This window comes from Corvus kubaryi, unplaced genomic scaffold, assembly GCF_017639235.1.
Source record: "Corvus kubaryi isolate FWS band 111438036 unplaced genomic scaffold, C.kubaryi_AGA036_p1.0 137, whole genome shotgun sequence".
NCBI classification, from domain to species: domain Eukaryota; kingdom Metazoa; phylum Chordata; class Aves; order Passeriformes; family Corvidae; genus Corvus; species Corvus kubaryi.
The window spans coordinates 14,247,659-14,391,837 of record NW_024580671.1 but is presented as its reverse complement, the minus strand read 5'-3'; the positions used below and the strand labels follow the sequence as shown (position 1 = coordinate 14,391,837).

Below are 144,179 nucleotides of genomic sequence, written 5' to 3'. Positions count from 1 at the left end.
TCCAGTGGTATTCATGTGAACCCAGAAAACTCATTTGTCTTTGCTAAATATTTGAATGACACAAGATCTAGGAAGTTTCAATGACAAAATTGATGGCATCAGTACTATCAGTCTTTTAAAAAATGTTTCTGGGAAAGAAAAGGGATGAATGAACCATCATTCTGAATACCCTTTATTGCAGTTTCACTTCGTCTAGAAGAACAGTTGTTCCACAGCAATTATCTGCACCCTGTTTTAATTCAAGTGAGACAGAAGGGATGGGCAATATAATTGTATCTTTTTACATCAAGTATTCACTCTCTAGCTAGTGTTTAGTCTCTTATTATCTTAAAATTGACTTTTTTTGTAGCGTTGTACAAGGGAAATGCTCACAGTATGATTATGATATTGAAAATGATATATGCTGATAGCTTTGTGGAAGTTATGTATTTCAATATATGGTATAAATGTTCTGGCATTCATGACTTGTCAGTTAAAAGTTTATTCATAATAAAGAGGATGTGAAAAGGGATGGTAGCAATTTTTAAGTACCTATTGTGTGAAAACTCATGCTGCAGAGAAAATTACAGTTGTTCCTGAAAAAAGGTGCTCACATACGAGATTATTAAGAACAGGCCGGTGCCATGTAAATACATACCAGGATTTGCCATTTAGTCAATACTTGAACCATTGCTGTGCACATCAAACCTATGCCAGTTGCTGCACTATCAGCATCTTGAGCAATTAAGTAATCACTTACTGCTCGAGCTTAACAAACTCTCCATAAAGATGATTATCATTATGTTGTAGATAAACCACATTTTAATCCCTATTCATGAAAAGGAATACTGTGTAAGTACAAAATTGTACTAAAACAAATGCATGTTATTCCATCACAGTGTATCTGTTTTGCTTGGGTTGCACTGATAAAATTAATACAATTAATGGGAATTTTACTGGTGAGGGGTTTTTTAGCATGTCAGGTATAATAAGGCCTGAATCCTGCCTGAGCTTCTATGTGATACTGTGGGGGAAAAAAATTTAAAATCAGAGATAGTGAAAAGGGAAAGCTGCTTGCAGACTCTATAATAAAGACAATAAGACTGGTGACAGTGAACACTGCCCTTCCAGCCTATGTTTGCTCAGCCTCAGGGGCAGCCCAAGCTATCAAAAGACATACCAGTGGTTCCTGACAGCTCACGCTTCTCTTACTAGTGCGTGGAGGCAGGAGAGTGAAATTCTGCTTTAGAAAGGGCTAGAAGAGAGAGGGACCACACCTAGAATACTTCATAACATCAGAGAGCCTAAAAGCCGTTTTAAAACAGTTTTCACTTCCTTGCATGTACAAGCCTGACCTAAACATATTGTATAATTTTTAGGGAACTATACTACTTATGAGAATTGTTTCATCACTATATCTTTCAGGTTTCACAGTTAGAGTGGCCTTGACATCTGCAGGGATATGCAGTCATGAACCTTGAGTAACATGGTGGTAAATAAGTCCAGGAGTCTTTCTAGGGCCTTAATTTGATTGTATCTTTATGCAAATTTGGCTCCAAATTCATAATACAGAGGATTGTACACAGAACTCTTGCAGGTTACAGCACAGCAGCAGTAGCTAAGTGCGTAAGATCAAGAAAAATCTGATCAAAATTGGTTTTTTTTATATTTGTCCTCTGTGAACTGGAACGAAATTATCAAATCACTTACCTTCTGATGCTCGGTAATTATCAAGTAATTATTTCAGTGACTGCTTACTTGTCATTCGCTCTCCCAGTTTGGGGCCAGCCATTATCCTTTCAGATTTTCTAGTGAATTTAAAAGTTGTTCAGATCTATAGTTTCTTTAAATCCTCTGCTTCATCAAAGAAAACTCTTGAAGTTTCCCTACCTTTGCCATTTGGCCTCTCCCTGAGGTAATCTAAGATGTGAAGGATCACTGGTAGGAATGAAAGAACATTCTCAACATTCACTAAATATTTCTGGTCCTCTTGCTGAGATTTGGTGGCACACAGTCTTTTAGACTGAAGAAGATAATTAATTTTGGTCAGATTATTAATAAATAATACCAATACTTAATTCTATCATACCTCTTACAGAAGAGGTTTGCTAAAAACTGTGGATGCTAAAAAGCTAGAGGCAGAGGAATTTTCCAGCTGCTCTACAATTCTGTGAAGTTTTTCCTTTCTCATAGAGCTCTGACAAACAGTGAAGACGGTTTTGTAAACTAATTCTCTATCTCTACCTGCAATTTGTTTACTAGTCTTGTTTTGGTATATCGGAAAAAAATATTTTGAACGGGTGTTAGAGAACCTCAGCCAATCCTTCTAGGGGTGGCTGGTCAAAGGACCAAATGACCTCCTGCCATCCTTACGTACAAAGGTATATAACCTAGCTTGTAATTAATAAAATAATCCCATTCCATTCAGTATCCTCCTTGGATCTGTGTCACGATTCTTGCCATTTCTCGGTACAACAGCAACAAAAAACTGCCTGTGAAAGGTATGCCAGGTGATTGCTTCAGACACTGGGAAGGCGTTCACACTCTTTGTCTGGACTTGAGGAACCGGTGGAAGTTTTCAACTCAACAAATGGTGAAAGATTGGCTCCTCCAGGGCAAATAGTTCAAAGTGGTTAAGCCGGATTTCACTTATAAAGGAAGCAGAGAGAGACAAGGCTCTCTAGCATCTGTGAATTTGGATCTCCAGGGTTAAAGAAACTCAAGTGAATCTGCCCTTATCAACTATTTAAATTTGGGGCTAAATCTTTCCCTATCTGCTGCCATCAAGGTGAATTAAGATAGTGTGCAAGTGCATCCTCTGTCAAGGGGGGATTTATTTGGGCAAAGACAGCTTCCTGAGGAGGAATAGGTATTTCTGAGGCTCCTTTAAACAGAAACAATCTCTGCTGCCACTTCTTGCTGACATCAGTATAAGATCTGGCTGGTTACAGGGGTGAACACATAAATACCTCAATTAGCAAGCCAAGCTCCCTTGGGGCTATAGGAGGGAAGAAAAACCCCACTCTCAATGCAACCGGTTTGTGTCTGCTACCTGATTTCATCATGTGCCTTTATCCCTCCTAATCTGCTCCCTCATTCCTTTTTTGCTATTTGTCATCTTGCTGGTTGTGTTTTTTCTTCTCCTCTTTATGCATTCCTGCATTCTCCTTCCTGATTTCTTTTCCTCCTTGTCTTTATGTCTGAGATTTGTCTTTCTTACTGGTCTTCTGTATTACTAATTCTGCCTGCTCTGTCCTTCAAGTTCCTTTTCTGTCATGTCTCACTCTTCTCTTCCTTAATTTTCACTTTCACTGAAGCCCTCCCTTTTAGATGTTGTTTTAAAGTGTTAAAATTTGACAAGAGGTGGAGTTTCCTATTTTTGTGTCATGCAGGTGGCAGGCTTCCCACAGAACTAGTGCCAAAGGAAGAACAGCAGCCCAAAGGAGATTTCACAGTTTACAGCAATATTTAAAGCATTCTGAATCTGATTAGGGAACATGGCTGAAAGTCACATAGCTTCTTGGTCCTACATAGCATTTTTTAAAGGCTGTCAGAGAAAAGAACGAAATACTGGAACTAAAGCCTCTAAGCAAGTTCCATGCTTAGTTCTGTGCTCCAACATCTTTTCAAGACAGCACACAAACACCTGCTGCGTTCGCCGGATTCACAAGTGCCATAAGCTGCCTTTGGATCAAAAGTGCTGTTCAATTTTTCTCACTGTAAATCTCTTTTATGAATTCCTTCAGATTTACTCTGAGATCAGACTTTGACTTACAGGCATTATCTTTGACTAATGACGGGAAAAGGGTGAATGTATCTGCATTGTTGGATCAGTAGGAAAAAAGGATATTGCAGATGTACTGACTTTTTCAGATGTAATAGAAGTAATGAATGAACAAACCAACCTTCTGTCAGAAAAAAACCACAAAAGGATGATTAGTCCTTGAGAAGAATACCTTTTCTGTGTGTAGTAAAAAGCATATTTCACTGCTTATTATATATACACACATACAAGCACAGAGACACGGGTACTTAAACATTCGAAAGAATTGCAAATTTTTCGTGAAAGGTATTCCATATCAGCTCACTACATTTTCATTATGAAATATTCTGAGGCAAGAAAAATCTCATGAGTACCTTTTATGTCAATTTCCACATTATTCTAGGTAAGGATGAATTTAATAGAAGTGCAGCATGCAGGAGTGCTGGTAAGAGATCTCACTTTTCTATTTTGGCTTGGAATTATTTGCTTGGTCTCAGTTTGCCAAAGATTATACTCTTCATGACATAATCCGTGTCAGCATCTTCTGCCTCCAGCTCCAGTGTTACATTTCCATTTTTTGTTGTTTGTTTTTTTCCTCCTGCTTTTAATTAATTTTAATACAAAATATAGGATCCAAAAAACAGAAAGGAAGAAAAATAAGAACAGGGATCAGATCCAGCTAATAGAACATGTCTGTGTGGATCCAGAATCAAGGCCAGGTGAAGAAGCCTCTTCCCTGAGGAGAAGACAATTTCCTTACCACAGTGTTAAGGTTATTGTGATGCCAATATCCCAAATAACCATGCACTGCATCTTACACCCTTTTGTCTCTATTCCCATCCTTTTGCTTGGACTTGTACCGTTGCCATGTGCAGGGCTGGACTGTGTAGACTCAATATTGCATAAAAGTGTTTTACAGAGCTTCTTTTTCAAAATAAATCTGACATATTAATTTCAAAATAAGTATGTAAATGAGAGAAAGAAAAAAAACTAAGTTCTTTAATTACTGTGGAGTGTACCCTCAGGCTTTTCCTGTAGGTTTAGAGCACTGTATACAGTGAGCCTATTGCACTGACAGGTGGTCTAGGGCTGGAAGAAGCAGAAATCTCCCAGAGGAACCTGCCAGTTGACCCGGATCAGTGTTGATTCCTCCTGTTAGGTAATTGTCCAAGTAGAAGATTCTTCAGATTGTTCAGAATTCAAGTAAAACATATCAAAATAAAAGACTATCGAACCTTGCAGTGCTGCTACTTTTAAGATGACTCAAACCTTTAAAAAAGTGCCATGGAAAAAAATACTGCAATTATCAAGATGATCGTCACAGATCACCATCACTGGTAGTTGAACACCGAGCTCAGATGACTTCCTCACAAAGCAGCTACTCCATGGGATTTGACTGGGGCTGTCAAGCCTGCAAATGACTGTGAGGCTGCATGGCTAATGTTGCAAAGGCACACCATTGATGCTAAAGCTCTGCTCCCAAGTTAAACTGCTGCCCTCTGGCTATTGAAAAAAAAAGAAAAGGACATGTAATTACACAAAAGGGAGTTTGAAAAATGACAATTTTTGTTACAAGTTGGACATGAGTACACAGAGTGCCCTGGCAGCCAGGAGGGCCAACCATGTTCTCAGATACAGCATCACCAGTTGCAAAGGAGGGGATTGTCCCACTCTGCTCTGCACTGGGTTGAGTCCTGGGGGCAGTTTTGGGAGCCAAAATGTAAGGAAAATATAAAGCTATCTGAGAGTGTCCAAAGGAGAGCAGCAAAGATAGTGACGGGCCTTGAGGGGAAGCCATGAGAAGAGTGACTGTGGTCACTTGGCCTGTTCAGCCTGGAGAAGAGGAGACTGCGGGGACACCTCTTTGCAGTCTGCAACTTCTTCATGAAGGGAAGAGGAGGAGCAGGCACTGATCTCTTCACTCTCATGAGCAGTGACAGGACCTGAGGGAATGGCCTGAAGTTGTGTCAGGGGAGGTTTAGGTTGGATATTAGGAAATGGTTCTTCACCCAGAGGGTGGTTGGGCACTGGCACAGGCTCCCCAGGGAAGTGGTCACAGCACCAGCCTGACAGAGTTCAAGAAGTGTTTGGACAATGCTCTCAGGCACATGGTGTGACTCTTGGGGATGGTCCTGTGCAGGGCCCGGAGTTGGACTCAATCACCCTGATGAGTCCCTTACAATTCCTCATATTCTATGATTCTATGATTAATTCTGCATCAGAGTTATCATCTATAGCTGTTACACACGCTTGACTAACCCTCAGAATGCTCTCTTACAGCCCTACAAAGAAATCTTCAAAGAAACCCTGAGATCAAGGCAGTGTAAGCACAAGCTTTAAGTCAGCTTTGAGTGACAGTTTCTGATTTATGCTTTCAAACATACCAACCAGATCTCTGTCTCAGTTTGTTCATTACCACTTGCAAAATAAATAAGGACATGGAGTGCCTTAATGTATCTCTTCCAGAATAAAGTCTTTATACATAGGTTATTAAATTATGTATTTCAGAGAAGAACTGCTCTTTCCTGAAGACTGGATGTTTGAAAAGACTATCTGGAATCTTCTATTTTTAATTAATTGCAGATTCTGTAGCATTCCAGAGAACTCTAATGTCCAAATTTGTTCTTACCAAATCTATATAGCTACTACCATTTTCATATAAACCTTGATAAGTATTGCTAAGAATGAAGTGTTGAATATGCTTTTTATGATATAGTAAAGGCATTTCCCTTATCCTTGAGGAAGTACTTAAGTAGATAAAGTAATTAATAATGTGAGATACTAGCTCATATATTAACAACAGAATATTTGTTAGCTGCACATGTAAGAAGATTTTAAACAAATTCAGGAGTTTCAGATGTAGTTGAATTGTTTGAAAGAAAAAAATCCTATAATTTGAATTATTTGTTGGAAAAAAGCTACTGCGCAGTTAAGAAGAGAGACATGCATCTGAAACTCTTTAGCCATGTCTCTCATTAACGTGCAGTAGAATGCACTGGATACTGTGCCTGGGTTAACCATCACACCTTTCTGCGAGTTGTTTGAACTGTACTCTTAACTCCAGGTAAGAATCTGTCTCTGTATAACTAGAAGATAACTAACTGTACAGCAGACATAGGAAAGAAGCAGCTCCACAAGAAAGTGTCAGGAAAAAATGGATTGACTTTGTCTTCATTTGGCAACTTCTGGAGGTCAAATACAAGAGAAGTCATGAAGCTTCAAAGTCTAAAAATTGTGCATATTCTAGAGCTATTTGTTCTGTCTTCTTAGGAGTCTGCCTGGGACACTAGCCAGAATAGCACTGCAACAGCACCTGACAGGCAAAATTAAAGCATGAATCATAATCTCTCTGGCCTGCCAAACTGAACTTTATTCAAGTTGTAGCTTTAAGATAGATTACAGTTTGATGGCATGTCCTGAAGCTAACTATCCCTTAATTTCAAACGGTGTTGTGAGAAGGTTGTGTACTGGCACTGGGGTACAAACATGGGTTTGCATGATGAGAACTGAGTGAAGGGAGTTCAAAATTGTAATGGCTTCTGTTGTGTAAATTTAAATGAAATACCAGCTGGATATTTGCCAGGATGAGATATCATTCTGACAAAGCAGAGCACTCAAGTATATTGAGTGAGCTCTTTGGACTAGTCTAAAAGAATAAAGGACACTGTAACACTCCAGGCAGAGAAAATGTGGAATGCTTCAAAAATATGCATTCAAAATAGCATTGATAATAAATTATTTAAATGGAATTTGGAATATGGAATTCTTGATGTTTGGAGCCTTTTTCTTGGATATGAGGAAGAAGGGCAGAGACTAGACATTGAAGAAAGCCCATTATAAGGCAGAAGGGTACTATTTTCATTAATGCTAGCATTACTGATAGGCCAATTTTCCAAAACAAATCTACATAATGTATAAACTTTGCAGCTATAGAATTAGTTGGGTTCCACAGTAAGTATCATCATTACGATTTTCATTTTAGACACTGTAGCAATCAAAGGGTGATAACAGCTTCAGAGAGTAATATGGCATAGGCTGAAGTTCAATTTAGCATGCTGGTAACGGACAAAGCACTGGGATTTTTCAGTTGGCTTGACTGGGACAAGGGATGGACATACAGAAGTCTTCAATCATCAGATTACCTTGACATGCATGACTGAATATAGGCTTAGTTAAAATAAACAGTTTGTAATTGCCAACAAACTGCCTGCTTTATTAAGACTAATAAAAAAGACTAACGCAATCTAAGAGGTTTTGTCTCTGTGCCTAGATTTGTATCTCTCAACAATTTTTGTAATCCATTGATCAAAGGACAGTACAGAAACAAAACAGACTATTCCATTTATAATTCAAAGCATTCTTACATTTGAGATATCTACTAACAAAAATAAAATATCTAACAGACTTCAGTGCAAGAATATGCATTTACTTTTAGTCTCACTGGTGGTGTCCATTAAGGATGATATTCAGTTCATTGGTTGCAGATACCACCAAACCTGTGAAAAAGTGGAGCCTGATTTTGATAAGAGTAGCCATCTGTAGCTGCAGTTGGTATCTTTTCCAGGATTACTTTCAGTTAAATTAATGATATAATTCTTAATATTTACTCCAATTTAACATTGATTTTTGTCTGAGAATTACTTCAAAAAGTTTTTACATGTGAATATTTAACCAGAAAGCCTGTGAGGAAATCCAGTAAGAAGACACAATAAAGGTTCCATAATACCTCACAAAACCTGATGACATAAATTTGGAATCTTGGCTCAGCTGAAAAACACCTGAAGTTTTGAGCCAGGCTCATCAGTGGACACTGGTTGCTTTGTGCCGCTACATACCAAGGCAAAGGGAGATACAAGTTAGGCCAGGTCTACTGATCAGCTGCTTTGCATTACTGGGTGAACTAATACCAGTCAGAGACTGATCATCAATTGACCAGCAGGCAGGCACAGACATGTTTTACAAGAGTGGCATTGGGGACCAGGTGGTAATTGTGTGTGTTGCCAGGGGGAGCTATTGACAGATGAGGCCAGTGTCCCCGGTTGCTTTTGCCCAACTGAGCTGATCACGCAAATCAGTGAGTGAGGAAGCATGACATTTGACTGTTATCTCCAGGTGTAGGTGTATAGATACATCTATATAGAGATAGATATATATGCTAAGTGTTGGGGTCTCCCCCCTGCCATGGAGCCCTGGGAGAGGGGCCCTGGAGGGGAGGCACGGGGTTTCCCTGCCCCTGCTCAGCCTCATTCCCATTGGTTGGTTTGTGTTCCCCGGTGTGGCCAAGGACCCTGGGGTTCGGTGACTGTGGAGTTCCTGAGCTGAGCCCCGGCCATGCAGCAAGAGACATAAACATCCCTGAAACATCTACCAAGAATCTGTCCATATATACTTCTTTTCCACGGGACTCCTGGTTTGATATATGCTTGTTACAGTAATCCCCTCTGTAACAGCTAAGGTATAGATCTGCACCTGCTTATTGCTTATAGCAGTCGTTAATACCATACTATCAATGTATGTCCTCCATATAAAGCCTATATGTGATGTTCCAGGAGATTTAACACTAAGGAAAGTTTGAATGATCCTTTGTTTTCACATTATCGAACAAAATAATGAACAGAAAAGTTGCATCCTCTGCATGCACCAGAAAGGATGTGGCAACCCAGACAGAGCTCCACGAAAACATGCAGCCAGGTCTTAGGCTGCAGATGTCGTCTACCTAAACTTTTAGTAAAGCCTTTGACACCAGTTCCCACAGCATTCTCCTGGAGAAACTGGATTCCCATGGTGTGGATAAGTGCTGGGTAAAAAACTGGCTGGATGGCCAGGCCCAGAGAGTGGTGAACGGAGTTACATCCAGTTGGCAGCTGGTCACCAGTGGGGCTCCCCAGGACTCAGTATTGGGGCCAGTCCTGTTTAATGTCTTCATTGATGATCTGAACGAGGGGATCAAGTGCACTTTCAGTCAGTTTGCAGATGATACAAAGATGGGTGGGAGTGTTGATCTGCTGGAGGGTAAGAAGGCCCTGCAGAAGGATCTGAACAGGCTGGATCGATGGGCCAAGGCCAGTCATATCAGACCTCAACAAGGCAAAGGGTTTGGTCCGGCACTTGGGTCACAACAACCCCAGGCAGTGCTACAAGCTGAGGGAAGAATGGATGGAAAGCTGCTCACAGGAAAAGGACCTGAGGGTGCTGGTTGACAGCAGCTGAACATGAGCCAGTGTGTGTGTCCAGGTGGCCAAGAAGGCCAATGGCACCTGGCCTGTATCAGCAATGGTGTGGCCAGCAGGACCAGGGCAGTGATTGTCCTTCTGTACTCAGCACTGCTGAAGACACACCTTAAATCCTGTGTCCAGTTCTGGGCCCCTCACTACAAGAAGGGCATTGAGGTGTTGGAGCATGTCCAGAGAAGGGCAATGGTGCTGGTGAAAAGTCTGGAACTCAACTCAAATGAGGAGCTGCTGAGGGAGCTGGGGGTGTTTAGCCTGGAGAAAAGGAGGCTATGGGGAAACCTTATTGCTCTCTACAGCTGCCTGAAAGGAGACTGTAGTAATGTGGGGCTCAGCCTCTTCTCCCATATAACAAGCAATACAACAAGAAGAAATGGCCTCAAGTTGCAACAGGGAAGGTTTAGATTAGATATTAGGAAAAATTTCTTCATAGAAATGGTTGTTTAGCATTAGTACAGGCTGCCCAGGAAAGTGGTAGCATCACCATCCCTGAGAATTTTCAAAAAGCTCATGTGAATACAGCTCTTGAGGATATGGGTTGGTGGTGAATTTGTTGTGGTGCTAGCTGATGGTTGGACTTGATCTTAGATGTCTTGTCCAACCTTAACGATTGTATGATTCTAGCAGAGATGTGGGATATAAGACTGGCAAATGACAAATTTCTGAGGTAACAGGTTTAGGTTTTTATGTTTTCTAAGTTAAAAATTAGTTAAAACATTTCATCAGTAAATTGTCAGAAAAAGTGCTGTACTTGAAGCATAGGTGGTGCATCCTATGACACATCCTTGGTGATGCGCCCTACAATCCATACAAAAGGATCTTGAACTTTGATGTGTACAAAGCAAAGAAGTTTTGAATCATTCTCTCAGATCTCTATATGAAGACATACTAGAATCACACCAGTACTCTATGTTCCTTACAGTACATTGTAAGTCTGGAACTAGGAGGAAAAAATGTAATTCACCTGCAGTGATGATTTTACAGATTATATAAGCTTTCTCTGATGTTCAGAAGTTGTAAGAAAGGGTTGCCATAGTAGGCATAGTTAGGATGATCTCTAACAGCATGCTGCCATTTCAGTATGAAGTCCTCAGTAGAGAGCTTGGAAGAATTATTTCTGGCCAGTTGAATCACATCTTAGATGTGCTGATGAATGCTGTTGCTATACAAAACCTCTGAGTTCAGAAGCAACCTTAAAATGTCTGTTTCCAGTGTTATCAAAGATGGGAAGTATTGTAAAGCTAATGTTACCCATATAAAGGTGAACAGCAGGAACATCAGTAATCATACGAGCATGTTACAGCTGTACCTGGCCAGTGGGAAAGCCAGGGAATTAATAGCAAGAGACAGTAAGTTCCATAAGATGGTCTGGGTGAAACTTTTACTGTGTGGTGTCTCATTTTTCATTACCAAGGAAGAGGATTCAGAGAGTCCTAAAGCCTCCAGCTCCAGGGACATTGGGCCTGGAAAAGGCATGCCAAGGAGAACACAGAATTACAGCAATATTCCTTTTCCCACATCATTCTTATCTGGGCCACCCATGGAACCTGGAACCTTCATCCTAATCCAAAATTCAATCTAAACCATTAGGTTTAGGATTGGGGTTCAGACAACTAATAGGCATAGAGCTCCACAGACACTGGGGCTTGAAAAAGGATACCGTGGCAAGCAGGACACTGCACCTATACTGCTCCTTCCACATTTTCTAATCTAGGCCACTCATAGTACCTGGGACATTGGCCTCAACCCCAAGCTGCCATTAGGGTCAAGGGGTAGGGGTAGGGTTCAGAGAACCACAAAGAAAACAGTCCCGACAGGGACCCTGGGTCTGAAAAAGGCAAGGCAAGAACATGCTCTCTCTGTATCTTTCTGGTCCAGTCCACTCACAGTATCCGAGACCTCAGTCTCAACCAAAAGCCACAATTAGAGTTAGGATAAGGGTTCAGGGAATCACAAAGCCTACCACTACAGGGACACCGAGGCTTGAAAAGGCATGCCAAGGAGAGCACCAGACTGCACAAACATTGGCGCTTCCACATGTTTCTTATCTCAGTCATCCATGTGATGGATAGTACTTGGGGTCTCAGCCTATACCAAAAACCACCATTAGGTCAAGGGGTAGGGTTTGATTCCGGAGAGCCACAATGTTTACAGCTCCATGGACACTGGGGCTGGAAAAGGCGTGGCAAGGGGAGCACAGCAATGCACCAACATTTGTCCCTCCACATCTTTGTTATGTTGGCCAACCATGGTGCTGGGGGGCTCAGTTTCAACCCCAAGTCTCCATTAGGTTTAGAATTACGGGTTCATGTCCCCTCCAGGGCCAGTGGGAGTGGAAAAGGCATATCAAGGAGAGCCCAGCACTGTGCCAACACTGCTTACTTCACCTGTGTTTGTAATCTTGGCCTCCTATAGTACTGGAGACCTCAGTTTCAGACATCCTATGTATTTAGGGATTACATGAGTCTTCCATAATCCAAGAAACTTTATGTACAAAGTATATCAGTTTAGTTTTTTATTTTCTTGGAAAAAATTACCAGCTTCTAAGTTCCTTTAGTAGATACTTAAAAAAATAACCAAAACAAAGAATATTATATAGAGGGTAGCAACTCTTTTTTCCTGCTGCATATGAAATATTTTAAGCAGACAAATGTGATTTCAGAGTCATTCTTTGTGTTTGAAATCAAATAGAGGTGGAAGAATCAGAGCAGCTGTAAAAGTAGTAATACACTAGGTTGTTTGAATTTTTGTAGGCTGTCCTTGCAACCCATAAATTCACCGAATCATAGCAACATTCTCCTTTACTCCACCCTGGTTTGACACTCAACTAGGAGCTGATCACTGGACCATGGTCTGCTATACTCCTTCAGTGAGCCAGCTGAGAATCCTTCTTTTGGTAGTTGACAGGGTCAAATTTACTGCCTGAATTGGTTCACAGACATTATTTCAAGATAGCATTATGTGTTTACACTGAAATAAACAGCGGGCACAAGTTCACTCTTCTTTAAACTTGCTTTGAGCTTGTTTACATGTATTTCTAACTCAGCCCTGGGGTTCTCTGGGTTCTTGTCTGCCTGCCACTGTAAACCTTCAGTGACTGTGCTTAAATCCAAGCATTCACTCTGGATTTTGAAGAGGTTTAAATAGATACAGACTTGTCAGTTTTATCTTGTTTGGGTTTCCTTTTCCACCTGAAATAAAGTAAGCAGATGGAATCTCAAGTCTTCTGAGAATAACCGCAGGGAAGTTGCTTTCTGTGGGTGTGCAGAAACAAGCTAGAGGATAATTTGGAATTTATTGCTGCTGAGTCTGGAGTAATTGTGCCACTTCTGAGAAGCCTGAGGAGGCTAGGTGAAAGCACACATTAACATGGAAACTTTGCTAGAAAAACTAACCACGTCAAACTGGTCAGTTTCCACAAAAATTGCTGATGTAGAAATAATAGACAAATTGTTATTTTTCTAGATTATGTTAAATTATGTATGGATTAAGTTGTATAAAAACCCTCCAAATTTACAGCTTCTCTGTTTAGAAACCGGTGTTAATGGATATGAATACACACATTAAGTGTGACTTTATTGACAGCCAAAGTATTCCAACATAATTATAGCACTCCGCAGTCTTTCTAAATGGATAGCGTTAATTTTGGAGTCTATCTGTGTTAGAAATCACTCACTGTATTAATAGATGCCAGCTGTGAGATAAGCCTCTGACAGCTTCTTAAAAATACTGTTATTCATTCACACTGACTTCATGTGTAGCTAATCATTGCATGGTTTTGCATTTGTTGCTGAAAGCTGAAAAGAAAACCACCACTTCACTTTACTATTGTAAATATTTAACTGATGAAGTATAAAATATTCTCTGGCTTGCTCTTGTTCTCTGGCAAATGAAATAAAATTTTTAAAGAATCATTCTTTCCTGTTACATTTGTTTGAGGAAAAAGTTATGATAAGGTCTCTTACCGGCTCTGCAGCTTCACAGGGAATTTCTCATAGAATTTTTTTATGTGTAAAATCACCTGAAGAAAAATTTTAATGCAAGTACTTCTGAAGACCAGACAGTAACTGATCATGCCATTTCACAATCACTTTATGCAAGCTAATTGTAGGCTGTTGCCCAAGGAAGCATTCCCTTTCCCTGCCCAGTGGTCTGTTCCTGTCTCCCTTGTGCATTGGCTGCCTTAGGGACAGGGCAGGGCATGGGGAGCTGGAGCACCTTGACAAGCTGACTGTAACCACTCTGCTGGGTTTTCTGCAGGGTTCATTTTCTCTGCTCTGATCTGTGAGCTAGACCAGCTCAGCCTGCAGCTATTTGACAGGAAACAACAGGAGCTTGCAACCAGAAGCAAGGAGGAGAAAGCTGGCCTGTTCTTTCTGGGCTGTGGTGACTCAGGCTTCATTGCACACAAGTCAGCAACATAAATATAGGTAACCTCAGCAAAAGGATAGCACTGGAGGTTGCACTGAAAATCGCTCAAAAAACCCCCAAATTGTTCTAACAACGAAAAGGACGAATCTGACCTATGATCAAAAGACAGAAAAGCCTCTGAACAGGCAACTTACTGAAAAATGAAAAGCTCTTTGTAGTTTATCACTTATTTAATAGCAGAGACATAAGTGGTACTTCACAGAGACATGACTTGATTCCTGGCACTCACAACCTAAGCTCTCAGCCTTTACATTGCAAGACAGAGGCACAGAGACCAGCTTATATCACAGAGTTGCAGTCCTAAAGGATCAGATGCTGTATTAAATAATTAAACATGATAATGGGAGAACTGACCCAGACAGTGACTAGACGCATCTACATTAACTTACAAGAACAAAACTGTACTATCTCACAGCTTGCTGATGCTAGAAGCTAATGCCCTGCTTTCACAGAGTTTTTCCTGGCTGTGTGGCCCCATGTTTTCCCTTTTTTTTTTTTTGCCTCTGTCACTGTCTGATCCATGGGTGAGCCAGGTCAGCTCACTAGGTAGTTTTCTACCAGCTCAGCCAGCAGATCCCAAAAATTGTGAGACCATGTGAACAGTTACAAGAACCACAGAGACTGGCAGAGGGGAAACCATCACTCTGTGACCAACTAGGCATCCTATTGTCTCAGCTGTAATGGGAACCCTCCCCAAAGCACTAATTATTTGCAATAGCATTAGTGACAATTATAACCAGCTACACCTGGTTATTTTTTTTTACTTAAAAAAAAAAAAGAAAATAAATCACAGGATAGAAGGATCAGGTTAACTCAGGTTAGAAGGATCTCAAGAGGTCTCTGGTCCAATCTCCTGATCAAAACAGAGAAGTCAGACTGGTTTGCTTAGGTTTTTGTTCTTTTTTTGCCCTCAAAAATCATTCTCTTTATTTGAGAAGATGCACGATTTATATAAAAGTTTGTTGTATTTTCCAGGGAAAGGCCTTTCCTCTGTCACAAGAGCTCTAACACAGCTTTAGGGAGAGAACAAAATGTTCACTGTCCTTCTGTTTGGGCTGGTCAGGTGCCAGCAGAAGAGAACTCTGGAAATGCCTCTTTGCAAACAGTGCACTGGCACACTTTTATCCTCCTCTGTCAGGAGGAATCAGTTCATGGGTAGCGTCTCTTAGGGTCTGCTGAGAGAGATATGAACCCCCTGGGAAGCTTTACTTTCCCCATACCATTTCAATCTGAATGAAGCAGGTGAATGAACCCTCCTGCTCATCCTGTCTAACCTGGAATGACTTCATTCACACGTTGGAGGTGGACAGCAGGCTCAGCCAGTGGGTACCAGGGAACAGAAACATTTCCTGGAGAAGGGGTGGGTGACTGTGAACTGCAGGGAGAACAACTCTTCACCCCAGCACAGCTGGATCTGGAAAAGGACACCTGTCCATGATGTGGGACACACATACATGGTTGTATCATCCTTAAACTGATTTTTTAAAACGAAAAAAGAATCAAGAAACCTACTAAAAATAGACTAAAAACTGTTATGTGGGTAGCTAAGGCAGCCACCCAAAAAGCATTAAGATGCCAGGTGACCACAGGACCTTGACTCAATCCCCTGTGGAAAGTGCATTATGCAGTATCAGCATGTATTGTTCCTCCATGGGATCTCCATGTGGTTCAGTGGAGAATACAGATGAAAAAAGACTAACAGGGAGATCTTAAACTTCCTACTTTGTAACATTCAAAAGCTTCACCTTGGCCCTTATATCCTTATTAATATTCCTGTAATGCAGAGGGTAACATGCAGTATGCATCATGTGTGGACACACATGTATACTTTGGAGAAAGTCCTTACCTGAAAGAAAAGTAAAAATGTCTTGAAAAGGACAGAAAAAAAATTAGTAATGATGAAATTTGACTTTATCTCTCTCTATAATTCATGTTAACTCTGCACTTACAAGGTCATTTTAAACAATTTCTATAGGAAATAGTAAATCAACTTATCATAGCAAATGTAAAACAAACATAACCAAGCTTGGACGTGACTGTGTGAAAAGTCACATGGGGAGAAAATCTAGGGAGAAAATCTTCAAATAACCATTATTGTCCAAAGGTGAACAGATAAGAGAATGGCCTAAGGCCACTAAGAGCCAGACCCTCTGCATTTCAGAAGGTGCAACACTGAGAAAGCTGAGATGATGCAAAAAGCTGAGGGAAGAGCTCACATACAATGGCATCTTTTGGTACTAATCCTGCCCTTTTTCCAACTCTCTTAACTCCTCCAGGGTTTTGTTGTTGGTGTTGTTTTCTTTGTTTGCTGTTTAGATTTTTCTTTGTTTTCTTTTTTTCCTTCTTCCAGAGTCTGAAGTAAATTCCAGAAGGCACCATATGCATAATATCAGCTGCATTAAAATTTTTAATTGTTTAGGACTTGGAGCTATTTTCAGATAAAATTTCTTATCCTCCTGTGATTCTTGTGAAAGGCCAAGAAATCTCTAGAATGGACTTAAAGGTGGGAAATCTCTGCCACATACTGAGTTCTGCAATGCTGTTGTCTACCCTTCTGTCTCTTTACTGTTTTGTGTTGCCTTTGTGAATGAGATACAGGGGCTTAATATATTGGCTTTATTTTGTCACCTAATTCCTATTAAGAAGACGAGGGAGTTATAACTACTTGGTAGCAACAAACAGTGGACAAAGAAGTACAGTGGGAAGGTGAACAGGAGGTTTGCACTGATTTCGTGCGATCAAGATTTACACCACTGTTCTAAAAAAAAATACATAATTTCTAAATGTCCATACAGTTAAAGGGCCAAAAGGTGCCTGCATTTAATCAGAAAAACACACACAAAAGAGAAACACTAAAATATGAAAGATCTTATGTCTGTAAAAATACTATTTTAATTCAGATCAAGTCTTTGTCAATTAAGAGCATTAACTAGGGACACAGTCATCCTAACTGGCATATGCATTCATCCACAGACGTAGCCTGGAGGGGTGGTGATCAATTATTCAGCATGGTATTTTATGCTGCCTCCACCTTTCATAGCACATCATCCACCAGATTGTGATCAGTAGCAAATATCTGAACAGGAGCAAATGAGAAAACAATATTTTTTGGTTGAAGCTGAATGAGTTTCTAATTTCTTCAGTAAAAACTCTCATCAGTCACTAGATAATGGAAGATGCATGAGCCTGGTTCCTTCTGTTCTTCAAAAAGAGCTGAGCCGGTGGTTTCCCATGCTCCAAATATCCCATATGCTTTAGCATTCAAACCTCTCAGAATTCTGCCTCTTTCATCACATTTATTGTCACCTCCTCCTCCCCCGAATCTTTACTGCTGGTCCAGCAGTATATTGATAGAGAGCAGCCTATTGATAGCGAACAACTCTCCCTGTGTGCTTTTCCAGTTTTGAAGCTGCCTTAGAGTGCAGTCAGAAATGCTGCTCCAGCTAAAGCTGATGGAAGCAATGAGGTCACCCCCACACACCCACCAGTTTCTTCCCCATCCTCCCCACCTACCTCCAGCTCAGATCTCTTGGGCAACCCCAAAGCAAACCACCCCACCAAAAACCTGTTGATTTTCTGTTGGCTCAGGGAAGCCGATTCACCCTGAAGTTGCATAATCCCCTGGTGTGATGCAAGGAAAAGGACAGGTACACACATGGGAGTGGGGACATGAAGACAGAAAGGCTGCCATCTTTGGTGGGAGCCCACAGTTGTACAAGATTCATACATCTGCAGTATGAACCACTCTGGAGAAGAATGTGTCAACCACAGTTTCTCTGCTGAAAGAAAATACATTATTATAAGGTAACATAAGCTACTTCCTACACTTTTTCAGTTCTTTAGTTTGCTTTTCATTTCTCAGCTGGAGACAGTGTCTATGCACTTCAGAAATGAAATACATGTGAGAGTTCCGTCAAATTAAATGTGAATTTGTTTGAGGTTTTTTTGGTTTTTTTTCCTTAAACTACCGCAAACACATTCCTGAATGAAACTATGGAGGACTCTTTCCATACTCATTCTCTCCCTAAGTTATTTATAATTCATGCCCTTGCCTTTTAGCACTAGGTAGGCTCTACAAGATATTTTTTTGTGTAGCAAATAGCTTTTTTCCCCCCTTATGACATGAAAAACATACCAGAGATCATTATAAAACAATCAAGATCATTAATCCTACCTTTCTTCTGGGGGACCTGCCTTGCATTTCTGTTGCTCCAGGGCATTCATCACTCAGAAGTGCATATTCAGCATTTCCACCTCTTATTTCTTGTTGTCTTGGGTAATATCAGGTATGGACTATGACACCTGGGTGAAATTGCAGTATGTTTTAATCTTTCTCACACTCTCCGAGGAGGTTTGGGATAAAAGAAACATGACCTGGGAGGCAGCATATTAGCTGGTCTTTTTGTGGGTAATTATTGTTATCTGCATTGTTAGGTGCATTTGCCTCTCATCTGGAAAAGGCCTGGCAGATTCAAAACTGAGTTCAACATTTGGGAAAGAAAATGCGTTCTGCTGTGAAATTAAAATTAACTGGTACCTCTCTAAGGAGGTACTGTAAAAGAGCTCTGTAAGAAGTAAACCATGCAGTTCTTACTTTCGAGTTAATAATCATGCCTAAATAAGTAAATCTATTAGGTAACTAAACAATGTTCTGGGTCAAATTAAGCACATAACTGAAAGAAGTAATTCACAAGAAAACATCTTGGCCACAAACGTGCCTCAGTATGCATAGTTTCCGCCCCAAAACAGTCACCTATTTTCTGGTATCACTTAAATATAAATGATCACTGAAAACTGGAAAAGAATGGGCAGCTAGGCTGGTCTCACGAGACACATCAACAGGCACTTCACCCCTTTTGGGAACCCCTCAGCTTCCGGAGTGACTGTACAGCCTATCAGTGTCGTGCAGTATGCAGCTGCAGTATTTTGTGGGGAGCAAGGCATTCAAAAGCCTGGCCCTGTGCTTTTTTAGGCTGCGACCCAGAGCCCTTGCAGGGGCAAGCAGCACCGCGTCTGCTAGCGCAGGGCAGGAGCCCGCGCAGACCCACAGCTCTGCCCCTCTGCTCTGCAAACCCCTCTTTGATTTCCTTCCCCGTACCTTCAACAACAAGCTGTGGAGCACTGTTGTGAAAGAGGGCTATTAAGTGAATAAAAGCTGGTGATGAACAGCCTGCTTTTAAGCAGGAAACTGTGTGTCATCGAGCTTCTCGCTTATGTCAGGGAAGAGAGGAGTGAAGGAGAGGTGATAATGACAGGGGCTGCCTCCAGGGAGGGAGGTGGCGACAGCATTGAAGGGGGTGGAGAGCTCAGATTGAGGCAAAGGAGGACAATGAATACAGTCCAGTAAAATGATCACAGTGGAAATAAATAAAGGACAAGCAAAAGAAGAATTTACTGGAACTGAAAAAAAGCAGAACCACTGGATCTTTCAGAGCTATAAAAATGAGGAAATGAGAAAAAGTATGAACACATTTTCATCCAAATTTCTAAAATAGGCTCAAGATAGCAACACTTGAGAAAATAGAAGAGGGATGCTTTGCTTTTGTCTGTCTCTAATCTAGCCAGCAGCGTGCCCACGTTCCCATGCAACGTGACTATAATTATAAGCTGTGATCTATCAAAGCAGGACCTGGAAACTTTCATCTTATTTCTGTGCAAACATACGTGAAGGGCTGCAAAACAGTTAAAGCATTGACTCTTCTCATCTTAGCACATTGTTATTTAGCACCATGATTCTGGACATAATGAGAGTGTCTGGGTTTCCAGTGATAAGGGCTCGATAGTATCATACAATTAGATAGGAAATGTAATGAACATGTCCAACACCTCACTCAGGTTTACTGTTTCTTGGTATCTAATGGAAATTGCTTGCAGTTGCCTCCTCTTTAAATGATGATCCCACACAAGCATCTCTTTGCAGCTAATGAAAAATCTTGAAATGTAAGAACATACTTAAAGAGCCCTTTTTTCCCCCCAGTTTTGTCACTTACTTGTGCTCAAGAATCTGTTTCTCATTTTTTCTTTCCCCCACATGCTGATAAACTTCATGTTGACAGACTGAAGGGGCTGAACACAAACAAGCCCTGAAAGTACTGATTTCAGCTTTGGCATTTACTACATTAGCAACAGATGTCTCCCCCAACCACTTCACCAGAGCACCAGGGGTCTGTTGTAAAGGAGTAAAAACCCAGGCAAAGATAGGGTTGCCCTCAATCTAAAAACACTGAAATATTTTGTAAATGTAGTATTTATAGTGATGGCAGGTTATCGATACTTAGAGGAGCATCACAGCTAGAGGCATAATGGAACTTTTTTGGGGTTATGGGAAGTACAGTCTTATGGCCCCAGGCTTCAACATAGCCTTGAAAGACAGAGGACAGTTATTAGCTTTGAAGACCTTATAACTTGCCTCCAAGGAAAAGAGAGTCTTGTTTTGCTAGACAGGAGCTTCGAAGATTAAAAAAATCCCACAAGGAAAACACTACCCCCAAACAAACAGCCCCCCTCCGCAAACCAAAGCAACTCACCCCACCTAGTTTTAAAGGCTCACTTTCTGAAATGTTAAAGTGTTCACGAACCAAACATCAGTTCTACCATTCTCTGGGAAAGAGATACAGAATCTCCTGAAAACTTAGATGACACAGGAAAAAATGGTCAGGTGTGTAAAACCAGATTTAGGGGTTTCAGTCTCATTTTTATCTGGAAAACCTTTATTAAAGTATTCTGTCTAGCTATCAATCATCTTGCTACTGTCCCCACAGGACAAAGACACACAAGCTTTGAGCACAGATCGGTTCAGCTGGTGCAGCCTATGCCAGCATGGAAGAAGCACAGGAAGAAGCAAAGGCTGAGCAGAAGGTACTTGCAGAGGTCATCGGAGGTAACTGATTAGCTCAGGAGCAACCAGGAAAGGAAGAGCTATTCTTATGCCCATTCAATATTCAACAGTATCAGATGAAAAGCCAAGACAGCTGGTGTCCCAGGATGCTTATTATTCACAAGTTTTCACAAGCATATTTTCCATTCTACCATCCAAGGTTTTAAAGAGACTTTAAAACAGTATCTCATTCATGACAGATCTCTGCAGAATCCCCCTCAGTACATCTCATCGCTTTGTCTGTGAACTGCTGAAAGCAGTTTTCCCCCAAAATTTTCACTTTGGTTGCAGTAGTAGCATTTATACCATGTTGTTACTATGTCACAATAGCACAAATGTCAATGAAGTCAAGATAAACAACATCTACCACCTCTCTTTTACATGCAAGATCTACACCCTTGTGCAGAAAGACATTAGATTGATTAGAGTCTATACTGATTTTGTTTTACATCTCACCTCTTTGCTTAATAATTTTGTTTCTGGATTTTTTTTTATTTTTTTAAACCATGGGTCTGAAATTCCTCAGCTCCTACTTTTTAAAACCAGAGTCTGAATGTATACTTGTAAATGCAAATTCTCAAAGACAGCTCCTAAAATTGCCTGGGTTCTCTATGTACTCTGAAAGGCCCAACATCTTTACAACATCTAGCCAACTGAAACATTCCCTACCCCTTTGTTTCCCAGCTGTAGCTTGCACTCTGATGGGTTGTTACCAGCATTGCAATTGGCTTTGAAAGTGAAGGCCCATTCTGCCAAGGACGAAACACCTCTGCCTTTCCAGCTGCTGCATTGAAGACTCCTCTCTGTTCAAGCGTGGATCAACTTGCTCCCTGGCTTTACCCTATGAACATACTCCTTGTTTTTCGATATTTGTACAACACATATCATTGTTTCTCATTTGATTGGCTGATCTTTTGATTTTGCCTCTGTATTCTTGTGCTAATTACACTTAGCAAACTGGTCAAGGTTCCCCCACTTTTTTTTAACCATTGTTGAAGATTTCATAAGTTGGGCTTTTAGCTCACTCCTGCTTTTATTCCACTTTGAAGTAGTTTGCAATGGTGCCTTTATCACTGCCTTTTTGAAGAACTGCCTGTTTTGTTTTTGACTACTTCCCACGAGCTCCAACTTCTCACTTCTCACAGCTTCAGCTCTGTTGTGACTCTATTTGAAAAGTAATGGTATCAGTGACAATTTTACTAAGTGAAACATGAGCCACTGTCTCTGGATGAGACAAGTAGGCTGGGAAACCAGTAAGAGTGAATGACTGGCTGTCTGGCACTTCTCCTCAGCAAGGTGGCTTCTTTGCTTCATATGACTTTCCTGTTTCTTAACGAATTATTCATGCCATGTAAATGGTAAGAGTCTACTAAGGCTCCTCCTAGTTTCTCAGTTCCCTACAGTAACAGGAATTTGAGTTGAAATACATTTTCCCTAAACCACTATTCAGCAGTAGTAGTGCTAGGAACATTTGGGAAACATCCTTACTATAGATCTATAGAAATATAAATCAAAATACAGAATAACCATGTGCTGGCTAGCTTGTTTTTATGAAAAGGGACATTGAGCTTATTTTTGTTTCTAAGTGAATTGCAGTACAATAGATGAAATGCATAAGCTTAAGACAGTATATTTGAAGTCATGTACAAATATTACAGAGATTCCTCTGCACACTGCTTTCTCTTTTAGAAATGAAGATATGATTCTAAGGTATTTTCTGCCAAACATCAGCAGATTCCCACAATAAACTCTGAAACCCTTAAAAAGGAGGAGGGAAAAAAGAAATAAAAAAATAATGGAACATCTAATAAGCCTTTTAAGATAGCAACATAAAAAATACTGCCTATCATAATACCGTGGCACAAAATACATATTTTAAAACCAGTTATCAATGAATAATGCACTTATCACTCAGACTGGAGGCACGTATGAAACTCATACTTGAGTATTCTCTAAAGGAATAGGTCTAGACATTTGAAATAGAGTTTCTTGGCCTCTCTCATCAGCTGAAGCCTAAGTATGATATATCTGTCAACAAACACGGCAGCAAACATTAACCTGTGTGATTCATTGCTGGTTTTGCTACAATTAATTTAGTAAAGACCATGTAAATTTTAATAATCTCAGTGAATTCAATTTAACTCATTCATATTATGTGAAGGAACTACACCAAATACATTGCAAGAAGAAAGAGAAACAGAGATGTCAGGAAAGTTCCCAGTCAGCTGATTTTAGAATTAACTTCTTGTGCCCTACTCATTATTAATACAAGTAGGTTTAGAACAGAACATAAGACAAACTTTTATTATTAGTTGTTCACTTCAGCTTGCTAGGGTTGTTTCCATTTTTAAACATTTTATATTTTTCTGATTAATTGAAAAAATAGATGGGCTAAGTAAGACAGAAGATAACTGAACCACTCACTTTACAAGCAGCTTACTGAAGGAAAAATCTGAATGAGTAAAGTCTCCTTCAGTTGGAAACCTAGGCCTTTATTTAAACACTAAATTTAGTCAATGACAATAAAAGTGGAAAAGTAATTGGACAGCATAACTAAATGAAGAGCATAGCTGGAAAGCAATGTTGTTTTTTAAAAAAGCCTCTTGCAGGTAAAGTATAGTTACAATGAGACATCCTGATGCTGATCTGCAGTCTGGATATCACACATAAAAAACCACAGAGCAGAAATCTATACATCTGAGAGTCAGAAATCTAGGGAGGGAATATTCATTATTGGCAGAATCACCAATAGCATGTTATGAAAAAGGAAAAAACCCTCAGCATAAATCATAACAATGGTGAAGAGAGACAGGAGGACTTTGTCATCCCAACAGCTGGAAAAACTGAACAAAGCTCTGAATAGTACAATCCCCTGAGGGAAGGAGGAACAGGACATCAGTGAAGTGAGTTTAAGAGGCACCAGTTATCAGATACATCATTAGATCTTTTAAGTTAGTTATTGGCTAAAGCACTCTTGAACATTAACTGGTGACACAAAGGATAGACTGGCAAGTCATTTGTGACCTTATTTTTCAAAAAAATGCTGAGCTGCATCCATCTTTACCATATTGCTGTGAAGTCTAAATATAAATGCTATAGATGTGTGTTGGTGTGTGTGTTTATTTTCATTAACCTATTTTGCTCCATTCTGTCCCTTATTCTGATGCTGAACTCTGCTATACCAAAATTCTCAGTCTCACCTGCCATTTTTCTTATTTGTTTTCTTCTCACTTCTGAATCTCTCCTTCCTTTCCTACCCAGAATAGATTCCACAAATCCACTGTGCTGTCTGCATTCAAGTCTCTCATGTCAGAATCTACCTAGGTAGAAAGTTTACAAAAAATAGTTCTTCTAACAGGTATCATCGTGCCCCAAGAAAAGCCAGTTAAAGCATGATGACAACATGAAGATGTAGCAAACCTCATCTGCATTAATATAATCCATGTTATACTTCTATGTGACTGAAATGAAGTCTGTGGAGTTAGACTTACTACACTTGTGTACTCCAGACAACCACATACATTTAATCTACATAAACTCTGATCTAAAGTACAGTGAAGAAGAGGATCTGTAGAAGGAAACCCGAAAATGTTTAGCATAACTGATATACACTTATTCTGGATGGATATTTGGCTTACCCCTTCTTTGCCCTGCCTGCCTCCTTCCCTCCTCCACTGGCTCCCAGCCCCTGGAAGCAGTGAAACTGCATCCAGAGAATGCTGTTATAATAATTACTCCTCGCCCCTTCCTTAAAGGTGCAGAGTAATCTGTGTGCAGTGCTCCTACCACACTCAGATCAAGAGAGCCGAGTACCTTCCCGTCAACCACTTTCCCATTTCAAAGGTGTGCAATACAGTACAAAGTCCACCATCCTAGCACAAATAACACAGGAGTGAAAAAAAGGTGAAAGTTTTGCAAGGGCTACTTTGTCCTGAACTCAAGTACTTTATCATGGTCTTGACCTAGTTTTGCAGCTAATGGAGAGGATTCTGGACATTCTCCAGCAGCTTCAGCTAAATTAGATATGAACATGAGTAAGGCCCTGGGGCCTTGCATTCCCTGGGATGCCACAGGCATGGGACTCACAGACAATCCACCCTTGCTACAGAACTGTGTTCCAGATTTTAATTAACCAAGTTTTCTCGGTTAAGCTTTTCCTGCGAAAAGCCTCCCACAGTAAAAACACTCCTTAAAAATGTTATGCTGCAGCAGATGAAAATAAACCTAGCTGATGAATTTTCAAAAACTTTCTTGGAAAGAGCATAATTTCAAGGACTACAATCATTCATTCCAGATACATGGTTCATGAACTCAAAAGCATCACATCCAAGTACTGCATGTTCTCATCTTTCCTAACTGCCATATGCTGCTCAGTCGTTTCATTTTATATGCACCCTCAAGGCTTCAGGCTTCATGGGCAGATGGCTCTTTGCCACCTAATCAAATTCACACATCAAATACATCTCAAGTGAGGTCTTTTGTAGAACTGTATCCTCCTTTAGTTTCTCCTCCTTTCTTGAGCATTTGAACATCAGAACAAACTTGTACTACCAAAAGGTTCATAATATTCAGCTATAAGACACTCATTCTTCAATTAAGCAAACATAGTACAAGCAGTTCTATCCCACTCTAAAAATACAATTCAGTGCCTTGGGACTTCATAAGATACCCACAGAATCCTTAATATCCCTTTTGGTTCTATTTTGGGTCTCTCCTGCTTCCATAGCCACATGTGTTCTTTGAACAGAACACATCTACATCCTCTGCCTCTACATAAGCAGTATGCAATCAAGTGACAGTTTTTGCTGCACTGCACAGTGCTTGATGCAGTACCTAAATTTGGATGCCTTCTAACTCTCTTTAACAGGATATTGATAAAACTGAATTTTCATGGATCAGCTCATCTTGATGTAGGCTCATGGCCGTTGCCTCTCATGAACTTAAAACCTCAGAGCTGCTTTTGATTTTTTGGAGCATCCTATTAATCAGACAGGAAACTTCACATATTAGTAACTGTGGTATTTCTTCAAGCCACTGCGACCTACATTGCCTAACTGGGTTGGTTAAATGTTTCACACGCTTTTATCACATTCTACTGCCACAATTTCTGCAACTCTTTTACTTGCTACATTACCTGTCACATCCATTAAATGCATGCATAAGCACACATCTTGTCTGAGTGCACAGCAGGGTCAGAGTTAGCCTGACAGTGATGGAATGTTGTTTCTCAAACCTGTACAATTCTTCAACTTAAAAAATACTGCTTTCTTTACATGGATAATCTCCTCGCCTTATTCCTTCCAGGATATGTTTTAAAGATACCAGGATAGATACAAGAAACAAGGTCATCTACATTAAGAATGATTAAATCCTCCACTTTACACCTTTTTCTCTAAAGAAGGAACAGTGTAGTAATTTTTAATATTGCGTTCAACAGCTATGGGAAAAAACCCTCACCCTGTTAAGATCTGTAAGATAAACAAAGCTGCTGAGTATGAACATTTTAAGGACACCTAAAAATGGTCTTGTAATCTATACTAAAAAGAAGCAATCAGTTATCTAATACCAGTTATTTGAAGATAGCACATTTGGAAGAGTATTATTTGAAATATTTTTATAGAAGAGCAATAGCAGAAGAGTGATGGAATATATCATCATACTGACACTGCAGATGCAAAATAGAACAGAAACATTCTATATCTACTTTCTATCTACTGTTCATAGTAGCACTTATTAAATTGCTTAGAAAAGCTACATGTAAACTGTGATATTTTAAAACGGCATTTATTATATTTTGTCTCAGAAGACTACAGCTAAACAGCCTGCACAGCTCACCTTCCCAGATGCTACAGTCATCTCTGCAGATTAAAGAAGGGCTATCCCAGAGAACACAGTGACCCAGAAGCCAAAGATAGTGTTTACAATTTCTTCCAGACATCACCTATTTAGCTACATATAGTTCTTTATATTTACAGTCCCTTCTATTGCTCTGCTGAGAGTAGTAACCTGAATATGCCAAAAACATAGTGGGAGCCTGCTAAACATGGACTAAAATTACTCCTGTGTCTCATAGCTGCAATGGTTTTAACAAGTGCTGCACAGGCACAGTATGAGTAATACCATTTATAATCAATTAAGCTAATCATCCTTATCCTACTTCCATATCCCTTCTTCCCCAAGGACAGATAAAAGGCATCTCCTAGTGATTTTTTAGACACTACTGTGTTAGCCATTTCAATAGACAAGAGGTCCTATGACCCAGAACACATGTTGACAATTTTCAAGCTGTTTTGAAAATATGAAAGACAAAATCTAGTAAGTGGGTATTTGCAGAAAGACACAAGTTTTTGACATTATTTTAAAAAAAAACAAAGTCTGCCACTTAGAGTAATTTTCTCTATAATCAGAGCCATATTATTTGTACTCTAAAACTAGAATTCAGCTTGCAAGCCTAAGGTAGGTCCTCAAAGTATTAGAAATAACCCTAAACCAACACACAAGCTGCACAGGAATCCCTCAGAAGAAAACTCCGTGGTTTTTCTAACAATAACAGGAAGGTGTTCTACAAGGCATTTTCTGTTCTCTTTTAATAACAAGGCTACACAGTCTCACCTGTCTGGCCCAGAGCCATAGAGCCACCCACACTGTTTCCTGCTTCCACAATGGGTGCTTTATGATACCAAACTGACAAAAGCACCACTGCCTTGCTTGAACTTTGCACACTAATTGAACCCTCTTGGCCTGATCTGAATTAGGAGCTTTGTACACAAGGGAGGGAAGACTCTCCCTTGCTCCTCAGCACTGATGGAATTCAGGTGGAAACCTGAAGCCATGCTGATTAGAGTAGGCAAGGGTAGGCATGAACGGGAGCAAATCCCTCCACGCTGAAAGTCATAGAGACTTTATTGACAAATTTTGGCCTTAACTTTTTTCAGGATGAGGCAGTTGTATTGGGGGTGCTGCAGAAAACAACTTTATATTCAAGCAAGCAGAACAGGTACTTATGCTATCAAATGTAATGGTTATCTAATGCTAGTGTTCAGAATTTCTCACCTAGAAATGCTTTGTTTTCTTCCCAACAAAGAACTGAAACTTAAAATGATTCAGGAAGCCAAGTGCAAAAATCCTATTCCTGAAAGTCCCCTTAGACTGTGTTTTAGGCATTAGGTGCATCCTTTTAAGACAAAAACTAGACACACTGCTAATCAAGAGAAGTTCAGAATTAAGAAAACTGTTAAAGGAAGATGATTTAAGGTAAAGAATTCTAGATGCTGCTTCTGCACAGAAGCAGACTCATTTTTATGTTTTTTTTTTCCAATGTCACCTACCTCAAGTGACTTTATACTTGGAACAAAAGAGCATGGAGGAACAACACTGGGTCAGTTGTAACAGTCTGGACTGAGCTACTACTTCATGCCGACAAAAGCAAATCCTATGGGGAAAGCAGTGAGGCAGAAGCAGCAGACTAGAAAGATATATCAACATGCTTCAGCTACTGGAACTCTGGAAAAAAGTACTGTATTAGGTCAGAACAATAGTCAGTTTTGTTTTTTATTTGAAGATATTTCTGAGTAGAAACTTTAACATTTTAAAATACCGTGTTCCACATGTAAGTCTAATCCTTTTGACCCCACGACCCTGAAAAAAGTCTCATGGCAGTGAGTTCCACTAGTACATTACACGGTGTAATGAAATAAAAGTTTGAAGCTTGCTGTCTAATCACTCCATTGAAATCTTAATTCTTGGAAGCTATCAAATATTTCCAAACCAAAGTCATCGACAATGTCGAACTGGTCCTCTTGTCATATTTTAGTTTTCTATCTTTTTTTAAAACCAGCATTGAATATGGTATTTGAGAAGAAGACAAATCCTGATTTTAAGTAGTGGCATAATCTTTTTGTTTGTTTTGCTCTTTTTTTTTTTTCTTTTGGACTCCCATTGAGCCCTAACCTAACATTTGAAGAAAAACATGATGGCAGCATTATTTGCTTCCTTAGTAGTGTTTAGAACACCTCAAGCTTCATAATTGCACACATGATGTAGAGTGATTTGCATTTATTAACAAAAAGTTATGCCTGGCAGTTTAGCTCTCAGTTATTCAGTACTAAGAGATCTTCCCAACATTCAGTAAAGGAAGCTTCAGATTTAATATATAGTACTTTCAGCAAAAAGTCAAAGTCAGTCTTAAAAACATTCCTTGGATTACTGAGTCCAAGACCTTCCTGTATCTAGAGCCCAATACTCCTTCCTATTCTGGTGACTTGAGTAGCTTGCACAGAAAAAACTTGTATTACTTCATTCTCGTTTCTGAATTCTTCTGTTTAAGGAGCAACAGAAGGCACCACAATGACCTTCTGAATGTCACTACTTTATATTAGCTTAGAGGGTGTGTGTGTGTGCGTCTGTGTTTCTTTGCTTTGCACCCAGTTATATATTTGAATGTAAATTGGTATTAATTAAGAATACATAATGGTATATTTGGATTTACATTTTCTATATTTGGAAGAAAATCAAGTCCTGATGAGCAAACAGGAAGAACTGAAAATAGAAAGGGGCCAGCTTGTCTCTTCTTCCAAGTGTGAAATTGTGGATGTATTTTATATTGTGCTTCCTAAAAGTGAAGGGTTTAGACTACACACCAATATAAAATGGGTACCACAAAAACCACATGTCTGTGGTCTTGGGAATGATCACAGTTACAGGAGAACATGCCTAGAACCCTAGAGAGGTCTAAGGACAGAAAAAGTCTGAACTGCTTTATGTGCAGAATAGGTGGCAACACACTTTGCTAAGAGACCATGACAGTTCCAAGTATACATGAAAGCTGATTTTTAGGCAAAGGAAACTATGCCTTTTGAATTTTGCCGACAGGTTCAGATGGCTGTGATGCAGGTTAGATCCACACACGACTGTGATCCAGGTTAGGTACGAGCCTATTTAAAACCCTGTGGATAACCCTTGTTAGGCACTCAAACTGCAGTCAGGAGAAACAGTGACCTAATTTATTATATTATTGCATGAAGAGTTAAAAGACAATGCTTAAAGCTGAAATTCAACCCTATGCAGAGGAACTAGTGCAAGATTCATACTGTACTTAAGTACTACTAAAGCACTGCTTTCAAACAGACCAATACATAAAGCATCAGTGGTGCTAACAATCATCCTAAGAGGAACTCCTCTTAGGAAAAAAGCCTTGGGAAATTCTCTCATGAAACCCTTCACTGCTAGGACTTGGGTCGAGATACTAACTGCAGGTTGCATTCTCACACTTTTCTGGATTTAAGTGTACAATCACATCATTTTCTTAAAAAATTGCCTTGAAAGGTAAGGTTTTGAGACACAGATATAAAAAGATGAGAGAGTCAGGAGACAGCATAAAAATAAAACATGATTTTCAGTGTTTTCAACACCAAAACACACCTGTATTACAGATCACTTTGTAGCACTTTACAAAATGCACACTATATATATCTTATATATGCATTTAGAACAGTATTAGTTCAGTCACTAAGTTCTTCCTCATCACTGAAATAAGCGCTTTTCTTAATCCGTGGACGTTTTGAATCATCTGAAATTGAAGATTCCCCTGCAGTCTGGGTCCATCTTTGTTGTTCCTCCTCAATTTTGGCTTGCTATAATGAAGGAAGGAAAAGTATTAACTGGGATTAAGAAAAATTAAGGTGCATTACAAATAATAACGCTAATTATCAATATGCACTGAATTATTAAATAAGTTAAGAGAATTACAAGGGTTTATTTCCAGGTATACTGTGTGATCAAAGCACTAGGAAACGTTTCTGAAAGTATTTCTCACATGCAAGCTGTCTTCTACACCACAGCAGGCTGCCTGGACTATCCTGTATTCTCAAAAAGAGGAATTTTGCCCATGGCAAACTTCCAAAAATATAGAGCAGCTGAGATCTAAAGCAAAGAATGCCTCATGTTTTAAACTGATGTTATTGAATCGGCTTTGTTCCACTAGTAAGTCTTCTATCTGTTGTCCTTTGCAGTCATTCATTCAGATAATGAGTGCCTTTGGGGATTATTTCTGAAGGTTATTCAACTAATAGTTTAAATAGAAGCTTCCTATTTTTACCAGTTAAAATCCTTGGATGGTGATAGACATGAGAATGTTTCCTGGCTTTATAGGTTTTATTTCCAATTGTGGAGTTTTTGGGGAAAGGGAGGAAAATTGTGCATATTTGAATAATTTTTTTGGACTACAACATGTAAAAAGTTCTGCACTCCTTACAGTAATAGTCAGAACAAAGTTATTAACTTTTGAGGGTTTTTTTTGGAGGGACAGGCAGACAGGGGACAACTGTTGACCAGGGAGCCAAGAAATTTGAATATCAGGTCAGGATTGTTTTGTGTAGTGAAGCAAAAGAGTGTATAGATAAAGAAGTAATAGAGACAGTAATACAGATAATCTAGTTACATAACAAGATATGCATTCAATATGTTTTGGGAGATGAGGTCTATTAGAGAATGCGATGGTCTGTATTAGGCAAAGAAAGTGCCCCAGTAATAAATGTTCAAGGACATTCTAGTGAGGGCAGAGGATGTGTCCGGTCACTTATACATGACTGTTTTTCTGTCTCCTCAGTTAACAAAGCAAAGAAGGATTTGTGGGCAAAAACCTAGCAGAACATCACAGCAGAGATGACAGAAGCAAATAGCAAAGGAGCTTGAAGGAAAGAAAAGGCTGCAACACACAAATACAGCAACAGTGAAAGAGCAAAAAACCCAAACAAAATTCCACTGAACATGACTGCAATGTAAAGAAGCCAACTATAACTACCAACTGCTGCTACCAAACCAGAGCCTGCTGAGTGCTATAGAGCAGACAGACCTATGCATGTATAGCACAGCTTTTGAAAAGAAGCTAAAGAAGGGAGTTGAATTTAAAAAGTAAATATTCCATGCTTCAATTTTGTACCTGAAAAGCTATGGCTTGGCTGAGGCTATCTAGAGCAGGGTCTTCTCCTTCCTCTTCGCTTTCTTCTTCCTCCTCACTTCATTGTGCAGAGAGAGGGAGAAAAAAAATACAGATCCTTAATTAAAGTGTTTAGTATGAAAAAGCTTCCTAAAAAAAGTAGTAACACGTAACTAAATATACATACATTTCTTCTGGCTCAACTATTTTCTTTCTCTTCTTCTTTTCTTTTTTTTTTGGTGGTTCCCGCTCCCCTAGCATATTTTTAGGACAAGCATAACTTAAGTGTCCTGCTTCCTTGGAGAAAAAGAAATATTGCTTAACAGAAGCCATTACAAACAACTATACGTTAAAACATATCGTGAGGGAAGTTCATGGGGGAAAAATGGAAGCAATTAGTAAGATCAGTGGAATGCTGAATTAGCACACAGAAGACAAACTCTTCTCTAGGCCTGCCATGGAAATGAAGAGATTGGTGGTGATATGCATGCTTAACTGCAAACTGAGAACAAGCTATGAGCACAGTAGGTTTCTTTGGCTGTTGCAATAACTCAATACACTACACACGGTGTATATTCAAGACAAGATAGAAACCTCAGCATTAACAATTTAAGACACAGGAGTGAGGTGACATTTTTGCTGTAAGAAGTGTTATGAATATAAAACAATGTTTGGACATTAAATACTATCCAAATCTCAATGTCCTATATTACTATGTTCAGGAAAAGTCAGGAATTAATTAAAACTTAGAACTCACTTCTACATAAAACAGTTGTTTCCCATATTTATTTTACTGCCAACTAAATAATGAACTTCCAAAGATATAGCAAAAGCAGGTATTTTGAAGAAAAGGAGGCTATCATTGCAACAATTTTCATATGCATCACTTATCTTTCTTGGGTTTTCTTTCTCTTTGTTACTTTCATTCTCATTACCATCTACTATTACTATTATTTAATAGTATTCCAATTATTAAGCTGTTCTTATCTCAACCCACGACTTTTGTCCATTTCTCTACATTTTTGGTTTTACTCACCCCACATTCGTAACACTTAGACTTATCAAAGTAGTTACGCCTGCGAATGAATTCTGCTGCTCTTCCATTATCAATGGCAATGCTTGCTTTTATTACTCTTCCAAACAACTACAGAAAATTGGAAAGAAAAGTTAAATGTTTTGAGACTGAAAGCCCAACCCTGCTGCCACAAAAACTTTGCACAATTTACCTGTTTGTTATTAAGTGCCCGAGAACAGTTTTGTGCAGATTCTTTATCCAGAAACAAAATAAAGGCAACTCCTTTGCTCTTTCTGGTGTCTTTGTCTTTCATAATGGTAACTCTGGAAACATATAACCACATTATTGATACACCATAATTTCTTCAGAGATATTTTTTCCTTAAAGGTCTCAGTGGGATCTTAGCTTTGTTATACAGCAAAAGGGTTAAAGTATATTTAACAAGAAAAACGCTCTAACAGAAATTCAAAGGAGCAGCTAACATGGCCATATGCTTAGAGGTAGAGTGGAGATGAGTTTAAAAAAGTGTGTGGGGTCTTTCTGGGACCAGCATCACTCTTAATTCCCTTGGGTGACTTGAAGAACAGAGAACATAATCTTTAGATTTACAAGTAACCTAACTGGAGGGAACTACGCATACTGGAAGCAAAAGGAAAATTCAGGAGTAATCTGACCATTGCTATTATTGGTGAAAAGCACAGTGTGAACTGCCTCCAAACTGAGAAATCTATGTTTGTGTAGGACTAATCAGCTAAACAGGATCACAATAGGAAACACTAACTACATGCAGTATTGCTCTACAAATATCTCCAACTGAAATCCAAGGATCGTAGATGCACGTGTTATTTCACATGACATACGAAGTTAAATCCTCAGTCTAACATTGAAACCAACAGCTTCAATAGCACATTGAGAAGCTCAGGAAAATCTAGAAACAGTAAAAAAAACCTGTGACAAAAAAGATTTACAAGACACGGCTGGGCGGTGTGTATGGCAGGAACCCACACATCCTCAATTCTTTCAATATTAATCTCAATTGTATTTAGCCCTGAAAAAACCTAACAAAACAACAACAGTGAGAACCAGAACGTCAGTCTACAAGGACATAAAAATAAAAGTACATGTAAAAAAGTAGGGAATACACTCCTCCTTATGTCCACCACAGGCACAACAAGGTTCAGCCATAAGGCAAGCCAAAATTTTAAGAAGTAACAAAAACCACCAAACCCCACTTCAATATAGAAGGCCTACCACATAGCCTGTATAAGTAACAGATGACCTACATTGTAAAAAGTTTATAAGATAAAAACACAGTAAAGAAAGCTCAAATTTCCCCAAATACATGCACGAAAACGTTGAGCTTAGAGAAGAGTTTTACTACTGAAGTCTCTTGGACAAGACATGTCCATGTGCATGCATTAAGTTCAAGCATCGATAAAACTGACCTTAAAACAATTCTATTAATTTTTTTGCCAAGCTACTCTTTGAAGAATTCCAATAGAAGCCTGGTATGACTGTCAGGCTTCTAATTGGGATATTGAACGTATCAGTTAATAACACAAGAATAGAAATAATCAAGTGTGACAGATCTTTAAAAAGCCAGGAACTTCTTGGAGCCATAGAAAGTCTGATTTCTTACTGAACAAACTGAGTTGAAACCATAATAATCAGGATATATTGGCTTTTCCTGCTATTTGTCACCTGAAACACACTTCTGAGACTTCAAAAACTTTGAAACTCCATATATCACAGATTACTGCAACAGCTACTAGAAGTTAGAGATGGTATTTGCTGGTTTAGGATTAAAAACTGAAGACTTGAGTCTCCTTATTCTGATCAATTAAAAAAAAAATAAACAAATCAGTCAGTTCCTTACTGTGGCATCTCCTTTTGTCATTTGAACATAGAGGCAGATATTCACATAAATTGTTCATGAATGCCCCACATATTGAAAGCCATCAATGCAGCCTTACATCTAGCTGTAAGTAAAATACAAAGTAGTCACAATAACAAGTCCCTCTAGAATCACGGAGAACTGTACACTACAACTGTGGGAACTGTGATATCTAGTTCACATAAGAAGCAGATCCCACTTTCACACTTACCCACTGTGCCCCACATGTGTTCAAGGAAAGGGGAATAATACTAGAAGAATCCTGTTTCAACTGTTTCTTGGAAAGGACTGATGGTATGTAACAACATTCTACTTGCTCTTAAGAAATGGTTAGCAAAACTCGTCCCCAACACAAATATTCTTGTATTATGTATGTAACTGCAAGAACTTCCAGTCATTAAATTAAATTTATACTTCATTAAAAATGAACAGAACTTCAATACATTCATATTCCACATTCATACTTAAATTACAAAAAGCTCAAGACTTTCAAGTGAAGAAAAGACATAAAATATTTAAAATGAGAGGTACAAAAATAGAAGGCCATATCAGGTCACTTACTTGACAACTTTCCCATACTTCGAAAATATCTGAAACATAAAATAAAATAAAAAGATTTAACAACAGACAACTGCATTTCACTAATAATAAATTTATCATGACAAACTTACATATATCAGTATTGACTTTACACTCAAAATTGTTGTCAACAAGTTTAATCTAAACAATGCATCTCTTAAAACTTACCCTGTACAGATCATTGTTCGTCAAAGCAAAGGGTAAATTGGAGACATACACTGTGCTTTTGCTTGGTGCCAACCCACCACTCATTTTTCTGATGAAAGGAAAGAGAGAAGAGTTAAACTGTATTCAAGAAGGAAATCAGTTAATAAAATGGTTTCAGGACTTTCAATTTTATTTCAACCTAGCCCAGACAGCCATGATAAAGTTGTAGGAGAGCGTAGCTATCACTTCCCTTGCATCATTTCACATGAAAATGAGTGTTTGCCTTCATGGGCTACAGAAGACATACATTCCTTCCTCCTCTCCTGGATCCAAACATATTTTCGTTCTATGTGAGTCGATTTGTAGTCATGAAAAACCAGACAAGTTAGTGTACTTACAATAATCATCTACTGATCTGTGCAATAAGAAAGTTTGGGGGCCAAAAGAAACAAGCAATGTCCATTTATTAAATGTTATGGCCAACATGTGAAATTACTGACCTTTGTACCAGTACCATCATGATCTGATTCTTTTTACAATATCAGTTCAGCTGCATTCAACATGGACTAAAATACAGTTGGTTCAGGGGAAAAAAAAAGCCTCCCTGAAGCAGAGTCCTAATTATCGTGGGGAGGGAGATAAATACATTTTAAAGTCAATGTAGTATGATGCTAAAGCAGCATGCTCTCATTTTCTCTCTTAGCTGTTGCTCAGGTTTCTGCACTCCTCTAGAACTGCATGTGTCCAGAGCTGACTGTAAAACAGCATCTCTGTAGAAGCACTCCCCTTTCTCCTCCTGATTAGGCAGCTTTCTCCTGGCAGGAAGCAGGAAAATTTCCAATCTTTCTATTTTAATTTCCAATCTTTTCTATACTCCTGAAACTGAGTATGTCTGGAAACAATGAATCAATTAAAAATACTGTTATAACCACATACACATCACCTAATACTAGGTGAAGAGTAACAACTAACTTGAGAATGAAGAGCCAATGTTTTTCTTCACATTTGGACATTTCCCAAAATTTTAGGTGGTGTAAAGTCTGTGCAAAATACTCTCTTTGATCCATTCTGTAGCCATGGTTCAGACTAAGCGCTGAGTAAAACTTAAGATCAAAACATAGCCCTTATGAAAGGCCACACCAAATAGTACAGCAAACCCGTTCCCTACACAGCCCAATTTCTACCTCCTTGTCCATTTTCCTACAGCCTTATTACTGCTTCCTAGCACCTCTAGCCAATTCCCAGCTGAGGATCAAGCCATTTCTTCAGCAAGACCGACTAATTTTAAAAACACAGACAAAAGCTGATGAAGGGATAAAAAACCTAAAGTATTAAAATCAGCATCTGCCATATTACAGTTTCTTAGGGGACTTCTTGGGTAGCCAGTCTGAACAGATTGCTTGGTCAAGTGCCAACAAAGTAACTAATATCGCACTCTAATCTGGCTGATACTTTCTGGCATTTCATGATTCAGTTATCTGAAGGCCTGATATTCCCAGTAGACACTGATTATCCAAGTGCTTTGCTTCTCTTTCCTGACATGCTTACAGTATCACAATTCATTTGAGTGACAGCTTCCAAGTGATTGAAGTTTGAGGTTTTCCATGTTGAGAGACTGTTTTTTGGCATGAGCAAAGATGGCAACACAAAGGTTAAGCAAATGAAAACAGAATAAATTTGCAATAAAGGCCACACATTGCATCTGGTGTTAGGCAGACTGGATTCATTATCCCAAACTCCTTTCTGCTTGGCATTAGTATCCTTGACAAGCCTAACCAGACTGACTTGGCAACATGCCACATGAATAGACGGCCTGAAGTGCAGTTATCCAGATGTACAGTGGATAGAAGGATTTGGGAAGAGCGATCTCAACATTGCACTATGGTATGTTGCCAGTGCTAATATATTGCAACAGTGGATGAGGAAACACTGAAAGCGAACGTCAAGTGTCAGAATACAACAATTTCACTCTGCCTAAAAGGCAAGAGAAGCTGAAGCACCTTGTAACAGCAGACCAAGCAGCCCCCGTTTTAATGGGCAGGCACCAGGGAGAACGGCATGACTGGAGAGCAGTCAGCCTGCACATTCCACAACGCCACAGCGCAAACCTCCATAGAGAAGGTGAGACATCATGCAGAGATTACTACTGGCCTAATTAGCACAGTTGTTAGGAAATCATTAATGGATGCAGCCTATAGAACCACCATTTTCAGCTGCACTGCTTTTTTCATTAGAAGCTGAAAGAGTTGCACCCGTGAGCGCTGGCTGCCAGACAGCTGAGGTTGAACATTGTTTCTATTCCCCTGGACAAATTTAAGCTTAACAGTTTTGTTGCTCCAAGTGCCCAAATACTCTTAGTAATTTGTATTGTTTAGGACTGTTGTGCAAGTACTTCTTCTTTTTATTAAGTCTGACTCACTGTACAGACACAGCTTTAATAGAAGAGGGAGCACAGTAACTGCATGGTTATCACCATTTATTCTAATGATGTTTTCTAGCAGGAGGAGTAAAAAATGCCAGTTTCAGCTTTAAGCTAACCCTCTAGACAAGACATGTCATCTGGAGGCTCATTGTTACAAAGTTGAGAGTCCTTCTACTTCAGGAATTTTCTAACTTCACAGAACTCTTCAATGTAAGTTTAACATTTTCATCGCATTCCCTCTCCATGATTACCAGCTTCTCTGCTCAGCTGACAAGAAAAAAAAAATCCCCTTCCCTCACAAAAATCCCCAAACCAACCAAAAAACAACATCTGAGCTTTCTTCTTGCTGCAGGAGACTCACCTGAAAGTCATGTACAGCCTGGCTTCAAGGCTATATCCTGCCAGAGCTTTCCAACAAATCAAAACATTTCTAATTTACCCTGAACGTTTTTCTGGGGCTTTCTTGATCTACTAAGGTATTACCTTAGTTAGTTAACTTTAAAGCATTGGCTAAAAGCCTTTACAATATCTCCACAGAATTGTGCACAGTTCCCATTAATGTAATAGCCTCTCTGTAATATTAATGCCTTCTTCATTTATCATTTTCACATATTAACTTTGACAATAGAGTTCTGTCTCATTACAATGACTTCTTGAATTCAATCTTTTTTGTCTTTTCTAACAACTTGAACTAAAAGAAGCCATTTTTTGACAAGAACCATCTGTCAGCAATGATTAAGTCTCCTGAAAAATAGATCAGGTACATGAATATGTTTTGCTTCAATCCAATATGCCTAATACAGCATCTGTCACTAGTGTTGGGGATATCACAAAAAGACAATGATTAATTTCAGTAATTGGCTTTTCTACTCTATCTCAGAACAGATAAGGGCACCAGCAAAACAGTTCAGATGCCTCTGAATCATGAAGTGGAGCTTAAATTTACTGATACTTTCATGACTTAACTTTGGTATTTTAACTGAAAAGCACAAACTTGTACGTTTGTTTTTAAGTGCAGAGCAGCAAGCTCACATTTATGATTTAATCAACTGAAGTATGCATAAAAGATTTGTGAGCAAGTTTCTCAAGGGACTCCCACTCAGGGCAATTAATTTGAGTTTTTCTGTCTTGATCCTTAAAACACAGTATTTTACTCCTGCTTTAATAGAGTCAACAGAGTTTACACCCAAATCAACAAACCATTAGTTGTGGCAAGAGCTTGGCTCAGGCTTATAGTCAAATGTCTGCGGTAAAGGACAAAACCAAAGTCATGTTCTCCTTGGCCCCTGACAAGGGTATTAACCACTTGCAACAATTCTGCTCTGCACAAGGGGCATGGAACAAGCTGTAAGAGCATAATCTGTTTTATCTCATAGTTACTTAGACAGTACCAAGCAAATATTAAACAGGATCAAGAGTTGGTAAATAAAGTTAGCACTATCAGCAAAAGAAAGAATACAATCTGCTCAAGCCAAAGAGGAACATAAAAAGGATCCGTGTACTTTTATGTACTGATCTAACTACAAAAGTTTAGGGACAGTAAGACTGGGCAACCAGACCATGAGGCGGGACTATTTATCAAACAAATATAATTTATCTATGTCCCTTTTCCAGATCATGTATAGGTGCCCCATCGACCTTGGCCAAAATCAGTCGAATTTTGTCCCAAACAGATATCATGATATGATTCCATTTTTGTCCCCAGTACTACCTGTACATGGTGTTGGCTGGCTTGTGGGGGCCCTGCGTTCACTGAGACTTTATTGTGGATGAAGATGATACAACAGTAAGTGCTTTACTCGACAACAAACGTACAACACCGACAGAACTACGGAGTGGTCTGGAGGCCAGGGCCTGGGCTGTCTTCTTTCGCCTCAACTTGGAGAGACCTGGAGCCCTCAGAAGTTGATCACTTCTATGCACCGTTTCCCCCGTGCTCCGAAGGGAAAGCCCATAAAAGCTTTTTCAACAGTGTCTTTTTAAAGGGATTCACAGCACAGCCAAGATGGGAGAAGAGCTGCTTGGTTCAATCGCATCTGGTCTCACCCAGAATTTCACCCAGGCGGGGCAGATCTGGGTCGTGACGGCCCTTCTTCCTCAAAACACGCGATACGCGATTCTACTTCAGAGCTCAGCGCGAGCAGAGCGACATTAAACCAACAGAACCACAGACTGCTCAAGAACTTCCACCCGCTGTATTAACACTTCCGGCCATAACATCGGCCTGCGGTTCCTTTACCACAGCGCGGCCCTGACCAGCTGCTTATTTCATCCCTTCCTATTCCGCAAAGGCCCGAAGCGAGCGAGCTGTGAACGAGCGCTCCCGACACCCGCGGCACCCCCGCCCCGGCGTACCCGTCACGGCGGGGCTCAGCCCGCGCGGGAGCCCATCGTGCGCCGCGGCCCGGAGAGGCGCAGGTGCGGTCCCGGAGGGACAGCCCGGGGCATTCGGCTCGCTCCCCTCTCGCCGCCGCCCGGCCCGTCGCGCTTCCGCCGACGCGCACCTCCCGGCGCGGCTGCGGCCAATGGGCGGCGGCCCCGCGGCGGCGGGCGGGGGTTTCCGCCGACGGCTCGGGAGCGCCGGAAGCGGAGGCGCGGGGCGGGCGCGGAGCTGTCGTGCCGCGGGAGTGGGAGGCGGGTGAGCGGCGGGGCCGGGCGCGGGGCCGAGCCGGGGGCTGGCCGCCTTCCTCCGCGGAGCCGGCGTGGCGTGGCGTGGCGTGGCGTGCCGTGGCGTGCCGTGGCACGGCGTGGGGCCGATCCCCTGTCCCGCGGTTGCGGCGGGGCGCGCTCGGCTCCTTGCGGGGGGCCCGGGGCCCGCCTTCCTGCCCCCTCTGCGAGCACGTGCTCGGGGGGTCGCGGAGCGTCTGTCCTGGGAAGCGGCACCCTCGAGGATTGGCCCGGGGAGGGCGCGTCCCTCCGTGCGCCGGGGGGAGCTCTGTGGAGCCGGACTGCCCGCGGGTTGGGGTGCATTGAGGTGGCGGGACAGGAGCGGTGGGAAGGACGGCCTCCAGGCGGCTGTTGGGGCAGCACCCGGGATGGCTTATAAGCCTTATCATTTAATCCTCTTTAAAACCCATGCGTGACAGAAGATTGATTCTCAGTTTAATTTGTGTATTTGTTTTGAAGGGAAGGATCGTCCTGCTTGTACATACATCTGAGAGTGATTTAAAACAATTCGTAATGAATGTTTGGAGGCTATATAAATCCCACTGTAAACACTTTCATTGGCGTGTGTGGTGGGTATGTTGGTGCAGGATCAGTATCCTTATTGTTTCTAGAGGAATAAATAAGACATGAGTGTGTCACTCAGCTCATTTCCTAATAAGTACTAGAATAAATCTTTCAGGATAAATTTGTGCGATTAGTTTAACAATAAGGTATGCTGTAATATTTTAAGTCCTTATTAGTATTTAACCATCTCAAGTCTACTGTTCATGGTTCTTTATTCTCACTCATACACCTCAAGTAGGCTCTTTGCCATCCATTAGTGTTTTCAAGGATAGTCTATAAGTTTCTTTTCTGGAGTATCTGTGACTTCAAGGGAACAAAGTTAGAAATACACAAAAAGATGTGGAAACCCACACAACTTGTGAGGAGAGTGTGATACAGTGATTTGCTGTGGGTGAAGTGCTATGCATTGGTTGGTACTTTGAAGAGTAGTTTTTGAGAGTGTTGTGGTTTTGACCTGTTAAGGCAGCAGTATAGAGAGCTGCCCTGTTTTGTTGTCAAAGTGTTTGTGCTGCAGGATGGAAAGCCGTGGGAGCAATGGTGATCCATGCAGTTGCTTGCAGTGACATTGCTGGTGTAGCAGCCACATCACAGCCCGGTAATATGCTTTTCATGGCATTGGTACTGATGATGGCCAGGTGGGTAACTGCAGGTGGTCAGGCAAAGATAAGTGCTAATACAGCCGTCATTCTATTAATATAACCCCCAAAGCATTGCTTCCATTTCTCTTGTTCTAGTGGCGTATTAGAATGATGTAGTAAGGAAGTGGAACTGGTGGGATTGTAAATCCTCATTGGAATGCCGCTGCTGTTAATAATTTTATTCAATTTACACGTGCTTGAGTTATTTTTTCTTTTGAGGTAGGAGTTAATTTGACTTCTTGGTCAGTGATTTTTTTAAATAATTTTTTTGGTTGTTTTTTTTCCCCTTATTTTAAGTCAAAATTATTGTGAATGGGTTGAGAAAGATTGAAAGAAAGCCTCTTCCCTCTGGTTATTAGGTTTCTAGGTGAATATCCCTAGACCTGTTGCAGTCATACTTCTAATTGCTTTTGCAAATCTTATAGCCTAATATTTGCTATTAGGCAGAGACAGGTTGTCTTTAAATCTCTGTTTTTTTCTTAGTGCCTCTCTCACATTATTTTATTTCCTGATGTGTTGGATTTTCCCCTCTGCTCTTACACTTCTGCTTTTTCGTATTACCAGTAGGACTATGTCTAGTCAGTGTGTTCCCAGTTTTATCTGTCTTGCCTCCTGTCTAGGTAAGAGGTACTGGGATGTCTTTGAAGCATTATCAAATACAGAGTCTAATTGTTGGAAGATAAAACAATGTTTCCTGTCTATGTCCTCACAGCAGGATCACTGCAGGTGTTATAGTGATATTGCTAATAAGTTACATCTCTCCTAGAGCTTACCTGTACAAAAGCGTTTGAGCTTTTTTGGAGAGCTTTCCAAAGTAGAGACGAGACAGAATTGGCTCACATTTGTCAGTCTCTGCTGTTTGTCAATGTAATATTATAAAACCAGATATATCCCAGTGATATGGGAGGCACTTCAGCTGCCTGTCTCTGCATTTGCTGCACAGCATTATTTTTGTGCTTTTTTCACATACAGCAAGATGTAGCCATCTGGTTTAGGGAGCCATATGTTTTGAAAACAAAAATGTAGATTCTGCAGAAAGATGATAGCACATGCTAGGAAATTATGAATCCTGGAGCAGTAGATACTTCTAGCCTTGATGAAAATTGATGTTTCAAGTAAGTATAAGCAGGCAAGAATTGTGTACAAAATGTTTCAAAATACTGGAGTGCTTTTGCAAATGCATCAGGAATTTTTAACACATATTATTTAGAAAGCAAAAGAGAATAAAAAATTAATGATTGTTTGTTAGATAAAGAAAGCCCAGTGATGAAAAAATCTGAAGAGACCTGTGTAGTCTGCTTGATGACAAAACCTGTATTAGCATAGAGCACAACATAGTGCTAATTGGAGTAAAGCCATTCTTGTACTTGTGATGGTTGATTCTGCCCGATTAACTGCCTTAATTTCATTCCTCTAAATGTAAATTAGATTTTTCTTCCACCTGCATAGTTGCTTGTTGTCTGGTATATATTTTTTGTCAGTCTGTTGACTTCTGTGATAGTGTATCTCTACCTTTTTTCTAGCTTGTGTTTTTTTTGTCAAAATACTGGTGTTAATTCTTGCTCATTTCAGTGAGGTCCAACAGTGATAAAAAAAGGAAGTATTTATATCAGCCTTGCTGCCTGAAAATATAATGGGATGTGTATGTAAGTGTTAGAGCCTGCTGGCAGTCATGTGTGTTGGGATGTTGGAGGTGGTTTGACTGACAAAGCAGCATGAGGTGTAAGTTTGCACTCGGCTTCAGTAGCAGTTCTCTGAGATGTGTTGCATTTTGAACATTGTGTTCAGTTAACAGTTTCAATAACTCCTGCAGGCAAAAGGACAGGGTCACTACTGTATTTGTCAAAATGGAAAAAAAAGAAAAGCAGCCCACGTGGAAACCTTATCTGAGTTCAGCTTCTGGTATTTGCTATTGGTCTAAACAACTGAGGGTTGCCATCAAGTACTTAAATATCTGTGCGTGTGAGAGGTGGGTGGGCTGTGGATGAGCAGGGGAGGGAGTGGGTGCTGTGGGCGGTTCAGGCTGTGGGCAAGTATGGACAGAAGGAATGGTTCCCCCTGGGGCAAGCGCTGGGCATGAGGGACCAGCAGTGAAGTGTTTTAAGGCAGAGCACGTGATGCCTTTTCAGTGTAAAGATTTTGTCTTTCCGTAGCTAATTCTGTCCCTCCCAGTACATAAAAACGCAGAAATGTTCTAGTACTGTTCTGGGCACAAAGACTGTGGGGACAGTCCTGAGCATCCTCCTGGTAAAGTGGGAAGGAGGGCATGGGGTTGGCCTAAGAACTGTTCATGTGCATATAGCCCTGATGTGCGTTTTTTAGGCTTTAGCGAAAGTCAGCGTAGTACAGAATAAAGAAAAGTTGAGGCAGTTGCTGTGAAAGTGCCACGAAGGTGTTTCTGGTGATGCACCTGACCATCCAATGGCAGCAATATGAGCAGTGATTTCAGAATTAGTAAGTCTTACATGGAGCTTGCTGGAGAGGGCAGGGACAGTGGATCCTTTTGCTTTTGTCCTTAACTAGGATAAGCTGGTTGGTTTAGTCAGCTTTTGATTTATAACCTGTAGCTACATGAGACTAGTTCTGTGTCTTGGTTATAGAGCAAACTTAAGGTCAAGTCTGTTATAAAATGGGACCATATTTCAATAAGATACTCTGGTTTGTTTGAACCAATGCTAGGGTCAAAATCTTTGAACATAGATACATCACGTAGTTGAGGAAAGAGCTTTTTTTTCAGGATTTACTGTCTTTTACCAAAAGAAAAACCTTTGTTAAATCAAGCTTTTCATTAACCTCTCATCACATGCAACTGAATCTTATTTTTTTTACAAAGACAGTTCACAGGGTACAGGCAGTTAAAACATTTAAATTTTACCTGTCTGGTTTACTTGTCAGAAAAAAATATGCTTACGATGAATATATATGCATTTTTTGCTAACCTCAGTTTCTGTTTTTTTGTAGGTAAGTGAATGGATCTTCAGAAGCAGAGTTGCTAAAACTGAGAGAAAAGTAAGTATGGAAGTGTTTGTTATTTTTTGCAAAAGTGTGCATTGGACTTAGTGCTACCTCTGTTTACAGTTAATAAACGTTTTTGTCATGTTGATTCTTAGCACCTGTATTAATCAATATTTTTATATAGCCTCGTAAGTCTATTTCCAGTAAAGTGTTTTTACTTTGTGCAAATAGGTTATGTATTTCTCCTTCTGAATATGGCTTGCTGTTACTTTTCCTTATTGACTGTTTTTAACAGGTAGAACTACTATTGTGAAAGGAAGGTTTGAAAAATATAATTCTAGCAATTGCATATCTGCTTTCAATGTTGTATAGTAGATAATTTGTCACCTTTATAATTAACAGAAAGGTTTGAACTCAAGTCTGTTGTCTGGCATAGCGTGACTAGAATCTCTCAGGGTGATGGTTTGTTTCCATTTGTTTTTAATGACTAATTTTGATTTTGAAAGTCACCTTCCTCTGGAAAGAGGTATTTTTTTGTTCTGCTGGCTCCCAGTTTAAAACAGGAAGTATCTGCATGTGAAGAGTGTGTTCTATTCATGTAATCAACATATGGGGCTTTGTATTAAGAAATGATGTGTGGCGTTTTGATCTCTTTCCAGATGGTTGAGTTGATGAAATAATTCAAAGTTATTATATTTTATTAAAAAGTAGAAATTATTTAGTCTAATAAATAGGTGCTGAATTTTTTTTTTAAAGTTCCAGTATTTTTAGCAGAGCAGTATCAGAATTGCTGTGTGTATGCGTTTATAGGTACATCTAGTATTTGCATTATGCATTATTTCAATAGAGCTGTTTATAGCATCTTTAAGTCCTGTCATTTTACTGACTGTACTGAGCTAATTTCTGGTTGTTCAGTTTTCTTGCCCATACTGTGAGTTGTTTTTGCTTGAAGTACATTAATTACTTTCCATAACTAGAAAGACTTATTTTAAAGGGCTAACAATAAAAAGTACAGGGTTTCTGCATAATACATTATATTGGGAGAAGTCTGTGAACCTTTATTTTTCTGCTCACTATCCTTTTGTCTATTCATAATGAGTCTGGTTTTCACTAATTGTATTTTTATTGTCTTTAGTGGCATATCGAAGAGATGAAATGTGGTCTGAAGGGCGATATGACTATGAAAGAGTTCCAAGAGAACGTCTCCCACCCAGGATTCATGGTGATGTAAGTATGTAGTAAGCACTGTATCTGTAGCATAATAACACTATACTATACCTTTATACAATGACTTGTACCATAAGGGCTGGATTTATCTACCTGTGTAGGTTCCTAGGATACCCCAAATTCTTTTATTTTCCCATTCTTTGAAGCCAACAATCTAGCACGTAAATCTGCACAGAAATAACAGGATGCCTGCAGAATTAAGTCTTGGTTTCTTTTTTTTTAATTTTCAAATCTGTTGAAACAGTTTTAGAATATTTGTATTTTGATAAACTGATTTTTTGGTGTAATTCTTTTTGTTATTAAATGCAGGATTTTTAATGACTTCTGGAGAACAAAAGGCCATACTATGTTATATTTTTTCACAATCTTTTCATGTTACTATTTCTTTTATGTAATTTGAGGTGGTAAAGGAACGTCTTTCATAATTGTTCTTGTCACCAACACAGTTTTTTGTTATGATGGTTAAAGTATAGGAGGAGATATGTATAACAAGTGTTGAAAGTACATCTTTGCTAAAGTTGTGCTTTGGAGCCCTGTAAGGGAAGCACTTTACAAGAGGAGTGTCAACAGAAATCTGCTCTGTAGGTACGGAGTGTTCTGTGGTATGTTATGTATGTATGTTACACTTGTAAAAGCAAATGCAGAAGCTGTGCTTGCTGTGCTATAGAGTAACTTTAGAATGCTTTTAGGAAATCTCTGTCCCACAGAGTTGGATAACTTTTTTTTCTCCCTTGTCTGAAGTCTCTAGCAAAGAAATAAAACAGGTTGTAGCTTTTTCTTTGAAGGTATTACAGAAATAGAATTTTAAGAATACTTTTTGATATTTCTATTTACATCCTGTGCCATGTGCTTTTGGCAAAATAAAATTTCAGGTACCGGTGCCTCTTATCTCACTTTCCTTTTACTTATTGTAAATGTTGAAATAATAACATAGCTGATTTAGCATATCTTCTGGGTTCCCTCTGTTGCATTTTCAGCTTGTCTCTTTGGAAGCTTACCAGTGTTGGTAAGTTACCAATGTAACTTGGTAACTCGTTACAGAGGCTCCTCTATTGAGGAGTTTATTAGTGTTTGGCTGCTCTGTGATGTTTTTAACTCTTTTTACAGGCAGCAACATTTCTGCATTTTCAGCGAGTAGTAAATCAGATTGATTTTCACAGGGCGTTTATCTACTTCCTTCTCCAAAATACTTAATCAAGATAGGACAAGAGGAAAGGCAGAATGTATTTTCACTTTTTTTTTTTTAAGTAGTTGGACTGACTGACACATTGCCAATTTAATTTAACCATTGCATCAGTGACATTTCTAAATTCTTTCAGGCTGCCCCGGGAACAATGTGTGAATAGGCATTATGAAAATTTACTTTACAGTCTAAAAGATACACTCCTTTTGATGCAAGAGTTAACTACATAGTTCAGTGCTAGCTTTGTATTACATGTGTTTGGAACTGGGGTTGAAGGGAGTAGCAGAATACACTCATGACAATTATTACTATCCATCTGTACCAAAACAACACCCCCAGTAGCTGGGAAAACCAAGATAGGGTATCTCTCTGCCATACTGGCAGATGGATATGGAGTTCCTTCTCATACAGCTCTGCAGATTCAAGATAGTTGGAAGGTACTTTCTGTCCTTGTAAGCCTGTGCCGTTGTATTTGTGTCCACATGTAGAAGTCTGACTTAATTTTGACTAGACAAGTGAAATGGAATTCATTTGTTCAGTCTATTAATGTGCTTAGTGTTTGCCGATAGGTATGTTGGAAATGAGATGTGCCAATGATACAGAATAACATATTTTTTGTCTGAAGAGAGCAAGAGATGTGTCCTCATCTAAACTGGGTGCTAATTGTATGCCAAGTATAGACTGTAGTAGAAACATATGCTTTCAGATACTGATAAAGAACACAACTGGATACACATTAAGCTTTCATGTAACTGTTCTATGTGTCAGGATAGTTGTGTGCTGGGGTCTTCTGGGTGAGGTTAAAGCATGGAACAGTTTTATTTAAGCCTCACAGCACATCTTTGTAGGACACCAAACTAAGAAAAAAAAAATTAGATGTGGAGGATGTTCAGTGAGGTAAGAGTAGATCAAGCGATGTGACTGTCTGTGTACTCTCCACTTTGCACCAGTATGGCTGGAGGCTGGCTTTGGATTGCCCTCTAGTCAGTTTGTTGGGTGGTCTCTGAAATCAGAACTAACTTTTTTTTTTTCCTTGCATGGCAATATTTAGCAGTTTGTGAATGTAATGTGTTTTTCTGCAAAAACTCTCTGTGCATTAGATCGTGACTTCTTACTGTTAAAAAAATAGCTTGAGTGTCTTCCCCCCCCACCAAATTGCACATGCTAGCTCAAGTCTCTGCATTTGTAACTTTTATGTGAGGCCCATTAAAAATGTTTTGCTAAAGGAAGAAGATTTAAAATACAAAATCTTCAATTAATGTTTTCATTTGCTTTTTATTTGCAGTTGACTTACATAAAACTTAATTCTAGAAAATTGGATTTGTGTCTTTTGCTGCTGTGCAATTTGTACTTAATAAACAAAGAATTTCTTTAATTGGCAAATGGTGTATGATATGTTATTTGGAGGAAATAAATTAATTTTGTGTTCTAGCAAAAAGCTGCCTGAAACTTGCACTGAAAGAAAAACCAAGTGTGTTAAAATTCTGTCACGTCAATCCTCAGATCAGCTACTGCCTTGTAGTCAGTGTGTGCTTATCTATTCAGATTATGAAGCAAGGTCTGTCTTAACTACAGTCTCTGCAGTGTGGAGGATGTTAAGGACATAAGGAAAATAGTTAGCATTTTCAAACGGGCTCTTTGTTTTATAGACATTGCGAGTGTAACTTTCTTTGTTGCATTCTAAAGATAATGTAAAAGTCTGAGAAGTACACATAGCTAACCGATGCTCAGAAAGTAGCTGATGCTACTGCTATAAACTTTCAAAAGAAAATTAAACAATGTTGAAAGTTTTTCCTCTGTAATTAAACTTGTAATGCCTGAGGATTGAATATGAGTGGTGTCCAATTAGATTTAATAAGTTATTCCACTGTCAGACTGGCATGATTTTTAATGTTTGCTGTTTTCCTGTGCAATTTCTTCTTTTAAGTCCCATATTTAGCAATAACTTGGTTTTACTTTTGTTTATTCATTACGGATATTCAGCTGTTAAAAGCAATATGATTTTGTTTGTTTTGTGGTTTAGAGTGATTACCATAGAATAGTAAACATTGTGCCCAAGAAGCCACCACTGCTCGAGAGGCCGGGGGACGGGAATTACAGTCGCTATGACGATTATGGTCACGCTGAATACAGAGACTATGACGAGGGTCGCAGCTTTGCCCATGACCGAAGAAGTGGCCCTCCTCACCGAGGTGTACGTAAGGTGATTCTTCTCATGTGTTTATGATGTTTATTTTCCCATTAATGCTTGAATACCAGGTGATTAAAATACTGGAAAGGTCATCATTGTTGCCCCCTGCAACCTAGCTCTTTGAAATTCTGTAATTTCAAGGTGTTGATGGTAATTTATATTTCAAAGAGGAAATTCTTCTTCAAGTCAGAGCATATATATGGTTTGGAAACTTTTGTAGTTTTTGTGTTTTGTATGGCATTGCAAATTTGCTCTCTTCAGTATTGACAGAGGGAGAAAATAAAAGTAATGGGATACAGTGAATAAATTGAGAAGATACTTGCTGTGGGGGTTAATTTCTTTTTAGCTCATTAAAGGCTTTGGTTTTGCAGTAATTGAGTACCGTTTGGCAACAAAATACACCTGACATCTGATGTAGAGATACATGTCACACAGTTGTTTCACATGTATGTTTTGCAGGATGAATCAGGATACAGATGGGCAAGGGATGATCATCCTACAAGACCTGAATACAGGTATTTTTTGATGCTAGTAGTGCCATGCATAGGCTGTAAATATTTAGGGCATTTTACTTTGTTATCAAAACAGTTGGTAGAGCAGGCCAGTGAAATAACAGGGAAAGGACATCTGTTGAAGTAAAAGACGATAGTGGGAAAATGTTTTTTAGTTGTATTGTTTGAAATAGAAATTAAAGAAATTATATGACATGAAAGTCTCTATTTTAGTATTTGTTTAGTAAAGGAAAGGAGGCATAATGATAACATCTTTAGGATGGTAAGCTGGAAGTGTAAGTAATTTAATGGATCTCTGATCAGTCACAATTCTTACATGATTTCAGAGAATTCTTTGGTCTATTATTTGATTCTGTGGCTGCAGTACGTTGGGGCCACAATATAACAATGTCTGTGCCATTTTAAAGGTTGGTGGAATAGATAATGGGATTGTGAAGTTCACCACAGCCTTGTTCTGAGCTCCCTGTTTTCTTAGCTGAACTGAAGAGTATGTATTTCCATCATATATTATGTTAATTTCTGTGAATCCCTCTTAGTCTGTGCCTCAGGTTCCCATTTATGAAATCTAAGGACTACTAGTAAATCATAGGGCTGTAATATACATATGCCTGCAATGATGTTTTACATGGGATTATTTGAGTTAGCAAATAAAGTGCACAGGATAGTGTTACACTCAAAATTTATGGACAAGGATGAAAGTCACCTTAAATATTTAGACAAGAATTGATTGTTAGTATAGCTGAAGTATTAGCAGTCTGATTTAAGAATGTCATCTGATGGCTGTGCTTATATATGCCCCATCCTGTGTTTCCACTTCCCGAGATACCTATTATACCAGGCCTGTATTTGTAGATACTGCGTTGTGGTGTTAGTCGTTATATCATAGAATAACTCCTTATTAGTGCTATGTGTTTCAAACTATGGTTGTACCATACCAAGATCAACAAAAGTAAACCAAGTTAGCTATAGACACCCGGTCAGTTAGAAAAATAGCTGTTAAACCAGCAGCAAGTTAAAAAAAAAGACTGCAAGCAGGTCAGGAAAAGCTCAGACAGAGCAAGCCTGACAAGCTTGCTCAAAGTCTTGGTCTTGTGGTGTTGCAAACTCAATATGAAGCTCTGTTAGTAGCAATATCCATACGGGGCCACAGAGTTGCAGTAGATATCTATTCCATTGCATGGGATGATTTAGACCTGACATAGATGGGTTATTCTATAACACCACCATAAAAGAAATCCTTCATATATCGTAAGGGTCTGTGTGCAATAGACTTCTTTTAGAATTGCATTCTTGGGGCTAGAAGCAATAATAAAGGGTTTTAAAAAGGAGTGTTTGATAAAAACTTGGGTAAAAATTTTTTCATCTTCTCAATTTAGAAGAATCAGAGTTGTTTAAAGCTGAGGAAAAAACCAAAAAGGCTGAGAAGAGTGAGTTAGTGTCAGGCAGTTTATTGTACACAGAACAAGAGTGGCACCCAGTGGTCAAAAATATGGTCTTAAATGCATCCTGATTTCTTCCTTTCGAAATGTAAGGTTAAAATGTCAACTCACTTTGTTGAAGGCTTTATAAGTGTGTTGTATGGTATAAGATAGTCCCATCTGAGTCTTTATCATATACTTCAGACTAACTGTTACACAACTGCAATAATGCTATGGAAGAACTTCATAAAGATCTATGGTTCAAATACATTTGCAATGGAATGAAACCCTACTGATTTATTATATAAATACAGTAAATCTTGAAAGCAAAGTCTTGTGATCATACTGCTAAACGTTTGTCGTGTTCCTTAATCCTTAATTACGATTTTTTGCATATTGCCCACTATTGAGCAATGTAGTGGATCTCAAGGAGGAAATCAAAGTACATTTCTTGGTATATGTTGTCTCCTGTGGTGAAAATGCTAATTACTTTCTATTTCAAAGACATTTGCTTCACAAAACATGATATTAAAAAGTTATTTTATGTAAAAATGCCTTCGCTTTGGATATGCTTAGAATTATTTTAGGTAAGTTCTTTGGAGTATATATAATTTTTTTTGTTTGAAGAAATAGGAGGACGTTTAAGATTATTTTACGAGAATGATTTTTTAAAAAAATTGCATGGAACATGGCTAAAGTGTAGTTAGAAGTTAGACAGTCAGGAGACTTGTATGGTTGACATTACTTGAGATTCTCCCAAAGTAAAATGCTGCTTATCTGCAATATCAAGTGTCTTTAAATGAGTCCTGTGTGCAGTTTTGGGCACCACAATATGAGAAAAATATTAATCTATTAGAAAGTGTCCAAAGGAGGGCAACATAGATGGTGTAGAGGCTTGAGGAGAAGCATTATGAGGAGCAGCTGAGGTCACTTGGTCTGTTGAGCCTGGACGAGACTGAGGGGAGACCTCATTGCAGTTACAACTTCCTCTTGAGGGGAAGAGGAGGAGCAGGCACTGATCTCTTCTCTGTGGTGACCAGTGACAGGCCCTGAGGGAATGGCCTGAAGTTGTGTCAGGGGAGGTTTAGGTTGGATATTAGGAAATGGTTCTTTCCCCAGAGGGTGGTTGGGCACTGGCACAGGCTCCCCAGGGAAGTGGTCACAGCGCCAGCCTGACAAAGTTCAAGAAGTGTTTGGACAATGCTCTCAGGCACATGGTGTGACTCTTGGGGATGGTCCTGTGCAGGGCCAGGAGCTGGACTTCAGCGATCCTTGTTGGGTCCCTTCCAACTCCTCGTGTTCTATGATTCTGTAATCTCTTAAACTTTGCTGTTGAAGAAACCAGCAGTTAGGGATTTTTTGTATTTTTTTTCCTGGGGTTTCTTTGGTGGTATTTTGTTGGGGTTTTTTTAAGCTTCTCGCCTTTTTCTTAACAATAGGACATGCTTGCTTACTTAGCATTTGTAGAGCTGTGGCTTCATCTGTGATGTGTCTACTGACTAGCAGCAGTTCTCCATGAGTGACAAGAGGATTCCTGAGGTTCTACCACTTAGCTTACTGTCTTTTTTTTTCTTGCCTTCCTCCTTATAGGGTTATGCTCCAGTTTCCAAGTGGCTGTCATTTATGGTAGACATTATCATGTCTAGCACTGAGTGGAACATTACTATTCCTTCTGCTATTTTCTGGACCACATGCCCTGTTTTATACAATGTTTAGGGAACAGCTGTTATCCTGACCATGACTTCTTTATGGCAATGATACATGTTTTATATGTAAAAAATAAAGTAATTCAGAGGATGTGCAGGGCATAGATTTCAAAACGAGTTCCTAGCTCTTTCTCTCCTTTTGTTACCTAAGGAATTCTGAGCTCTAGGAACTGATGTGAATTTTGTTTTAGCTTGATTTGAAGTGCCTCTTGGTTCAAGTGTAGTTGACATATATGAAGAATTGTACATCATAGTTTGGAGAAAATTTTCTGCGCACATTAAGGCAATTTTAATGTCTTGATTGCTGATGCTATGAGGATTGTGAGACTTAGCAATTGAAAGGAGTAGAGATCAATTAAGATGTGACTTTGTACATTTATCTTGTACTGATGTTGATTGCTTCTGGAGTTATGTTAGTGCTTGTCTTCAGCAATATATTAAGCTCATTTATGCAAAGCATTCATGCATATCAGATTTTTTAAAAAGTTGCAGGGAACTATGCTATTATATGTAGAAGGATTCTAGTTTTGCAGTACTTCTCTGTGGGCCTCATAGCAATGGATTTTGCATCCAAGTTCATTTTTATAAGGTCAGATGAACTTTTCAGCGTGAAATGCTTTAGAAGTTTGTTAGCTGCTGTTCACTTTAGTCATGCCCAATTTTAATCCTTTTGAGTGCACAGAGCATTACTTCATTTTTTTTTTCACCAACCAAACTGAGTTTGCAAGATGGGAAATATATGAAACTTGGCAACTTAAGATGGGTAAGACTCATCTTCAAAGAGAAATTACAAAATGACGCACTTGTAAATCCCAGCTACACATGCATTAAATTTGATCCTTTGAATTATCTGAGGCCCAGATTTTTGTAAAATAAGGATTGCCATATTTGTAGAATAAATAAGAAGTAGACTCCTGAGAAGTGGCTTACATAGGACATTTTTAATATCTCCTTTTCAGCTGTATATATGAATGATTTTTCCTTTGTTAAGAAAGAAACATATTGCTACTACGTGTGTTGTTTTGTTTATTGGTTGGGTTTTTCTCCCATGTTCTAAGTGAAGTAGGAAATAGTCTTCGTAGTCCAGTCTTTAATACTAATACATTTATACATAAAAAACAGATCAACTTATTTCCTGGAGTGCGTAGGAAATATTTTGCAATAAATGGAAGTAATTTTGGTGCTAGGAATGAGAGAAGACTGTCTGGTAGAATATGGAAACTTAATGGTAAACAATTTGTGATCTGTGAACAACTGAGGTTCATCAGGCAGTTCTGTGTTTTGTTTTGAAAGTATTTAAAATCAATGGCTTATTGTCTTTCCTCTGAAAAATTTTATGTGGTTTTCTGAATATTAAACTTGCAATTACCACTTTAGGGTGGTAAAACATAATATACCTTGGTTTTTGTAGATGCATACACCTTCACAGTGAGAATGTTTACTGAAGGCCATAGAGAAAACTGGTTGCAAGTGGGGGATGGAAGCCCAGCAATTGTGGCTTTTTGATCTCTGCTTGAACTACCCTTCCATTTAGTGATTAACCCCTTGTAAGTGCACAGAGTGATGACAGGATGTTGTAGAGGTGTGGTCTGAAGGTTGTACATTGAGAAGAAAATTCTTCTTTGGTAAGAATGGTTATTTTAAGTGGAAATGTTTGATGAGAGAGTCTCCAGATGGAAGTGAAAGGTCACTGACTCTTCTCTCAATAAAGCAGCATTTCATGTTGGGAGTTCAGATGTGTCATAGGCCAAGGCAGTTACCTTTACATTGTCACCTTTGAATTACAGGGGGTAGGTTGTTTCTTGGGGTTTTTTTCTCCTCCCTGTATGTATTCTTTGATTAACGAAATAGTGAACCTGTTTAAATATTATGCTGTTTTAAAGCAGTGTATTATATTGTGGGAGGCCTTTAGGCTTTGGATTTAAACTTTCCTGTAATGTAAACTGATCTATGTCTTGCTTATAGAAGATAAACTTAGCCAAAGGGATTTATGAGACGGTGCTATAAATGTACATAAGTCTGCTGTTTTGTTGCAATATTTGACAGCTCTTAAGGGACACCGTACAAGAACCTCATTCTTTATTAGAAAAAACATGTGTGGAGGGAAAAAAATATGGCAGTCACCCAAAGAAAATGGTCTTGCTTTTGACAGAGATTGATAAGCAGCGTTGTAATCATACTCATTAGCACATGCCTTTTTCTTTTAATAAATAAATAAAATCTCTGCCTGAACATTGAACCTCTCAGGTATTCACATGGCTGAGTAGAGTAGCTTGTTTATTCATATACAAAATTGCAGTTTCCATATAATAGAGCATTGTGGTAGATTCGTTATACCTGTCTACAACTCCAGGCAAGGACTTGTCTGTTGAAATCTGTTGCTCAGAAAACCCATTGTGTTAAGCTGCTAGCTAAATTAGTTTATCTTGGCTTATGATATTTTGGAGGGTGGAGGGGGAAAATTAGAACCTTTTGGAACAAGATAATAGGTAATATACAACTTAAAAGTTGTTTCTGGTTTACACTAAATATTTAATGACTTCACATTCAGTTCATGTCTTATGCAGCAGTCTTACTGATTCAGTAATTTCTACATTTTCTTTAAGAACTGTTTTCTGCTCCACTGGCTCTAGCTCTCTTGTGTTTGGGACAACCAATTTGTTTGCAAACTGAGATTTGTATTTCATAATTTGAGTGTCATTACTCAGAGTTAAATATGTCTGATTGTATGCCAGCACTTTGGGTTCTGTAGGTCTATAAGTTTTTATTTTGAATGGATTTTAAGAGCTCAAATCTTCTCATGCAGATACCACATAGCATTTTAAAAATGCCCTGTACTGAAGACTGAGTGAGGAACTGTCCACTGTTGCAGGTCAATTGAAAGTATAAAGGTTTCAGTTCGGACAAGTCTGGTTTTATTGCTGTGATGAATCTTTTTTCTATTTAACTTAGAACCCAGAGACTATCTATGTGAACACTGCCTGTTTTCTTACTAGGAATTTTGTGTCAAACTGAGTTTCTGCTGCATATGGCTCTGTGTCCATATATGTAGAATTATGCTAGAAACTTCATTCAAAGCGAGACTGCTGTCATTCCACTTCTGAAATGTTTGCACTTGAGAATGGGGAGAAAAGGAGAGATTAGTAGACAGGGTTTCAACTGCAGTATTTTTTTGCCCCCATCCTATAATGTAAAACTATGGGGAGGAGGTAGAAATTCCTCTTATTTTAAGCTGGGGTTTTTTTTACATGTTTTAGCTAATTGTGTGGCTAAATTGGAAGGTGAATGTTGCTTTCACTGGCAGCTGGTTTTAGTTGCTGAGAGATTAATATTTTAAATATTTTTCTTTGCATAACAATTGACTGTTACATTTATTGAAGGCTGTTTTATTTTCTTTGCAAAATTTATCCATCCAATTCTAAAAAACAAGTTTGCTTTCAGAAATTGCTTACTGATAGTTTTGTTCCTTTTAGAAGATCTTGTAGAATTCTAACTGGTTATGCAGTTTCCATCTCAGGATGAGAGAAAAGAGTTTATCAAATTAGCAGAACTTCCCACGACCTGATTCTTTTTTTCTGCTGAGCTTGTAAATAAACAGCCTCATACAATAGAGCTGGCCTGTTATATGAAATGTGGAATGGTTCTAAATCCTGGCTTTAACTTCTCTAAAAGCCCTAAGAGAAAATTGGGTGAGCTTGTTTTTGAAAAGCATAATTACAGTAGGTATTTTCAGTCTGATTCTCTGTGTATGGTATTTTTTATACTTTGCTCCTTCTAAGTGTTTCAGTTGTATTTAAATACAGTTTCTCTGCTGTGGCTCTGAGGCATTGAGAAAGGATAAAGACAGATATTTATGAACTTCGCAAAGAACATTTTTATATTCTTAAAAATCGTTGTTGAGTAAGGAATGCTAGGTAGTAAATTGACTTGTAAGTATTTATTTGACAAAATTACAGTAAACACACCAAATTTGGTGAAAAATACAAACCCCAGAAGTTCTCATCATGTCAGTTCTCAACAACTATCTTGTTTATTTGACTTGCTTTTGATCCAGAGCTGTGTTGCCTTTTAAGGATTTGTGGCTTTTCGTGTGTACAACTGTTTCCCACTGTAGTTTTTGTAAGGTTTTAAATTGTCATATAGAATTGATATCATCATTGTATTTGTTAACAGGGTCTATTGCATGAGAACTGTTTACTACAGGTGTTATGATATACCTATAAGGGAAAATTCAGTAGTTGGTGCAAACTCAGTTAAATTTTGTAATAACATTGATTTGTTGTTTAAACCTAAGACACATCTTGGGAAAATTTTGATTTTCTTCTAATAAATGCTGTTTACATAATGCTAATAAACTGTAAGGAGCTTCTCTGTTTACAATGTATGATAGGGTAACGTGCCTAAAGATAAGATTATGTACCTTTACATTGGAAGGTCTTGGCTAACACATCTCTTAAAGGAAGTCTTTAAAGCAAGTCTTAAAGCAAGCTCGCCTGGTCCAGTCTTATAGCTAACACTGTAGATAGTATCAAACCTGCAGGTTAATGCTGGATTGGGAGATAATGAGGCAAACTCCCTTGGGTAGCACTTGATTATTCTGGAAAAGTTTCTTGACAACTTTGTTGAAAAACAGCTAGCTACTGAGAGACAGTGGGGGAGGGAAAGAGAAGGGAGTCTCCCTTCGAGTCCTGACAACTTCTGTTAAGACGGCATCTAACTAAATCATCTTAATGAAAGCCAATGAATTGGACTGATGAATGTAGTCATGGCTTTCTCATGTTGAGGACTTTGACATAATTTCCCGTAGGAAGGTAAATTCTTCTTCAGCTGTTAGGTTTCAAGAACTTGTTTGTTATCTTTTGAATATACGAAACATTTTAAATTCAGTTCCCATTGAGAGAGGGTGGGAATATTAGGATACAGGAGAGGAGAGGAAAAAGTTTAGTGTTACTGATAGTTTAGGCATTCTTTTGTTAAGCATTTTGCTTCAAAGAGAAAATTCTTGGTGTGCCATTTCCATCTACTTTTGTGTTTAGGGTGTTAGGATCTACATCTGAGGAAAAGTTCATCAGTAAACCAATTCCGTGATCTCATGCTATTGGTATTATTTTTAAAAGATGATGCTATTTTTGCATGGTAGCAAATTATTCTCAGTGTTAGTCCTGACATTAGTTTATGATATATATTTGCATAATCTTAAAGGTTTTTTCCTTTGTATATGAAACTCTATAGAAGTTGTTTATGAGCTGACAAGAAATGCTTTTGTCTAAGTGAAACTGAGTATTGATGTCATTACACACAACAGGGTTGGGTCAGCCAGCTGTGGGAATGTCTTTCTCTTCTGAAGTCTGACTTCTAACAGTGCGATGTGTTAAATTAAGTTGTATCTTATCTAGCCTAGTATGCCTAATTATTTTTGAAAATGATGCTTGAGAGCATGATTATGAAATTTGGAAGTAAAATGGAAAAAATGTTTTAATGTGTTGACTTATGGAATAATTAAAAGGTTTGAGTTGGAAGGTACCTTAAAAGGTCATCTAGCCAACTCCCTGCCATAAGCAGGGACATCTTCAAGTAGATTGGGTTGCTCAGAGCCCCATCCAGCCTGACCTTGAATGTTTTTCCAGGGATGGGTTATTTATCACCTCTCTGGGCAACCTGTTCCAGTGTTTTAGCATCCTCATCATAAACATTTTTTGACAGAGCCTTTTCTTCTCCAGACTGAATACCACCAACTCTGGCAGCCTTTCCTCATAGATGTGCTCCATCCCACTTGATAATTTTTGTTGCCCTCCTTTGTACCTGGTCGAACTGTCCATCCATGTCTTTCCAGGACTTCAGAGCTGGGTGCGGTGTACCAGGTGGGATCTCATCAGAGTAGAGTAGATGGGCAAACTAATTTATGTTTTTTTAGTAGGCTCAGTATGCATTCTACCATTTTTATCTTGTTAGATGCATTTTTGGAAGCATTTTGTAGAAGGATTATCTAAGTAAGGTGAAAAATTATGTTAACAGAGGAGATTGAAGTACAAAGCAATGAATTGCCTTCTTTAAAACCTCTTTTCAGCTGCTGTCAATATTGTAATACTTTCTAAAACTTGTCTCCGTTAAACAGCATTCTGTTTTAAAATTTATCTTTGAATTTACATTTATTGCTCACAGCCGGTCAGTGTTGCTAGATATGTATGTCTGTTATTTTTAGGGAAAAAAAGGAGTATTACTACTTTGAGTCTTACTGATTCTAACTTCAACTGCTCTAGAATTCTCTCAAGGAACCTGTTTTATTTATCGTAATTAATTCAAAGTCACGAGTGTGGTAAAGAGACTGATTTTCCTACAGTAACAATGTATTTCCACAGCAGTTTTAACTACCTGAGCACGTGCCATTGCGGTCCTTCCCCTCTCCTGGTTCTGTTTCAGGTGTTTGTACATTTCATGTAGTTGGTTCTGTGTGCTAACCCACCACAATGAATTAAATAATTGTCTGCCAGTTTGGTTGCCTGAGAGAAAATATCAATGCCAGGTTAGGCACGGAATAGGAGTATGAATCCAAGGAAGGTTGCAAAGTTCAGGATTGCAGCAGCACCAGTTTCTGCAAAGAACTGCTATTAAAAAGAATAACCCTGAAAAATGCATCCCAAGCTTGGGAGATGGAGAGGTGGTGGAATTCAAAATTATACGAGGTAGAAAAGGGTTACAAGCATCGCAGGTCACTGGGCCTGATGGTGTTCCTGTAAAAGGCAGTATATATGCAAAAAATTGTAGTCATGTTAGACAGTATCTCTATTGTAAGCCCTCCCTACAGTCTCCCTGTCCTAATCCCACCTTTCCCTTTTACCCTATGTCCTATTACCCCCAGTGTATTCCCAATCTGTTTTTTCATCCATGGTTTCCCTCCCAAAACCATGCTTTTGCCAATTGTTTCCCCAAAATTCCCTTTCCAATGCCGAGTGGGGGATGAAAAGAGGGAGGGAAGAAGTTAAACCCTCTCCTGCCTCAGTTTCCCCACAAAGCATGCTCAGAGAGTCCTGTCTCCCTTCTGTCAGCCCTAAGATGTTCCACAGAATCTGATTGGACATTTAAAGACTCAGGAGGGTGGCTTGTTTTGTCTTGAAACGGTTCTTGTTATGTTTATCCAGTTGTTTTCATTCTCCTTTTATTAAAATAAAACGGGTGAGGTGTTGGGGTCTCCTCCCCTGCCATGGAGCCGTGGGAGAGGGGCCCTGAGGGCACAGCCACGGGGCTTCCCTGCCCCTGCTCAGCCTCGTTCCCATTGGTTGGTTTGTGTTCCCTGCGCGGGCAGAAGGACCCTTGGTCCCGTGACTGGAACAGTTCCTCAGCAGAGCCCCGGCCATGCGGCTGGAGAAATAAACATCTCTGAAACATCTAGCAAGAATCCGTCCATATGTATTTCCTTTCCACAGGACTCCTGGTTCGATATATGTGTGTTGCAGTATCCCCACTGCAACAAGTTTCCATCAGTAAGAGCTGTCATGGAGCTCCAAAGTTAACTTATTAAATCACTGAAAGAACTGAAGGCGTACAAGAGTTGCAAAAGAATTTTTAATAAGGAATTTTCCCAAGCAGCATACCTTGCTTCTGTGTTAAATATGTTAAAGCAAGTGATATTTATAATATATAGGAAATGGCCTGCAAAAAGAGGCAACAGATATTAATGTTTATTATAGAGACTGTAAACTGTAGTCAAAGTGAAGGGAATAAGCAAACTGGAAAATAAAAAAGATAAAGCTACATGGCTGAATAATTTATAAGAGGAAATGTCTCTCTTAACTTTCTGATTTTGAACAAACTATATACCTGACAGGGAGGAATGAGATCACATAAAGAAAAATCCCATTATGTACAATGGATTTTTTGCTTCATGTATGTAGAATGTCTTTTATATTGAGAAATCCAGAAGCAGAGGTAGTAGTGTGCTAACTTTCATTGAAATTTGCCATACAGAAGTCCATACAACTATTACAATGCTTAGAGGCATATAAGCAAGTGAAACTTACTTGACCTAATTGCTTCAAATCTCACTTTAAGACTAAAAACACAGAGATCTGTGAAGCATTTATCTAATATAGAGAAAAATGGAGTGTTTTTCTGATTTATAGATCTCATTAAGGGATTTGGAAATAGAAAAAAAGTAAATATAGTAAGGGTATTGTCTGTCAGTATTACTGACATAAAGTATTACTGCTTGCAAACCTGTTCCACAACTTGTTCTTTCCTTTTGCAGCTTTTTATTGATAGTGTTAGAAAGTCAACCACAAGAGTTGATCAAATCAGCATATCCTAGTACAGAGCGCTACTTGTTGCATTCTTTTAAGTGTCAATGAACTAATGGCGTTCTGCAGCACAATGATGAAAAGTCTAAGTGCTCCTCCAGCAGATATTTCATGGTCTCTGGGTTCTTATATGGAAGGATTTTAGAGATAGCTTTTGGAGAAAGAGTAATAGCTTGCCGAACATAAAATTCCCTTATGTCCCTAAAACTAAGTTCAAAAAGATTTCTTTCTGGGGCTTACATTAAATTGTTTGGCATGTACTAAGTGTGAAGTAAAAAACAAAGTAAATTCAAAGCTCCCAAAGAAAAGATGCTTTTGTGGGGTACCAATGTGCTTTGGTACCTCAGGGAAATGTTTTAAAACTCTTTCCTGTGTGCTGGTCTCTGTGCCTGAGGCAGGATGGCAGTAAAAGTGCAAGCACCTACTTAGAAATCTCTGTCCATTAGAACTTTGTCTAGAAGCTAAAAAGATGACCAGTTTCTCTGGTCTGTTAGGGCATTAGGGAAAAAAAAAAGCGTGTAAAGTACCATATTGTGCTTCCAGGCTTTTTTCCAATTTTTAAGCTCATATTGAGGTAGAAGATTTCAATTGTTTCGATTTTGAATTAAGTCTGTTTAGGACTTGATTTAGTTGCTACTGCATAGTCATAAAATGGGAGAGGTTTATTCCCTGAACTGGTTGTCTGAAATGCTTTTACTCTTCTGGGGTGATAGGCTGTTCAAAGTGCAGTTGTAAATGTTGTAGCTGTTTATAGAAATTGAAACTTGGTCCAACACTTTAAGCAAATACTCCCTGTGGAACTTAAAACCTATGTTTTATTTTCTGTTTTATGGAAATTGGCGGGGTGTTCATAAGCCCTTGTTTTTAAAAAGAAGAAAAACCAATATCACATGCATTTGAATGCAGCTGTTTTGTCTAATTTGATCTTAATTTGTCTAAATAACATATTTTGTCTTTGTTCTGCAAAGAGTTTTCTGAAGCTGTTGGCTCTTAATTATTTGGTACTTAAATCTGTGTTTTTCTGGACTCCTTGTTACTTGTTTCTCTGTCCTTTTCTGTATGATTGACCATATTTTCTCCCTGTCAGATAATAGAGAGTTTTAGTTTGAATATGCTTTTGTTGTCTGGGCTTATCTTGCAGCAAGTCTATTAGTACGTTATCAATGACAGTAAAAAGGAGGAGGGTACTCTTTACTAAGGAGAAAGAGCAATGCAGTGGGATTTCCAGTGCAGTTGAAGTGCACAGCTTTACTATTCAATTAAAGGACATAGAGGCATTTATTTCTCTTTAATGTTGCTATAATATTCAGATTGTCTTATTTTTTATTCTCTGACCTGTCATGACATCCCGAGGTGGTGGAAGGGAGAGAGGCGTTGTGTAGCTTTCATACTGAGTGAAGTGGACAAGTGGCATCAGCGTGGGGATTGGTGTTTGCTTATGATAACTTCAGTAGTACTGCATGCAGCATAAACATCATGAAACATTTATTTATTTTCAAATTTTTTGGGTACATTTGGTATTTCTAGGTACCCTTTTCTGCTTGAAACAGTGTTTCACAATGCCTGTTTCCTTTTGCCTTCATGCAAAAAGCTGTTAATAAGATGACACTGGCTGGTCCTAATGATGTTAATTTCCTTTAGAGCAAAATGCAGATATCACAAGTGCTCCAGTTACTTGCTTAGTCACAAAATGTTGAAAACCAGTTGTCAGTAAGAAATCTTGTCATCATTTCAAATGTTCAAATTAAAGCCATTGGAACCAGGTGCAATTTCTTCTATCTACAATGGTGTAATTCACTGTATTATTTTAGCTTATGATAAATCTGCATAACGGTCTTTGGACAATAACAAGAGATTTACTATAATCTCCAAAGCAGAACCTGAGTAAGTTGTTGGTTTGTTGCACAACCGTGTACTGTGTACTTTGGAAACAAATGGAATGAGGTCTGGGAGAGAGGTGGCTGGAATCTTGCACCACCTACATATACTTCGAAGATGTTAAAAGTGGAGGTGTTCTTGCATCTTCTTTTAGAGGCTGGGGGTGTTGTATATTTTATTAAATATTTTCTACATAATATGATTCATGTTGGTAGCTCTTGCAATGTCCTGAAAAAGCAGGCAAAAGGATTTTTTATTTTAGCTTCCTCCCCCTTGTCTCTGCATTATGAGACAGAAAAAGTATATTCAGTTAAGGATTCAGTTTAGATCTTGTCTGTTTTATCTCTTTGCACTGAAGTCTGGTGTTGTAGAAACTATTTATAGCTTCTTCAATTTATTTATAAAACTGTGAGAGTTATTTCTAGGCAAGGTTAGCAATTAAGTGCAAGCCTGTAAATGGAGTGTTTAATCCCTTTGGCAATAGCAGTAATCTTTCTCAGATGGAAGGGATCACAAAAACATCTCTGATGACTTTTTAATCTCGGTTATAGACAGTACTCACCTGTGAATTACTGGAAGACCCTCCTGTTTCTGTTTCACAGCAGTATGCTGTTTTGTTGTCAGTCTTCAGCTCAGTGTCAAAAGTGATGTCCACTATGGCTGGACCATAATGCAGGTTAATGTTCTAGCTGAAAAGATGAATGTATTGGGACATAGAAGTCCCAGAGAATAGTGAGCACAAAGTATTGTAGGCTGTTTCCCAGTAGCACAAATTCGATGAGAGTGATCTAACAGTACTTTACTCTTACAGTAAAGCTTTTTCCTTTATTGCATGTGATGTGCTTCACGTACCCAAGTACCTCTCTATTCCCAGGCATTTCTCTTCTAGGAAGTGATTTAATTTTACCTTTAAGTACTCTTAAGATATAAAACTGACACAGTGGTTTGTGTTAATCTTTGTTTCACAGAGCTTAAGCTATACCACTGTGTTGTTTCTGATCCATAGGCAACTGAAAATCTCCCCAGTGTTGTATTCCCTCGGTTTTCTGCTGTGCAGAGTGTCATACTTTTGTCTATTCTGTAGTTGTGTTTTATCCTTGAGGAAACTGGAACTGTTGGTGAACTGAAATAGCTGTCAGGCTTGTGCTCTTCCCCTAGCTGCCCTTGGTGAATGGTATATCACAGTATGGCTCTTTTTGTAACATTTCAGAAGCTCATCCAAGACTGTCAGCTTTAGTGAGAACTTAATGGTCGAGTTTCATCAAGGTTAACAATGATACTGCTTCCTGTTGCAACACTGCTGAGAGAATAAAATTGTGCTTTCAGGATTAAGTGTGAATTATGAATACACAATATAAAGATTTGAGGGATGTTATATAAAAGGGATTAATTCTGTATTTGTTGTTAAGGGTAGTAGCTCTATTTTAAAGTTACAGCTGAGCACAAAATTTTGCATCTCTATTAGATATTGTCCCTGCTCAATAAACCTTTTGAGTATGTGTTGGAATCTGAAGCATGTGCTTAACTGCTTTGCTGAATTGGGGCCTTCATTACCAAATTGCAGGTGTATGTTCACTTAAGTATTTAAGGAAAAAAATAACTGTAAAACAATACTTACTTTGTTCTGTTCAGTGTGTTACATTAATGGAAAACATCAGAAATGCTGTGCTGTTGCTATGCTGTCTGAAACAGATTCAATATAGTTAATGACTTGAATGTTCTGTATGAGATATGGTCCAATTAAGAATTAACATGGAGTGATGAAATGAAAATGCAAAAATTGAAAGTGAGATTCTATTTTATGGTGCTTAATATTATTGTAGAATAAGGCTTTCAAATGTTTTCCTGTTTAAAAGTGTGTTTCAATTATGTTTTTTTTCTAATTCTTACATGGATATTAGAGCATTTATTATGTGTGTGCAATAGCTCGGGCTCTGTAAGCATTTCCATAATAAAGTTCTCTGTATACGAGGGTTTAATAATGTGGTCATAAAAGTGTGTTTTACACATAAAAGTGGTGTATTGGTCTGCCAGAAGGCTTGTGCTTTAAAAATAAGTAACATTATTTAAAGAGAGATTAAGAAGGAAATGGAAGGAAAAGTGGGCTCTACCTAACTCATTCTTGATAAATATTTGATCAATATGTATAAATAACCCCCCACTTAGCTAGAAGAAGCAGTTCAATGCTGAGCTAATCTAGTATCTTCAAGCCTGGACTTAGACTTCATGTCTGTTGCTACATAAAATGTTCATACATGTAATGAAGATGTGCTTTCCATGCAAAAAGTAAATCTGCACTGTGTAAAACACAACTGTGTCACAGGGTTCTTGTTTTGTGGTGCTACCTTTGTAGCTTCCATAGCCCAAGAAACCTTTGGCACACTGAAATCCTTTGGTATCTGTCACAAATATGGGCCTGTACCATGCTGTAGGAATTGTACATCTTTTCTTCCTCTTCACCAACGTAAAATTAGCTATAGCTGCTTTGTGCTAGATGAGACCACCAGATTTTTGTGAGGCATTCCCCTGTTTAAAACACTGGACTCTGATGAGAAATAGGAGAGAAGATACATTCTGATTTACTAGAAGTGCTATTAAATCTTGGAGATTTTTGTGGAGAAGCTGAGAAGTACTTGCTATTCTTGCCAATGTGACCAAGGCAAAAGTGACAAGTCTAGACTCAGTTGGCTCATGTGTTCTTTAGCTCTGAGATTCTTTAGGACAAGTTTGAAATGATACTAGGGTTTTTTTTTTACCCTTACACATACATGTACATTAATACAATTTACAAATAACCAACACATTTGAGCTGTGGTCTGGAGTAACAGCATTTAAATTTAGTAGAAAGTTTGGATGTTTATTAGATTATGGTTTTTAAATCAGTTGGGTCTGTGACATTTTACATTGAAGTTCAAAATTAATATTGTGTGTTGTGAGAAACATATTTAGGAGATATAACTCTTCATATTTTCATTCAAGATTTGACCTTGGGTGGATTAATAGGCATGAGAATAGATATTCTGCATATTTCTTGTTGTCTTTGCTGGATATAAGCTGAAATCCCTCAGTGATATTTTGTGTAGCAAGGTGTGTGAAATCAAATGAGGGATATAGTCCCTTGAAAGTAAGAGAAAAACATAGCTGAAAAATGCCAAATAGTGTAAGCAGTATTTTCATATGCATTTTTAGCTATGTATTGGCTTAATTTCCAGAGTAAGTGTACTGAATCTGGAAAAAATTGTGAGAGTTGTCATTTCTTCAATGTCTTTTTCTTACATTTTAGCTGTATTATCAAGAGATAGAAAGGAATTGGTTTCTAGCAATGAAGTAGCTCAATGAAATCTGAAAAAATTACCTTTTTTTTCTTTGTCTTTCTTTTTACTTTTTTAATTTGTTTTTTGTTCTTTGCCTAGTACTCTTAACAACACGGAATATTTTGGATATGTTCTGCATGTGACAGCTAACCTATTTGTATTTACCAGGCACGAAATGTTGCCATTGTATATATGCTGTTCCATAAACTTTGGGAGGATAACCAAGTTACTTTTATTTTTCTGTTGTCTTCCAAGGGACGTCAGAGATGGCTTCCGAAGAAGAAGCTTCTATTCTTCTCATTATGTGAGAGATCGATCCCCTCATAAGAGGGACTCACCGTTCTTCAGGGAATCGCCAGGGAGCCGAAGGGATTCTCCGCACAGCAGATCTGGCTCAAGCGTCAGCAGCAGGAGCTACTCTCCTGAAAGAAGCAAAGCCTATCCTTTCCACCAGCATAGCAGAAGTATGTCATCTTTACATAAAAGAAATATTTCTTCTCAGCAAGGTAATGCTGCATTAATGATGCGAACTGGTTAGTGAGGTGAAACTATAAAAGCCTTTTTTCCATACATGCTCTTTTTTACAGTGGGAAAAGCTGACATTTTGTACCGTCTATGTGTTGTCTGCTCTGGTTGTTTCATTGTACTCTCTGTTCCCTTAGGTATTTCATGTGGGAGATTGTAGGTTTTATTTTGGTATCAGGTCTAGACTGACTGTAGGAGTTTCAGCTGCACAGCTTTTTCTAGTATTTTATGTTCTTTTTAGCATCAACTCCTGTTACTTCTTTATGTGCTTCCTTGGATTCCCTGACAAGAAACTTTGCTTCATCTACAGCAGATGAAGACATTTCTTCCTGCAACTAGGAATAAAGAGGGATTTAAAAAAATGGAGAAATGAAAGAACATATTGCTACTTGTTGCATTTTCTACAAATTTTACTAGGCTTTTAAAACTGATTGTTTTTTATCAATTACATTTCAATGTCAAAACCGCTCAGATCTTGCTCTCCTCAAAGAAATGTGAAGCGTATCTGAGTTTAGTCCATTCTGACTATTAAAATCTTAGCTCCTAATGTTTCCCAGAAGTCTAATGAATCATCTGTTTTGAAAATATTTGAGTTTTTCGTATTTAAATAATTTGGGGGGAAAAAAAAAGAAATTGCTTTTTTTAATGTGCTACAATCTTAGCCACTCTGTACAGCTTATGTAAATTAATCCGATTTAATTTCCCTTTCTGCAAATGCTTTCTAGTGAACTATGCAAACCTACTGTTCATTTTGGCAGCTTTTTAGAAAGTAATTAGGTTTTTTTTTTTAACTCACTGAGAGGCACATTGTGTTTCCAGAGTGACACTGAGCCATTATGTAGCACATCTTGCCAAAAAAGATCTTTGTAGTTTAGTTAACATCACTTAAATATTGAGGAATCATTTCACTCCTTGCAGAGTACAGATGGTCTTTCTATTTGGACATTACAATGCTTTTAAAATTTTGTAGCAATACTCAGTGAACATAAATCCCTCTAAGTGTAGGAGAGGAAGAAAAAAATAAGACAGTTAATTTTCTGTAAGTCTTGTAGGTGTGCAGCTTGTAATTACTGGGGACAAGAAAACAGTGTTGTGAGAAACCATACAAAATTTTGGAATGTTTCATGGCTTTTTACAATTTTGAGCTGACTTAGATCATACATGTCTATAGTATATTGTTAGAATTACTCAGACAATAGTGGAGGTAGTGATGTAGAAGCAGAAATATTCGCAAACCAGAAAAGATGCTGATCAAGAGAGGAGCTTACATTTAGGTCTGTGGTTTTTGATATTTTCTCCTGTTTGCAGGGTTAAATACCTTTCCCAATCACCTTTAGATCAGTTTTAAGAGACCAGGTGGGTTGTGAACTGGACTACTTTTTTATTCCTTTCCCTGGAAAAGAGGACTACTAAAATGACTGAATTACTAAAATGACTACTTTAGATGACTGAATTAAAATTCCTATTTGCAAGGTATAAATGGTTTAAATAATACTTTTAGAATAATTTTTGAATGCAGTTTGCCTTAGGTAAGCTCATGTATTGCATATTTAAAAGGAACATCAAGGGGGACATCTCATATATGTCAGCAGTACATTTTAGTGGGTGCTTAAGTGGATTTACAACATGCAGAGTATATACTATTTCATGTGGAATTTGCAATATGGCATCTTTCTAAAATACTATAATGCTGTTTAAAGTCATGCTGTCTGAATTGGTTTGGCCACATGACTTCCACTGAAGAAGGAATATCCCATGCTCTCCAGCCCTTCATACATGAGGATAAATACAGAATTTAAACAAAGAAAACTGCAGGGACATGAAGAAGCTTGATAAAGGGAAGGAAGGGGCTAATGGAAAGGACAAGCATTCATCTGTGATGGGAGAGCACGGAGAGAAGCAGGATGGTGCTCCTTCATGGGACCAGGCAGTTAGGGGTCAGTAGAGTGGAGTAGGTGTCAGCAGAGTCAGTAGGGGTCATACTGAGGAGATACAAGAAAGCAAGTAGTGGTGCTTTGAGAGTGTCATGTTTAATTTTACAGGTAGGGCTTTGGGGTTCAAAATAGCCACACGCATTCTGAAAATAAATGGCCTAATGTCTTCAAATTAAATTCAAATTAAATGGCGTTTTTTCTCTTTGCTTAACTTTGAATAATTGTCTGCCACTTGTATTAGCTCATTTCATCTGTTCAGGTGCAAACATATAATCCATTCAATTGAGATAATCTTTAAAGAATCCAGTCTGACAAAGGAGGCATGTGGGAGGCAGAGTTGGAGTAGTCCTTAAATTTAAAAGGAGGTGGCTAATCTATGGGGCTGAAAAGCAGGTATCACAGGAGCAAAACTTATGTTACTTAGTGGTGACAAGGGAGATGTTCTGTGCTTTGGGGAGTGTGACAGAATAAAAACATGGTTATTTCTATCTTCTTGATTTTAGTTTTGACAGATACTTTTTATTTATAGGAGCTTTTTTACTTATCATAGCTTTCCCATTTACTATTTTCTGTTTAAAAGCTTTTTTTTTTTCCATTGAAGGTCTATTTCTTTTGTTTTATGTCTACCAGAAATACTTAAATAAGGCTGATTACTATGTTTTTAACTAGGATCTTAATTTAGCATAGTCTTCAAACTGAGGTTTAAAGTGCAATTTGGAATGTTTGATTTTGCCAGAGTAACATTCCCACCTCTTTTCATTAGCATTTTTGAAAGACCCATCAGTAGCTGTGAAAAGTTTTGCATGGATTAGTAACATTACAGCAGAAACTCACTTCCCACCAACAGTGTGCATAGACGAGCAGGTTTTGATGTTTGCTTTGCATTAAGCCTACACTATATATATATGTTATGAAAATGTGGTGAAAGAGTTGAAGACCTACCTTTCACATACCTCTTAAGCATTTCCTGTTGTTAAAGGCATGCATTTTGCATAGACTTTTACCTGCATTTTTGTGTAAGTATTTTAAAATGCACCACACAATACAGTATTTTATGGCATTGAATAAAAAAGGAAAACAGCTCAGCTCTTCAGAGTGAGATGCCATGTCTGCTCTTTGTTTTGATTTGTTAAATTAAAGCCGTATTTAAAGCCATAATGAGCAATCACATTTATAATTCTACTAAAATAATTTCTATCCCAATTTTCATAAGTATTTGATAGACTTTTTAATTAATCCCTTTATCAATTGTATTGATGAAGATTTAATGGAAGCCAAGGTAAGTTTACATTGTATTTTATTTGTGAACAGTCAGTTGTTTCCCAGTGAGTGTGAAGAATCTGGTTGATTTAGGCCTACTGTTTGCTTTTTGTACTTACCTTTGCAGATCCCTTAGATGTAATCTGTGGGCCCCAGCTTGAGAACTGGTAGTTTACACTGCAACCAGTTCTGTTGCTGTGGGCTGCCTGTAACTGGTCTGTGGCAAGACTATGCACAGATTGTGATTAGCACTGTGAATTCGATTTGGCATTTTGCCAATTTTAACTTTTATAGGCAAGACACTGATCTGACAAAGAGCACCTACTGTGTGGCTGATACAAAACAGGAGTATTTCCCATGGCAGGTCTTTTCAACATACTGTGGCCTGCTAAACCAGTTCATGCACTACCTGGTTTCCTTGAGTGATTGACTGGTGTCTAATATTTCAACTGTTTACATTATTGCAGGAATATTAAAAAGTGAAACCACATCATCTTGTGGAATCATACTTTCAGTTAATGATGGGAAAAAGGACAGTGGGTTTTCTTAAATGCGTGAAATGACACAGCTATATCTCTTCTCTCCTTGGGAAGAGAAAAAATTGTTACCAATATTTATCAGATGATGGGAGTATGTAGATATTGTAGATATTATAGAATCATAGAATCTTTAAGATTGGAAAAGACCTCCAAGATCAAGTCCAACCTTTGACCAAACACCACCCTGTCAACTAGACCATGGCACTAAATGCAATGTCCAGTCATTTCTTGAACACCTCCAGGAACCAGGGACTCCACCACCTCACTGGGCAGCCTGTTCCAAAGCTTAACCACTCTTTCAGTGAAAAGATTCTTCCTGATACCAGCCTGAACCTTCCCTGGCACAGCTTGAGGCCATTTTCTTTTGCCCTGTCACTAGTTGCCTGGGAGAAAAGTCCGACTCCCATCTTGCTCCAGCTCCCTGTCAGGTAGTTGTTGAGGGCGATAAGGTTCATGTCTGACTTGAGAAAATTTCACTGCAATTTTTCTAAGCAAGTAAGCATGTTTGCAACATACATCTTTAATTTCACAGCCATTAATTTTTTTCTTAATTGTAGGTAAAGAGAGGACAGTTCAATCACTGAAAACATCAAGAGATGCATCACCTTCAGGGTCCACAGCCATACCTTCATCAAAGGTGAATTTTCTTTTTGAATATTTCACACCATGGTTTTAGATTGTTCATTGTTGGATTTTTTTCCTCAGTTGGAAGGAGATGCTGTATGTACCTATAAAAGTGCATATTCCTTACAATATTCCTTCCTGTTGCTTACAATAGGACTAGGACTTGGTCTTAGAACTGTGTCATTGTGAGTGTATTAGTATTACCCACTCACTTTGACACAGACACACTTGCCATGTTATTCAATGACTGATTGTTGTGACAAGACTATGACTCACTGGAAGTGCCCCCTGGATGAAATTAAGGGGCTGGCTGGGGGTTTAAGATCCATTAAAATGAATAGAAGAGGAATAGGACTTGGTCTTAGAATTCTGTGTCATTGTGAGTATGTTAGTATTACCACTCAGTTTGACACAGACACACCTGCCTTGTTATTCAATGGGGAAAAAACCAGGCTTTGGTTGTGCTATGTCATTCTAAGTACTTATCCCTTATACATCTCTTTTAGAACTGCTGTGCCAGCTGATTGCCATTGTCCTTAGGGGGGGAGGCAAGTGATGTATTTTCAGTGATGTAAATAGGGAAACCAAGATAAAAGCTGTTATGCTTTTATCAGTTATGCTGATTTGGTTCCTAAAATATGCTTCATAATTAGTTCACTTATTTTGCGTACAGACTCAGCACAATGCAGCTTAATGCCAAATCCTTACTTAATACACACCTTTGAGAACAAGGCGGCATTGCAAAATCTCTTGCTCTTGTGTTAATATGTAGTGTGAGCTTGAACTCTGTATTCTCTAAGTGTTCTGCTTTCTTCTTCAGTCAGGTCTGATCTATGCTGTATTGGTTTTTTGCCATCAGTTTGCAAGTATCTGCTGGCAGTGGATAGTTGCTTGATAAAGGCTATGCAAAATGAAACTTTGTTTGATGAAAGTCATTTCCCCAGACAGCATAAATATTTATTGGTATGCATCAGCTGCAGAAATAGAAATACTTCCATGACCGTTTATTGGTTTTTCTCTTGAGTCCCCAAATCTGCTTGTAATGTACTGCCCTGTGTCAGTGGAGCCTGTTGGAGTTAGCCTTCTGGTTGGAATTGCACTGAGCAGTTAAGTTACCTAAGTGCTTCACTGACTCAGAAGTAGTGACAGAAAAAGTCTTGGCAAAATATGAACATCTCCAGAGCCAGAGTCTTAAAATTACTAAGGCTTGAGAAATTAGTTATATGCTATATATTAGAGATTAAAGGAGATGATTTTCAATGCTCTAAGTTATAATTCAGCTTTGAAATTCTTACGAAGGTATATGTTTCCATAGCAATACCTCTTTTCACTGTAGTATCTATTTGCAAATCTGAAAAGGTATTCTTATCTACCTTATAATTATTTTTTTGCATATTCAGGCATGTGAATTAATACATGTTGATGTTACCTGATCTTAGCCACGTGTTTGTCTATGGCATGAAATCTTCTGTGTTTTTCTTTAATAGCTGTATGGAGTGTAAGCCTTGGAGGATGTATCCAACATAGAGTGAAAGGCAGATGTGTGAGACGGGAAGCTTCTGAGCAGTGATAGGCTTTTGCTTTTCTATGTTATTCATGAGATTAAAAAAATACCAAAAAAAGTGACTTCTGTTTTGAGTCAGAGAGTGGGGAAGGGGGGCAGTTAAGGTTTTTTATGAGATATATTAGGTTGGTTGTTTCTTGCATGTTTGCGGCCTAAATAGCTGCTGCTGTTTCCAACTGAAAAATATGTTCCTGTTCTTTCTCTTCAGTTGAAGTGTACCTGTGGAAATACCATTACTTTATTCCATAAAATTCACTCAGGATTTAATACGTATTTATCAACATTCAACCTATAGAATTAAATTCAGTGAGATTAAATTAAACAGATTTTTTTTCTGTATTCCAACAGATATTAGAATGGTTAATTTCTTTTATGGCTTCTGGAAATTTAGCAGGTCATGTGAGATTTTCTATGAATTATATTACTGCTTGCTTTTAAGAGCCCTCTTCATACCCTGCATATTGAACTTTGTCACCTCCTGACTTCACTGGTTGTAATTCTGTAATTTGCAGTTATAGAAAACAGGGATTCCTGTTGGAACATTTTGTTGCACTTCTCTTCTGGATTCAGATAAAGGTGGTGTCTATGACACAGAATCCTGGAAGGGTTCTGTGAGTTGTGTATTTATGCCATACTACAGTACAGAGATATTTGGATAATACTTTGCTCGAGGTAAGCACAAAAGATGTGAAGACAAAGGAGTCTTGATACTGGCCATTTATGTAGCTTAGAATGAACTAATGATAAGAGGTGGAGTGTTGGTTTCTTTCGTTTGGGTTTTTGTTTGGTTGGTTTTTTTGTCTACCCGTTTGCTAAGATGGAATAGGCACTGGGTAGAATTGTTATGGCCTTTTTCAGGCAGTAGGCTTTTTGTATCTCTTTTTTAGATACCCATCTTAGTGTTGCAATTTTTAGTGCTAGAGTGATATAGATTCTTTGGGTGCTTCTCTACATACAGTTGATTTAAATTAAGTATCCACGTAGTGGTAAGAAGATTTATAAAGCTAGCTATTCCTAAACTGGTATTTGTCATTGTCTGTTTGCTGCTCTGATAGTAAAAGCCAAATAGTATTCTTAGAGAGAAATCAATTTTTAAATATTATTTATGTGAGAATTTCCATTTGAAAAGGTAGATTAAAAGAACATAAAGCCATGACTGACTCTATTATAAATGATTAGCATTCCCCCAAATAAAAAATAATGAATTTAAATGGAACCATCTCTGATCACTTAAAGTTTGTATAAAATATTTTTTTTCCTTAATTAGCTCAGGTTTTATACCCTACTGAGCATGTAATAGTTTATTTTAAATTTTTTACAACCATTTATGCCTGAAAATCACATTGAATTATTAGTTCACTCCACTCTTGTATCTGACTTCTTTCAGTGCCCAACAGGTCTCAAATAATTTTTCTGTTATCTCTGACCTGTGAATTTAATAAATCTTATTCTGAAAGTATAGTGTTTTTGTAGAAGTCCACTGAACTTCATTGATTTATCTGTTTTTCTCCTCTCTTGTTTCTTTATTATCTGCTCTCTCCCCACCCACTTTTCTTTTTAAAGAAATTGGACAGCAAATGAAATAATTTCAACTTTCTTATTTCCTATTTTAAAATGTTTTAGGGATCTGAATAACTTTTTTTTAATTTTGAAGAGTCTTGCCTTATGTATTTCTTGTTAAACCTTGACTATAATATTTTTGTACAGGCCTTGGAGAAGAGCAACAGACTATCAGAAAAGGAACTTGCAGAAGCTGCGAGCAAGTGGGCAGCTGAAAAGTCAGAGAAGGCCGAGGAAAGCAATTTACCTGAAATAACAGAGTATGATGTAAGATAGGATTATTAATCCACTTATTTTAAAGTGTTACAACAATAGGCTCTTGTTTTTCTGTACTTGTCATAAAAGCACATTTTGTAACGTAATCCTGAATTTTTCTGCCTATGCTATTAAATATTTGTTGGAAGGGAGTGAGAGGGAGACTAAAACCTTGCGATTCATTTATTTTGAAAAAATACACAAAACCACAGTACGTTTTGAGTATAATTTGAATTGATGTTGAGCTACAACTGACACAATGAAGTTTCAGCTCTCCCAAGCATTCTCCAAAGAGCTCTTGTAGTAGTGTGGGTCTGTATGTCTGCTGAACTCCTTAAAATTAGTAGGGGACTTCTGGATCAAAACATGAGTGTACATGGAAAACATAACACTTGGGAGAGAAACTCTTGTTTGTTGAGTTCTGTTTCAATCCATGAGAGCCTACCATGTCACATATTCTTTTTCAGAAAGCAGTCCTCCATTTGCCCCAGAGTCTTTATTTCATTATTAATCAACATTAATTATTCACCAGTTTATTCCCTTTTGTTTTCATCCCTCCTTGTCTTTTATCCCTGGCTACATTGAAGTGTGATTACAGCTCTTCTCAGTCATTTGTTATGCTGCTCTTGGATAGGAGGTCTTTTTTGGGTTCTCTTATGTTAGTGGAAAATGTATTTGTCATTTAAAACAACCCAAATATTATGTAATCTAAAATAATTTGTTTTAATTCTGTGATAATTTTCTCTTTAACTTTCACTTTGCTTCAACTTTAGAGGCATTCTTAAAAAAGCCAAAATAGTATCTTCTTCACAAAGTAATGTCTTAACCTTTGCAATTAATGGGTTTGATTTTTTTTTTTTATTTGTTTGTAAATAATTTTAGGGAAAATGAAAGTGTCTTGGGAAGCATCACATTTCCACTTGTAGAACATAAGGGCTAGGTCAGAGAAATAAAGTCACCGAATCCATATTTATGAACTTTCAAGTCCTGTCCGTTGATGTAATGGGTGCATGCATGAGCAGCTCCTCAATAGTAGTCAGGAAGATCTAGTTAGATATGTAAGCTGGAAAAAGCAATTAAAAAAAAGAAAAATGTGGAGTAAGTGTTAGAGTGAAGAAAAAGCAACAACTGATCCAAGGATGAATACCATATGAAGGAGAAACATATGCATGGACATTTCTGAGAGGTTCAGCAGAGAAATATCACTCTGGTTCTTGATGAGGGGAAGGTAATGCAAGGGAGGAAAGAACAGAGTGGGCTACATGGAGAAGAGTTGTTTAAAGCTTCCTTCGTGCCTTAGAGAAAATTGCAGTGGCAGAAAGATTAAGAATAAAGAATCAAAGTGAAGCAATTGCAGTTGATTATGGTGCAGTCTGAGATGGTTTATTGACTAAGAAATTGGGCTGTAGAAATGCTAATGAAGGAAGTAAGGCGTCTCATTCTGAGTCTCGGAAAAAAGGACTTCTCACCTTGATTAGTAGGCTGTCATGTAGGAATTGCAAGAGTTCTTAACTTTTTCCTGTTTATCTTATATAATGCTTAATAGTTGAACTTCATGTTGCACTGGACTTTTTAGTAGCCTTCACTCACTCTCAGGCATTTTGTTACTTACTGGGGTTGCAGGATTTGAGATGCAATCTTAATGGTTTGTGTTCCTGCTAAGGTTTGAGCATATGTTCACAGGACCACTTAAGCTTTTTACTTCCTTTTTCTGTCTAATGCTTTTCTCTTTTACGTTAGTTAAGTCTTAAGATTCTTCACCTCTATTTTTGAATAATAGAAACTAGTTTTAGTCATCATCTTCAATTTTCAAATCCTATTAAAAAAAAAAATTATAAATCTGTTCCATAATACTGGATTTAAATAATGCTGTAAAAGGAAATTACTACATCATCTATATAAACTTCTTGGAGTTGGGGTCTGTTTTCATTGGAGTAGGAATACTGTCTTGATTTCTGTTTTAGAGGGAAGTTTATACAATTTCAGTACTTCAGTGTGATTTTTCATGTTACTATAAATCCTCTAATCACACATTTGCTTTTGTTATACAATAGTTATTGTAGCTCCTTTAATAATAGACCTGTGGCCCTGAATGCTTCAAGAGTTCTTCCTGACAGCATTTTTTTGTTGTTGATGCCTATGTACCCTTGATTTTGTTACTTTTATCCTTTCCCAGAAGACAAGTCACATTTTCATTGTGGATTTTTCTTGCTTTCTGGTGTTATAAATACCACACACAAATTTCTTCTCAGTGGATGGGCAGGTAAAGGTTATCTGACATCATTACCTTTACACAGTTAAGGCTGTGTCACAGGGTTTTGTCATGCCATGTTATCTACATGTTTAAAATTTGTATTTCTGTATCTGTTAAGATTGTAGCAATAATACTTCACTAATAGTCTTGATGAGCAGATTCATATCTAACTGATGACTGTATTTGGGCTTTTGGGTTTTTTTCCTCACAATGAGGTTTTTTATTTTTCTCTCAAAACTGAATTTATTGTTTGGATTTTTTTAAGGCTGGATCTTCAGCTCCATTATACATCAAACAAACAGAGGAAACAGAAGCAAATCTAACAGATAGTACAGAATTATACGAGGACAGCCAGCTTCTTGGTCGTTCAAAAGCAATTGCAACTAAGACAAAGGAGATTGAACAGGTGAGTCTTCTTGGCATTTTGTCACTAATACAGTAGTGGTTTGCTCTGCTAAAATTACCTTGATTTATTTTTTCCTCCTCCTTGGAGTGTAGTAGGAATGTAATTTGATTTTTCAAGATGATGTGATAACATCTCCAACAGTTTAATTCTGAAGAACATGGCATTTATCTGCACATGGAAATTAATGGTAGTTTTCTGCAACTTACATGCAACAACTGCTGTTTTGCAAGCTAAGACAGTGACTGTCTCATAATTCTAGTGGCCTTTGTTCTGTTGCCTGTGAGGCCATTTCCTGAGCTGCAACACTGTTCCTTTTTACTGACACTTGAAAAACAGCTTTTTACTCAATTGTTTTTTGGTTTTTTTTTCCCTTCTATTAATATTGGCTTTGCGTAATCATGTTCATGGTGGGCATGTCTTTCTGTGTGTGCTGGGATGGAGTTTACCAGAGCATGCTGTAACTATGAGAGCCATGATGCAGTTGATTTATCCCCGTGTGTCTGATCACAGGGTTACGTACAGCCTAAAAGAGCTAGTACCAAATGCATAAACTTAGGGCTTTTTAGAAATGACAGACTAAAAAGAAGTGCACAGGCTAGAAACAGATTTTTAAAAAATAGCGGTTGTGATTGGTTAGCCTGATGCTGGTGAATCTATGATTGATTAAATTTCCCTAAGCCCTAAAGACAGGGTTTTAATGAAAACAGATGAAAATTTGGTCAAAAAACCTAAATATTGTTTTCCGTATGACCTAATGCTATTGTGTTTGGTAGAGTTTGCACTTAATTCTAGGGAAATCTAGATTATGTTCTGTAAAATGGAATACTTTTAGGAACTTAGTTCAGAAAAGCCTGAGGAATAACTTAGATTTGAATTTTGTAGAACCAGTTTCTCCTGTTGTTGGTTTGAATATTGAAGCTGTCAGCTTCTGCAGAATTTAAATAAGATTCTAGGATGATGCTAGAATTATTTTCTCAACTGAACAAGATGCTTATTTTCTTATAAACCAGGTACTGTGAATTTGTTAAGAGTTAGCCAAGATATTTATTTAATCATTGAAAATTAAGACTGGAAAATGATCTGTATTTTTTTCACATAAATATTTAAAATTAACTTCTCGATTGGCAATTGAATGTTTTGATTTTTAAAAAAATGTTATGATAGACCAGATGATTTTCATAATCATCATGAATATCATAATGAATCATCGTAATGAAATACCGTGAATCTTCCTACTGTATATGGAAGCAGTCTCTCTATAGAAATTTGTATGCTATTTTGTTTACTTTGAGTTCTTAGTATCTGAAAGTAAATTTATTTTCACATTTAAATCTTTAAAGGGAGCAGTAAGCTAGTACATTTATAAGAAAGCTTTTTCACAATTTAGTTCTGATTATTTGTCTTGAAGACGCAAGTAATAGCAGAAAAATTATTTGGTTCTGTGGACTTATTTTCCGGTAAATCTCATTCAAGTGTTTAGTGTAGTATTTCTGGAATGTAATTTTGTGGAAGGATTACTAAAATAAAATGCTTATTGCGAAGACTTACACTGCAAGAATGGTGAAGCTGTAATCTTTCTGCAAAGCAAGATTTTCAAAAGGTTGTTTTTCAGTATGCACTGGACAGCTATTAAGGTATTTAAAATAAATAAGAAATGAAGTCAGGGCATGTGCCACTGGGTATGTGTTAAAGAATTGGTGGGGGCCCAGCTAGTGTTTGAGGAAGTGAGTTTGACCCATTGAACCTCTTCTGTCTCCTAAATTTTTCTTTCTCTTGGAGCACCAGATGTAGTGATGTTTCCTTTTTGGTTCATATTTATTCTCAACTTGATTGCCAAGTATTTATTGGCTGTTCCAGACTCCTGGTAAAGCCTTCTTTGCTTTGCCCTCTCCATATCCATTTGTCTCCAAAGCTCTAACCAGGAAAAGGAGCAAAATTTTCCAAATATGTACTTTTACTTCATAGGATGGTACTATTTCAGGAAAACCCAGAGGCAAAAAGCTGTGCTGACAGAACATGCATGGTGCTGCAATGAGCAAATCCATTGCTGTGCAGCAGAGAAACAGGCAGTCTGATGCCCTTGGCAGGAGGGAGGTGGCAGCTTGTGATATAGTCTGTTATTTCTCTTAAGAAAAACAAGCAAAAATATCCCTTGAGCATTTGAATGAAATATTCATGCAGGTGTTCTGTTTTAAATTAGTCCATCTCAGTATCTCGTGTATCGCTCATACCACTCTATTGTAAAGTTGCCTCTGCCTTTTCTCTAAGGTACAGTAACACAGTTGCCAATTGCAGAATTTTAAATGAAGCATGATTGTAAATGATCACCCTGGCTCATCAAGAAATTATTTGGATATTATTTATTTGATAAATTTATTTGTAAAATCATGTCATTTGAAGAAAAGTTATTTGTGTGCTGATGATGACAGGGCAAAATGTGTCAAAGCAAGGGCTAGTTGCTGTTTGCTATATAGTGACTATCTTTTAGGAGTCTGCAGTTGCTTTGCAAATATTAACTGAAGCTGACATAAAGAGAGGAAACCAGAAGTTCTCCTCATGGGTAAAGGCTTGGAAAAATCCAGACACTGTTTAAACAGAGCCAAGAGTTATCTGTGTCACTCCCAAACTAGAAAAACTTTGAAGTATGTATTTCATTTGAAGTGTGCCAGTATTACTGGGAAAGGAAGGATATGGTTGCAGATGCACAGATGCTTGAAAACATTCCTGAACTGGGACTGCAGATCCTGGGCATTTTTGGTCTCGTCTGTGAAACAACAGGCATAGTGACACTATTGTGGAAACATCTAGGTTGCATGGGACTTACCTGAGCAAATCCCTGTGAAACAGGGCCTTAGGTCAGGTCATTCAGGGCTCTATCAAACTGAGCCCTGCATATTTTCAGTGAAGGAGGCTCTGCTGTTTCCCTGGACAGCCTGTTTCAGTGTTTCACTGCTCTGTGTCTTGAGCTCAGCTGCCTTCACATTCCAGAACATGGTTTCTTTCCAACAAGGACATGGTTTCTGCTCGCTGCTTCTCTTGACAGCTTCCTGTCTCCATTCTTGAGCTGCAGAGTCCCAGCTCCTTGGTGTGGTCCCCTGCTTTTGGGACCCGCTCCACTGGGACTGGGCTCTGCTGCTCTCAGGGAAGGGTTGATTTCCTAGAACCCTCTGGCTCTGCCACTTTGTGGTTGGAAGAATAAGGTTTTTTCCTGGAACTTTTGCGTGGCAGGTACTGTGGAAACTATGCCCTTTTATCCAGGTGCAGAGTCTTTTCAGTCTTTGTACTTCTGCACTGAATGGAAATTCTGCCGCGTTAATGTGTATCTCTTATTTTAATATATTCCATGATGTGTTTTTTAATGTTCTGTCTGTAATAAAAAGCTTTGGAGAGTTTTTAAAAAATAAAATTGTGAGATAATTAGCTTTCTGGGTTGGGATGTTTTTTGATTGGTTGGGTTTTTTTGAAGTTAGGTGTTTCCTTAGACCTTTGAACATGCATTTTCCTCTTTTCTTTACTCTTACAATTTTGAAATAATGTATTAAATGTTGTCTGAACATTTGTCTGAGCATGGTGAAGTAGAACCCCATTAAAGAGATGCTTAAAAGATTGGGCTGGTTACTTGAAAACAGCATAGCAGTGTATTTTGCCGTCTGCATGTCAAGATCAATGAATGTCTGTAGTTTCCTAATGTAACCATTTCATGCACTTTTAAAATATTTTTGCATTTAATAGCATGCATTATGCATTAAGGTATTATTTTTGGAGTTGTTTAGTTTCTGGTTTTATATGGTTAAGGATCAGCTTATGCTTTCAGCATGTAATGTGCTGAAGTGTGGTGGTTTTTTTTGGAAGTGATGACAAATATGTCCCTGATGTTAAATTTATAATTGGAGCTATTCAGCATCAGTGTTGCACAAAAGGCTATCTCTTTGTTCTTCCTTCATGAGCATGAGTAGCAGGGATTCTTGAAATGTCTTATCTTGTCTAGACATCGAGTCTGCAACACTGTGTTAATTAGTCCCTTATTATGTGTCCACGTTTCTTACAAGTTGCATATTCAAGTTGGAGTGACATGGATTACCTCTGAAAATCTATTCTTTTCTGAAGACAAATTTTACCAAATGACAATTTTACCAAGTACCCTCCTTGATTCTGGCAAAAAATACACCTCTGAGTTTCTAAATGAGATTTGACACTGAACCCTCAGTACCACAGAGTTCTGGCATCTAGGAATTAATTAAGCCGAGGAATTAATACATTCGTGCATGCTTTTTTATTCTTAATGGAATCATTGGCCGACTGTATGCTTTCAGTTCGCCAATGTTTTTAAGTGTTCAGCAGAACAATATTTTTTTAATGTTTAAACATATAGATTAATTGCTGTTCTAACTGATTAGTTGATGTTCTAAATTAGTATTGCTTGTTAAGAGTCCTCAGTAGTATTAACGAACTATTACCCTAATGGGACAGCCTTCTTGCTGGAAGATGCTTAAAATTAGAGATGTTTCTAAAGCTTGTGTTTGAAACTTCATAGCTATGGTGCATAGAAAGAAGGAAAAATGGGGGTGTGGCTGGGTCAACAGGCTGTCCAAATTCTGTTTCCAGATCTGCTGTCTAACTAATTTTTCTTTTTAGAATTCTCTGACCTAGAAGTTACAATTAAGTAAGAAAAACAGGTTTTAGCAGTTACAGTGTGTGTGTAGTTTGAGAAGAAATGTTTCTTGTTCCCCTTCTTTGTCCTAGCTGCTGTTCTGGTAAGATCTATATAGCAACAGCTGAATTGTCTTTGTGTGTACCTAACACTTGTTAATGGGACTCTGTTCTCTGGAGGTACTGCTCTGAGAGAAGACTGACCTCTCACAAAGTGATACTTTACATTGAAAGGACTTTGTTAAAAAAATTTTGGTTTTAATACCAACAAAACACAAACAAAATTATACATGCATTTCTTTCATAATAAAATAGCTGTAGTTTGTTTAGTGCATGGGAGTTTGCTGTATGACTTCCTTCCGGCCCCCAACCCCTCCTGCTTCCTTTGCTAGTTTTGTTTTGCTTCAAGTGGAACTATTTTACAGTTCTTCAACAGTATAAAGGTGAAAGAGGATGTAAATATGAAGCTTCTGCATCTTGGCTAGGGATAAGCTCATGGTAATTATATTGGAAAAGTTTTGTAAGTCTTGGATGTGACAGATCAAGTATCTTAAGTTTTAGCAGTTGTAGTAAAATAAGTAAATTAATAAATTGGAGTAATGGGAATCCAGGACGGAATGAAGGAGGATGTCAGAGCTGGCCTTGGATGTACCTTTTCTTTTGAAAAGCTCACTTCAGCTGAGCCAGGGAAACTGGTTACTATTTCCTTAGATTAGCTTGTTGGTCTGCTTGTGCTGTTGCTTATTTCAGGCAAAATTATCTAGGTTAGAAAAAATCCCCTAATTAAAATATAAGTTAAGAAGTAGGTGAGCTAAGCGAAGCTGAAGGAACTGGAACAGTAGCTAAAAACACATTAAAGGATTATTTCTGATTGTGGATGAGGTCAGACATGCTTTGTTTCTGACAGGAGTAGACGAGGCAAGAGTAACAGGCTAGATGAGGGTAAAAGATCGGGAATCTGTAGATTTTCTCTCCCTCCTTGCTTTTCTGTTGTCCTTCAAACCTTCTGTGCTTAATATCCAGTGACAAGGCCTTAATGATGGGCTCATCATCATCAGTCTAATTTGGTTGGTAGCATAGTATGTATCATGCCTCCTCTGAGCTTATGTTTATTTTACTTAAATGTAATTAAGTGTGTTAATTTATTTTTTCCTAATCAAGAAAACATTTGTGTCAGGTTTTGTTATTTTGCCTTAAGCTTCTCAGAAAAATTGATGATAACTCTTTTACTTAATTATATCATCTGCCTATGATCTTCTTTCATCCTTTTGTGGTTTATTAGTTTCCTTGTATCAGTATCCCTCTCCTTACATCTAAAGTCAAGTGATTTATTTCTTTCTACATGTTCTTAGACACATTTTCTTTCATATTAATTCTGACCTGCTAATTTCTCTACTGTCTTTTAGTATTTATTCTAGACTTCCTTTTTACCATTACAAAATCAAATCAGTCACATTGTTATGCTTATTCGATCTTCATATTTCACACTTGCCTGAAGTATTTTTTTTGTGCTGGGGTCTTTCAATTTTGCAAATATGCCCTATTTGTTAGAAATTCGTGTTTTCATATTTATGAAACTACAAGATGGAGAACATAAAAGCTTTTGGTCAGTTTCTTCATCGTCTCTTTTATTCTCCTTACAAATACATTTGTTTAAAGCAGGATACTTGTAAATGGACATGAAAACTTTAGCTACTTTCCTCTTCTTGTGTTTGGGCCACCATGCTTTAGAAGTTGTAATCCTTCACTTTCCATTTGTTCAGCTGTGTTCTATTCCCTTTCTGTGGACACGAATGGGTTATTTGGTGTGCACTGCTGTGTTCATAATTACAAACTGCTGCATATGCAAAAGCAGTGCAACTCATTGTACTCAGCACCTGAAGGTATGGTTTAATAAGAAAATATATTACCACATTTCAGATTTTTGCCAGCAGCTTTTTTCATTGGAAAGCTGATAAAAAGTGCTAGTTGTTTAATATGCATGCTTATAGGGAGATACTTTAAAGAGAATTTAATACCAGAAATGGATGCATTTATCCAGTAACAGTAGGGTATTTCTTAGAGAGGTTTGAATTAGATGTAACTCACCTTTAGCTTTCACCACTATCTATTGAAGATCATGTTTGCCTTAAGTTTTTTAATATAAACAGTTTTAGACCTGTACTGATCACATTATTTTGGAGTTACCAAATGCTGGGTATTCAGCCCATTGACAAATGTAGAGTTTTCGATGTAGTGGCACTTCATTATGGCAGCTGGTGAGGGGTCAGTAGCTCTGACCGAGGAAGCTGTGACCGGTCCGGGGAGATGGTCCCAAAAGGAATTGTCTTCCCGGGGCCCGGTGTCTTCCCTCAGCTGCTGGCTGGGAGGGCCAATGCAGAGACTGTCAGTTCTTAAGTGATTGTCAGCTCGTGGTTTCAGCTCAGCTCTGCAGGGCAGCCTCCAGGCCAGAGCAGGGAGAGAGACACAAGAGGCTCGTGTGGCCGTTCTGCACGAGGCAGCTTTATTGGTCCGGCGAAGGGGAGCTAGGGACGAGCATCTCTCTGCCCTCACAGGGGCAGGGGGCTAGCTTTATAAGGATACAGGAGGTGGGTGTCAGAAGGTAAAGGCCAGTGGGTTACAAAGGATCTGCATAGGGTCTCCGAGAGGATTCTGGGTTTGTCTACTTCTCACCATAACTGAAAAGTGGCTCCCTTTCCAGGGGAGTTCTGCTGGGAGATTAAGCACTCTCCTTATCTCAGCAGTTGTCCCTCCAAGGCAGTGGCTGGGCATACCCCACACTTCATTATGTGATCAAGCAGCACTGCAGACTGCAAGAGCTCAGAGGATTGTTTGCTTACGGACATTCTTAAAGGGCATTGTTTACAGGTGTTACAATTTGGTGGCAGATCTCTGGAAGACTTAAATGAGAGAGGGTTAGTAGTTAGGTACTTGATGAAATTGCTGGACTTTGCTGAAACCAAAGGACATGTGAAAAAAGGACATGTTCAAATCTGAAAGACAAGATTGACTTCTTGGTCAGATAGAGTGAAAATCTAAGGAGTTATTAATTTAATAGCATTTTTTCAATCAAAAGCTGGTGGTGATTGTTTGACTTAAAATTTCTGGTTCTGTTGTGAGAAACCAGAAGAACAAAAACAGGATGAAAGAAACTATAATAGTGAGTGGGCTGGAAAGAAGAAAGATTAGTTTCAAGAGATGATGAGTGTCAACAGGATTGGAAAAGGTGTTAGGAAGAGAAGAAACTCACTAAAACTCTGTGGGCCATGATATATAATTAGGAATTAATTTTGAGAAATTGCCTACTGAAAAAACTGTCAGAAGTTGAGATCCTTGGAAGGATAAGCAGAATTGACACTGGCAAACCTCCTGGGAATGCTGAAGGATAAAACCAGAAATGATGAATCGTCTGAGCCTTGATAAAGGCAGTAGTTTCTGTGGGAGTGAGGGTTATTGTTTTTGTGGGTTGGAGTTTTTTGTTTGTTTGTTAGGTTTGTTGGTTTTTTTGGGTTTTTTTGGTGGTGGGGTTTTGTTGTTGGTTTTAATAACTTGGATTTAATTCAGAGGATAGAAAAATGCTTCTCTCCAACTTCATCTCCATCTTATTCTTGCTTTAACAGAAGGGCATTGGTGGGTTTAAGAAGTAGGTTAGCAATGGTGTTTTTATTTTTGAACTCTTTTAAGGATTAAAGATAAAATTATTTCTTAGTAGGCTCACTGCACCAAAGATTAAAATTTTAAGTATTTTTTATTTTTACAACCTACTGTCTCTTCAGCATTGTAACTAGGGAAACTTGCTGCTTCCTGCATTGAAACAGACTAAGGGCAAAATCAGTCCCATATACCTGGTAACTAGATCCAGAAATTTAAATTCCCTCAGAAACAGTCCAAGCTCAAAGAACTACTGTCTAGCATCTCTACCCCTGCACTCTGATTATGCATCAGCTCTATCAGTATCCCTGATACAGTCTGAGCGTTGATCTTCTGAAAGACAGGAGTCCGAGTGGTGCTTAACACAAGATGTATATAGGCCAAACAGGGAACAGTGTCATAAGGAAAAGTTTCATAAAACCGTATGCAATGATGGGATGGTGGTAACTGAGCAGACATGTGAAAACCCATGGAAAGTGGCAAATGAAATGTAGTGGCAGGAAGGTAGGTGACAGGAAGGACTTGATGTTTGGCATGGAAGCAGGTTTCCATTTCTCCTGCCCTGGCAAGTACTTTCAGGCCTCAGGAGGTTGAAATAGACTGCAACAGAAGAGTGTCACACACAAAATCTGTAGGTAGGGAAAGTCTGCTGAAGTGTGAATCTACAGTTTTGTGGGGGTTTGTGTGTCTTTTACAGACTTTTTTCTACAACAGAAGCTTGTTTTGTAGATGACAGTTTTCCTAGTGCTTGTAGTTTATTCTTCTAATCCATTTGTAATCTGATTTATGTACAACACTGACTCATGTATAAATATAGGATCATCTGTGACCAAAGACATTTTGGTGACAGGTTGTGTTTGTCACCTGGTTCTTAAATTTATATGCTGTATCTCAGTGTCTCACCTAGCCTGATGTCTTCTTTCTTTTGGCAGTTGTTTAATTGAGTAGGTTAAACTCAATATGTTGTAAAGATGGGTAAATTATACCTATTCATTTTCTCTAACCTTTAAAATACTGGGTAATCTTATAGTTCTAAAAGGCATCAGAATTGAGAATTTTTCTGAAGTTTAATTTCCTAAGTTATATGGGGAAGAAATCTACAGTTGCATAAGTTGCTTATGCATGTGCTGCTTCTTTAAGTTAAGATTATGAGGCTATTAGATTTTTATCTTGGGGTATAAATGACTAATGCACATCACCATTTATTGCTGACCCACAAAGGATCACTTTCCTGTTTTGTTTGACTCTTGTTTGCTTTGGTGTTGTGACTTGAGTCTTCAGTGGTTGTCTGGACGTACTCTAGTATGGCTATCACAATGGCATGCTTCACAAAATAGGGCAGAAAAACAAGGGCCAAGATTTCCCCACAGGACAAAGTTTATGGTGTGCCTGTTTTACCTTGGTACTTTGACTTGGAAAGGCTAATAGAGTTGCTCATAGAGTCAGCCTGACTTGAAAGAAACACAGAAAGTGAATACTGACAAAATCGAGTGGGTCGTGGGTTGTTTGTGGTTCTTTACCTTCTCATGCTTCTTGAGAAGAACTGTTCATACGTTAATTTTCTGAACTATTGGACTTCAAGCTCTGAATGACAACAGTAACCTTTAATAGATGGGTTTGATACTGTTTCTCCAAGTTTTAATTTGTTTATTAGCAGTCTTTCCTCTTCTCCTGGCTTCAGATAGCTTAAATACTTGGTTTCATTACAACATGAAATGTTCTCCTTACTTGGGTACTGTGCGTGCTTACTTGACCATAATTACACCTCACAAGCTGTTCACCACCTTAGTATAGTAAATAATTTATATATTAACTTTTTTGGTCACGTGCTACCTAAATAAAAAAAAACTCGACATAAGCATTTTTAAACACAAAATCATGAATAGATTAGGATATGCTGACACAAGCTTTTCAGTGATCATCTTCAGCTGGAAATTTGCCCATTTTATTATGTTTCTTCTTCACTTGGGTTCCTGGAGAAACTATCTTGTGCAATTGTAGAGTATCTGTGCTGTGTATCTTTCCACTCTATTGTTTGATTTCAGCTAAATTCAATTTAGGCATAAACCAAGATGATTAGTTGTTACAAGCTTTATGAAAATAGTAACAGAAACTGTATGAGTTCCAGTTGAGACTATATTATGATTGCATCCCATTAGACATCAAGAAGTCCCCTTAAGCAAATGCTGCCGTCAAAACCAACCTGTACCACTGCAGACTTCAGCTGTACGTTACAAAGAGTTTGGTGGCAACCATAGTTTGAGGAATTTCATCCCTGTATTGTACTGTTCCCTACGCTGGCACAGTAGTCTTTGTGGGGCCTGACCATGACTCAGATCAAGAGAAAGAAAGAAAAATTTGCAAACACTTAACTAATTCTCTTAAGTTCAGTGTGTTTCCTTAAATGTGCCTGCTGTTACAAGTGAGTAGCCACCCTGTGTTGTGTGTTGAGCTACTACTGTTTCTGAACATTCAGTGTCATAAAGTACTGCTTTAGACAGTTATTTAATCATCAGGCAGAAATCATTGAGGATTAACTCGCTTGGAAGCGCTAGTGCATCACTAGACACCCTCAGAACAGCCTCTTTCAACTGGCCTGTTGGAGCCAAACTTTGATTTAGTTGTGAAATAAGCTGGCCCCTAAGTTCTTGGAACTATTTCTAGCTGAGGAATGAGGTGACCTCTGAATTGGAGGGTGGAGGAAATCTGGAAGAGATGAAAGGATTTGTGGTGACAGGAGAGGTAGGGTTAGTAACTGAGTGTGGGAAGCAATGAACAAGGGTGGGACTGGACTTGCAGTTGAAAAAAAAAAGATTTTTGCCAAGATCAGGAACTGCAGCCAAGAGGGTGGGGGAAGGAATGAGATGGGGAACATGGGTGGAGATGGGAATTAATTCCACAGAAGCTCTAAAGCCCATGGGCAACTGCAGTGGAGTTTCTCCCTGGCTGGAGGGTGGAGACGCTACATCATGCAAGAAAACCTGTTGCTATTTCTGGTGCCAGAAACAAGTGGGGAGCAGGCAGGTGCTTCCAGCTTGGTGTCTTCCTCTCTGGATGCCCTCGAGGCATCTGCAGGAAGCTACAATTGTAAGGCAGGAAATGCAGCGTTCCTGCATCAAGTACCTGAAATTGCTTACTAAAAAATTTGATAAACATGCCATTCATGGCTGTTCTTTTGTCTCTTCTGTTCAGTTTACTGTATTTGTCATCAACTAGGATGTAAATGTAATGTAACTTAATGTAAAAATGAGGTTTTAATGAAATTATTAATCTGGTTACCCAAGTATAGGTCTAGCCATAACTCAAAAATGCCCTGATGAATTTTTTTTTAATGCTTTTCATAGTTTTTGTCAAATGTATTCTTAGGCATAGCTACAGCTCATTGTACAATTTTCCTTTTTCTTATGTTGAAATGGAAGGAGGTTTCTTGCAACTATGTTTTTGCTAAAATCAGAAGCAAAGATAAGCAAGTAGTTATATGATCTCTCATGACCCAGATAAGTTACTAAAAACCAGTGTGCTTTAGGAGTGCTCCTTTCTACTTTAAGTAGGATGGACTTCTTGCTACCCAGAAAAGCATGTACCGTTATAATGAGCTGGCTCTGAAGCCTTTTAATGTGTGTAGGCATTACTCGTGTCACAGTAAGCAGGCAGAGCAGCGATCCCAAAGAGAAGTATCTCATCTACTGTAAAGGTTGTTCTAAGTATTCCTAATAAAACATATGTGCATATTGCTGAGGAGTTATATTGAGATATGCAGAGGTCTATTGGGGATAAAGTGCTGAGCTTGGTTTTGTCTGTTGTGGATCAACTAAGATTTTAAAAGAGGCAAGGACATTTAGCATGTTACCCAAGTATAAACACTCAGTGTCTGGTGTCAGGTAAGGTTTTTTTATGGGTGTAAGGATAAAAACTTTCTTTGGTATGTTTGCAGTTGATTTCACTGTGTATCACTCAGCAGGTAGGTGTAACTAATAAGCAAGTAGTTTTTTACTGTACTCCTTAAAGTTGTTGTATTACATACTGTATTAAAGCTCTGAAAGAACATGTGTGCATATGTACATAATATATATAGTGGGCAGTGTTTCTGTTCTTTAGATAATGTTTCCATGCAGTTATGGAGCATACCTTTATTTGTAGTTTCCTGTTTCATAGAATGCATGAAATGTAAATGCATTTCTGTCACAAGGTGATATGAAGATGTTCACATAGTTCAATTGACTCAGAATGTTTTTCAGTGAATTTTTGATTTTTCGGGCTACTAGGGTTATATGAGAACTTGAGTAAATACTTGCTAAGGGAATGGGGAGGACTCAGATAAAATTATGGGAGAAGTGAAGGTAGTCAGAGATAGTAGTGCTTCCTTTGTTAGGTATTTATTGGCCAAACTGCAGAGTCTTTGGAACAAGAAGAGTGATTTGGCTTTGTCCACAGTGCAGTTTTCTGAGCAGTGATGAACCAAGGAGAACAAAGAAAAGAGGTAAACAAGTGAAAAAGATTAGTACTAAGTTAAAGTAATATGAAGAGAGTAAATTGATTATGTTAAAACTAAGCAATAGTTCTAAAATCAGGTTTAGGTGCATTGCAACCAATAAATGGAAAGTCTTAGTTGTGTTTTCTTCATCAAGAGTGTAAACTGTTGACTTTCCCTAGAGAAGGCAACTTTTTTTTCCCTTGAACAGTTGCTGTTATTATTTTACACGGTCCATGGTACTCTGAAATACATAAATAAATTAAATAATTCTTGTTTAGTATGTAAATTCTTTGTGTATACTTATCCTTGAAATAGCAAAATTCCTTACCAGCTGATTTAAAAATAGAAAGTTTGTAATGTTTAAACCTTTATGTGATTTTAAGGAAAAAAAAAGCCCACTGGACTTTCTAATTTAAATGAGAAAATGTCATCATTTTCATTGTTGCTTTTTATTTAATTTGGCTTGCTCTGTTCTAAATAATTAAATATTTTTTTCCTAATTTAATTCTGATTCCAGAGGGTTTTTTTGCTGGTGTTGTGGGGGGAGGTTGTGTTTTGTTTTGTTGGTGTTTTTTTGTGATTTTTTTGTTTGGTTTTGTTTTTTGGGTTTTATCTTTGAATTCTGGAAGGCTGTGTGAAGGAAGCAATGCCTTATTTTTCAGGATATGTTTGTACGAATAACCTCTGTGTATTCTGTATCTTTGAGAACGCGTGGTAATTTTGTATGAAGTAAGGTTAAAAGGTAAATGGTGTGGTACTGTTTCTTTTGGCTATTGCATTGAAGTGTTTGACCTTTAGCAACCTGTCTTTATCTTAGGCAGTAAACTGATTAGTTCTGCTTATCAAAAGAGACTTCACTGCTCTCTTTCCATGCTGTTCTCATCCAAAACACACTGTATCAATCCAGTATCAGTAGACTTTATCAGCAGCAGCTATTATTCTGTTTAGAGATTCAGCATAAAAAGTTTGTTGTAACAGTACATTTTATTCTGTAAATATTTTCATTTGTACTTCAGTGGTTTCCAGTTTCATTATCTAGTTTATATCTTCTTTTGTATTACCTCCTTATTACCTTACTCTTTCCCCCAGTTTTAGCTGTTTGACCTGAAATTACTTAGTTTGGTGTTGCTGTAAAGTGAGTTATTTTAGGCTATTCACACTAAATCCTATGTATGTCTAAAGGTAAGGTTAAAATGGCAAAGTAAGTATCTTTGCAGATTTTTGACAGATTTTCTAATTATTTGGGGATCCCTTCAAATCATTGACATGGTGGTGGTAATTTGAAATCTGATGAAGTGTTTAGTTAAACAACTCCCCCATACCTTCAGTTGTCTGTGTGGTTTACCAGAGTGAAGTTCTACACATTGAAGTATTGGCCAGAGGCAGAATTTGCTGTATCTCTGAAGTGACTATAATTCATAATGCTGCTGGTGATACTCAATGAATCTGTAACCTGGAGGAGGTTGTCAGAGTTTGAGGCAGCTGCTGGTTTGTTCTAGCTTTTTTTTTTCATTGACTTGTTAATTTACATGATGCTTTACTGCTGTTACTAGTAAACAAATACTGGTACCATAGTCAGCCTCCCTGTTTATAGTTATAGTAAATAGGATATTTCAAGAAGTAAATCCAAGAAGACTGAGCCTAGACTGCTAGTATCCTTGTGTCAGCATTAGTGTGTCCAGCAGGGCCAGGGCAGTGATTGTCCCCCTCTACTGGGCACCAGTACAGGGGCCAGTCCAGTTCTGGGCCCCTCACTACAACAAGGACATTGAGGTGCTGGAGCATGTCCAGAGAAGGGTAACGGAGCTGGTGAAGGGCCTGGAACACAAGTCTTACGAGGAGTGGCTGAGGGAGCTGGGGGGTTGTTCAGCCTGGAGAAAAGGAGGCTCAGGGGAGAACTTAGCACTCTCTACAACTGCCTGGAAGGAGGTTGTAGCAACATGTGGGTCAGTCTCTTCTCCCAGGCAGCAAGTGACAGGACAAGGGGATATGGCTCCAGGTTGCACCAGGGAAGGTTTGGATTTGATATTAGGAAAAATTCACCAAAACAATTGCCGAACATTGGAACAGGGTGCCCAGTAGAGTGACGGAATCACTATCCATGGTGGTATTTGAAAGATGTGTAGATATGGCACTTAGGAACAAGGTTTAGTGGTGCACTTGGTAGTGTTGTGTTTACAGCTGGACTCAATCTTAAAGGTCAACCTTAATGATTCTGTGATTCTGAGTTTTATTTCTTGAGTACTGGATATATCTCTGTTATTTTTTGACTTGGTGGATTTGTTGCATCATGCTGCTAGCAAAATTTCTGGGTGTCAGGGATCACAGAAAGCTGCCCTAAGTCTGAAGAATACAGAGCTAAAGCTCTCAAAAACTGTCTCAAAACGAAACCCCAACACAGAACAGTATTTGATGATCCCAGTTTCTTCTCCCTTTTTATAAGGACAGGCTGAAGCCAGACTCAAAAAGAATCAAAGCTTTTCAGTGGATGCCAGAATCTGACGACAAGCAAACATTTCAAGAAGTCATGAGTGTGTATTCATGATATATGAATATCTTGCCAAGTTTGTTCCCTATCTGTCTTCTGTCAGTTCACCCACCCCATCAGACAACTTCTGGAAAATGTTCAGTGACACTGGATTGAATAGGGCAGACATTCCTTTAATGAGTTTGATAGGTAACAGTTCTTGTGCTGAAATGCTGCAGCCGTGCTTAACTATCTCATTAAGAAAAGCTTGTAAAGAAAAGCCAGTAGAAACACTGTAGAAAGCCAGTGTTCTTAGAAGATGTTTTTAAGTACAAAATAGGCTTCTTTTTCCACAATGAAAAAGACCAGTGATTTCCAAGCCCTTTTGAACCAGCTGATGGCTGTGATTCTTCAATATTGCTTATGAGTGTAACCCAAACTTACAGAATAATTAATTCCAAGTACTGTGGGATACAGTCAGTGGTATATCCACTCAGTAAATTAAGAACTTGTACTACATTCCCTTGGAACCACAGTTGATAATCGCTGCCCTAAGACACATGATTTACTAACCATAGAAGACTAATCTCTACTCCTTGTGACTTTCTCTTTAGGGAGAGACATGCTTTCTGTTTTTACCAATTTTTGGATCAGATTTCTGCTTCCAAATTGACATGGAAATAACTAGAATTGTGGGAACAGATTCAGAAGGAGAGATAGTTCATGTGTTGAATGCTAAAAACATAGGAGGAATGAACATATTTTCAGTAAGAAATGAGGCTTCATTCATTCATGAGGTTCTCTGACCTGCTCCAACCCCAGCCGTTGTGCCAGCTTTATGTTCTGTTTCTGTATATATTTTGTATTTGACTGAAGTTACATACTTAGATATGCAGACATTTAAACAGAGATCCTGTGTGCTTTGTCTGTCTGGATTAGGTGGAAGTTCAGTGAGTGTTTCCAGATAAGCTCAAGGTGGACACACTAGTGTAAAGCTATAGATAAATGTCCTCTTTAGATGCTATCCATAGCTGCTCATCACTTTCTCACCCAGGATAGGAGATTCCTCCCTGCAGCCCAGCTGATGTCCTAGCATGTGACCTAATCAGACTGGTTTTGCCTAAGAATTCATTTTAGAAGTACTCCTGTATATTACTGGTTCGCACAAACAAGTGGGGTGATGGTTTCTGGCATAGGGATGCTGACAGCTGGGAAGGGGGAATAGCAGCTGCATGTGGAAAAAGATACGTATCCACAAGCTAAGGAAAGATTAGAGAAGTCCTCCAAAATAATTTACTTTTTAATTTATTTGGTTTTACATTTGAAATGAGTACTTAAAAGAAATGATGAGTGACTATTTCAAGGGTAAAGGCAGGACAGTAACTTGGACATGAAAAAAATTTGATTCATTATTGAGGTACTAATAAAACTGATTTGTGAGGCTAATATAATGTGTGAAGTAATTCTAAACCTTCAGAAGCAGTAAGGTTTAACATAAACTAAGCCATAAAATGTTGGTAATCGAAGTAATTGTTTTTCTTCTTGCAGCTGTTGCTTTTCTGAAAAGCTGTCCATTGCATACAGTAGTTTACTTGTTTTATGTAGTATTTTCTTTATGCTGCATGTGTGATGAAAAAACCTACCCTTTGACATGCAATTTCAAACTTGCTTTAGCATATTTTTAACCATTAAAGAAAAAAAAAAATTAAGTTGCTCTTTATCTAGTGATAGGGAGGAAATTTTCTCATATAAGGACTGGTTCTTAAACTCATAGATCCACCAGTTTTGAGTTTGTATTAGCAATGCTGCTGCCAGTTAATTGTGTAACTGATCTGCTCAGAGTTGCTCTTAATTGGAAAGAAAGGGGGTTTTTTAGTTATTTCTTTCTATTGCTGCTTATTTTCATTGTGCAATTGGAGAAAATACAGACAATCCACACCTCAGGATAAAATGCTGTCTTGCCCATTAACAAAAATTAGCCCACTTAATGCAGAATATTGTTGAATCTGAGAATATTTGTAGCTGAGGATATTTGTTGAAAGTGGGACAACTTTTGTTGAGGGAAACTGAGTCATCACAAGTCAGTTTTGGGTAAAATCAAATGCATAATTTTTGATCTTGACTTCAACACAGTTGATCTGTGTGGATTTTGAGCTACTGTATGTTTCCTACGAAATATTTGTGTTGTTTTGATGACAAGAAAGATTAGTTTGTCATTTTATCGTTGCTGTTAATATATAGCCCATTCTGCTGAAGCTTAAATGAATATCACTTTCCTTTATGGTCAGTGGACGTAACTGAAAATTATTTAAAGCATTTTTAACAAGAGAATTAACATAGAGTCTTTTGTAGATAAACTTCACCCTTCCTGTTTTGGATGGAGCAAGAACTTTACCGTGGAGCAGATTTAGGAAGTGGCTTTCCATCTATTCAGTATTTTATAAATAAAAAGTTGTAGGGTGAGGCCCTTCCTTTGGCATATGGCTGATTATTTCCTGTTTGATCCTGAGCTGGTGTACTTCAGGTAATGGGAGTTTTCTAGCATCTGTTGGAGAGGAGAATTTTTAGGATTTTGTTTTCATTTATGCTCCTACAAAAATACAGTTTCTATGTTTGCATATTATTATAGAACAAAGAGAAATTATCAGATATATAAATAGTTCCCCTTTTACAACTTTTGGACTTGGCTGCACAGTTGTTTGTACCAGGGCATTCTTAAACATACAGCTGGGTATTCTTATACATGAGCTGAAAAGATGTCATTGACACGTCTTCAAGAGATCGTCAGTACTTTCAGCGAGGTTTAGAAACTGATGAATTGTAATTGCAATGGATTTTTTTGGATTTCAGGTTTATCATCTCCTTGCACAGGGCACACACCTTCTGTAAGAAGAACACGTAAGAGGCAGAATTTAGACTCATACTGCTGTTTTACCTAAGGAACACACAAGTTAATATATGAAGTAACACTACCCTCATCCAACACATCTGTTGTAAAGAAGCCTATGAAATCTAGGCCACACACAAACTGGTCTCCAAGGGCCTGTAGTTGGTGTTAGAATGCTGTTATTTTGTGGTCTGATTGGTTTAGTAAAGAATTATCTCCAGTAAAACCATGTAACATAATAGTTCTTGCTCTCCCACATGGGAGCTACTTCTGCTTGACTAAGCAAGGCATTTCTTGAAGAAGTAATGATACACTTGCTCTTGCCAAAATGTAGCATTAAATGAAGTGTATCATCGTGTACATTTCTGTTGTGTACCAGTTCTTGTTCATTTAAACATTTGTATCAAATCTTCCACCATAGTATTAAAAAAATATTAAACACATGGATTTCCTAGCAATATATTTAAAATAAATTCTTGCTTCTTATTGAAAACTCATGTGTAGTAGTTTTAAAGCAATGAGTAACTATTTGGAATTTGTAAGTTTTCATAAATTAAAACTCTTGTTTTCTAAATAGCACCAACTTCTGCTGTGTTGGTTCTGAATTATGCAGCCTTGCTCTACAGATCTGTCCTTGGGTAAACAGAGCTTTAAACACATACTGCCCTTGCTGAGGGACTTCACTTTTTATTGCTTTTTAATTATATTGTTCTTTAGGTCTCCTCATCAGTGTCATAACAAAAGCTGTATGTCAATCTTTAGATTGCTCTATAAGCATTGAGGAAATGCACAAAAAGGTGTAATTTTTTGTTTGGATGGTGAAGGGAAGAAGAAGGGAGTTGACGAGGTGTGGAGCCTCTCTTCAGAGCTATGATTGTTGCCGAGGGGCCAAGCCCTGCACAGCAGAAGCCGTGGGCAGAGAAGGCTGATGTGGGCAGCCATGGAATGCTGCAGCCAGTCATGGGCTTTCCCAAGCAGTGGTGGGCTCCACCCCATTTCAAACCCCTTGGCTTCACTGTAACTGCACAGGTGTCAAGAGGGGCATGGTATGAAGCAAAGTAGTATCTAGATGATGTCTTGAGCCTAAACCTGGAGGTAATGGATTCACACGGGTAAATAATTCTGCCTGCATGTTTTCTTCCCAGTGCATGTAAAAGACCAGGGTTGTGTCTTAGGACCCAAGCCAACTCTTCAGGGTTTTCAGCCTTGAAAATGTGTTTGTAAACTCAGCAGAGTTGGCCACTGTTAACACAGACACCCACCCCTCAATTTTACACAGCGCTTTTCATCTCTTTTCATACTAGAATTCTACTTTTAAATGAAGGGGAAGCCTTGTGATGGCATTGTTTCAGACTGCATTTCTTCTATCAGATTAGTTTAGTCAAAGGGATGAATGATGCTGTGATCTAGAAGCAAAGGGCTGTAAACCAGCTGAGCAGAAACACTGTGGCTCGCAGCACGTGTCCCTGCTGTGCTTTGCTCACCTGCTGCCCCCACATGTTGCCAGTTCTGGTCCTTGAGGACAAAGCAGACTTCAAATCTGAATTCCTGTCTCTTTTAAAGTGAGGGCTCTGTCAGCATCTGTTCTCCACAAGGGGCTTCCAGGAGACTTTTCTGTCAGATATTTAGATGCCAAAAATGGTGGGCTTACATTCTAAAAGTTGATTAAATCTATTGAAGTTCATAAAAAGGAACTTGAAAGTTTCATTGGAAAGGGAGGAAGAACTGCATTTAAGTGCAAATAACTTTAATGTTTTGCGTATCTTCAGTAAGAAGCAAATTAACATGAAATTGTTCATTATTACATAATATATTAAATAACTTGTTCCAATTTGCATTTCAATGAGTATCTAGTTGGTCTATAAACACATTGATTAATGGGTGCAGAAAATATTACATGGATACAGGGCAAAATTGTTAGTGTGTTTTTAAGAAAGGAATAGAGTACACTTGTTGATATTTTATAATTTAAAATTGTATGCCATTGTAAACTGTATACTATTGTAACCAAGCATTGAATTTGTTCTATGTTAATTTAGTTTTTTGTAACCATAAAAATTAGTTCATCTTGGTTGAAAATCAGTTTTAAATGTCTTGATCATGAAAATTGTCTGCAAGTGGTTTAATGACAATTCTGAGCATTCTTTGCACCGTGGAGCTATAAACTTATATTTTGTACTCATAACAGTATCATTATATTGCCACTGCAGTGATGAAAATTTCTCTGTACTCTTTCAGTAGAGGATTAACTTATTGTAGTTTGGAAGAGCAAATTTTGGGTAAGTTACTGAAATCAAATTTGCATGGTTGAAAAACATTCCAAGATAGCATATAAGTAAATTAAAAAGAAGAGATTTGGGGAGAGGTAGTAATTCCTTTTAAAAGATGTCTTCGACAGAGAATAAGCCGTGATAGTGGCAGTTCAATGTTTAGTAGTTTCCCAATTTGCTTAAGCTTACATGCACAATTAAAATGCAAATTTGACTGCATATGCAATCAGCTTAGAGTTAGGTCTATATTATGAAATATTCCAGTATTGTTTTTAGTTAGGAGTAGAAGAAAAATTATACCTCGTAGTCTGTCTCACCCATGCTGGGAAAACCTGGCATAGATGTGGCTTGGTTAATTGAAGAGTGCTTTGTCAGACTTACTGTAGGTCTGCTGAGGAGGGGAAATAAGAAGCCAGTTTATACCACCAGAGGGCTATACCAACCCAGCTATCATGGCTTAGGTGAGAGAACAAAAGCTGTTATCGCTGTCTAGTGTAGGGGGACCCTGGGGCATCACTGAATCGAGGGAAATTTCCAGCAGTTTTCTCATGGAGTGTCTGGAATGGACATGGTATGGCTTTCAAACTAGTGCTGTACTTGTGCTCTGCATGTTCATGCTCTGCTGTTGTGAGAAATCAATCTGCCAGTGAGCATGTTGCTTCTTTCTTCCTTGCATGGAGTATTTGATACTTGTGGGAAATATGCTCTTAGTAACTGAAAAGCTCCTGTCTTCTGTAAGATAATATATTAAATGAGTACTTGCATGAATCACAGATGCAAAATTGTGATTGCTGGGCATGTTGGGTCTTCTCAAAGTGAGTTAGTATCTAAAGGTTGCAGGCTATTTAACATGGCTTCTGAGCCACAACCCAGCTCCTTCCCCTGTGTTAACTGAGCCTTGGGGGTCGTTGGCCCTTGGATGAGGAGCTGAGAGCAGGCATCTCTGAAGATGAGTACTGACTCACAGGCACTGATGGTGGGCTGTGTACATATGGTGCAGAGCTGCTCAGATAGTCTGGGCTTGCGTCGTGTTGCTCTGAGGAGTTCTGGCGGAGGCGAGAGAGTGTTAGATGAATCTTGAAATGTATGGAATGCTAAGAATATTCAAAAAATCCAGAAAAGGCTGTGAGGAAAAGATCAAGGTGTTGGAAATTACAGATTAAATCATGGGCGTCAATTTCGCTTGCTAAATCATCCTGTCCACCTAATGGATGTGGTCCTTACCATGTCTGCTGGTCCTGCTTGTCTCTGTGAGCAGAAGTACCGTACCCCTTCTGCACTGGAGTTTCCTCATCTCCTGCATGTAGCTGCTCAAGCTTGGCATATGCAAGTCCCAGGATGAATTCAACTGAAGAGGCTTTCATGTGTGCATGAAGCCAAGAGCATTCAAAAAAAGTGACATAGTGTCATATTCATTCAAAATCATATCTGGGGAGGAAAATGTTTTAATACCTGCATATAAACTAGAGCACATCCATTAGAACAGCTCTCCCAGAAATGAGATGTGGAGATTCATTCGAGTCCTTTCTGAGACGGGAGAAATTTACATCTCGCATTTGCTACTCAGTTCTACTTTCTACAAGCTGTGGACATGAGAGATACAGAGGCTAACTATCCTGGTGGGACCAGTCTTCCAGAGAGTCATTCCAATCATCAGAGAACTTCTCTCTTGTTTCCCATTTCCTCAAAGCCTGTTTAGAACAGATTCTGTGGTTTTAGCTGTTCTGAGTCACCTTGAAAAGTTAAAAAACTTTCCTTTGCACAGACCATTGAGCTAAGCTGGGGAAACTTGATGCATGGGTTGAAATAAGGCTTGTCCTTATCCCCTTTGAATACCGTGTCTGCTCTTGCTGTTGAAATAAAGCTGGTTTTTGGCCAGGTATGCAAGACTTTGAGCTCAAGATTGCTCTTATAACTTTCTGCAACCTGTAGTCATTTGCAGGGGAGGACATCTTAAGTTCTAGTTTTTGTTGTCATTACTGTTTATGTTGTCCAACAGCTCTGTTGCACAAAGTGCACATGTGGCTCTGGAACAGTTTTGGGGAAAAACATGGTGCTGTGCTAGTCAGAAAAAGAAAATTATATGGACTTTGTCAGTGAGTGGTAGGTATGTTGTCACGGTATTCCCTAGAAATGTATAATTTCACCTATCAGCAAAGCCATCCAATATGTTTTTCTTTGGTTTAAGCCTAAAACCATTTTTACATTATCACTGGAAGAGGGATATAGCAGTCAAAGACATGAGCAGTCTCCATGTGCTTGCTTCTGCCCCTCTTTCTTCCTGTTCAGAGGTTAACATTCCACAGCTGAGCTGGAAGAAGAGAATGTGTGGTATCCATAATTTCTTTCATGTCAGTGTCATACATTATGTAACTTAGGACATTGTTGATGGCACTTTGAAGTTCACTGTGAAAACTTGGTGTAGTTGTAGATGAGGGAGTTCTCAAAAGTTTCATTCTGCCTGGGGAGTTCTAGGCAGAATGATCACCTCCAACCTGGGCAACTGACATCTCCATTTCTCTAACTACGTCTGGAAGTAAATGTCTTTCAGCTGTATTTAAACAGTTCTAAGCACAAGTTTTGGTTTAGCTTTCTCAAATAAATGAGGTGTCTTCACTAACATATTGCAGGTGCATCACAACTTTATATTTGCATCAAGTACTTATAACGGAGAGTGGCATGGCTGATCTCAGCCAAAGCCTCTATGCCCTTATCATGTAACAATAAGAAGAGCTAAAATTCCATGAGAATAATACAAAAGTATGCATATTTGTGATCCTCTGACCTCACAGATGCTAGATGTGCTGATTTTGGAAAACACTTCAAAGAACTTGAATTCAGCTTAAATACTTGTCATGCACAGAAAAAGCAAGACTGCATGTATATATAGCTATATACAGCATGTGTATATAAAATAAATATATTCATGTATTTGGAAGCAGAACAGCTGTTTCTACTTCTCCTTCATCTGCTTACTAAAGTTTTACACGCTCTTTCCATTATGCTGGTGCTGTAACTTAGGTCAGAGAATAAATGTACGCTAGGGCCTCGGTAAATGATCACCTTGTGGCTCTAGCTGTTTTCAGGATTATCTGATTTATATGTCAGACAGAATAATCAGTTCACTGGTATCATTCCCTTTCTTGTTTTTCATTTTAAAAATGTTATTTCTTCTTTCCCCACACATGGAATCATTTTCAGGTTTTAGTTCCAGATGTTTACAGATGAGCTTTCCATGGTCTGAGCTCAAAATCAGTATCAGCTGGAATTTTAAAGATAGGGTTCTTTTCATACCTTGTTGGGTCACAAGTTCTTCCAGTATTTTTCTCCAACAGAGAGGTCTTTTTGCTTGGTTGGAATATTTTCTGCAGTTTTCTTTCTTCCTCAAGCATCACATTCTCAGCTTATTTTTCAGAAATAGCCTCCTTGTATTCTGATAGATGTTAATGTCATGCCACCATCCTCTTCTTTCAAGAGCTTTCAGTGCTTTCACAAATTTTTCAAATCGTTGATTGTACCATTAAGCTGTAATTGATGTATTCTGTATTGATACTCTTGTAATTGATAATCTCCATTTCCTTCTGTAAAGCATAGTAACTTATCTCTGAAAGTTGGTAGTTGTGCCTTGGCTTCAGGTATAAACTGGTTTGTGAAGTTTTCACTTTAAGACCATGGCTCACAGCTCTTTCAGTTGTGCTGATGCATCTGGTTTTAGAATTGAATCACTGAATCACATTACTTGGAGGGGGAAGTAATTTTAAAAGGGAGCATCTCAGTGATGCAATTTATGTTGCAGCTATACAAATAGATTTATCAGCACAATTGGGACGTTGCAGCTATACAAATAGATTTATCAGCACAATAGTGAAGGAGGCAGATTGTACCAGGAGGATCAGAATTAGCAGCTGGGGCAGAAAGATTGTAGAGAGAAAATTGCTCAATTATTGTTAGAGGAGCTAAGCTGTTTTCTTTGTTTTCTGTTGTTAAAACTGTCTTCTTGCTCCACTTTTGCCCTCTTCCCCTCATTTAGGTAAATTCTATTTTTTTTAAGTCTTTTGTCACAAAGTATTGAAAAGATTCATCTCTTGTATGAAGGTGTTTAGTTTCGAGATTGTTGTGATGGCAGAGTGACTTCTGACTGCAGATGCAGTGACGACAATGGCTGTCTTGATTCTCTTCCACGTCTTCTTTTGCAAGAGTTTGGAAGAAAAATGTGCTTAGATTAAGCTAATACTTATATGCTAGGAGTCAGAGAATTTAATCTGGGTTAGTTCTTTGTGGTGTGTGGGAGAAGTAGCAGCACTATTTGCCATTAGTTTGAAGACCCATGAAAAGTAGAGCATTTCCTTCAGTTGTAGCCTCCCCATGCAGAAGGCGGGGCAATGCATCTGTGTTGTCTCTTAGTGTCAGGGTCTTCTGGAGACTCACGGTTACTATGTTTGTGTACCTGTGGAAGATCATTCACACATCCTTGGTCTGACCACTTTGTGATAAAATAGGTCAAACAGATATGCAATAAGAAAAAAAAAATGAACTATTTTCCCCAACGCATAATAGCTTTGGGGAGAAAAACCATTTCAGAAATCATTCCGTGAAGGTGTGAGCAAGCATGCTGCAAGTACTTGAAAGGGTAGCTTAAGCAAAATCCCATCTGTCATATGGCTAATCAGAGACAGCGATTTTTCCTGAGCTTTTTCTTTGGGAAGAGAGAAAAAGTAATGCAGATTTTCTCTGTTTGAAGTTGTTTTACCAAGTACCATGTTTTACTTGCTGTGGAGCATGAGCTCTCAGAGTCTGGGTTTTGTGCTGTTATTTTACTACCAAAGAACTATAAACCCCTCTCTGAGAAAATGCCATGTGCATTTCCACACTTAAAAATGTTTAGCTCAAGTTTGGTTTGGGCTGCACTCTTCTTTTTGACTTGTTACTCTCCACTGAAGACTAGTGTCTGCCTAAAGGTTTCCTTTTATTTGCCATCCAGTGTTTGAAAAGTGGGTCTGATTTTAAACTGTTTACCTAGAGTATGTTATTAAGCATTTAAGAACTGTCTTTATTGAAGGTATCATGATAATCATTGTGTTTCTAAGAATAGTTTGTGTTTGTTTAGTTTTGTGCAGAATGTTGGGATTTTTTTACTGGTTTTCTGACATCAATATGCTTGAGCTGACCTCAGACAGGTTCTTATGAATGGGTTATTTTGGTGGGTTTTCATTGGGGGTGGGATGGGTGTGTTTTGTTTGGTATTTTCTTTAATTTTTAGTAATGAGGAATTGCTTACATACAGTTGTATCATTTATGTCCACAATACAGATAAATGTGAAAGGAAAGGGTTGCACATCTCTGTGAAAAAATAGTTCTAAGACAAGCAGACAATACTAAAATATAATCATACTTTGAAGAATATCAACATTTAGCTTTTTTTCCTCAAAAAAGGATATATGGAGATAGAAAACTTACTTCATTCAAAAAGCTAATGTATTTTCTAAATGGAAATTGGCCTAACCGGTTTGAAAATTAACTGCATCTAGCAGTTGGAAGACTTTGGGAAGTTCCTTTTTTTGCTGGGTATGTAGATTAATAAACTTAGCTGGAATCTGGAAAAAAAATTTAATGTCACTGACTTGCTTTGGAAGTTGCATAAGAGTGTGGTCATATGTTGCTGAAAAACAGTTGCAGTGATAATGAAAAGTTACTTCACCTCAAATGTGGTGCGTAACTGACTTGCAGACTCTTCATTCTCTGTGGGAGAAGGTCAGATGGGTTCAGGTAAACCACTGCCAGGACTTCTTTAATCCTTAGTGACTGAATCACCAGTGCAATCCAAACTAATTAAAGTCATCTTTGTCAAAGACTTCTACAAGAAACACATATAAAACAAACAAAATTTGGTGAAATTATTTAAACACAACTTGTATTTAAAGTATTAGGAAAGATAACAAACTAAATTATCTGTGCTTTGTATGAAGATTGAGATTGCTAGACATTCCAAAGTTTAATTTTAAATATATTGAAGTGAAAAGAAAATCTGGTTTAGTGTTTGTACTCTGCTCTACCATTATTTATTAAATATTGCTGCAAGGAGAACTTAATCTCTCTTTTATGGCATTTCATCCCATAAAAGTTATTTTTGGTATCCAGATAGCACTGAGCTAGCTACATTTGTATTAGCACAGGTCAGGAGAGAGGAAATGGCCAGTAAGTTTTACAGCTGAAACTCACGTTATATCCAATATCCTTTGTTACATTTGGATCTAACTCAATGAGGTTGCTGGTGTGCTAATGTGTAAAGGGTCTTGCATTTAATAATTTCCTAAAATGTGTTGTTTCTAGGTCTACAGACAAGACTGTGAAACCTTTGGCATGGTAGTGAAGATGCTAATTGATAAAGATCCATCATTAGAGAAGTCCATTCAGTTTGCCCTGAGGCAGAATTTGCATGAAATAGGTGAGCGATGCATTGAAGAACTCAAACATTTCATTGCTCAGTACGATGCTGCCAACCAAGATGTACCAGAGTCTTTCAAAGAGGGCTCATACTAAGGACAAAAGTGTGCTTTTGGGTCCTCTGCATTGTGTCTGCCATACTACATAAATCTGCTTTTTGCGGGGAAAGAGGAGCTCTTGTTGAAGGTTTGAACCCAAGGCCTGTGCTCCTTTGTAATGGCTCAGGTGGCTGTTCCCTTGTCCCCTGTGGTCTCCACGATTGTATTCTTCCTACCGGTTCTTGTTGTCATGTATTCCTTTGAAAGGATGTTCTTTTCAAAAGTCCTGTAAAGCAACAAACTGTTTCTGAAGCCTCTACACGGTTACCTTGGAGAAAATGATCAGTCTGATGTCTGTACACTTATGTTTTGATGCTTACAAGTAACTTGAAACATTGTATTTTTTATTAAAATTACACGAAGCTGCTCTCATTCCTCAAGTTATGCACAAATATGTCTTATACATACTATAGGAAGGGAAAACTTGCAAAATTGGTCACAATTATGATTTAAATTATTTATTCCGGTTTAATTTTAAAATTCAGATTAATTCTGTAAAATTACACTAGGGGTTATCTCTAGTCTCTGACTGCCAGAACAATTAACTACTTGACATAAGAAGTGCTGTATTTTTGTTCTAATCGCAGGTTCTGCAAATGCCTTTTAGGTTTTGGTGTTTTCCATATCATGCCTCATTACTAGTAAGCAGTATTATGTAGGATGGATTCCATTTTTTGTTACTATTTGCTCTGTTTTTGACTACACTGTACAGAATGTAGCTGCAGGCAGCCACTGAGCAGGGTAAGGTCCCTTTTCCTACTCTGTCCCTCTCCCCACTTACAACTTCTCAAGCCTTTTCATCCATTAGTTTTAACTATAAGGAAGCTGTGTGTAATCTTCATTTCCAACTTCAAGAAGGAGCAGGAATTGGGGTGTCGAGGATGGCAAGGGAAGTGGGCAGTGAAAGACAGAACAACTTGCAGTTCCAGAACAGTGGTTGAGGAAAGCCAAGAGGCTCTCAGTGAAATCCAGGCAATTTAATACATTTATTAAGATACTGGTTTTTTGGTGAACATTTTAGGAAAGGGGTAACTTGAGTCATAATCACAAAGAGGTAAGTATAAGCATGATTGTTTTGTATACACTTGCATTTAGAACATATGAAACTCTGTAAAAGGACTAATAGCTCATTATTTCCAGATTTCATCAGAATGGTGTGCAGAAACATAAATGAAATAGCAATGATTTTGCATGTACAAGGTACTCTGTGTGTCACAGCATCTTACACATGCAAATCTTGATGTGGTGTATTAAATATGCATTGCATCAGATTCCTGAGATGCCTGGTTAGTTCTCAGGTCAGTAAGGGGAGGTTTTGCAGTTGGCTTTTCTTGTTTTCTAAGAGTTCACGTTGCTCAAAGGAGATGATCTACAGCTACTACCCTTGTTAGCAGCTGGGACCACTTGTGTGGGCTGCACAGTGAGTGGGAATCAGCTCATGAGTCCCACAGGATGATAATTTGGCAAGGGAGAGAGGGGAGGAGAGGCAAGCTGTTGTGACATAGTAGTGAGACCTGACCCACCACCCCTTCTGGCAACAACCTGGTTTATTGAGATCAGTCAAAGTCTTCTCTGATGCTGAAGCATAACTACAGCACTTCTCTACTTGCCTTCAGGACTGAGAGCCTTCAGGATGTTACACCTGAGTTTCTACTTTGGGTTAGAAATGCTAATGGGAAAAATAATAAAACTGTGTGTAATATATTTTTGATTAAAAATCTCCTGTTACTGTACAGTTTGTTAGGAGTTTCCTTTGTTAGAAGCCTGATTAAGCTTATTATTATAAAAGTATCCAAGTTTTCAAGTGCTTTTCTGTAAAGTAAGACCTAAGGTTACAGTCACAGAATCATAGAATATCTCAAGTTGGAAGGGACCTGTAGGGATGGTTGAGTCCAACTCCCTGCTCCTTGCCGAACCACTAGGAACATTGTCCAGATGCTCCTTGAACTCTGGCAGGCTTGGGCCTATACCACTTCCCTGGGGAGCCTGATCACCTTCTCATGTCCAATCTGAGCTTCCCCCGATGCAGCTTCATTGCATTTCCTTGAGTCCTGTCAGTGGTCACCAGAGAGAATTTAGTGCCTGCCCCTCTGCTGCCCACCTTGAGGAACCTGTAGAATGCAGTGAGGTCACCCCTCAGTCTCCTCCTTGATCACCCTTCTCTGGACACACCAATAGCTTTATATCCTTCTTACATTGTGGCTCCCAAAACTGCCCCCAGAACTCAAGGTGAGGCTGCCCCAGTGCAGAGCAGAGCAGGACAATCCCCTCCCATGCCCGGCTGGTGATGCTGTGCCTGATGCCCCCCAGGACACACTTGGCCCTCCTGGCTGCCAGGGCACTGCTGACTCATGTTTAATTTGCCATGGACCGGGACCCCCAAATCACTGCAGGGCTGCATCCAACTTCTCATTTCCCAAGTTTACGGATGATCAGGACTGCCCTGTTCCAGGTGGAGAATCTGGTGCTTGCTCTTGTTAAAACTTTGTGCAGCTGGTGATGCCCCCCAGCTCGTTTGTTTGTTCAGATCTCTCTGCAGGACTTCTCTACTCTTAAGGGAGTCCTCTCACTTTAGTATCATCAGCAAACTCACTCACTGTACATTTGACTCGTCTAGCTCCATTAAAGAACACTGGCCCTAAAATTGAGCCCTGTGGAGTCTCACTGGTGGCTGGCTGCCAGCCTGAGGTAACCCCATTCACTACACCTAATCTTTTGCTTAATCTGACTTTTTTTTTTTTTAATCGATTAAACTTTACTTGTGAACTAATGAGTCTTTTGAATTTTTTATAAGTGCTATTTCTGTGAAAGGTTTAATTCACATTTGTAAGTGATAAGTAACTGATTTTCCATCTAATACTTGGCATTGTGTTGAATGTTTGCATTTAACGTTTTGTGATGTATGCTTTCAGTTGATGTAAGTAAAATATACTATGGCAGTCCCTTAACTTAAGGAAAAAACATGGCTTTTAGTCTTGCTTGCTTTACAGGTATGTAGTTTGGATTAGCTTCATGTCAATGTAAGAAAATAAATTGTCCCTGGTCTAGTGGTCAGCCTCAATGGGGCTCTGGAAAGCTGCAGGAAGAGCATTGGGGGAAGGAAACATGCAGTGATGGAGAAATTTAGTTTGTCATCTTCAGAGCTCCTGAAAACAGAAATTACTCCAAGCACTTGCTAATGTTGCAGATACTCTTAAAAAGTAAAAAAGAAGGTGGAGATGGAAGGAAATTCAGTGCTATCTGCCGAGACTGAAGTGGTTACCTCTGTGACCTCACTTGGGCAAGTTGGCAGCTTTGAGTGACAGGGTAAGCAGTAAAGGTGAAAATCAGCAACAAAACCACTATTGATATGAAAAGAGGGTAATGCCGGATATCAGAGAAGGACCAAATCCTTGTCACCCTCTTGTCTGCAAGATTTTCAGTTTTGATGAAGATAAGGATAATATTTTGCCGTAGTATTTTTCCCTGTCCTGAAGGTTGTACTGGGTGTGGCTGGGATGGAGTTAAATGTTCTTCAGAGTAGCTGGTGCAGTGGTGCTGTGCTGCAGGCTTGTCCTGGAAACATGCTGGTAACACTGGGATGTTTTAGCTATTGCTGAGCAGAGCTTACACAGAATCAATTTTCTGCCTCTCAGCCCACCCCAGCAGTGACGATGCTGGGGGGTGCGTAACATGTTGGGAGAGGACACAGCCAGGACAGCTGCCCGCAGGTGGTAGAGCATCATGCTCAGCATATAAAACTAGGGATGGGGCCAGGGCTCTTGCTGTTCAAGGACAGGCTGGGTAGTAGTTGGCTAGTGGTGAGCTAGTGGGTTTTTTGGTGGTCATTTGGTATCTTCAGGTTTTTTTTTGGGGGGTTTTTGCTTGTTTGTTTGTTTTTAGCTATTAAATGGTCTTTAACTCAGCCTACCAAGGTATATACTCCACTTGGAATATAGGTACTACTTCCAATAGCACAAACAACACTTCAGAACTTTTCTGGCTGTATCTGAGTCTTGAGCTAGTCACAGACTCTATATCCCATACGATTCTCTTTATATTTAAGGTGGAGGAATGAATTAGAAATATTTCTCATAAGAAGTCAAAAATAATAAGATATTGTTTATGTCAAGCTGAAAAAAATAAAGCTGCATAGTCATCTTTAAACTTTTTTTAAAGCAGAAAGTATTAAGAAGCAGCTAACAATCTATGGAGAACTGTAATATTCCATAAGGTACTGCAGTTCAGGAGAGTACACCTGCTGCATCTCAGAAGATGGTGTAGGGATCAGAACTTGTGGAGACATTTCTCCATGAGATGGTAGTTACTTGGCAGAACAAAGGACACAGCAGTAGTGACACAGCATTTTGTTTCTGAGTATCCTAGTTTCCCATTTTTGGAAATGCAGGTGAGAATGGAAGGTCCTAATCATTGTTGGAGCATCCTGGGGAAGGTTATTAACAAGTCAGCATCTCCAGCCCCATAAGTCCCACCAGTGTGGTGGCTGTAACATACTTAAGCACAGCAGGCACATGGGCTGCTGGGAAAGCTGCCTGAGCCCCGCAGCAGCCAGCTGGAAGCACCCCCTGAGGCACCCATGGGGCACCTGAGGGACTGGGCATAGCTTTGGTCAGCTTTCACCTCCACGAGAGCTGTTAGTACTAGGAACGTGACTTACATAGTGAGAACCACCTCTGGGAGGAAAGGATTTGCTGTTCATTTTACCCTGAAAAATACAAGCAAGTAACTGCTAGTCTGATTACCCTTAGCAATACCTTCATTTTGTTTGATGCAAAGCAGTGCTGGTGTTCATTCTCTCCCTTACTCCTACACTGCTTTTGTTTCCATACTTCTCTATCCTCAAGAAGGGCAAGCTTAGTTCCACTTGACAGCTGTTTTTGGTAAGAAGCATCTATTATTTCATTAGTTTCCTTTCTTCAGGTCGTCAGAAAGCCAATGGCTTTAGCATTTACTATCTTCATTAGTGGATGTCACTGTTAACAAATTTCTGCCCTTTATTTAAAGCAGTGGAAGAAGTTTATTATAACTTAAAAGAGCTGCTTCTGCTCCACAGCTGAGTTCAAGTCAACTACTGTGATTACCTGCTGTATAGTTTTTGCCAGCTTGCCTTCTAGAACCACACAGTATCTCTCTTCCTTTAGGTAGGCAAACTTTAGAAATTACTTTTGGGGAAGGAGGAACAACAATAATAAAAAAATCCACATCCACAGGAGTTGCATACTGGTTGTAATGATATATTCCAAGCTTGTGTGGTTTTTACATTTATATAGTTTACATTTTGCTTGATCCATAAATAATACTTGCAAGATTAAGAGGGCCATACAGAGTATTTACATAGCCCCACCATGCATACAGAGCTTTTAATACCTAGTAGACAAAATTAAGCTGTTTTGCACTGAACATTTTTCAACTTAAACCCCCTGACTAAAATACAAGCAATATTTCATCCATAACACTGCTGTTAAACCCCTAACAAATCTAGTTTGATATTGTAACAAACTTCTTCAAATTCAGGGATATAAAAATATTCAGATTTTAAAACTTTTAACTGTACAGTATGTACATTTATATTTGCACTGTTAAATTATGAATACATTTAAGCCTATGAAATACTACATTATAAATATCATTGTTTTTTGACTTAGAATTGCAGCTAATACATTTTAAAACCTGGATAATGCATGTGAAAAGACACAATTCTGGAGCCTAATCCTTTAAGCCCATATGAAAATATTTGTTACATAAGTAGATCCATTGACTTAAATGGGGTTACATGCCTGAGCAAAGGACTCCAGCAGCTGTACCTCGCTCATTGCTGAGGGGGTAGGGGGCATGACAGAAAAAACATCACAACTCATTGGCAGCCAAGTCCAATTCCAGCAGCTGAATTAATATCTTCCTTTAAACAGGCATGTGAAAACCCCCAAAACCAAAACCAACCACCTCACACTTTCTCAAAAATTGTAGAGGAAAAACCATGAAAGTTAAATGTACAAAACATTCACTGATGCTTTAGGATACATCAAGGCTTCAAGCATTTTAGCTCCCACATTACAATTTTTCCTTTTTTAAGGAGCATTTTCCCAAATAAAAAGAATCCAGTTTTTGTATGGAAACTTGAATGAGGAAGAGTGAGCTTTATCAGTGAAGAAAGGGCACAGTATAGAGCCTTCTTTTTCTTGGCAGCAAGAGGAAAAAGTCAAAGATCACTCTGTGTGTATACAGCTACAGCACAGGACTGACATTTTTATTTTTTGATCTTTGTTGAATCCTCTCAGATCATTCAATGTAGGTGAATAGTGAGCATAAAATAAAATGTCTACAAAAAGTCTGTATTAAGAACTGCAGTAACAGTATTTGGACAGCTGAAACACAGTATGTAAACCTAGCAGTATCTGAGCAGATCATTTGGGGTGGTGACATTTCTGAATGTTACTTTTACAATGTAAATTCTGGCACGGTTATCATTTACACTGGCAAAGCATTACGAACTTTAGCAACTTGCCTAAGTACAATTATTAATATAAAAAGATGTGGTTCAAACTGTAGCTACAGAATTGACTGGTCCTCCCAATTAAGAAATATTAGTAATTAATTAAGATATAATACAATTTTTTCCTTTGTGTCCCCTCTTCTTCTTTGATTTGGTTGTCCTTTGTCCAAACTGAGAACTAGATAACGCAGTAGTTGGACCAGAAAGATCATCTGTATAGTATGGATATCTCAGTGACCGTGGCTGTGGAATTGGCTGTCCTAGAAAATATCCTTCCTCTTCAGAATCAGATGATGAGGATGAAGTTGAACACCAGGAGTCATCTTCCTCACCATACAATCCAAAAAATTTATCAACCACCTGATTCCGCAGTGCATAGTCAGACCTGGTATGGGCATATGGTCCATACAGCTCTGCATTTTGAATGTAGGCCCGAAGCTCACGTGAGCTTCTATTCTGAAGAAATTTTTCATGATCCTGAGGGGAGTAATAACGAAATCTCTCTCTCGGAGAGCTTCTTCTTTCTGTGGCCAAGTTAAGTGCGTTATCTGAACGAGACTTCCTACTTCTTCTACGATGGTGAGAAGGCCGATTTCCACGCTCTTCAAAGTGGTAAACACGCCTACGAGTCCTTTCACTCATTGGAGGCTGACGTATTTCAAGATTCTCATAACTTCCATTATCGATAACATCATCTGAAAACTTCACTTGTTGTGGTCTAGACTGGGATTTAGATCGTCTCAGTACAGGCACATGCACCGGCTTTTCCTCTGGCAAGACTTTTTCCTGGCACAACTCTGAGCTCAGACTCTTCAAGGACTCAGTGCTCCGATGGAGCATTGAAGAATTCAGAGTTCCCATGTTACTCATCTTCTCACAGTCCTCCACCTCCAGTTCTTGGAAAGTTTGCAAAGAGTAGAGAGATGGTCGTGGCTTGCCTTCTCCATCCATTGAAGCCCCTGTGGTGGGAGTGGAGAAAGGAGGAAAAAGAAAATGAGAGGAGTTATCAAAGAGACAAGTATTATAACAAACTATGAAGCATTTCTTGTCAGCCAGTGTTTTTTTAAACTATTACCAAAAAAGACTCCCTTCATAGTAGAATAAGCTTTGTTTTGACTTAAAACATTTAAATATTAGCTCTGATGACCAAAGAGTTAGCTGTCATGAGGACATCAAGAGCATAAGTTCAGTGGGTTTAAAATTTTGAAACATACATACAGGTATGCCTTTTAAGAAAAAAGGGTTACTTAAAATTATTCTACAGTCTGTGCTTGCCATTCTTAAGGCTAAAATATTTCACATTTCTGGTATTGCCAAATTCATGTTCCAGCTGTTGGAACAGGAAAGCCAAGCTTACTGCCTTGCAAAGAAGGATCCTTACTCTCCAAAAATCATCAAAAGTAAGCTGGTCTGCTGTACTCCACCTTTGTGTCCACTGACCCTTCATTGCCACAACAGCAGCGTCACATGCCCTGTGATGGTCCCAGGTGCAATACCTCCAGTGCCTCCTCCTCCCATGCCCCCTGAACCAAGCTGCCCTCCTCAGTTCCTCCATTGCTGCTTGGCAAATGCAGCCAGCCTGTGGCTGGGCCTCAGCTAGACAAGTAGCTGCAGTAATTTGGGTTATAGGAGGAAAGGAAAGGAAACAATGATCGAACAACATTTCAAATGGGTCCGTAACTGCCAAGTTTGGGCTTTTTGTACAGAAATAGGAAAGGAAGGTTAATGCACGCTTTATCCCTTTGGGCAACTTCAATCACGTTTGACAAGGAGGTTCATGGAAGTGCATTACCAGTTTCCCTTTAGTCAATGGGGAAAGATAATCTCATAAACCTAATTTTCTACAGCTAAGAAGTTTACCATCCTTTCAGATTTCCTCCATATTTTTAGAAGCAAATTAGGAAATTATCTAAAGTGTTTTGCAGATTATCTTTAATATCATCCTAATATATAATGCAACTTCTTAATACATAAGGTATTGAAAAATAGTCATTTGCTTAAAGCAGTGGTCTGTATATAACAAATGTGTAGTTTAAGACTGTTCTTATTCTGTTTAACATCAATGATTTTTTTTCTTTAAGCAAATGAACGAGAATTCAAAAGGAAAGGAGAAGAATCCAATAGGATTTAAGTAGCAGAAACATATCCTGTAAAAGATTATGTGCTTGATAAAAGCTACTGCCTACTTTACATGCATCTCTTGATTCTAAAGCTTTTTAGAAATCAGTGAAATGAAAAATCTTCCTTTAAAATACTCCCACAATGCCTGCTTTTGTTGACCTCTCCATCAAAACCATTCATTTATTTCTCCATTACCTGTTATGTTAGACAAAGCCAAGGAATCCATTGAGTCTCGAACACTTTGTTCTTGCTGTTTCAGGTCAGACAGACATTCGAGTGAACCTCCATACCATGGTGTTTGGTCATGTTTGTATCCTGAGGCCCCATGTTCCATCTCTAGCTCCTGGATTTTCCTGCTGCTGGCAGGGCCTGGGTGGCTGCCATATGCAGAGTCTCCCAAACCATCTTGTGACTGGGCCCAGTACATATCTGATTGATATTTCTTACTTGCTAGGCTTGGATTATTTTTTTTCAAGTCCAACTTGCTCTTGACCATGCTATCAGAAATCCAGTGTTCACTTGATCTAATGTCTACTTCAGTGGGCTGCTGGAAGAGGCTTTTATCACCAAACTTCAGAAGAAGTTGAGTCATGTAGTCTTCATGTTCAGCCCATTCTTCAGGGTCTTCAGGCATTTCTTGCTCTACTCTTCCTTTCCAGAAGTCATCATTAACAAAGCCTGCCTCTTCCCTAGAAAGGCTTAAATCATCCAGCTTACGAGAAAGAGTATCATCGGCATTGTCTGAAAGGCCAGGAAATTTGTAATTGAGGGCCGGCGACAGGAGGAGAGACTGGCGGCACTGGTCAGCTGACCGGCTGCTTTTTCCCATGCGGACACTCCTCCTGGAATCTCTGGATCGAGCAGACTGAAACGCAGAATCAGAAGAGTCGGAGGCATGAACATCCTCTCCCAGACTGCACGTTTTTGAACAGTAAATCTGCCCTTGCTTTGGAAGGAAAGGGCAGCCAAGCAAAGAGGTCTTGCACTGAGCACAAGAAAAGCAGGTTTCTGTGGCATGCCAGTGCTGTCCATCATAGGTCATCTGAGCATGGTCAACACCTGGAAAGGGAGAAAAAGCAATGCTCTGGGTCTCTCTAAAAAATGACTTGCAGAATTCATACTTCTGGAATGTGAAGTAATTTCATAAATTGGTTTTCCCTTAATTTGTAAGTTTAACACTTAAAAAGGACACACTTACCAATGTGTTCCCCACAGGTCTCACAGTATTCTGCATAGAGAGATTCAAAACAGTTACAGCAGAACGGCCGCCCATCCTTCATGATGTACCTCTGTCCACCCAGGATCGTTTCACACTCGAGGCAACAGAAGTGCTTCATGTGCCAGTGGCGACCCTCAGCTTCTGTACACTCATCAGCAAAAATTATCTTTCCAGAGATAAAAAGGATGCTTTTAGTTAAGTGGCCAAAACCTCACCTTGGGAGTTAGAGCATATAAAATATCCAAACTCTGCAGTTCACACACTAAATTTATTTTTATTTTGCTCCCTTTTCAATACAAAGATAGAAACAACAATCTCCCACAACAATTGACCTTTTCTATAAGAACAAGAATAAAAAGATAGAAAAACTACATTCTAAAGCAAAAAAAAAAAGGGAACCTAGGAACTCAGCCATTAAAGAAGCTTCTATAGGGATAGTATTTTGGAATATTTGAGAATGTTCAATTCTAAACACAAACAGGTGTTTGCTTTTTAAATATCATCTTACTGCTTGTAATATTTCCAGTTTGACAAGAAATGAAATACTCCTCAGCCTTCAAACTCTGCTATGCAACAGTGTCCTGACTTCTTAAGTGACTGCATCTGGAGTTAGGAATTTCTCAAGTGATGCAGTTTGTCAGCTGAACAACAGGAGTGTAGCTTGGCTGTAAAATGTGGATTATTTACCTCATCGCAGGCTGAACATCGAGGTTTGAGAAGTTCAGCATGGTGTCTGCCACAGTGAATTTTTCCATCTTGGTAGAAGTAGATAAGGTCAACGAGCAGCTCGTTGCATGTGAAGCACACGAAACACGAGGGATGCCAGCACACACCAGGCCCAGCTCTTGAGGCAAAAACTGCAACTTCACCACCATTTACTTTTGTACCACACTAGGAACAAACCCAGAAAGTGAGCACAGTTCCCATTCAACGCTCTACTAGCTTCTTACATTTAAACTAAGTTAAACCACCAAACCCAATATGAAATTTTATTCCAAAGTTCTGACAAGAGGAAAAAATGTTATCAGTTTTAGTCTAGATGAACTGCATCTCAATGAACCTTTTGTGAATATAAGTTTATTTTATACAAAATAACATTTTAAAGCATATGTCTGCTTTTTATTTGTCATTACTTTAGTATGAGCAGCATTAGGTTGGTTTTTTTTTTGAGTAAGAAATACATCAAAGACTCGGTTCATTCCCAGTATCAAAGGTACATTTTGCTTAAGCAAGCACTACCTTCTTTCTTCTTCCATGCAGTTTCAAAAATAATCTGTTATTGTTGTTGTTGTTTTCAGACAGACAGAGATAAGTTTAAATTTTGATATTGAGCTACTGTAGTTTGACATTATTCAGCCCTGTAGCTGGCTTGTGGCACCAGTGTGTTACCTGCTCACAAATGGCGTGCATCACTGCTCGGGAGAGTAGTTTAATAGTGCCTCGTCCCAGTGCCTCCTTTTTGCGCTGAGAACTGAACATCTGCAGCTCCTTCTTTTCCTCTTCACTCAACGACTGGCAGTATCTCACCTTCCAGTGAAAACACAGGACAACTTTTTGTCTGAGACTGAGCTTTTAATGTAGCAGATGAGTAAGTAAGTGCATATATGCAAGGAATTCATCAGGCATGCTGCCAATCATCATGAAACTTTTCCCACTTTAATATTTAGGTAATATGGCATAACACAAAAATAGTGTGGAAAATTTTTTTTTCCCCCATTACAGGAAAAAACCCTCCATCCTAAACTGAGGAGTTGTTTAGGCAAGAAAGAGACTTTTAAAAGCTAATCCAAAATCTGCTGCTAATAATGGAATGAAGCTAAATCAGCCATAATATTGTCCTTTAGAATTATGGTTAAGTGCCCACGACTAAGTGTTGCGGTATACACAAGATCTTAAGTAGTGACACCCCCGCCCCTTTCCTTACAAAGAGCTTGTTTGTTATTTCCACTTCTACTCCAAATTACACTGCATAACTGAGATGCAAACCTTTTACTATCACAAAGCATCCTTTTTGTGCCTACAATGCAATTCCAGGAATTTGTAGGTTCCTGGTAATTGGTGGGTGGCTGCAAACACTATAAAACCAACTTGTGTTAAGTTTATTGCAGTGACACCAGCCTCCCTAACAAGCAAAGGCAGTGTCCTTCCAGACAGCTCTTATCTGCACACAAGCCAAGTGGACAGCTGAACAATGGACTCAGTATACACACCGTGCTGCTTTATAGCTCAGATGCCAGTGCAGGCCACGGTTTAGGCTTGTAATAAATACACAGGCAGGTAATTGTCCACGGAAAAGCTGCCAGGGAGACCCAAGCCCCGACGGTTCATCCTCAATTCTGTGTTTACCTCGTTATCGTGGGGTGGCAGCTGATACAGAAGTTGTTTAATCCGATGTTTCTCTCCAGGGCTGTTAACATAAGGGACCTTCTCCTCTGGCAAGGAGGCAAAATACAGCTGGACCTGACCAGGAGAAACACAGAGTTCAGACCCAGAGACACACATGCCCCAAGCACTGCCAGTGTCCTTTGGCTACTGTTTTATCTCAGGTCTGATTTACGAAGGAAGAAGAGGTCACGCTACATTAGACTGTGAGAGGGTTTGTGCTGAAAATACAAGACCCAGATGAACCAGCTCAGCAAACCTGAATAGTCTCTGATAAAACTAGCACCCAGCTGCTGAATTGCTTTTCTGGAATGCAATTTGCAGTGACAATTAGGGGGGTATCATAAATTATGCACATTTAATGTTCTCATTATTCCCACCCCCTTCAGGGCTGGTCAACGACTCCATGGAAATTCTAAGTTTCCCTCTGCAATTTACCACACAAGGCATGAAGCTTTCCAGAAAACAGCCACTATATAAACAAATTTAATTTGCTCTCTGCATTTTACACATTGTTGAGACAAAAGCTGTTTTGTAGTCTCCTACTGATCAGGTTCACCCAAAGCATCAGCTTTCATTGCTTCCATGTGGGCTTTGGTAAGAAGGTGGAAACATCCTTCCCTTGGGAGGAGGCTGGATCCAGCCACATTTCAATCAGATGCAAATTAACCAGGAAATTTTCACAGGATGAATGTTTTTGTATCAGTCTTCACTCTTTTTTTTTTTTTTTTTTTTTTTAGAAGAATATTATGACAGGAAAGCTGTAATGAACACTATGACAAAGCCCAGTGGCAAAAAATATTTTTGTGGAACAGCTACAGATTTATTGTTTTTCCTATGCAGTTTCCAGCTTGTCACGAGGCCTGGGGCTGTAAGAGCAGACTATTGGCAAAGATATTACTTGCCATACAGATTTAAATAATGCTCAGGTCAACAGCTTATTACTGTGAAGGCAGATGAAAAAAAAGCATTAATCAGTCACTTAAGTCAGGAAGCAATCAAAATTATGAGAGACAGGTTGTACAAAACATGACTTGGTCTTCATTTAACCAAAATTTAAACAACCGAAATCTACTGTAAGCCCACTTGCTACTGACTGTATTTCAGGATGCTCCAGAAAAAGATAACATGCAGTAAAAAGTGAAGCTTTAAAAATAGTTTATGCCCTTTTCTCAAGTTTCTTGCACTGTTCTCAAAATAACTAGCTCTTCTGGGGGAAAAACCCTCCCATCTTTAGAGAGTTTGGGCTAGCTGGGATTATGAGGATATTTTAGGGCATTTAATTGTTCTGGCAGAATGTTAGCTCACTGTTTGCCTTAAGGTCTGATTCATCAGGATTCTTATAGATGCTTAAGTAAGTGATAAAGAGTTGCCCTAAAAATAGCCTGTTATTTGCCATTCCTGCTGACTTGTTACTTTACTCATGATTAAGAAAATCTCTGCATTGCAAAAAAGAGACATCTTCTGCACTTTTTTAAACTATGGACTGTACAAGCTTGCCAGGATTGCTCTGCCTCCTTTAGCAGATGTTGCAAAGCCACCCTGGCCATTTAGCACTGAAGTCTTGAGTTTTGAATATTACTGAGTACACAACTTCAGCACAGTTGCAATATCATCAATACCATGAATGAATACCATAAGCCGTTCATTCTGGTCTCCTATAGCAACTTGGTCATCAATAATCTCACTTTTATTCCCATTGCCATGTGATGTTGCACAAAAAAAGGGGACTAAAGAGGGGAAAGAACAGCCAACCAAACCACAAGTGTCAGCTCCACACATCATGCAAGAGAAATCCTGGCATGAACAAATGGCAGCCATACAACTATTTAAACAGGCGTAAAATACATTATTACCTGTCACAGTGACTGAACGCTTTCATTTATATGCACTGCCATACCATCCATGTTCGAGATGTCAAATGCCTAATTACTTAAAGAGTCATACAAGTGCAGTGAAATACTTGGCCAGGGAGCACAATGTCATGAGGTATGCCATGAGCTTTAATTTAACCTAATAACTTCTTTCAAACAGAAAACAAACTTCTATGCTGCTTTTAGACTTGGCAATACATACCTCTGCAGCATATACTTTTTGAAAAACCTTGACTGGGAACTTTTTTGGAACATAAAACTCCTCAGGGTTGAGAACTTTAAGCTCCCTACACATGGCCTCATTGGACAGGAAACAAAAAAGAAATGAAAGGTTGTACATGAATTAAAGTTTTATACATTATAAGAATTTAATTAGACTTATAGAGGCAGCATATCACTCTCTTAGACAGTCCTTACGAGGCTTGTTTTTAAAATGCAGAAACATGGTTGGTACCTGCTCTGGTCTGAGGCCTGGGGGGACCCAGGCATATTCCTCCAAGGCACAGCCAGAGTCATCGTCAGAGGTTGAGCTTCGCTGACACCCAAAAACAAGATTATTGGCTTTGGGCTCCATCTCCAGTGGCATAAGTGTGAAGTGTTAAATATTTCAGCTGCAGCTCATCAAGCAATTGATCTGGAGAAAAAGATTAATAGCACTTTACTAGATTTGGACATGAACAACTAATTATCAGTGTAAATGATCTTACAATGGTTTAGTATTCCTTGTGTTGCCCAGAACAATAAATTACTGAAGCTTCATTACAACTTGCATTACAACGAGCAATTCAAAAGTGCTTTAAAAAGTTACAGAAATAAAACTGTTGAAGAAAAAAAAACCTGAGAAACCTAGGCACAAATTAACACTTTTGGCAACCACAATGTATTTCAGTATTAACACTTGTCACCTTTTACAGTTCTGCTTGTTTCACATCACAGGTTATATATATGTAGGTGTATCTAGGAAAGACTCATTGAACAGATACTAACAACAGGAATGACCCAAGCTCTTCCTGAAGTCATTACCTAGTGAAACAAAAGACATGACAACCACTTGTCAAAAACTGAAGAAATTATTGGGGAAAGACTGTTGTGCAAGTAGCATCCTGTTGTTCACAAGGTAGGCACAGAGCAGCAAGCATCTGCTGGATTCCTCTGAGAACTTTGGTTGAGCTGTATGGGAGCGGAAGGGCGTTGGTCCTGTTAAAGATCTGAAATCCAATTATGCCAGATTAGTTTCTGTAAAGTACATCATGATTGTTCTGTCAATTTAAAACCCTACAGGGAGATGATTTTGTTGATTCATGAAGCCTGCAAAGCTTAGTATCAGTGGGATCATTTTGAGTCACAACTGGCAAAGAAGGCTCTCACCAAGATCCATAGCAGTCTGCAGCAAAAAGCCTAACAAGATCTATATCTTCTATTAATTCTAGCAGAAGTTCTTAGGAAATTCAGATGAGGCATTTCAATGAAATACAGATAACCAAAATCACAGAGGATCTGTCCTAACATGACAGATATCCTGACCACTTGGGGTAGGGACAAGCTTGCTCTTACACTACCATGTTACGCATGAGCTGTGCCTTCCCCATTTTAGGACATTTTTTTACTTATTTATTTAAACACAGATCCAATTTTGTCAGTGCTACATCCGAGTTGTAGAAAATTTTAATCTCCTAGACGTAAACCTTGCTGGTGGGTCTAATGAGAAGCGCAATATAAAAACTTCTGGTGGGTCCCACATTACACTTTCAGTTTCATCACCCCTGTTTTAGAGAAAATAAGTTGCTCCTGGATCACAGGTGGAAGATCTAAGACTGCTTACCCAAATATTCTGCTAGTTACTCAACAGGAGTTTCTCCTTCAAGCGTGAGGCACTGGTTAGTGCCAGGTTCTGATAATTCAGTACATAAACCCAAACCTGCTCCATAAAAAGTGGTCATATGCACCCAAAAGCTACAAACTCAGAGAAATTATACTATCCAGTACATGGTCTTATCTACCCCTATTTTCAATACATCTATATATTCCCACACCCAATAAAAAGAGATGGGATTACTTAACCCTTCCACTGGGCTAGTGCTCCAAAAAATTAATTTTTTAACTTTATTTCAAAAACTTCTGGTTCAAAAACATACACACTATTTTTGGTGCACTGCTAAGATGCCAACACACTTCATAGCTGCACTGTAATAGAAGATTAATTTAATATTTGATGGGGCAAGCAAGCCTGCCAACTTCCCTTCTGAGAACAGGCTATTTCTGGAAAGCTGGTGAGCTGTCAGGCACATGTCTGCAATCTTACTCAAGTTGAACCACTAAAGGTTAGCACAACAGCTTCTGAACTTAACATCGCCATATTACTATCTTTCTCAAGGAAGGCAAATATAACCAAACTCAGTCCTAAAAGCTCAATCCTATATATTTCAAACAGAAAGACAGACTTCCTGGTACATACTTTGTATTCCTTGAATTACTTGCTCTCAGAACCAAATAATAAGACAAGGAATACAGAACTGTTTCCCCTTCCCACTCACTAGTGGAAGTAAAGTCATGCATGAGGTATGTTTCTGTTATTGCTTGCATAAAACTGGGGTGTGAGGAAGAAGGGACAGAGAAATAATGTGATGCAATTAGGAAATCACTCTAGCAAAAAAAGGTAACAGTGTTCACTATTGCTGATGGATAGGGATGCTCAGTTTGGCAGCTTGTGTCACACATCATCTATATCCAAATAATTGTTAAATATAAAGTCACTAGGAATTTCGTTGAGAAGCTGAATTCCTTCCAAGATGACCTTAGCAGCAGATGAACTGTTTTACCATTTCCCTTTAGAAAGGGGCAGATGCCTGCTTTGCAATAATGTGCCACTCACTGACACCTAAGCTGGTATTTCTAATTCTTATGGCATTGCAAGAACTTGTATTGGTCAAATGGTCCCTTTTCAAGAACTGACTGCTGCCCAATAAGCCAGGAATAAAAGGAGTCAGCAGGTGAAACATCTTTGACAATATTTCATTAGGCAGCATGACCTCAACCACATCCCACAGGAAGATTTGAAACACAATTTAGGCAATGAGACAGGTTCAGCTCTGTCAGCGCCTGGTCACTTGAGCAGAGCGTACTCCTGCCTTGTTCACACAATACCCAACACTCACAAGCACTCCAAGTAACTGAGTAATTGCTTCATATTGATTGTTCGAAACCCTCTCTCCACAAGATCAAAAATTAAATTCTCTGACTTCTCTTGAAAGACAAGGAAACAACCCAAAATCTGAATGCATGATGACTTACTAACTTCTCTGAGTATTTTGAACACTAAGGCTACATACTACTTCCACTGTGAAAAAAGCAGTGCTGGGCAACGTCAGGATCTCCAGCACAGCAAAGGTACATAAATATAGGAATGTTACCTAATTCCTAAGGAAGACAAGGCATTGGTAAGAGAGACAAGGCTGCTTTTCTGCAGAGACTGGTCCTGCCTGGGCCTCCTCTGACACATCCGTTTCAGAAAGCACGCACACCAGCTCCAACAGGAGGAAACCACAGACTCACAGGTCCAGTTTCCAGTCATACAGGGCAGTTTGAAAGTGTGGCTGATGGAGAATAAAAGAAGAATGCACCTTACCTCCAAATGTAAAATGCAACTTTATAATCAGGGTTCTTCCCCCCAAGATAAGATGATTAGAAATGTTCAAAGCAAGGTCCACAAACCTCAACGAACTGAGATTAGGACAGCTCAAAGGACATCATTCACTTCAAAAGAAAAATGCTCCCATAGGGCAAACGTGAAGAAGCTGGCTATAAAATGATTGACAGTACACCACATATCAATACAGCCACATCACAAATACTGTGGGGTTGTTGACAACAAGGTTTTTAATCCAGCCTGTCTTAACAGTAGGCTATCTGAAGAACTAGTTTAGCAATTGCTTGTTTAGGAGTTCTTCCTCTCCTGTTCAAGTGTAATTTGGTTTGCATTTTAAAACTACAGGGTTCTTCCTCCCTGCCCCCCAGCTGCACTCATCCTTCAAAGTGATCTGTTTAAAATGATTACATCCTAAGGAGGATTCAAATGAATATAAACAACAGCTGAAAAAATAAGTGTTTTCCAAGGGATGACTAGAAAGGTGGTCTTTCTACTCCCGCCATGACACCTACAGAACACAGCAAGGATGTGTTGTTTTGCTTTGTTTTTTTAAAAGCCATGGAACATTTTGAGGTTTCAGCTCTGTTCAAATACTACCTCTCAAAAAAAGCTTTATAGCCTACAAGGAGGTTTTTCACTGGCAGGTTGACAACTATGAATAACATAATTGAGTTACACAGCTAAATTTGATTTGAAAAGAAAAGCAATTACTGTGTTTTTTCCACTGATGAATTAAAACAGTTGTATGACAAATTCCTTAGAGGCAAAGACAAACTATGCTCCTAATTACAAAGCTATGGGCACAAAAATACTGGGATATCAAACTTAGAACAAGGCCATTGCGGAAGCCCATATGAAGGTTTATCCCCATGCTAGGATTTCCAGCTCACTGATTATGTTCCCCCTGACCAGATAGAAGAGATCATGATTTGCAAGCAAAGTTAGACAAACATCTCCTTGCCCACCCCCTGCTGTTTTACTCTGTCCTGCAGGGCAAATTGTTTTAACAACTTTTTTGTTAGAAGGCTTGTTAACAAGGCTATAGGGGATACAAGATGCATATCACATGCATCCACGCACAATGAAGGCTCAACGAGTTAAGATTAGCATGGTCAGCCCATTCACCTGCTTATTTAATCTCTGGTGCAAGATAACTACATTAGAAGAGGAAGGGCACAATATAACAGCAATAAACCACTATAAAGTGACTACTAATAATTCAAAGCCTATTTCCAATATGTATTATGCACGTGATCAGGAAGTTCCATTCCCTAGCTACGGTACAAATAACATATCTACAGGGAGCTCTATAGCTCTCTGTGTGGGAAGTCTGGATCCAGAATTGATAAGTAGAATCTGCATCAGCACACAGCTGTTGGGTCCTTTTGAGTAATGAACTACCCAAAGCAGTGGGGAAGGAATGGAGCCACTCTACTTGTTCATGCAAAAGCCCTTTAGATGGGCCCTAGAAGTAACAACTGTTTTCGTTAGCCAGTATACAAGGACCAACAGAAGAGTTAACTGCTTTCCTTCTCTAGCATCCTAGCGCAAAGATCACTTTTCCAACTGGAAGTCAGACGATCCTTTTCAGGGTATTTTCTTTTGATGAGCCATACTGCAAAGACAGGCTACCTGCATTTAAGAAAAGGAGGAAGCCCCGTGACAAAGCATCGCCCCACGCCAACACATCTGATTTGGCCGTGTTATCCTTGGCTCTGTACATTGGTGATGGAAACTCAAGTGCACGCTGCAGTGAGGCAAGACCCAAACCTCCAGCCGAGGAGGAGGTATTCTCACGGATGCTCCCCCCCCCTCTCCTTAAGAGGTTGTACAGATTTAGAAAGAAGGAAATCTTGCCTTTTACAGTCTCCCATTGATTTTTTAAATTCTATTTTAAACAGCAGCCAGACTTTACTCCAATGTACACATATACTCAGGTTTCACCCCATCACCTGTTGGCTGTCGAACAACACTCTTCTTTGTTAGGGCTCACAGCCCTCATTTGAGACAAGTTTCCAGAGAAAACACTTGAAGAAAGTGTTCAATAAGTCACAAGACAGGAATTGTAAAAAAATAGAAAAGTAAAAAACATTCCGCGCCCAGCCCCGTGCACCCTGACAGCCCCGCCGAGCTGCGCACCCTCATCTCGGAGGAGCCGGGACGGTGCCTTCCTCAGCAGGCAGAGATCCCGGAAGGACAGGTGGGAGGTTTCCCATCCTGACCAAGTTTCAGAGACGTTCAGGTGGATCAGAGGCACCCCCAGTCCCCCGGGTGCCCACGCTCTGGACCCGGATGCGCAAAGGCACCGGCATCCACCGGCACCCACCCGTTTACCCTGCCCCTCCGGCGGAGCCGCCGCGAGGGAAAGCGGATACAAGTAACCGCAAATTACCTCTGTGCGGCACCGAGACAGCGGCCGGGCTGCTGGCGGAGCCAGGGAGGCGGCGCAGGAGAGGCGATGCCGGCTGCAGACCCGACCCCGCGCCCCGCCGCGGCAGCTTCACACCGAGCCCCGGGGCTGCACAGACCCGCACACCCGGACCGGCGCCGGCAGCTGCCCGCGGCTCCCTCCTGTCCCCACAGGTCCGGAGGAGCGGCCAGGGCCAGGCACGGCCCCGCCGAGGGAAGGGGCGGCGGGGGCTCCTCCAGCCCCGTCCCTGCCGGGCGGCGCCACCGCTTCCTTTCCCCGTCCCGCCTGCTGGGAGCGCAGCGGGAGCGATCCCTGCGCCGCCCCCCGGCCCCTTCCCGCGGGGCGGCAAGCCGGGGAGGGAGCAGCCTCCTCCCCAGCGCTCCTCCCCAAACTCGCCCCGGACTGGCACCGGCAGCGCTTCCCGCCGACGCCCGGGGGACCCCCGACCCCCGGCGTACCCCAGCGCCCTGCGCCCCTCACCGCTCCTCCGTCAGGCGGCGGGAGGAATCTCTGCCACCAGCGATCTTCGTTCAAAGTGCAGCCCGAGGCGGGGGAGGAACCGTGGGAAGGGAGAGCGTCTCTTGCCACCGGCCCCGAGGCAGTAAGGGTCGCCGTCCCGGCCGCCTGCCCACCCAGGGGACCGAGCGCCTGCAGAAGCAATAAATTCTGTGCTCAGAACACGACGGACATACGGTTTGGTGACAGTGCTTTTGTTCGTGTTGACGCCCGAAATAGATTTCCCACCCCACCCTGGACGCGCTCCGGCCGCCCGGGGCTGACCGTGCCCTGCCCGGCCCGGCCACCGCCGCCCCGCGCACCCGGACGGGAAGGACTGGGTTCAGGACGGGAAAACATTTGTTCTAGGTCGCTGTACATGAATAACAAAACTATAATAAAAATAATAAACCCTATCTGAAGCCGAGGATCACAGAGAGCAGCCGTCCATCACTGCCTCCCTTGGCACATTCCAAGTGGGAAAGAGACGTCCGAGCCCCAGCTTATGCACAGAGAAGTAGCACCGGGGCATTTTCTAAGAGGCTGCCAGCCCTCGCTTTTACCACTTCCCCCACCCCCGTAGGCACAAAAAGCCCCGAGAGGCGGGTGGTTCGGCTTCAAAGGCAGGCGGACGGCTTCCCCCCGGCACCGCCAATGTAACCGTGAACAGCGCGGTCAAATTTCCTCTTCCCTCCCGCTCTTTGTCTCCCTGGGGAAGTCATTATCAAAGGGAATTTATTCGCGCTGCATCTCGGGGTCAGAACGGCAACACACACAGCCCCGACGCGCCCCACCGCTGCGAGGGACAGCGGCGACCCAGCCTCCTCGCATCCCGTCCCTCGCTCCCCGCCGAGGTCCCGCGGCCGGGGGCGGCTTATCTGCCCGGGCCGCCGAGCGGGACAGCGACTGGGCACTTCTCAGACACTTATCGCTTCCCCCAGGAACAGAATTTGCATGGGTTTAAATGCACTTCTGTAAATTTGAATGGCTTTGCCCGCAGGGCACTGAAGGAAGCCGGCCCTGACGGGCACAGGCGCGGGCTGAGGTGCTCAGAGCAGTGTCCCTGTCCCCAGCCCTGTCACCCCGTTCCTGCGGGCTGCCCCTGACCCTCGGCTGGGCACACGCGAGTCTCATGGCGAGCCGCGAGGAGCCTCCACAACTCCTCGCGTGGGCTGATTCCCCGTCGCTGGGAGCAGGCAGCCAGACCGGCCGGCCGAGGGGCCAGGACCAGCGCCGGGCTATCTGACCCCGAGAGGTACAGCCCATCCTGGGCTAATGACGCTACGCGCAGTCGATCCCCACCAGCAGCCGAGGAGATGTGCCCAGAGACACGACCATTACACCTGTAACCGTGGGTAAATGCAGAAGGCCCCGCGCGGCTCCAGCCACAGGGAATCAAAGCCGCAGACTGTGGCTCCTGCGGCAGGAAAAAACCTGCTGAAACTCCAGCAAACTAACCAGCTCCCATCCTTCCACACCCCATTTCACTTCCATAAGCAGTTTCACTGGTTGTACTACCTCCATTCTTAAACAGCTTAGTCGTTTTGAGGTTAAAAAATTGGCGTATCACTTGGATGAACTGCAGATTTTGTCAGAGCTTTTGTCAGTACTGGCTTTACGAGACCCAGACTGTTCCTATTCTGTTTGTTGGACTGAGCAGACCCCATCTGGCGGCCAGCTGAACATCTGCCAGCTCCATTCATCATTAATCAAAAATGGCAATGTCAGGAATAATGTTTATTCTGCCCCATTACATGACTGAATAAATACCAACAATTTACATATATTGTCTACACCATTTCCAGAAGTGCCTGACATTTTCTCAGCAGCTCCCCACACCGAGGGGTCAACATGTCTGCACAGCACATTGCAAAGATGAGAATGTCCTTTGGGAACTTCTGCAGCACAACCAGCTCAAAGGCTGCAGATAAGCTCGCAAAGTTTTGTGACCAAGAGTCTACCAAAGAAGACATGTTCAATTACTTCCCTGGAAAGTCAAGCTGTCCCCCATTTTGCCAATGCTTGCTTTCACACTGAAGTGTCAGAGGGTGTACAGAGATAGTTTACATGGCCCTTTTTTTTTTTCCTGGACTTTTGTGACTTGAGCACAGAAACTACTATATTGTTCTGGACAATGCATTTACAGATTATCAGGCCAAAACCAACCATTGTGATCTTCTAGTCTGAACTAATGTGGTCATAAGATTTTCCTACATTTCCTGTCTGCATGAACAAACCATTTTATCTTGATTTAAAAGTACCAGCAATGAAAAACCCACTATAACTTCTGTTAAATCCATCTACAGCCCTTGTTAAATTATTTCAAGTAGTCAATTATTTTACACTACATTTTTTTTTCCTTTTTTAAATCTCAGATTGCTGTATTTCAGTGCTCAAACACTTGATTCTGTGATACCCTTGAATGTTAGGCTAAAGAACCAGCTATCATAACTCCCCTTAGGCATTTGCAAATTGTGAAAGTCATTCCTGAACTACCTCCTTTGATTTGGGCTGCTTCCACAAGAACAAATGTGTTGCTATGATTTCTTCTTTATTTTCACACAACAAATATGACAGCATACATACTCGTTATGTGAAGCATCAACTATGCCACAGAAGTTGCCTTAAAAAAAAAATTGCTAAAAAGACAGGCACAAACTGACTTGCCCTTTACAGCATGTACCACATTCTTGACTGCGTCTGGGTAGAACTGATCCTTCAAACAACCAAATGCTTCAAGGGACCTGTAATGGATATGGAACCTTTTGCTCTAAGGCACTAGCACAAATTTAGTCTAGTACAAGAAAGTTGTTACCTATTGACCAGGCCAGGGATAGTCTCTGGCCTCTTAAGAAATTTGCTGAGTAGTCAGTGTGGTTTCCCAGTTCCAAATTATCCAGATCAGGGAACATCCCCTGAGATAACACTGGTAATTGCTACCTTTGTTGGCAGTCACAGAAGAGAGACCAAGCAGCAGAAAACAAATTAACCTCTTGTGCTTCAGAGGCAGCTTCTCCAGGTAGGACAGTGGCACAACACCCACCTCTCAAGCCTTATTAGTTCTGTGGATAAACAGAGGAGTTCACCCTCTACATCATCACCCTTTAATGATCACCACCTCCGTCCCAAGAGTTTTAATTATCATCTCACCTGTTCATTTAAAATAGTAAGTCACAATTCAGCTATGAAAGGTGAAAGCATGCAGAAAGGTGAATGGAAGCTAAAACAAAAACAACAACAAAAAAATCACAGCAATAATTCTTTCAGAGAAATCAATGAGAAAACTCTTCAAAATAAGCCAGGTTTCGTATTTTTAAATAAAGCAGGAAATGTTTTCCATATATCTGACAGCACAGGAGGAGTCCATGGAGCAGGAATTACAACTGCTCCCCAAGCAGTGGTTGTGCATAAATCAAAGTGATGTCTGACGCAGGCAGGTATGCCCTTCAGGAATTTTAGGGACGATGACTCGACCATGTATGGTCCTGCCTGAAGGCTACAGCACAGGGAACTCTAGGACACATTTACAGCACCAAGGTCCTTTCTACCCCCAGTGGCTCCAGGTCTGTGCCCCAAGGGAGCAAAGAGATCAGAATAGGGGAAGCAGTTACATCATTATCTGTGATGATCTACTGGAAAACTCAACTCACTAAAAAATACTGGTCTAATTCCCTAGACCTTCCAGTGGTAGCACAAGGAAAAACCATGACTGATTCCTGTGAGGCTGGACTGTTGTGGAGATGCAATTGCCAGCCTTTTTCCTTCTCTTTTATGGAAAACCTGGCTCTTTACACACACTTGCTTAGCTGGTGTATAGAAACGGCCTGACCTCCAAGACCACTTTACTTCAAAAGTATGTTTGCCTTGGTGTGTTCAGAACCCCCATGGACATCCACCTGGACCTCTACACAACCTGAACGTCTTGTCAAACCCAGCCCTGGGTTTCCTCTCACACGTTAAGGATATGAGTGGGGAAGTATGCCTTCATAGATGGAACAGTTTGCACAATTTTATCACTATCCACAATCACTAGGAGACACCTGACACACTGGATGTCCTTGAAGCAAAGCACAAACCTTGAAGGACCCCAATGGGCCACCAGGCAAAGGCCACCCCTCTCTGTGTCACTCCACACCAACAGCCATAGGTGAAACCTCTTCCTGTTCAACACTGCTTCCTCCTGCCCCGCCAAACTGGGGAGTTTGGCACCAACAGTGGATCATCACGTGCTGCTGGGAGCAGAGGCAAACCAGTGGTGTCACCAACGTATTGGGGCCTCTCAACTGTGCCACTGACTGGTGTCTTCCCTATTTTCTTTTTTGAGGCTGCAGAGAAAGGGCATGGAGGCAGCATCTCATGACTTCTCAAGGCTCCAAAGTCTGAATCTTTGCCAATCTTTAAATCATGTTTAAAAATAACATTTAGATAACATTTAAAATCCAGAGAAAAGCACTTCTGCAGGAGACACACAGGTAAAGCATAAGGGATGATATGCAGTAAAGAGATACAGGGATTAAAAGGAAATGTCCATGTGAAATGCAACAAGTTAAAAATGTAAGAATAAGATGACTTTTGCCCAGCAAGGGTTTGTGATTGCATGAGGGTGCTTGGTTTCCACTCTTCTCTTTGCTGCATTCCCTGTCATACTAATAGCCTGCCTCAGTAAGTCAATACATCTAATGGAAATATTAACATCAGGTAACAGAACAGGAGACAATTAAGTAGCAATAAACAAATAACAATAACAACAACAATAACACTAACAAAACTCATTTTTATTTTCAGCTGCCAATGGCACACAGATGTGCTGAGGCATCAAGCAATAAGGCATCAAGGACGGAAATGGTGCCTACCGCTTGCTTTGGAGAGCTACACCCGCTACAAATGGCCTGAGGACCGGCTGGCATAAGCTGCTGTGTGTTGGGAATACTTGACTAAGAGAGGTTTATTTTATTTCCTTTCCTTAATGCTCTCAGAGCTGAAGACCAACACACCTTCTAAAACCACAACCCTACTCTGCTTCAGCAGCAAAGAACTAAAATTTCATTAAAACGCCCTTCCTTGTCAGATCGGGCTAGGACTTGCTCCTGAACCAACAGGTCTGTTGCTGTATCTGGAAACTCTTAACCCCACAGGCTCCTCTGAAGACAGTAATCTTGATTTTATTGTAATTGGCTCGGCGCAGCCCACAGTCACACAGGGCACAGGCAAACACCCGGGTGCCCACAACACCGCTGCAACCACTGGCTGTGGGGCGTGAGTGGGGCTCCCCTGCCACACCAGCACCCTCAGACAGACAGTGCCCTGTTGCCAGGCTGCACAAGGCACAACAAAGTGCATTGCAGCAACACTTGCCAGTAGCAGAGGCTGACGCAGGGTGGAATCGCTGCCTGGGTTTTTAATAACACCCCAGCACAAACACCATTATGCAATGGGGAAGGTGTTGCAGAGCCCAAGCTAATGCACTGTTTGCTTATTGAGGGAATTTCAGTGAAGTATTGTGCCAAAGCCTGTGCAGATGGTGAGTTATGTCATCTTCTGTGTCAAGCTCTGCTCTCAGGCTTTGCCTCCAAAGAACTCCTCAATTTATCTAAATTGGTTTCAAAATTTATTTAGATTAAAAAAGGAAACGGTATGAACTCTGTGGATCCTCTACTGTGGTTAACATTCATACACACAGACAATGGGACATTTAACCCAGGAGCTGGCACCCATGTAAAGAAACTAATAACACAATAATAACAAAATTAATACAGTAGTAATATTATGAACTAATAATTCAAACAAATATTCGAACTAGTATTTGAAAACAAATTAAAAACCCTTTGTGAGTGCAGTTTTGTTGTGTGAGTCATGCTCCAGTTACATTCAGTCTTCCCTGTCACTGGCAATGCTTTTCAATAGCCTGAACTTAGGAAAATCACAAGTGATGGACTCTTAAGTGAAGGCAAAGTTTGACAAGGAGGATTACCACTGCTCCTGCAACATTCTATCCAGAGAAACCAAAACTGAGTTTAAAGCCAAAGATGAGATATGCAAAGGTTTGTGTTAACTTTTTCTTGCTTAAAATCTGCAGGAGGGAAATCCAGCAGCCAGTGAAATAGGTACCCTGCACAGTCCTACACTGTCATTTTCCACAAGCCATATGCACAATGCTTAGATTAACTATTAGTTTATTTTACCAAATTAATGTCACAGGTCAACCTCAAGGCAGACAGTGATGCAAGGATGAAAAAATGTCAGGTGGATAAAAAGATGCATTACACCTTTATTAGCTTTCCTTAGTACAGCAGCTGGGAGAGACACTATCTGATTGATGAGCTGCCAAAACTGAAGACCATGAAACTCTATCAAAAGGCATCACCAAAACATGATAAGTATTTCAGTGTTTTGCACAGAAAGATCAATGGCTAAATAATTGTCTGAGCCAGGTGAGCTGGAGAACAGTCCTCTCACTTCTTGCGCAACAAACAAAAGAAACCTGTCCCAAAGTTGGGCAGGCTTCTATCTCACCAGAGGTTTGTTGCTCTTCTATCCAGTCAGTTCATGCTCTCTGCCACTACTGTCACTGTAGTTTGATTTGTATAAGGTTTTTTTTCCTCACACTAAAGAAAGCTTGTTTGTGGGCTAGGCAGCATCCAAATGACACCCTGACTCCAGAACTAACACAGTTTTGCAATGCATTCCCATGTTATATTACTGCCTTAAAACAGAAATTATACTCGTCTCTCCCCTTTCCCCTTCTTATTCTCTCCAACCCTGAAATTAAAAAAAAAAAGGAAGAAAAAGAAAGAGGAATAAGAAAAGTTATCCACCTAACTGAAGTTCCTTCAATGAGAGCCACAAAGGTTTCCCCCTCACTCACATGTCTTTCTTAAACATACTGTGAAACTCCATATACTGGCATTTTGGTAAAAAAAAATCCTAATCTCTTGTTTTCCAATGGAAGCACTGTAATGTAACCCATTACTTCAAAATGGGCAACAAACCAGCCCCCACTTACATGCCTGGGCAAATAAAGCCCTTAGTACAAACTTCACCTCACTAACATGAATTTAACTTGGCATGACAAAATAAGATGTGGGGTAAACATGCATGGTTGAGGCTTGCTGCTTCTTTTCCTAGGAGGGTGACAATGGGATGACTGAACACATTTTTTGGAAAATCCAAAGAAGCTTTCTGGTTAACAGAGTGAAAAATGCTGATCTGGAGGTTACATACTTTTTTCTTTTCCCCCTCCTTTTGCTTCTTTCTTTTTTTTTTTTTTTTTCCTTTCTCTCTAAGCATGATTGGTTTTTCTCTGCTGGTTTAGCTCCCAGAACTGGTTTATTGAAGGATGAGTTGAGCCCATTTGTCAGTAGTAGGAATGGAATGGGAGGAACACCAAGGGGGATGGTCCCAATCCTGGTCAGTAGCTAGCTGTTACAACTACACTGACACGTGCAAACCCCATCAAAAGGCAGTCAGGAAGATGGCTTCAAGAGCACTTCTCCCAGTTGCATGCCCACTACCCTTGTGATTATGGTCACTCAAGTATAAACTGAGGAGAAGGACTAGGCAAGAAGTGCTAGATCAATAAAAACCTCAGACCTAGCAGAGTCACCATCCACAGGCATTTGAAATGGTAAGGAATTGGCTAGACAGTGGCACACAAAGAGCTGCAACAGCTTGATATTCCCCATCCCTGGGAGTGCTCAAGGCCAGACTGGATGGGGCTTTCAGCAACCTGGTCTAGTGGAAGGTGTTCCTGCCCATGGCAGGGGGGTTGGAACTAGGTAGTCTTTAAGGTTCCTTCCAAACCAAACCATTCTATGATTCTGTGATGATACTGTGAAATAGTATTCCCTTCTCCACAGAGCTAGATGCTTAGGATTGGGTGGTTGGAAATATAAAAGTGCTCCTTTCCTTCTCCTCATCTCCACTGCACTTGAATTTAAAGGCCAAGTGGGCAGGCAGTGTCTGTTCAAGATGCAAGTTATGTCTGTTCAGTAGGATAATATTGAAGATTGTAGTTAAACAAATACTCAAATAGAAACCCAGTTAATTTTGTTTCTTAGCTGGCAGTCACTATCCTTTCCACACCAGTTGGCAAGATAATTAACTGTAACTACAACAGGGAAAATCAGTTCAAATACCCTAAATATCAAGATCCATCTCATCAACATGACACTACTCTAGAAAATTCTGGAGCCTCCAACACGTGTATTTCCTTAACTGTGTTTACAGAAGTGTTTGTAGACTCTTAAGAATATGTAAGGATATTTTAGGAGCAAAATATTTTTGATTTTTTATGGTACTGAAAATCCTTATGTATGAAGCAAACAGTACAAATGAAATTGTTTTAAGACATTCAACTGGTACCCTTGACATGAGTGACCTTTGTGCAAGCATCCGTTGATCCCTAAGTCCTCACGGTACTGTCAGCTGCTGAAACAGCAACTGCTTGACAATACCTGACACCTGATACTCAGCTGGCAGCCACAGAGCTTCAAGCTACACCCACCTGGGCTTGCCAGCACGGCCTGGCTTTTCTTAGCAGTTTGCCCAGGAGGATGAATTCCTCTGGGTGCATAGCCTTGAAATAATAACGCCTAGCCTTGAAAGAGTACCAGAATTTAATGGAAGTGAATAAGTGCTAATGCAATCTATGGCCACAGGTAATGCATGCTTCTAGAATTGACAATTTTCACCCCCATTTTTTAGAATATATTTATATTCAGCCACTATAAAGTGAACCATTTTACCATTGCTACCAGTTCCAACACCAGAGGCTGAGCTAATCTACTCAAGTGTCAGGCCACTTGCACAAAGATACTTCAAGATTAATTTCTGAAATTCTGCAGTTTCTGAAAAAGGTTCAACCACTTTCAGCAGGAGACAGGAGAAAAGCATCCAACTCTTCCACTACATAAAATTTTATTATTTTTAATAGGTTTTGAAAGCATGTATTTGAGATAGCAATGTGAACTCAAATTTTGACAAACCAGGTTTTTGTTAAGTAAAGCCTGTGAATATCAGAGCTGCTTGATATGACTTCAGATATGTATGACAGGCGATTTGTCAAGATATGGCATTTTTACAGGTCTGAAAAATGGCAATCATCACATATAGAGTCTATTTGAAAAGTCCTGAGAATATTAATGTACGTTTAGTATTAGTTTAAGTTTTCAACAATTTAGTCCCTTTATACTTGCATATTTTCCCAACTTGCTTTCTTGTCTACAAAAATTATTGCTAGGACAAGATCACCTCTCAGACAATCAGTAAGCAGAGGAAAGATAAGAATAAATGTTTCACAACAGCCATATACACACGACTCTCCAGCTTAATGTAATTTTTGGATTTTTGTGTTACGCATCCCTCCCTCCTCAGTCATCACCTACTTTCTCTTCAGTGGTACTCCTCTGTAATGTTTCTTCTCTGATATGCAGGACTAATGAGTCAATGATAATTTAGTGATAATAATAATGTTTTTGTAAATGCAATTGATTGACAGCTGGCCTGGACTTCACTTCCACCTGATAACAAGAATCCAAGTCTTCTAAAGGTACTTTGAACCTTCCACAAAGTTTTAAAGCAAGAACCACTTCTTCCAACAGAGAGCAGGGTGGGGATTTGGGCAAGAATCACTTTTTAGATTTAGATGGTTTGCTTTCATCAGCAGATATCCCACACACACCTCCAGACTGCTGTATAAGCTCCATGCACAGAAAGAGGACCTTAATAGATGTGCCTAATGGGCACATCAAAGAAAAGAAAAAAAGGAAAAAGATAAAAGGTTTCAAAAGACCCTCTAATTAATTTAACTACAGTTTCATGAAGAAATGGATGAATCAAGGATGGAGAATACTGACAACCAACTTCATGCCATTATACAGTTGGATTAAGAATGCCCTTCCTCAATCAATTCATGGTGTACTGGAAAGATAATACTTAAATTTTTTCAAGACTTAGTTACCATGCAAAGGTCTACAGAGGGGCCTGCTCAGCAGGAGTAAAACCTATTGTCATGGAATTTTATGTAGCTAGTTTGCACAACATTAGGCTACAGAAAATATGGAATGCCCACATAAACCCAGACTGGCTCTGTGTTGGGACCACAGAGCCTCCCGCTTCTCCTGCAAATTAGATTAAGGCTGGATTTACTTCTTCCCTGCATATCACACAGGTAAGATTACTCTTAGAGAAATCTGCAAACTCAAAACCAGGGTGTAGAGTAGGGTGAGAAGCATGCACTCAGCACTTCTTAGCAAACCCAACTAGATGATGACTTATTAAAATTTCAGGTAGATCAACTTCTGCTTGATACCATTAGACTATGTCACTATGTGACTGATTCATCCTTCAAGACATGTATGATCAAGTGGCATCAGCTGTGCCACTGGGACAACACACCTGTGAGGGGACCAACAGACTTCACAAATGAGGAAAAGGACCAATGCCTGGGAAATGAAAGAGGGCAGTTAGTACTCTACAGCTTAGATGCTGAAATAAGTCTTTTGTACCTAATTACGACCTTATTACTCAGCTGCCATCACTGCAATGGACAAGCTGCCTCCTCTTGATTTCTCTAATCTACAGAAGACAGTAGAGCTAATGGAAAAAGGTCAAAAACCTGAAGCTATACGCTGATTCTGCCAGCAGTGAATTTACAATAGAGAGCCGTTACCACACAGTGAAAATGACTGAGGTAAGTTTACGAGATGCAATTATCTGTAGCTTTTTCCCATTAAGTCTTGTAACTCTCTCAATGAGAATTTAAGAGCATACATATTTCAAGTTCTGTGTGAAGTTAATAACTTCACAAAAGACAAACAGTGGAGCGATTCATTCACATTTTGTAATATCAACAAATATGCTGGAGACCAAGTTTTTGGATCCAGCTATTACCTCTAATTACACCTATCTCTATGAATAAATGAAAACTAGTTTGCACTTTTTCCCTGATCATTAGCCTCATTTACACAAGTGTTATGAGGCCAGCTTTTTATCCATTGGCATGAATTAAGCAATACCCTGCTGAGTGCAGGACTGTTCAGACATGCTGACTGTGGAGCAGCTGCTCTCCTCCTCTGCTATTGAACGTTGATTAGCATCACAGCACATGACACACTGCAGGGCATATTGTGTGTCACACTACAGCATACAGCATTTAATGAGAACCCAAAGCACACCCCACCATTTAGAAAGCCAGTCTCTGCTCTAAACACCAAGGCAGTAAGTAAGCACGTGGGTTGTCCTGGGAAAGACTGAATCCCTCAAACAGTGGGCATTTGTTTTGGGACAATGCTGACTACCTGAGGCAGAGCTATACATTTTCTTAGTTACCCTAAGCAGCAGCAACTGTACCCACTGCCTCAGTAGTAGTATCTTGTCACATTTTCCAGGAAGATACTTATGTATTACCCTTGCAATTCTGATCGATGAGAAAGAATGAAGTTTCCGTATCATTAGACCTGTACAAAACATTTAAAGAAAGACATAATAGCTATGAAAACAGAGTGCCCTATACGACCCCAGGTCCTCAAATTCAGATCAAGGTAAGTATTGACTTCTTATGACTACTAATACATCACCAGCATTCTTTGTCAGCTTTCCTCATCTGAAAGATGGGCTGATACCACCCTTTTCTTGCACAGATTCATTACTTATTTGAATGCTGCTTTGACAACACTGTAAAATAGCACATCACTGTATCATCAACATTTCATGACTTTGATGCAGTTAAATGAAGGCAAAAGAAAAGCTTTTCACAGCAGTGGAGAAATTAATGTCACACTGTTCAAACTCTGCTTATTTTACAAGAAAACATGTTCCACCATAAGGGGTAACAATACAAGAATCTTGAAAGCACTGCTGCCTCAACTCACCTGCAAAGGAGCATGCATGAAATACTGGCAACAATTTTGCTTGGTTTGTTCTGAATGACTGGAACTTCCCCTTTTGATTAGTAACGGTTTCATCATGCACATCTTTTATCACAGCCACAGAATCCACTTTTCCAGCTACATAACATGTTTTGATCTGCACAAAGCTCTCTTGCTCATGGACCCTGAGGAGAAACCTTACGGGAAGGGCACGCCAAGTTCAGTCCCTGGAGTTTACCTGATTACCGTCATAGGTGTACATCTGCTTCAAAGAGCAGAGTGAGAACCCCCATGTGAGAGGTGTTAGAAGAAATCAGACATCATTAATCAGAATTATGAAGAAACATAAAACAATCCACTGTGCTGTTCATAATACAGTCACTTTGTAGGAGAATATCATAGGGTTAATAACAGGGGTTAAAAAAATTTTACATCTACAGCTCAGTCCATAGAAACAGCTAAGGAGGGATAGATCCCCTCTCTATTTCAAAAGATAAGGGAGAGAAAAAAAAAAATCACAGGATAACTCCAAATTGCACGCTCTCTTCTTTTCTCCTCCCACAACTCAAGGGGAAAAATACATTTTTCAGATTTGGCAGAGAGAAGCCACTTCAGAGGCTGGGCTTTATATTAAAAGGGGTGTTATCTTATAAACTGAGAACAGACTAAGGTTATGTCAGAGATCTTTATAAACTAGTTCCTGTTTTTGAAGGTACCTGCCTCCCTCCCAATAAACTCAATGAGACTCTGCTAGAATGCTTCAGTAAATAATCAGAGATGATGCTACTTCTGCAACACTATTGCAAGGCAGCAGTGCCAAACTTTTATTCTGGACCGACCACTGATCTCAGTTTGGTCTCAGGAAGGGTACCCATCATAGCACCTCTTCAACCCAGCTCCTCTTTTCACACCTTAAATCAACTTCTCATGTACTGCATATGCAGAATAAACTAACTGCACCTGTATCTTGTAGCTGCAGAGTAATGTTCTGGGGACTCCTGGCCCACTGTCTCCTTGGAGACAGGCAGTCAGCAACAAGGAAGCCCCCAGGGACAGACTGTGTGAGCAGGTCACGCTGAGCACTTCTGCTGAGAACAGTGCTGAGAGCCCTCAGCCCCCCCCAGCCCAGCAGGCACTGGACATCACTCATGTCAGAGCATGGTCTGGGAGCACCAGTGAGGCACAAACCACACGCTTTTGGTGCGGCTGCAGCCTGCACAGTGTCAAATACCCCCAGTACCCCAAGTACTGGCACTTAGAGTACCTTGGCCCTCCTTTAAAGGCAAGGACACTCCAACCATCTCTGTACTAGTAAATTAAACAGGAACAGGGCCTAAGTGTTAGGCCCAGCCTGCAGTCACTCACACCTTTTCACTGGTGGTACACCCCATGGCGTGGTTTTGAGTAACTAGCACTACAGGGCACAGTGAGTGGGATACAGGGAAGGCCGTGATGGACTGTTCCTACCACATGGGCCAGGAAAGGGTTGAGCTTGGGTTCCTCCATCCTCTCTACACAGTCCTCCAGTGCCACCTCAAAGAGTCTTCGAGCCAATGCTTTCATGTAGTACCCCAACACACAGAACCCACATCCTCAGCTCTCTGGTGAGTATTTCAGACATGCTGAATGTAAAAAAAAGACAATCCACCAAAGAGCAGTGCCTCTGAGAAGGGCACATGTGCGGTACAGTGCACAGCACAGGGAAACTATGGGCAAGGGCAATGGATTTGGGCAGTCTGGCATCTGGCCTCAGGGGCAGAGGACCAGTTACTGCTAAATGAAACACTGCCCAGATAGGTAATAGTCTTGGGCTTCTGAGAAGTCTTCATTGACTTTAATGAACATGGTTAAAATGTGGAATGGCAGTGTAACTGCTGGCTTCCCGCAATTTTTAGGCTTACATAGGTTTCCTTCCAATAACAGAATCATTTAGATTGGAAAATACCTTTAAAATCATCAAGTCCAAATGTTAACTTATCACTGCCAAGTCCACCACTAAACCATGTCCCCCAAGTGCCACATCTACACGTCTTTTAAACATGTCCTTATAAAAATAAGTTTTGGAACTATGATTTACTCCAGCCTGAGTGCTGGAAGTAGTTATAAACTTCATTGCAAAACAGCTATGTTATAAAATACTTTCAGAAACTCTTTCATAATTTGGAAACTTTTTGATAGAATCCAATTTTTAATAAAAATAACTTTTAGTTATATACATTTGAGAAGCAAATGCAGAGAGACCATTGTTACTAGACTGAAAACAAAATTAGAGAAATTTGAAAATCCTTTTTTGAGTTTGGATGATTTTTTAATGCATATTACACTTACAAATGAACCCTAGAGTAAATGCAAAAAAGCAAAGGGACTTCCAATGTCATTCACAGAGACATTAATTTCAGAAGATACTGCTGTTTTCAATCAAGTTTAACACTGTTAATTTTTTCTCATTATCAGCAAAACAAAAAAAATACATGCTGAGGATAAGGAAACAGCTTTGTTTATCTTCAAAATCATGTGCTTACAAGAACTAAAGCATGTATTTGCCATATGTCAGTCCCTGACCCCCTTCTTTAAATTACAAATTCATTAATACAGCACAGCAGTGCTACATCATTAGCAAGGAATAAAGCACATTTTAAAGCACAATTAAGTGGTATAAAACTACTTGGAGAGAAAGGTTTTCCACTGCAGCAGTGTCTTAGGGAGACCAAAGGGGAAACCTGACACGAAGGAATGTCAGCCTGAACTTGATTAATTTGTACTCAGAGCAACACGTCCTGTCCCCCACAGCAATGGCAGCAGCTTCCCACATCGCTTTGCTGTATTCTCCCTTAGAGCTTTCTTCAGATCTGTAGGTCATCCACGAGATGGATTTGTTCAAATTGACATATTTAATAGAGTCATATCTTCTCTGTTATTGTCTCAAACTTCACAACTCAAACCATCTGTATTGGATGTGTAGGCTCCCAGAGACGCCTGCATTGCTAAACAGATTGCGCAGGCTGAGTGTGCAACGTCCCACTCCAGAACATGCAAAGCCGACTCAAACACTCCCACAGATGACAGCAGCCCTTCCACAAGCCCCACGCTGTGCTTTCCTGGAATGGTCATACTGGAAATATCAACAGTTCAGGACAGGGACACAACATGACTCAAAACCAAGTCAAGTCTGAATTTTAGTTTCCTTCTCACTGCTTTTTTTTACTGGGATTTGAGACAAGAAGTCTAATGGTTCAGTTTTATGGCTTAGAAAGAAAAGACTTGAAAAGCTTGATCCCTGTTTGTAATGAAAGTAGATTCTCAACAGCACAGAAAGAGCCCAGTGCTTAATGGTGCTTTGCTTGCAAGCGTTGTTATGCTGTTGAAACAAATGTTTCTATGAGGTTTAAAGTAGAAGAGAGCATTTATTTCTGTTGCGAAATTAAAACTGAAGTTTCCTGGCTGACAAAAAAAGAAAAGAAAAAAAGGGAAACAGTGAAATACTTTTATCTGTCCTAAGAAGATCCTAAGGGTATCCTCAAAACTCCTTTCCCATGGGAGTTAGGACGCTCAGCAAGTTTGGGTCTTAAATCAACATACGTTTGTTATTTAAGTTATACTGTCATTGTTTCTTTTCTGTTCTGTGAGACCATGGCATGGCTATCCCTTCCAAGCCTGGAAGCAGCATCTTTAGCTTGTGAATATTACATTACCCCCTCACCTACTAAACTAGAGAGAAAACACTTTTGCTACATAGAAAGCCTGACAACCCTAAACAAGCTACAATAAAAAGCAAGACCTGATAAAAATTCCATTACTTGCTTATCTGCAGAGATTCTTCCCAGTTCAAAGGGTCAATTTCCCAGCAGGGCACCAGTGCTTATCAGCTAGCTCTGCTGAGCCTTTCAATTGCAAAGAGAAGTGTTGCCTCCAACTGGCATGACAATGGCACAATTAAACAGGCACTTCAAAGATACAGATGTTGTAAATGCTTTGATTTTGCCAAGTTCTCTATGCCATCACTATCCAACAGACTTTTTCATGTAGAGGTCAGAGTTCTTACTAAGCAAATGAAAAACAGGTAATAAAATAAGTCATGTGAAATACAGCAAATCCATCACATGCCTCTATTCCCAAGGCAAGTCCCCTTGTTTTCCTAGGTACAGAGAAGCCCATACCTGGCCAAGAGAGAAACAGGGCTACTACAGTATAAGGTTCAATGAATCTGCTGCAGCAGGTCCAGCAGGACTTGTGTATATCCCGCAAACCTGCAACCCTCCTTTGCACAGGAGTAAACATGCAGACAGCAGTATTACTGGGAGGACTTAGAGGAATGGACACTTGGAAGAGCAGATCTGTTGATTAGCTGATGTCTGACATACCAGCCTGGATTCATTTTGAGCAGGCTACACAGGCAGGAGAGCCAGTACTCCCTCAGATGATTAAAGAGACACGGGGTTTGTTTGTTGGCTTGCTGTAAGGTGAGGAGACCGGGCACAGTCAGCATGGTCATTTTCTAATTATCACAGGATCATGTGATATAGGTCATGTTTGTTAAGGTGCATATATGGTCATCCCACACCTGCCAGTTTGCATCAGCACTGGATGCATGTACCTTTATCTAGATCTTGGATGACTTGCTTCAGACCTTCCCCAGTATTTGATCTGTGACCTTCCTTCACACATAAACCATATGTTTTAAGTAAAGCTCTCCTGCCCCGAGCACAAGAAGTATGCACGTCATTCATCTTTTAAAATTCTTTTTCACTTAACTCTCTCCCCACTTTCTTTGGAGCAACAGCCCAGAGTCCCAGCCTTGCTTTTTTTAGGCCAACTATCTGCCTGGATAGAGCAACATCCTTTGCAGAGTGCTGCAATCTCTTTCGAATGTCTGCAGTGCAATTCCTTCAACCTGTTAGCTTGTAGCACTTGGGACACAGGTAACAAGATGTGCCAGAAAGGATTGAAACAGCAAGAAGCTTCATTTTCACATGAATGAGGACATGACGGGAAGCTTTCAACCCAAAACATTTCCTGTCTGATCCACAGGCCACAATTTACACATAGGAGTAAACATTGTGACCCACAGCAAACCAAGGTCACCACCTCTAAAACATTCTGTTGAAAGTACAAACAGACCCCAACTAAATTAAGTTTTAATTCTCGAAATCAGTTTAAACTCAGATACGGGTTAGATTCAATCTTCATGGAAGGAATTATCCTTTTTGTAGTTACTGTACTTCCCTTTAATGGGAAAAAGCCCTTTCACTTGGATGTCCCATATCAGTTTCTGCAAGCGTGATTACAAAGAACACATGCAAACGAAAGCTATTATATTATCACATCTCAGTAAGATACACTATACCAGCAGAGATCCATATAGTTTCCACCTGTCCCAGCAGCAAAGCTGCAAGAGCAATTTATGCCAACGCATGACACCTCATGAAGCACAACCACAACACAGGACAACATTGTAGTTTTAATAAAACTGACCAAGGCAAAATAAAACCCTAACCTCCATGGCTGATGTGTGATTAACACACAAGTTACAAACAGTTTTGTCTCAGGGCTTTATTCCATCTCAGCTAATGTACATTGATGTGCCCTCTCCTTCCATGCCCACGGCAGCGAAGTAGTACAGCTTGTGGTTGTGACTTGCACACCATTGTCTGTCTCTTCCTTTCTTTTGTTCTCTTCCTCCCACCTCCCTTCTAATGCATTACCTTTCAATTAGTCACAGAAGTACAGCAAACCACACAGTTCTCTGATCTCTTACATGGTCTTTTATCTATAAACATCTAGTACTTGGCTTGTCTCTAGGAGGAGCAATCTTCTCAACAAGAACCTGCTTTTCAGAGAAGACAAAATTGGAGGAATTTCGTAGGAGATGTTTTAAATATTTATGCTAGCAACCTCTATGCTTGTTTCTATCAAGTGCATTCAGAAAGGATTCTCTCAAAACTTAAAAGCAAGCAGTTTTGCCTGAGTCTTCCAGGTGTGTACTGGTATGCTTACAAAACCAGCATGTACACCAGTACTCCCTTCCCTGGACCTGCCCAGTTTCTTTAGACCTCAAAACTTGAGCATCTGTACAGATAAGTCTTTGTGCCTCTGTAAACGTGTTGCTTTAGGTGTACACACTGAAACAGAAAGCATTTCAACATCAAGTCATGTACAGCACTCTGACAGGATGCTCTAAACCTGTGCCCAGGGAAGACTCTTATTACTCCAGTGGTTGCCAGGGACCATCCAGCCATTTTACTCTGTTAGTAATTAGATGCAGCATATTAATTTCTCCCTGTAGAAGAAATCTGAAGCCAGCATTACTGAAAAATGATCCGTGATCCTCAGGTATCTAACAACATTTAGTAGTCTTTACAGGAAGAAAAAAACTAGAGTTAAGATTTCAAGTTTAGCAATGAGGCATGAATTTCTACCTATGTTGCACACATTTGCTTAAAACAAGTAATTTACAGCAGATTTATCATCATGCCATTCTGCACTGATTTTTGCAAATTTTATAGTAGAAAACTATGGGACAGCAGACTAAAATGCATGTGTAATTTTTAACTCAAGGAGAACAGTTAATTTAATGCCACTTTTCAAATGCATACATAAGCAGGGACCTGACTGACAAAACAGCCCTATCATGAAAAGCTTAGTTAAAATCTCATCAGTTAATCTCTAGGTGGCTTTCCTTGACAACACTACTTTAGCTGCTGTGCAACCTGTCATTTTGTAATATGATTTGAGGAAAAATAAACACTAAAATAAGGTTTTGCAATGTTCAGCTTATCCTGAAACATCTCTTCATTGGACCAAGATACTGGAATAAGCATTTATTAAAAACACCACATGCCTAACTTTATAGTGTAACACACAAGCAACCCAGGACAGCCCTGGGAGCCAAACAAAGCAAGTTTAAGTATATAAAGGTTTATCAGAAACAGATGGACTAGTTTTTCTGAAATAGTTACTACTGATCTAGAAGAACTGACCTCTTCATTAATG

The 144,179-nt window shown here is 39.4% G+C and overlaps 4 protein-coding genes across 10 annotated transcripts; 2 read left to right on the top strand and 2 right to left on the bottom strand.

The window, feature by feature from the left end:
* Nucleotides 1-28,806: 28,806 nt before the first annotated feature.
* ZCRB1 (zinc finger CCHC-type and RNA binding motif containing 1) lies at nucleotides 28,807-40,773 on the bottom strand. The gene is made up of 8 exons (XM_042017966.1): nucleotides 40,629-40,773; nucleotides 35,873-35,960; nucleotides 35,687-35,715; nucleotides 33,443-33,554; nucleotides 33,253-33,360; nucleotides 32,404-32,513; nucleotides 32,220-32,295; nucleotides 28,807-30,912 (listed from the first exon to the last, which is right to left on the bottom strand). Exons 2-8 carry the CDS (start codon nucleotides 35,954-35,956, stop codon nucleotides 30,781-30,783), a joined length of 651 nt encoding a protein of 216 aa, XP_041873900.1. The 5' UTR covers nucleotides 35,957-35,960; nucleotides 40,629-40,773; the 3' UTR covers nucleotides 28,807-30,780.
* A 70-nt stretch (nucleotides 40,774-40,843) lies between these two features.
* On the top strand, nucleotides 40,844-104,868 carry PPHLN1 (periphilin 1). Of its 5 annotated transcripts, none has more exons than XM_042017964.1 (10): nucleotides 40,844-40,911; nucleotides 45,104-45,151; nucleotides 46,233-46,324; nucleotides 49,531-49,701; nucleotides 50,158-50,213; nucleotides 67,076-67,284; nucleotides 71,636-71,715; nucleotides 74,974-75,093; nucleotides 77,601-77,741; nucleotides 104,471-104,774. In XM_042017964.1, coding segments are annotated over exons 2-10 (1,080 nt in total). In that variant the 5' UTR covers nucleotides 40,844-40,911; nucleotides 45,104-45,150; the 3' UTR covers nucleotides 104,681-104,774. The 5 variants fall into 5 exon arrangements, with proteins under 5 accessions (XP_041873898.1, XP_041873895.1, XP_041873896.1 ...); XM_042017961.1 differs by having other exon boundaries at nucleotides 67,076-67,326; XM_042017962.1 differs by having other exon boundaries at nucleotides 49,531-49,710.
* A 5,027-nt stretch (nucleotides 104,869-109,895) lies between these two features.
* Nucleotides 109,896-125,396, bottom strand: PRICKLE1 (prickle planar cell polarity protein 1). 3 transcript variants are annotated; one of them, XM_042017957.1, is made up of 8 exons: nucleotides 125,308-125,396; nucleotides 119,226-119,405; nucleotides 116,862-116,975; nucleotides 115,905-116,042; nucleotides 115,203-115,406; nucleotides 114,495-114,681; nucleotides 113,492-114,355; nucleotides 109,896-112,134 (listed from the first exon to the last, which is right to left on the bottom strand). In XM_042017957.1, the coding sequence occupies exons 2-8, from the start codon at nucleotides 119,355-119,357 to the stop codon at nucleotides 111,278-111,280; spliced, it is 2,496 nt and encodes an 831-aa protein (XP_041873891.1). In that variant the 5' UTR covers nucleotides 119,358-119,405; nucleotides 125,308-125,396; the 3' UTR covers nucleotides 109,896-111,277. The 3 variants fall into 3 exon arrangements, with proteins under 3 accessions (XP_041873891.1, XP_041873892.1, XP_041873893.1); XM_042017958.1 differs by lacking the exon at nucleotides 125,308-125,396 and adding an exon at nucleotides 124,810-124,891; XM_042017959.1 differs by lacking the exon at nucleotides 125,308-125,396 and adding an exon at nucleotides 119,795-122,152.
* Nucleotides 124,710-126,428, top strand: LOC121659473 (basic proline-rich protein-like). Its single transcript, XM_042017568.1, has 2 exons — nucleotides 124,710-125,428; nucleotides 125,906-126,428. Exons 1-2 carry the CDS (start codon nucleotides 124,710-124,712, stop codon nucleotides 126,426-126,428), a joined length of 1,242 nt encoding a protein of 413 aa, XP_041873502.1.
* The last annotated feature ends 17,751 nt before the right edge of the window (nucleotides 126,429-144,179 follow it).

Coding starts and splice junctions, on each gene's coding strand:
- LOC121659473 (XM_042017568.1), top strand. CDS start 124,710: ATGCGCAAAGGCACCGGCATCCACCGGCACCCACCCGTTTACCCTGCC. Junction 125,429..125,905: donor TTGCCACCGGCCCCGAGGCA/GTAAGGGTCGCC, acceptor CCACCCCCGTAG/GCACAAAAAGCCCCGAGAGG.
- PPHLN1 (XM_042017960.1), top strand. Junction 46,325..49,530: donor CACCCAGGATTCATGGTGAT/GTAAGTATGTAG, acceptor TTTGTGGTTTAG/AGTGATTACCATAGAATAGT. Junction 75,094..77,600: donor CTGAAATAACAGAGTATGAT/GTAAGATAGGAT, acceptor GATTTTTTTAAG/GCTGGATCTTCAGCTCCATT.
- PRICKLE1 (XM_042017957.1), bottom strand. CDS start 119,357: ATGCCACTGGAGATGGAGCCCAAAGCCAATAATCTTGTTTTTGGGTGT. Junction 116,043..116,861: donor TGCCACCCCACGATAACGAG/GTAAACACAGAA, acceptor TTTCACTGGAAG/GTGAGATACTGCCAGTCGTT. Junction 115,407..115,904: donor TGCACGCCATTTGTGAGCAG/GTAACACACTGG, acceptor GTTTGTTCCTAG/TGTGGTACAAAAGTAAATGG.
- ZCRB1 (XM_042017966.1), bottom strand. CDS start 35,956: ATGAGTGGTGGGTTGGCACCAAGCAAAAGCACAGTGTATGTCTCCAAT. Junction 32,514..33,252: donor CTAAGTGTTACGAATGTGGG/GTGAGTAAAACC, acceptor TTTTTCTCCAAG/GAAGCAGGACACTTAAGTTA. Junction 32,296..32,403: donor ATAGTTGAGCCAGAAGAAAT/GTATGTATATTT, acceptor TGCACAATGAAG/TGAGGAGGAAGAAGAAAGCG.